At 44.8% G+C, this 105,446-nt stretch overlaps 1 protein-coding gene across 1 annotated transcript; it reads right to left on the bottom strand.

The window, feature by feature from the left end:
* Positions 1-15,650: 15,650 nt before the first annotated feature.
* CABLES1 (Cdk5 and Abl enzyme substrate 1) lies at positions 15,651-87,826 on the bottom strand. Its single transcript, XM_086609230.1, has 10 exons — positions 87,300-87,826; positions 50,116-50,187; positions 47,991-48,083; positions 40,771-40,848; positions 29,934-30,033; positions 28,288-28,444; positions 27,396-27,499; positions 18,767-18,873; positions 17,633-17,840; positions 15,651-16,049 (listed from the first exon to the last, which is right to left on the bottom strand). The coding sequence occupies exons 1-10, from the start codon at positions 87,824-87,826 to the stop codon at positions 15,909-15,911; spliced, it is 1,587 nt and encodes a 528-aa protein (XP_086465356.1). The 3' UTR covers positions 15,651-15,908.
* Positions 87,827-105,446: the final 17,620 nt, after the last annotated feature.

Below are 105,446 nucleotides of genomic sequence, written 5' to 3'. Positions count from 1 at the left end.
TGATAACAAATCTTCATTGAGGAGAGGGACTTGCCTCACATGACATTAGATATTTAAAGTGTAGTCCCTTAATCTAGGTTGACAGTTACCTTCACAGTCAATGGAAGGAGAGGGGTGCCCTCACAGAGATGATTTTTCTTGAATAGATTGCTGTGTTACTATGACTGAAAGACCCTTTGGAAGTGCTTATCTCTCTGTAAATGGAAACTAGGTGACTAGTCTAGACAAGACAAATGGCTTTTAGAAGGCTACAGTTAGCAGAGGGATATCTACTTCAATCTAACAAATGCCACCACTGGATTTTAAAGTATGGCTACATTTTAACTTCAAATAAAACATCATAATTTAACAAAGAAGGTAAATTTTAGAAAGGATTGCAGTAAACTTCTGTTTAAAAAAGAGAGTTCAGAGAAGTACTGAGGCCTGTATTGTACCTAAGGTTATCCAAATTAATCACAAGGAGTCTGTTTATACTGGCATGTTGTCCATGCATGTGGGTCATGCTCTGGCTTGAGTTTGGAGTGAGCCACTTTCTTGCCAGGTGGTAAAATTCAGATTTGGGAAGAAAGGGGGAGAAACCAACATGAGCCACATGACACGGGGAGTTGAGCCCATGCTTACACCCAGTGAGCCAAGACAGAGCCAGCCATGGACCCTCATGGCCTTCCAGTCAGTAAATTCAGACAGTGCTGGCAGTGATGGCTGCAGCATGCTGGCTCTCCCCAGACAACTCGCTCTGCCAGCCAGTCCTGGCAATATGATAAGATCCTTGCCATGCCACCTTTCTGCTGATTTTGAAGTGACTAATGACCTTGGGAGACCTCATGAAAGAGTCCCTGTGAGATAGCCGAGGTTTTGCAATCGCAGCTGGAACCTTTGCGGTGGGGAAGGCTCATCGTGTACCTCTCTTCTTGCATAACTTTCAAGGCTGCAGTCTGGATTTTTTTCTTCCTCTCTCTTGTCTGTGCTGTTCATAGCAATGTACCAAAACCCAGACTGGTGGTCTCAGCGGAAAGCCAGCGGCCAAATCAGCATGCAGGGTTGCTGTAGCATTTTAATGGCAGAGGGCAGGCTTGGGGCGGCTGCGGGAAGCTTAAGATGGCTGTCGCAAGACTAGTGAACGGCTATGTTCAGTAATTTAGAGAAGAAGTATGCAAGGGTGGATTATTTATATCTAATTAACCTTTTTTGCAGTCAGTCAAAGATACAAAGTAACAAACACACAGCTCTGAGGAAAGAGGAGTTCCTTTATGTTGTGAAGATGCAATGACACTGATTAATGCCTGAATGCAAAGCAATGGGTGTGTAGCTCAGCTGGTAGAAAAACCTCTGGTTTTATCAGTATTTGTCATTTAAGGAACTTACCATCTGAAGATTCCCCAATTCTCGGGCTGTTGGCACATGGGACTAGAGACAGAAATTGGAGCGTGCTGGTCTTTCTGAGAGGCAGCAGATCACTGGAGGCTGTCCCATCACACTGTTTTCACATCTACTGGTTTTGATCAAACCCCTCTGACAGAGACGGTCCTGAATCATGTAATACCTTTTTGATCTTGTCTTGCTTACACTTTTATTTTCCAAATGTCTTTTTTTTTTTTCTCCCAAAGTAATTGGTTTTGGGCAAGGCTTGTATTATCTGCTGCAGAGCCTCTTTATCATGCGTGTGGCTGGCCTTTGTGATAAAGAGCCTCTGCTTAAAGCCAAGTGCCATTGAAAGAAGACTGAAACAGTAAAGCTGTTAGATATTGACTACAGGTGGGTTACTAAAATGCAGGCAACAGAGAAGCTGTTTCGAAACAATCTTATGGATCTGGCAGCTGTGACAGCTTCCAGCAGAAAATGTTATTAAATTAATTAAATGAACCTGATGCTTATCACTGAAGCGATTCTGTTGTTGCTTATTGCTGCATGGCTGTTGTGCTTCGTGTTGGAAGATCTATGCCAATCTTTCAGTATTAGTTTAATACTGAAGCTGAAAATCTGCAGAGCAAGTGATCGTAGCAAAAAGGAATAGGAAAAGCTGTTCTAGTGATTTTTTTTTTTTTTAAAAAGCAATGGACCTATTAAAATGTTTGGTAAGTGTTAGAGTTCTGATTTACTATTACTCTTTTTAACACCTATGTCCAAGTAGGTGGATGAGTGTATATATATATATTTTTATGTTCTTGCTTCCCATTCTCAAACAAGATGATCTGAAGAATTCAAGAAATGTGATGTCAACATAGGACATGTTTTGAAAAGGATGCTTTTATCAAGTATTGTAGAAAAGTTAGTTGCTGGGAGCTGTACTGAGTGCTAAGGAAAGGTTTCCTCCAGCTTTGTTTTACCCGTAAGCTAAAGGAGATGGTGGGATGAAGAAAACTCCATAGCAAATTTGTCCTGCCCTGAGCAGAAGCTGAATGAACAGCATTCAAACAGATCATCTGCTACTGTGAACCAGGCAGCAGGCTCAGTGTGAAACTTTAATCCTGTTCCAGACGATAGACATAGGGAGACAGGCTCATTTTGTTGGAAAAGAAGGTGTGGGTGAGGGGAAGGAGATTAGGGGCAGAACTGAAAAAAACTGAGGCCAAAATACTTTTGTACCAGGAGATAAAATGGGAAGAGATTTGCTTCTGAAAAATGTGTGGCTTATTCAAAGTTGTTGTTGTTTTTTTGTGGGTTTTTTTTTTTTATTAGGGTATATTACAAATACATGTCTGTTTAGTCCCAAAAAGGAATTAAAGGAGCCCATGAAGGTTGTGTAACCATTTCCATATTAATTGCCTGATTTGAGAAGCTTAACCCTTTTTAAACTATGCTTTGAAAGTGACATGGTGTAAGCCTTGGTTTCTGCTAGAAAATTCACTATTTTTTGGAATAATGCTTGTGAAAAAGTTGTGCTCTCTCTTCTTGATGACTGAAGTGGAGAGCGTACCTTCTCCTTACTATCTGCAAGGGAAAGCAGTCACATAGTGCTCTTCTACCTTTTAATAAATATCTCGTCTTCCAGAATAGGTGTGGGTGGCCAGTTGGCATGGTAAGTCCTTGATTTAACAGTATACAAAATCTCTTTGAAAACCACACTGAGAGCATGCTTAGTATATTTTGTCTTATGCTCTGTCATTAAGATTTAAAAATATATAGCTCAGAACTTGTTCAGTTGCCAGCTTGTTGCCTGTATAGAGAAGCCTGTATATAGAAGGATATAGTAAAATGGGTGCAAGCCTCTCTGAACACTCCTGTCTGGCAATGGATGAAATCCCGTAACTGCATTCGCAGGTCTGCATTTAGGAAATAGAATCATAGAATGGTTAGGGTTGGAAGGGACCTCAAAGATCATCTAGTTCCAACCCCCCTGCCATGGGCAGGGAAACCCTCCACTACACCAGGTTGCCCAAAGCCTCATCCAACCTGGCCTTAAACACTTCCAGGGATGGGGCATCTACAACTTCTCTGGGCAATCTGTTCCACTGCCTCACCACCCTCTGAGTGAAAAATTTCTTCCTTATATCTAATCTAAATCTGCCCTCTTTCAATTTAAATCCATTGCCCCTTGTCCTATCACTACATGCCCTTGTAAAAAGTCCCTCTCCAGCTTTCCTGTAGGCCCCCTTTAAGTACTGGAAGGCTGCAATAAGATCACTCTGGAGCCTTCTCTTCTCCAGGCTGAACAGCCCCAACTCTCTCAGCCTGTCTTCATAAGAGAGGTGTTCCAGCCCTCGGATCATCTTCGTGGCCCTCCTCTGGACCCGCTCCAGCAGCTCCATGTCCTTCTTGTGTTGGGGACTCCAAAGCTGATGCTGTGTAATCTTGGGAGCTGAGAGTGCTCCATCTTTTTTTGCTGCCGTTTGCCCTCAGCAGTCCTGTATCTTTCATGACTCTCCACAAACGTCATTTTGAGAGGGAGGCAAACTTGCACTTTTTCAGATGAGGCTGAAGTGATGGTTGCTCTACTCTAAGATTTATGTTGGTTCAAGTACTTAAGGGTCAGCACGCCTTCCCAGGCAGACATAAAGCTTGTTTTCCTGTAGGAATTTGAACCGTGTTTACACTCAAACTTCTGATTTCTGTACTCCTTGACAATGAGTAAAGCTGGTGCACCAAGGTTGTTTATGCTGGAGTTGTGGGCATCCAGCACCTTGTAATATTGTGTAAGAATAATGCCTGTCTGAGGCAAGCTGGCTGAATAAAACAAGCCTCCAGCACAACTCCTTTGAAACTGATAAGGAGAAGAGTTGATGTTGTTTAGAGAAAATGGATATTTGGATTGAGAAACTGGTAGTTTGGAGCTAGACTCCTTAAGTCATTAGGCAACAAAGATGGAAAGGAAAGGTGGAGAGCTGGGAATGCTGTTTGCCATGCCTAAGCATAGAGGAGTATCACTAACACCAGATAGATTAACAAAAGGGTTAAAGCTTCTGCTAAGAGGACTACGGTTTGAGCATGAAGTTGTTAAGCAGAAATCCAGGTTGGATGAGGCTTTGAGCAACCTGATCTGGTGGAAGGTGTCCCTGCCCATGGCAGGGGGGTGGGAACTAGGTGGTCTTTAAGGTCCCTTTCAACCCAAACCATTCTGTGATTCTATGATATAAATGTTTTGGAGATTTGCAAATGCCCACTGTAAGCACTATGCTGCTCTAATTGGCAGTCACATTGCAAAAGCAGAAAGCATTCGTTGACTGGGGTGGGAAATACTGCAAGGCAAATATTTCTCAGACCTTCCTTTGAAAGCTGTGGAGACCAAGCCAATCCGGCTAATCATCCCCTCGAGGCCTGGCTGGAGATGAGAACCAGAAGGGATTTTTTCTGTTTCTCTGTCATGCACCTTCTGGGACATCAAGGGATGAGCTTTGGTTTCAAACAAGGCATGGAGAACTTCTCTCAAGGAGTCACCTCTCCCTTACTGATGTCTGGAAACCAGTCTGTTGTTTGCCTTCTCAGGGGAGGGCTCCATGCCAGTTACTTCCAGATGTTTACAACTTAGCAAAAGAAGTTCATTCAGGTTAGAGCAGTCAGAAGAAATTTGAATTTAAGCCGTCCATCTCTAATCATTCTATGATTCTATAAGTCTGCAACCCTGCAGACAGTCCAATGCCAGCAAAAAGATTATCAGCATGTTGCCAGGGATGCTCAGCATTATTAGCCCTTACAGTGAGTTTCTTTGTTTAAGCTGAATGACAGAAGTGCCAACCCCATTTTGGTGTCGTTGGAGATAAAACTAGAAGTAAAGTTGTGTGCTGACTCTCCAGGCATTGCCCTGGGTCTCGCTTGCCAGCAGTTGGATGACTTGGTTTGCTTGTGTAGCAAATTTCAGCAGTTAGTGGAGAACACCCCAACAGCTGTAGTGTAAGAGACACAATAAATTTTGGCAGGCAGAAGAAAACAGCATCCAAGTTTTTCTCTTTGCCATCCTGCTTCTGGCTGTCCCACTGCCAAAGACAGATCTGAAAATCACTCCAGCGATGGCCGCTCAGAAAACAGAGTTGAACTTTCTACCAAACGTTATGCTCCTTCAGGACAAAGTTAATTGTTTTCTCTCATTTAATGTCTCCAGTTATATTCAAAGAATTAGGATGTAGGATAGGCACAGAAGCTAAAAATTTCAGCAAGGCAGCTTTTATTTCTTCATTAGACTTGTCTGTTCGTACTGTCTTCAGCATGGGTGCTCCTTGGGCTTGTTATTGATGATGAATAAGAACAGACTGTGTGGAGATTAACACAGATGGTTGTAGCCTCAAGACCTGATGAGCTGTAACCAAAGAAAATAAATCTCTACTTTCACGGAGAGCCTTACACAACAGAATTTCCCGTGGCTCAGCTGTATTCAAAGTGGAATATTAAAATTGCTGAGCAAAGAATTGAACGGCTTGTGTTGTGAATAGCCGTGTTGTATGGGTAAGTTGCTTACCGCAGCCTCTCGGATAGAAAAAACGCAACTATATTGTTTTCTTTTGGGTTAAAACAAACAAACAAACCCATAAAAAAAACCCTCTGTGATTCAGAAATCTTTGGAGAAAAGCAGTGTGGTTCAGCAGAGCAAATGCTGAATTGCAAAGGCAGCGCCACTGAAGGTTTTGACGGAGGAACCCTTAACCTCCTGCTACAGAAATTGGTGTGAAAGCTAGAAAATGACTTCCCCTTTCCCTTCAAAATCTCTCTCGTTTTTTACTCTTGTTTCTGAAAACATGACACAAGGGCACTATTCTGGTTCACACTCCTCTTTGAAACCGTGGAAAGTCAATTTTAAAGGAGTAAATGCTGTGGAAAACAGCCGAGAGGATTGTGTAACCTCTTGCTGCCGGAACCTGGGGCTTCAGCAGCTCATGGGAAAATGGGGGGAGTTTTCTAGACTAGAGGAAACTTCGGTCTATTACCATGTTCTGCACTGTGAGTTAATAAACCGTATCTTCTTTTAAACTTGCAATTTAAATCTGCTTATCAATGAATCATGATAACTGTTCACTTCGTATGGGCTTCAGGCTAGATACAGCTCCCTTAAACAGATGATTGTGCTGATGGGAATGTCTTAGGCTGTGACTTCAGCTAGGAGGATGAAAATAATGGAATGCTACATTGCACTAGCTCCCAGTCCACTCAATCGTTTCATCCAAAGGTAAAGACTGGAAGGATTTTGCAAGTGTTTATGTTTTTTAGGGAAAGGAGAGAAGGGAACATACTGCTAAAGACCCAATGTCTTTCATGTTGGTCTCTCCTGAGAGACTTCATGATCTCCTTTCATGACAAATTCTTTCATGGACTGGAGATTCGGCTATCTTGCCTTAATAGGAAGGTACAAAGTACACTGAAATATTTTTGACTGCTCCAAAAATATATTCCTGCTATAGAATTCTATCATCATTTTCCATGTGATGGTTTAAAAACAAACAATAAAGCAAGATCATGGCATGAGATTTCAGCTGGAGCGTTCTTTAAGGCTCTAGAGTTTTGGGATTTTTTTTGTGTAAAAGACATTAAGCTTCCATGTCATCATATTGGTTTCATCTCCTCCTAAATTCTATAGTAGTCTTATATGAACAACCATAGTTAGAGTTATGCTAAAAATAAATATTTCTTTTACTTTATTGCTACACTGGTAACTGCAAAAGAAAATAAAATCATATAAGGACAGTATTGTTATTAATGCAGTCAGTAGGTTTAAGAGCAGCAATTCTGCTTGTTTTTCCAGCTTCTTATTTATCTGTTTTTTCCCCTTAAGAATCCCATTGCTAGCATCTAAGCTCAGTTGCACTTTCAAAAGTCTGTTCGCTGATTTACTGGCTTCTGCTCTGTGGAGAGCAGCAGCCTGGGTGCAGATGGGTTTTCACGTGCCTTGATGGGCTTCTCCAATGTCTGATCAGGTGTTCAGTAAAGGCTACTACCAGGACTTCTTCCCTCTACTCAGCTGCTTATTTTAATAAACTACAGAATGGTGTCCCAGAGACTCCTACCACTTTCTCAAACCTAATGATGAGTACAGAAGCGAGCAGGGGAGACCCAAGCGTCAGCAGGTATGTCTCAGATCTTTACGAAATTAAGGAGAGAATAACTTGGATGGTTTGTGGATTTAACGTCACAGTGATAGATGTCCTATCGTATACATTCAAAAGATCAATTTTGCAGAGCATCTGAACTTCCCGCTGGTGAGGAATAGTTCAATTTCTCAAGCCTGTGGCCCTGCAGACTTGCATGCTACCCTTCTTTATCCTTCTAACTAAGGATCTGCTTTGGGTCACAGACTGCCATTTCTTTAATATTTGTCCTTAATATTTGTGCTGCCACCATCAATTAAATTCACCAGATATTTTTCTTCCTGGCCTCCTGCAGCCTTAATCTGAATCTTTCCATTTTCCTGTCCATAGACACCATCACAGCCTGAACAGAGTCCAATTTTCCATTAATGGACGCAGCAGGCTTTTAAAATAAATCAGATGAAGGGTGGAGTCTGCAGCTCCGGATGCACCGTGTGAAAGAGTCAGCCAGAGCCAGCCCCAACTCCCAGCACTGCACCAGCTTCTTTCTGCTGATCTTGGCTTTTTTTGAAATAATAAAAGGTGAACTAAAAGGGAAAAAGGAAAGACAAACAGCAGCAGTCAAGTGAAAAGCACCTAACAAGGAATGAAAGAGGAAACAGGATCTCATAGTTCTTAATCAATGTACATGATCCATAATTTAAACTGTGATATCTAAAATGTTCCTTAGAGAGTACATCTGAATGCAATGCCTTGTATGCTCCACTGGCTGGTAGATGTCTAACTCGGCATGGTATTTCTCAGATTAGAGGAAATGAAAGATTAGGTACTGGACAAAAAAAAAAAAAGTCATTTTTTCCTTCTATGTAGGTTGTTGTCTTAATTCAACTCCAATCTGTACAGAAATAAGATGATATACAGGTCACCCTGGAAGGCAGATGACAGCTTGCAGAGTCTTGGATTCAGAAAACATTAATGAACATCTTGGGCTGTCATGGGAGATGAGCACTTTGCAGTTCTGGTGTTGGCTTTGTGTGCATTGTAATCTTTGCCCATGGAAATATCCCAGATGCTCATTGACATCCAGTGCCTGCTGCTCACTGGAGGACATTTCAAGATAACTGGGAGGATGTTGCTCCAGAAGAAGGCATTAAATATCGAGCTTTCAAAAGCGCTGTGCGCTTTTGAAAGATGAGCATGTTAATGCCCTGGGATTCCTTATAAGCTTGAGTTGGTCTGGTTTTGACGAGAAAAAAGAGAACTGGAAGAGACTGAAATTGTAACAACCTACTGATGTTTGGAAATGTGTTGGACTTTGTCCATCTGAAATGTCTAAATCATGCTTAGATGTTTCATTAAGATGCTTGTGCTCCATGAGGAGCTACAGTGCCGTTAGTTTGCAGGTTGCATCATGGAAGGTCAGAGCGCAGAGCTAGCCCTCTTTGCGTAGCTCACCTTTGGCCTTGAAGGCAGAAGGAAGGTTGCTAATGATTGCATTTCAGCCACACTGTTCAGCGCCCTTTTAGTCCTCTCACAGCTGGTGGGAGAAGAGAGGTCCTTTTCTTAAACGGCGATGATGAAGATGAAGATAATGATGATGTTGATGATAGTGAGTAGTCATTGCTTGAATTCTCCTTTCTTTAGCTGGACATGTTTTTAACATGCCTCAGTTCTCCCATTTCTTCTAGGGATGCTCACGTGGACAATTGAGGTGATGGCCCCTTGCCTCCCTTCTTGCCGGCACTGTGGATTTCTTTTTAACGGAGAGCCAAATGGGTGGTGGGGGAATGCACAGCCAGGTCTTACCCCAACACGCAAGCAAGAGGTGGCCAATGTATAGAGATGGGAACCAGGCTCACCGCGTGCTCCTGCCCTGCGCTGAAGCCAGAGCTATTATCTTTCCCAATGGAAAGGGACTGCACATGGCAGTTTAATTGGCAGAAGTCGATTGCCTGGCAGGCTGTGCTTTCACCCACAGATGTGGGACGAGGTGAGGAAAGTGTCTGGGGTCCAAGTCTCTGGTTAGGGGTGGTCACACAGGCGTTATGCTTCAGGGACATCCAGTTGCCGACAAGTGGGGAGGGACTGGGGAAACAGCACGGTCCAGACAGTTAATCCAGCTCGGATGGTAACAGTTCGGTTATTTTTGCTCTGAGTGGCATAAGAGCAGTTTAGCAATAAAAGTCTTTTATCTATCTTCTTAAAACTTTACAGCTACTATGTTTCTATGTTATGGTTTTTTTTCTTTTTAACAACAACAAAAATACATCGGGCTTCTTTGGTTGCCAGCAGAAAATAGTGCCAGAAACCACGGGCTCCCATTGTTTGCTGCTTATTTATAATTTCGTGAACCATTCCTCCCTCCCTCACAGAGCATGTCAAGACTGTTCAGCTCTGCAATTCTTCTGAATCTATTCCTGGTGCGTTATCTTCCCTCCCCATCCAGAGTGGCTGGGAGTCAAGACCCATGTTGAGGCACGGAGGGGTGGGGGAGGCCATCACAAGTGTGCTCTGGGGACTGCCACGTGTGCTCCTTGCAAGGGGAGGGCAGACGCGTCTCTTGCGCCTACCATTTGGTAAGCTTGCTTTTTTCTTTTTCATTAGCATTCTATAAACATGTTGAGATTCGCCATCTTACCTCCTTTTTGTTTTAATTTGTGTGTATGTGATGATTGGCTCAGTGTGAGAGGCAGAGAAGGAGCCGAGACCTGTGCACTCTCAGGGGTTCCTGATACGCAAACAGACGGACAGAGATTTAGGGACCAGAACGGGGACCCTTTTGTCTTCTCGTGTGAGAGACTAAAAGCCGATGCTGTGACATGATGCCGTTGTCCTTTGTGAAAACCCGGCACAGTGCAGCTGTGTGGGCAGCATGAATGGCGTGGCAACAGTGGAAAAACAGGTGGCTTGAGGTGGCCTAGATGGCTCCAAACCTTTCCTTGCTGTAAGGCTCCAGCCACTACAGGTGCTGAAGAAAATCTTTTCTAAAGCTCAGTCTAAATACTGAAAGAAAATCCCAATATTCCCTTTTCTAAATGAATGAAGAGAATCCATTCCTGGTAAACAGGCTCTCTGTGTGAACACCGGGGATGTAATACTGGTTTGTAAATTAACTCTTCTGCCTCTTCATCCTCTTGCTCTCCCAGTTAGCTTCCAAAGTAAAAACCCTCCAGCTGTTGGTAGAGGGAAGCAGTGGGGAAGAGGGAAACTTGCCCTTCGTGTCTGCATGTGCTTGAAGGGAAAGGAGAGATGAGGCTAAAGGCTAGCTCATGGATGCTGGTGAATTGAAAACTAAGGAAGTTCAGGTCTCATGCCAGTGCTTCAGAAAAGCTGGCTTGTACCGCTTCTTCCTCGACGGACGTATCCACTGCTGTTAGCCAAGGCAACACTTCAGTGCACTTGGAAGCTCATGGAAGAGGATTATTTTCTTGCCTCTCCTTTCTCTTTTACTATCTTGTCTAGCTAAAATCAGGATTATGTTAAGAATAGCAGCTACTGGTGAGGACTCCCCATCCCAGAGTTCCCCTAGGGGAAAGATTACAGTTTCAAGTTAGATGAAATACTGACAGGAGTTCAAAAAGTTATAAATTAGTCACCAATTAAATTTGACTGCAAACTGGAAGGCTTCTTCTGATTTGAGGAATTAAGTCCTGGAGCATCTGTCTAAACAGCGTAGCAGAGGCAAGGGTCCTAGCTGGTTTAGGATGATGCTCAGCAAGATTCTGGAAAGGAGTGTATGACAGGCTAGAGGAATGCCTGTAAAGGGCAAATTAACTTATGATAGTAGCCAATCTTTAGTGCTCACTAAAGGAAGGAAATGTTTGCTGCTCAAGTCAGGAGCAACTTCAGCAACTTCTTGGTCCCCCCTGCCCTGCTGTGAAGGTATACAGGCCAGTTTCCAGGAGCACAGATCCTGCTCTTCCCCTGTAGCACACTATAAGCATTGCTTCTCCTCTCGCTGTTGGTCCTGGTATTTGCTGTTGGGGTCTGGGCAAAGTTTGTGGATTTTTTTTTGTAGTGACTGAAAAGCTCTCCTCTGAGCTCAGCGGGACCAGTGAGCTCCAGGCTGAGGCAGGGAGTCTCTGGCTGTATGGGCTCACAGAGAAGTTAGTGGGAAGGAAGAGGGTTAGGATTTCAGAAGGGCCTTTTTGCTTGTGTGTAACTTTCTTCAAAGGGATGCACCTTAGTTTCTTTTTTTTTCTCTTTTTTTCCCCTCTACACTACAAAGTTTACAACAGAAGATGAGCAAATTAAGTTCAAGTCTGCCTCCCACACTCCTTCCCTCCCTCCCCAAAGGTGCAACTTGGGACAGATTTCAGTCTCAGCTAGTGATGCTGGCATCACTGCTGTGATTGCTCTGTCTCTCGCCCCACTAAACTACTTTTACCTTTTTTTTAAAAAAAAAATATTTAATGTGGGGCCTGGTGCCAAAATCCTTTAGCATTGTGGGAGGGCGTTATCATCTCCTAACAAACTACTCCTCAGTGCTTTCAGGGAAGACTTATGCTGTGGGCTCCGTACTTGAAGAGGCTGGAGCAATTAGCTGAAGTTGTATCATTTAAAGACATTACAGACTATCCCAAAGAAGCCATTCCTTGTTAGTGAGTAGTTTTGGAAAATGATTAGTACAGCATTTTTCTGTATGTTTGTATGTTCTGGGGTTTGAGTAAATCCAGCTAATGTTCATACTGCCACAAATACAATTTACAGCTGATGGTCTCTAGAGAACGCAGACAGTGATGGGTGGAGGTAAGGAGCCAAACCGTTCACCTAACTATTCACATGGAAAGAAAATGCACAATAAAGGCATGTGGTTTGGTGAGACTGCCTAGCTATGTGTTGGATTCAGGAGATGTCATAGGTGGAAAAAAATAGCTTGAATGTCAATAAGTGGTGGATAAACGAGTGTGTGTGTGTATGAATGTCCAAAACTGAACTTTCAATGTCCCGAGTGGAAGCAGCTGCTCGTGAACTACAACTGGTACGAGGCCAGTTGTAAATTTTACTAGCACCTGGACTAAACCCAAGTGGCATATCCCAAATTCTCCAGTGAACAGGGGTTGTGAGACATGAGCAATTGTGAGGAGTCTGCTTGTGCCTCATCCTCCTACACGCTGACGTTTGGACTGGGAGAACCAGGGCCTGGCAACTCCAGGAAGAGGAGCTGGTGCCAAAAAGAAGGGCTTAAAAAACCCCAACAAACCCAAAACAATGGTCTGGGAAGAAGTTTAAGACCTTGGCTGGAGGAAAGATCCTGGAAGTGAGGGCTCTGCAGGTAGACAAATGCCAGGAGATGACAAGGGCTCTCAGGCAATCTCACCATTGGCTTATTAATAAGCACCTTTATGTCCCAGGGGAAGACAAAACCAAAACCATTTGGCACATAAAGATGAGAGAATGGAATAATTTATACGTACTGTCACTGGTGCAAAAGAGTCTGGGTTTTTCTTTTTTTTTTTTTTTTAACCTTTTATTTATTTTTTTAGAAAAGAAATAAACTCTGCATGGTAGAGTATACGGTATATAATTTCAAAACAGAACAAGTGATATGGAATGGATTATTTTCCCAAACTATTTAAAGTTGAACCTAAAATCATTTGTAAATCAACACTCATTACCATATAAGACAAAGGAAAACAATCAACATGTTTTTTGTTTGGTACAGATTTCCTCTACCACTTCAGCCTGAATTTTCCCAGGGTTGGGGAGAAAAGGGGGGCAAATCCTGCCCGTTGTCCTAACCATAATTGTACTGACCAAGCTTTGTGCTCTGAGATCTAGCATCATATGGCTTTATATACGTTCCTAAGTGAACAGTGCAACATCATCACCATCTTAAGTGTTTATTCCACATTCAAACTGTAACTGAACATCACTCTGAAACTCCTTTCCTGCCCCAAAATCAACAACAACGAAAAGCAGAAAGTCTCCAGCAATCAGATTTCATTCCAGAAATCCGTGTAAACTGTAGATCAGGATTGGGTAGCAGCACAGAAGACAAAAGATGTGACAGCGTGATTCAGTAGCGTCTCTAAAGACTACCGTAAGACTGTCATTCTTTAGTCTGCATCTTGCAATCACAATTTGCTTTTTCCCTGCAATACTATAAAGCAACATAAAAAAAAAAAAATCAGACTCAAAAGCAAAAGGTAGAAGCCTTTACAGAAAGGTAAAGCTTCCACTTAGCCTTGAGTGGTCGCTATTAGAAACAGATCTCTGCGATCAGAAGCAAATCTTGAACGTATATACATGATTTCAGTGGAAAGGGATGCAGCCAAGGATGGAAGCCCTTCTAGCAGACCCGCAGACCCTGTTGGCCTGTAGGTCAACACTGCACTGGCTTTTTGGGCTGAATAAACTGGCAGGGCAGCCATAGGTGTTAGGTGCGCTCCAGGCTCTCTGTTCCTTGGCTGCATGGGGGCCGGGAGGAGGAGGAGGAGAGAGCAGGAGCGCTGAGGGCCCCCCCTCCCCTCGCTCCGCAGTCGACCGAGTGATGCGTGGGTTGCAGCGGCGTGGGGCGTTGCACCGGGGAGGTTAAATGCATGCTTTTCTCTTTACCCCCTCCTCCCCAATCCTGTTGGAATGTATCTATATCAGTAATTAGATAAGTACGAATAATAACTGTAAGCTAGCACAGTCACCCTCCCCCTGAAAATGGAGGGTGAGCAACAGCATCAAAGTCCCATTTGTCCTGACGTGTGTAACCTTTCCAGATCCTCCAGAGCAATCATACGCAGGCGATTTTCGTACTAGAATTTAAAGGAGTCAAAGCTGGTAAAGAAACTGGATGTTTCCTGGCCTAACTGAAGGAAATAATAAAACTGATTAAAGTAAGAGTGAAAGAAAGTAAGCATTACTGTGTTCACATCCTCTGGTACATCCCACTTCTTTACGTTCTGCTCACAAGCCCTTTCCATACTCTGAGCAAGCACTCCCAAACTTAGAGAGGTAAGGCTTCAGCTAAAATCTCACAGTTGAGATTTTTTTTTTTTCAATACAAATACCATAAATGTAAGTATTTGACTTTCCAGGATCCGTGTGGGGCATGTCGAGGGCAAGGCTTGTTAAGTGAACCAGCACAGGAGAAGACTGGACAGGGGTGTAATCCCACAGGATAACAGCAATTGAACGATGTCCGTAAGCATGGCGCTAGCTTAGTGTGGATGTAGCATTGGGGAGCTTGGATGAATCCCTCCAGCTTTCTGGGTGTCCAGTCAGAACCAGGGAAGCTGCAAGAAGTTTTACCATAAAACTCCAGTACTGAAATGTCTAAAGGAACTGGACTTCTAACTTCAATGGGCACTGATTTTAGGTTTTGCACAGTCAATTCTAGTTAAAAAACCGAAACCGTAATAGCTGATGCCCCTGCTGTTGGAGCCTTAAGACACCTGTTATACTGCTGAGCCCTACTCTTTTTTTTTTTTTTATAAAACACTGTTTTAAGATAGAGCACAATAAATGTGCTTATTACGCACTCTAACATAGAGCACAGAAATACAACACTACAGAGTGCAAGTCTAACCATCTCCACAGTGGGAAAAGTGCGAAGGTTAAAAATATGCATGTGGCTTAACACAAGATATTTTTAAAAAACATGACATGGAAATCTCATACTAATGCTTTCATCTTTATCACAAACATGACTGAAAACTTAAGGTCAGTTGCTGATCCTTCTCTCGTAGTAGCAGTAGTAGTGTAATCCTTTCAAAGGTACGACATTGGAAAGATCAGAGAATAAAAAACCCAAGTGTCCAAAAATGATCCCATTTACCACTTTTTCAGTAGTTATGTTTTTCAAGAAGTAAACACGTAAGGTCACCTTGATCTTCGCCATTGGAAACTGATACACTTGGAAACAGCTAAGCCAACCACCTGGACCGAGATCAGTTCAGTGTCGCACACGCACACGCACACGGATACGCACACAAACACCCCACAGGAAAAAGTGCACTTTCAATTGCTGATACAAAAATAGATTGGCACATTCTTTTTGACACAGTGAAGATATCCTCTTTAAAAGCTTTTTCACAACGTTAAGAAGTCCTTTTGGAAGTTGCAGCAGGTCTGTAGAAAAAGCGCTATGAGAATGCACTCGCGTGGGCTTCCAGGGTTTGTGTGATGGAGAGAGGGGTGGTCATGGAGGCTGCCCTTCTAATTTTTGCCTACTTTCACAGCTGTAGTCCCCTCAGGTAGGGTCAGTCGCCACCCAGTTTCAGCACATTAACCATTTACCAACAGCTCAGTCTTCACCTGCTTTGAGAAAGTAACAATAACGTAAATTTGTCAAAGCTGAGAGTCTTACGTCGACACGGTGTTTCCTATATGTTGCCGCAAAAACTGTTTCGGGGAGAGAGAGTGAAGCGTTACGAGTCCGATTTTGCATTTCCAGTAGTAACTGTGGCTCAGGGGAGCCAAGCGGGAACAGTCAGGAGCCCCTTCCCCGCAGGGCAGCCAGCGCTAGGAGTTCTGCACCAAGCGTCTGTAGTGCGGCATCACTTCGTGCTCGGGAAGGTGGAGAGCAAACTCCAAGGCCACCAGCACCGGGAACTCGAAGGCGATCAGCTCTCGCCGGTTCAGCCGGAACTTCTCTTCCAGTTTCTGCAATGACAGCCGAGGAAAAGAAGAAAAAAAAAAGTCTTCGTGAATGGGGATTTGACATTCTAGCGCATTCCTACAGACAACGTTATTCAAAATAGGTGTGCTGCTGTCATTAAACTTCCGTCTCGCTGGACTTGCCGGGCTCTAGGTTTAGAAAACGAGAGCAGGATGAACTGGATGCACTGATTCCTTACTGTGAAGGCAAACTTACAAAGCTCAGCCAGCCACACTATTTCTGACATGTTTGTCATTTCACTCATTCAATCTCCAAGCAGATACATCTTCTAACGATCACTGATTACCACTGCAGGAAGAGGAAACTCCCAGCTTCGCGCAAACATTGAAATCACTTGTGTAATGGAAGACATGCGTCTCATAACTGCCCAGGAACCTCCTGCACTGCTTGAAATCCATAATTTTCCTTTCAGCATTAGACTGCGCTACAACACCCTATTGGGGAAACTATTTCTGCTACAATTAGAAACATTTGATCCTAATACCTCAGAGGCAGAGTCAGCTGCAACAACCGTAAGAACAGTGAGTAATAGAAACTACTGTCCTCAGGGGGGATAAGATCGGTTCCATAGTTGGCTTTCTGCTCTAACATGCTAAACTTTCCATCTGCTTTGCTGTTTTCACTGGATTTGGATGCTGCAAGCAGGCAACTAGCTGTTCAGGGATATTTCCACCCTGGTCCTCTCCTTACAATCTCCCTGGCTTGCTACTTCGCTGCTCACTGGGTCTACTGAAAAGCTCAATGTGTCTTAAGGATGGACCAGTGTTTGAGGGGGATAGCAAGAGAGGCCAGATCTTCCAACTCCCACTAGGTTGATTATTTTTCTGCTTATTCGGAGAGCTTTCTAACAAACGAACTGCCAACTCAGCTCTGTGGCTGTGGTGGAAGGGGATGAATCCAGTTCTGCCCCGCAATCAAGTTTCCATGTCTCCTGAACTAAGTGAGTTGGTTGTAGCCAAGTAACCAGCAACCTGCCCTAACTTTTGGTAGCGTTAAATCAGATTGGTATCTCGGTGCTTGCAAAGGGATTATGGAGTAACACTCCCCTCTGTTAACTCTTTCCTATGGAGCGAGTGGAAGACCAAACACTTTACAAAAAAACAGCTGGGGTGAGGTGTTCTAATGGGAATGCTTCTTTAGGTTTTCTTGCCCAAAAGCTTAACTTGACGAAAGAATTACAAACTTGGTAGTCTAATAGACTCCCTCTGAAATTAGTATGTGCATTTACCTCTCAAAGGAGAGTCCTTACTGATAGTCTTGAAAACATAATTAGAAGCAACACGAATTTCCTGAGAGTTAACTTTTGACATGTATTGACAGAATGGTGGTCAGATACCTCTCAGCATCTGACACACTAGTGTCTTCAATTGCATCAAACGAGCTTTCCATGCCTCTGCAGTGACATTGATCACTACTACATCCACATAAATGTATAACAAAAAAAGATATTTAGCTGGCTGTACAGGTAGAAACCTAGAGGAGAGCATGACCACTGACAACTAGGCTTGCGCAGACCACACACTGGGACTTCATGTAGAAGGAACATTGGAAACCTATGGATACGTACATCTATAAGATGCTTGACTTCATGTTTTCTGAGGTCACTGCCAATTTTGGCTGCTAAAAGAACACAGGCTCCAGCACAAAGCTTTCTATTCTGCTTGTTCAGCTTCCCCTTGAGAGCGAGCTTCTCAAAGTAGACAAAGGCCATGGCCACTGTGGGCTCTTCGAAACCACATTCTTCTTGAGCAAGCTTGCGCATTTCTCTCTTCAAGCTGAGTAAAGAGATCAAACAAGTATGCTGTGATCTGTGTTTTAAAGCATTTCTCATTTCACCCTAAGAGTCATGCTTTCAGAGATTCCTGCTTAGTCAAATGGAGGGGAAAACAAAACCATAATTTACTGGCAGACATCTTTATGCTCTGTTTTGGGGACACATTTCATGGCACATTTTGACCTCACCCTTTCCCCCTCACTGCCCCCAATAGAGTTGTGTCAAACTGTAACAGCAACTGAAAAGCTTTGACATTTTTAGTAACGATATTTCATCAGAGGTCTTAAGCTACAATTTATTTACTAACAGCTTGATTGCTGGTGCTCTATATGCAGCTTTGCTGCTGGTTATGGTTAGTCAAATCCAAACTGACAGTCTTTCCATGTGCTGCCGTATTGTCTGGTTACGCAGCAACACGGCTCAGGATCCTTCTGGCCACTTCAGTCAAATGAAATTATCATTACTTCACTGAAGCAATATATCTAGCCTGCTACACTGGAAACAGTGATGTAATACTACAACTTTGCTGTGAAGCTGACCACTTGTTTTGCTGCTGGCCATGCTCTCTGGACAAGGTGCAAAAGTCGACATTTCTCTTTCCACAGCCTCTTTTTAAGCTAAGTGCTAGGAGCTCCAAGACTTTTTTGTGTTATTTTTCCGTATTTTATAGTATAGCGCGTGTCCAGCTTGCATGCTCGACCCACTAGATGCCGTGTTTGACATCTGACTGGTGCGTGTTTGTACGCTCCCGACCTTGTTTACTCAGCCCACTAATGAAAGCAATTATCTGACTTACTCTGCACCTCTGCCGGTCACTGCTCCTGGAAGATCAGTCAGTGCTGTGCTTGCCCTCATGTGCAACAGCAATTGCGCTGAAATGCAAGACAGCTGCATCACGTTGCAGCCTTACCAAGCTTTGCAACGTACCTTCTTATTTTACTGAGGGTTAACTTGATGTGAGGGAACTTCTCCTTAAAGGTCTCATTCATGTCCTTCTTGAGATCTGATGGTTTCACGTAGTCTATGACTGTGGTCTGTAACACATAGTCAAAAGAGAATGACTCTTTTAGTTTGTAACAAACAAGATCACTCAGTTCCCAAAAGCAAGGAATACCAAACGAGTGCTAGTCAGTCCCAACGCTTTCAGTAGAGGGGAAAATTAAGACTGAATTAAAGCAACAATTTGTTTGTGACTGCTCCATCAGAGCAGTGTGACCTGAAATCTGAGATGACTGATCAGCACAAGCCCTGAACAACACATACCTTACTCGGATCCTCCAAGTATCACTAAGAGTGAGTTTAAGCTAAACGTGGGTGGATAAAACCTAGCTGAGAAGTCTTGTTAAACCAAAATAAATCACCACAGTAACTGATTTGATGACCAGATTTTGTGAAAAAGGAGAAAGCCACATCAACCCCCTTCAGCCACCCCTGCTGCCCTGCATGCGAATGGATGAGCCAGAGCGTGGTCTGGCCAATGCTGCTGTGCCATTGAGGTTAAAAATTCATACGCTGTCTTGACACTGAGGCAGGAAACATGCTACCATGCCTGAATAAAAGGAAGAGAGGAAAAGACAGGGAGGAGAAATCTTGTCCTGCTTGGGGTTGGAGAGAAAGGCTTCTAGTGAATGTGTGGGGTCTGCCTGGTTTTAATCTTGCTGAGGTTGGAAGGAGGCATGCACGCACCCGTACGGCCGTGGCTCTTTGTCGCCGACAGCTTCTCATGTGCTTCATCTCACCTGGCAGGGCTCAGTCCTCCGAAGTAGAAGAATGAAAATCTCATCAATTACTCCTCTCCTTTCTTTCCCTGGGACATTGCTGCCTGCCTGTCTGCTCCTTGGTTTTGTTGCCAGATGATCATCAGCAAATTGGGTGCTTCTGATGCTTATACAGATACTCTGGGTGTTTATGTGTTATTAAGAGAGTTCCTCTTAGTACTGCTCTAAGAGAACTATTAAAACAAGCCACATAACATAATTTAGACCAGTGCCATCTGCTACTCAAAGTACAGAAACATCCGTCCACGCTGCTCTTACTTCCAGAGTCATGAGACACTGAGCACATAAAGGCTACCCGCTATTAAATCTAAAGATGATTTTAATTACTACCAGCGTTTTTTTGGTTGTCTTGGGCAATTCTAGGTGCTACTGTGCAAAGGGACACAACACCTTATTTCATGCTTCACTGCAAACCTAACTGCCCACTGTTTGCTCTCCATTACCACGGAGCTCCTTAGTTTTGTCTTAATTAACTCCCTCCAAGTGATAACGGGTTTTTCCGGCAGACTTGCCTTTGGTTCTCTCCAGGTAATCATCTTCCCTTGCACAGAGGAGGATGCAATGACGCATGGACCTCGCGTGCACAACGGAAACCACTTTGCAGCAGAAAAGGTGCAGCACTGGACTCAGCTGAAGGACTGCACAGAAATGACGCTGGACAGCAAGTTTCAGTTGCTTTCACCTCTTAACAAGTAGGTGCCAGCGTGACCCCAGCTGTGGGGGTGACTGTGCAGAGGGGCAGCGAGCCCCTGGCCTCTGCCACACAGCCGCAGCAGCAGCCCCCCAGGGTGCACCTTTCCAACCCCAGCCCCTCTGCAGGCACCGTCTGTTTTACCTGGGACGCCTCCAGCCTGTGGGAGATTTGCCAGGATTCCGCTAAATTCTCTTTAGAAGGAGAAAAGCTCTTTTTATAAATTTTATTTAAAGCAAAGCACTTAGAGGCTTGAGAATAAGCAGACGGCTTAAAACTGAAAATGGTAAAGAGGTAGGGCTATTTTTAAACACAGAGATTTGTCAATTTTGTCCTGTTGATAAGAATCTCCCCCCTCCAACTCCAAATACTGCTGCTTCCTGTGAGACAACAGTCTCCACGATATAAATCACAATAATGAAATCCAGATGAAAGCTGGTGTGTGCTGGTTTTGATTCACGTAACAGGATAACAGCAGCATGTTTTAACACACTGGCTCTAAGGCAGCTGTCTCAGCTTGTCAGTGCCATACTGGAGAGCTCAACTAGCTGCCCTTAGTCTCAAGAAATGGAATTGGGCAACTTCTCTTTTTTTCCACCCCTTGATATTTCCCCCCCCCCACCTTGATTCTTTTTCGTAGCTGCTGCAGAAGCCTGACTTTGTCTGAGCAGTGGGATGCTGTTTGCCCAGCTGATGCCTATAGAAATGCACGAAAGTGGGACTCTGCCCACCAGAGAGGCAGACAGAATAAAAAAATAAATAAATGAAACCTATCTGTTGACAGATAAATTGAAAGCAATGCTGAATTAATGTCTGTTGAGTGATCAAATCAGTTACCCCTTCTAAATATTTCCGACCAGGCACCCGAGCACTCCTCTCGTTGTACAGCACCCAAGAGGCTACATAGAAATCCCCGTCCCCGACTCCACTCCTGTCCGGGACACCTCCTGCACCCCGCGAGCGGCTTAACACCTTAGCACCACCTCCCAGCTGCTGTCCCTGCCCATGAGGGATGGAGCAGAGAAAACCTCTGGGGTGGCCCAGCAACCCAGAAGGACCAGCTGGGACCCTCCTGCTGACACAGGCAGGCTCTGACCTAATGTCATCCTTCGCTGCCTGTTCTCTGCTCAGCGTTTACGCTTCTCTACTCTGTTTTAGGGCACTTCATTGCATTTTAGGGCACTTCATTGCATTTGAGCTGCCTGCGAGTCCCAGACGAAGCTTCTATGATTCTATGATTCTCCCATCATGCTGAGGAGAAGATATGACTGTAAATGGCGTGGATTTTTGTCTGTCCAGAACAAATCTGGCATTGCCCATGCAGGAGCACCGTTTGACATCCATGTCCCAAATTTTATGAATGATTTGCAAATATTTCCTTAAAAGGAGCACAGCATTTTTCTACCCAAACATGCTTTCTTACACGTAATGTTATTCCCTACCAGGCAGGCACTCTGCGCTCCCAGAGCTGCCAGACACACGAGCAAAGCGCTGGGAACTACCAAACTGTCTCTCTCATTCTCTCATCTCAAATGTTTGTAACTTCTGTCATCCCAAAATGTCTGGCTTGTTTCTCACAGCTTATTTGCACGAAACACGTTTCACTTCAGTATTCAACAATACTCCTTCGCGAGCTCTGTTCGTGTTCTCTGTATACAAATCTGTGTATGTGTATCTTTAGCTTGGCGATGGAAGTTGCACAAGACAAATGAGGGCCTTGATACATGGTAGCTGACAGATGCCTGGACAACATGATGAATGGTCCAGCCGAAGTCTGTACTCTGCTCACTTTTTGCATGGCTGGCAGTTTTGAACTTGGAGGTTAGCTTGCGTGTTATTCACAAGCGTTTTCAAGCAGCTGCTTCCTCATAGGAAAGCTGTATATATAGTTTCATAAATATAGGAGGAGGGAGGATGCCTGAAATGGTTGGGAAGACTGGCAAGATGAAATATTGTTGAAAATAAATCCTACTCTGGCATGCTACCAGTAAATGATCTAGCCTTGAATGCCTCTATCTACTGCTTAAGAAGGGTAAAATCAGAACAAAATAGGTGAATAAAATGAAAGGTGCATATGACAGGCTCTTTTCAGCTGTCATTACTGTGTACCCCTGATAAATCTACTTCACAGAAAGCAGACGGAGGATGGATAGGTTGAACAGATTTTCAGTAGGTCAATGGTAAGTTCTCAATCACATATCAAATGAAAAGAAGTCAACAACTCTGCACTGCCTGGTTACCTTAATGCATACCATAGGTGACTGGCTGTGTAGCTATAAACTGACAGTAACCTCATGTATATACACATGCTGAAGGTGCATATATATGGGAAACCCTGCTAGAGCAGAGGCTTAAAACAGTAATGGAAAATGGGAGCGACTTCTTCTTTATGATTAAAAAAACAGAAAAAACAGGAAAAGGAAGACGAAAAGATATTTCCATTGTTAGAAAGTTATTAAAATTTGAGGAACTTAAACGGAAAGATTTAGAATTTCACTAAGCAAATAATCTCAAAACTGCCTCTTTCAATTAAGGTGCATGGAAGGGCGCCAGTTTATTTTATACGGTTAACACACTGGAATCATTTGCAATTAATACAGTGTGGCACTGTTACAAAACAGACATTTATTGGAGTCTCAGCCAAATACAGCATCAAATGCATAGAGCACAGGGTTTAAATACGAATATATACCACCGTGGTGATACTCTGCTCCCTGAGACTTTTGGGTACAAGGTCAGCAGCTGATAAAAAAGCAGTTTGGGGATGCTTAATTTACAACTCCGGAAGCGGCTGGAAGAATAGGGTGACGGCAGCAAAGGATGTTTGCTGTAGCCGAGTACTCCTGACCTTGATGCTCCTTGTGAGAGACAGAACAGGGGAGCGAGAGACCGAACGGGCTGTATCGTTGTGCAGGGCTTTTGTTAAGACTAAACGGCCAGGGCAGCAGGCAGTTCTAACTTTAAAATCACATTGGAGGACTAATATTTAATAACGCAGCCTGGCTGTGCTTGACACTAGTCCTGGCAAACACAGGCTGACAGTCAGCCCACCGTAAGAGCACTGTGGGCTTTTGTGACATGCTTTTTTATTAGTGGCGTAGAGATGTCAATTTATTTTGACGTAATTAAACCAATGCACTGAAATCGTAGTTAAGTGCCCAAACCGATTTCCACGTGCATCCCTCGGGTGTGGACAGATGGATATCGCAGGGATGTTATTACAGAGGCGTCGCTCAAAGTCTAGACGCTACTGATCTGGGCTTTTCTTCTTTTGCTACAAGTTTTGGCACAGCACGCAGCAGCCAGCGAACACGCTCCCGTGTTTCTGTGTTACCAACAAAAGCAGGACCGCGGAGTCAGCCTCACGCCTGTTGCAGAGAGAGTTTTCTCCTCTTGCACGGAAGGAGTTTGTTTCTGCTGGCAAGAATGGCGGGAGGCCAGGGAGGCACTGGGCTCTAGCAAAGAAATTACTGCTCTGTCTGGTAGATAAAATTCCTGTTCTAGAGAGATTTAAGAATCTGCAAGAATTCCTGTTTTAGCAGTATCAGCCAGGAAGACATCTGTTAACTGTGACATGATGTTTCCCTCCTGCCTCCGCCCCCTAGCATGAAATTTTTCTACTTCTTACTGTTTATATTGTGGCAGAGATTGTAGAGTCTCCTACAAAGACAACACAAAGCGAAATGATTTCTTCAGGGCAGACCAGAATTTAAATATGACTAATACAACTAATAGAAGCTGTAGAGTTTGCACTGGGAAAGTATTGAAGCTGTTTCTTCAGAGTCATCCCCTGACAGGCTGTTTGTGGGTATTACTTTTAGAAATGCGACAAGGAAGCATATACTCTTTCAAGCCAGGAACTTCATCACAAAAACAAAAAAAAAAAAAGACCAAGCCGAAAGCACTTCTCCTTCCCCACAGCTATCTTCAAGGAGGAAGCTCAGCTACTCCTTGAAAACAGCTGAGGCTCACAGTTAAAAATCCTCTGCAAGTTAGGACGAATTCAGCTCAGTAAAATTACAAGACTATGAAGTCAACGTCAGCGATGATAAACTCAGGCTCCACAAGAACCGAGGGAACTGCATGTCGTGTGCTAACTGCACGTATTTCAGAGTAAAATCTGAGCCGGACCGCACATTTTGTCCGTCTTACGCCTCGGGATAAAGCCCGCAGTATTTACCGATGCGGCGTTCACACAGACCTCGACAGCGTCTTACCAGCGGAGCAATCCTGGCCGGCAAAGCACGTGCCGGGCTCGCGCTGGGAGGAACATCGATGCGTGCAGCCCTGTCCCGCAGCCAGCGCCGCAGCCCAGCATCCAGCCTCGCTCATCTGCACCGCCACGCGTTCGCCTTCCTCTCGCGCACCTTCCCCCTGGTTAATCGCTCTGACATCCATAAAGAGGAGGGGCGGGGGGAGGAACATCTACAAGCTTGCAGCTGCCAAGCATTAACACTAATTGCCAGCCAAGTAATGAAACTTGAATGACAAGCGGCAGCTCTCCACACACAACAAAACGCTCGGCACTGGCATCAGCCGCTCTCCGCTGCTCCAGCCTTTGCGAGAGGCGGGAATTGCAGCTCCATTCTGCTCAGGACCAGAGACCGGTTTCAATCCGCGTACAGCAGCTCTACAGCTCCACGGTCACTTGGCAGAGGTCTGTCCCTACCGCGACGGCTGTGCGCGGCCCGGAAAAAAAACAGATTTCTCGCCGGCCTCAGACTGCAATTTGCTTTAATTGAAGCATATGCTGATTTTTATATTTGGGGATGAAAATGACTTGAAATTACAGCCTATTATGTTCCTGTTCACACTGATGTGAACTGCAGAGAGGGGGAACGCCAGCTGAGTCAGGCAAGTCTAATCTGGATACAAGCCAAGTCTCCTACATAGCCAATATGGCCCTATCTTCACCAGCTCGATGCACAAGCCCTCCTTACCAGCAGCCCAAGTTGCAAAATCCTATATACCTGCAAGCTCCCAGGACACTCCTGCACTACCTTTTCTCCCTTCTCTCAGCTGAAGGAAGCACCAGCCCCTTGGGAAGTCTCTCAGCCAAGCACTGAAGAAAAACCATCCACTTTTCTGCTGCTTGCAAAGCTGTGCAGCTCCTGCGTGGTGGCATCACAACCACGCTGCTTTGATTAGGGGCAGGCAAAATCCTTGGACCTTGGACAGGAGAGCTCTTGGCACGTGCCAGGTATTCCCACCAACAAAAGAAACACGGCACTTAATGTCCTTCAGCCCTTTCATAGATTAGTGTCTGCCTTCAGAAAGGGAGATGCAATGCTGCAGACCCTCAGGCAGTGCTGAAGAAGTGATGGCTGGAGGGCAAATTCAGCCAAAAAAACCCCAAAACGTGAAATAAGGCATTTTTCCAGACACAGCAGTAATTAACCCCTGAAAATGAAAAAGCAAGAACACCTGTCAATGCAGATACATTCTAGACAATGACATTGATTTTAACAATTGCCCTTGAAGTCCATTTTTCACCTGTAAAGCATCTAATCATACCTCTGTCACAGAAGAAATCCCCACTCAGCTCCTTATTGCAATAAAAGTACTTCACATTGCTGTGGCTAACCAGCATGTGGAAAAGAAGGACACTGAACAACCGCTATTGGGTGGAGACCTCACCTGACCTATTTTGGCTCACCCAACCCCATCTATCTCAACATCAAGTTGAAAAGGGAACAAAGACCTCAGGTGATCTGAGAGGACTCTGATTGCCTGGTGTACATTCGCAGCCTGAGGAAGGTCAGAAACACAGTCATGACTGCTAAAGGTATGTCCACTTTGGATGTCCACTAATGATGTCTTTCTCTTTGAGGGAAGACAGTTCCCTGGCCATGACAATAACCGTATCAAAACCTAACAAATATTTTCCCATCCAGATGTAGCTGCCATAAAAGGTTGACACTTTGTGGGTTGGCAGCCGAAAAATAACTTGCCAACCCTAAAAGTTAAACTGGCTGAAAGTAAGCAGAGAACATACTGGACTTCCCATTTGAAAAGGTAGCACAAACACAGCCTCGAAGATGAATTAGGCCTTTCTGTGCAAGAGGCAGAACACTCCTGCCAGCAAGGAGATAAGCTTCAATCTGCATGAAACACTTAAAATCCGTTTATGTTGAAGAAGGAGCACCCAGGAGCCCTATAATCAAATAAAGACCAGGGTGAGGGACAGAAGAGAACCTACAAAGACTGTATCTTTAAATACATTAGCAGTTTCTTAAACAATATCTTCTGTTTCAAGTTAAGTGAGGACATGGATGACGCTTTAGAGCTCAGTGTTTCAAATCCTATCCTATCTGTATATAGGATATATAGTATTAGGTCACTACTTTGGGGGAAAAAAAAAAAGCAGCTTTTTCCTGCTGCCAACTACTATTCTGGATGTGTAATTCAGATACATGCTCATACGTATACGATGGCACTGCATCTTGCAACAGTCCTGCCAAAATAGCACACCAAAGTCTACAGGCTTGGTGCAACCGAATAAAGGCTACACAAGTCTCTCACCACAGAAAACATTGAGTGAGAGCACAGATCAAGGAATATGTGCCCATTTACGAGTTTGGATAGAGTGAAAAATATACAGGCTCTGCTGGTAATCGCTGCAATTAAAGGAAGGACTATCCCCTAACCTGGGAAACAAAAGCTCTACCAGATACCGAAGTGCAGTTCCAATGAGTGAATGATAAGCATCAAAACACAATGCAGCTTCATGACTTCAGAAAAACCCTAATGGGCATCCTCCTATTTTGTGATAGATGCCAATTAGAGGAAGTATAAATTTTCCTTTGAATGCGAGAGAATGAATGCATTGTTCAAACAAGCCTTTCATCTAAAGCATTTATGAAATACAGCGGTAATAAAAGCGTTTACTTTTGTAATACCTCCACGAGTTTGTTTTCACATGTCCCAGTAAGTAATTGTCATTTAGAACAAAGCATTCCAAACAGCTGTTATTAGTAAAGTAGTAATAATAATAATCTTCTTAAAATACAGTCAAATGTAACCTCAACCTTCAAAATACTGTTACCAAAATTTATCTGTACTACACCTAATTTTGCAAATCACTTACCATATATGAAGGAAATATTAAAACGCGCTTATGTTTGCCACATGGCCATTGGGGATCATCTAAAAGATTTGGGTCGTATTCGACGAAGTCTCCCAGGTCACTACCTATAAAACAATGGTAAATACAAGAAAGGAATTAATTACCTCACGAAATCTCTGGACTTAACAGAAGTGGCAAATGAGTTCACAGATAATGCACAAGATGATTTTCATGCAAGATTTGAAAGAGTCAAAAGATTTCTCTAAATCTTGAAAACTCTAAGTATTTCAGTACTAATACAATTTGCGAAGACACAGAGGACCTACAGCTTATGAATTACCTGGAAATGTGAATTCAGGGCTTAGAGAACTGCAAAATTGTATAAAGCTCAACAATGACTTTTATTCCCAGCAGCAAGTTTTCATCTGTTTATGCAGATGTTTCTATTTGTTTCATTTAACGTGCCAAACTATCTTAAGCATATAGTGCTTTGGCTTATGCTTTGTGCCTGGTTTTGTAAACACAGCCCTTTCCAGCCTAATAAAGGTCACAAGTATGATTTACACCTTCAGCTTATGACTACCGTGTTGCCACTGTAAATTTTCCATAGCAAAGGAAGGTAACGATAAGCCTGATGCAGGAGGAACAAACAATGCCGGTGACAGGAGGCGGCACGCCGAGTGCCATCAGGGGCTGTCAATACAACCAGCAGTCTTGTTTACTCAACTTTCCAGCATCTGTAAGCCAGCTTTGCTAAACAAAAAGGGAAGGAGCTGTGTTTCGTCCATGATATGAGACTATGTTTTGCTTAATTTAAGCAAAAAAGGGGGCTAAAACATATGTCCCTCTTTCACTATAACTGCCTATCCCCAGGGTATGCCAGGACATTAAACCAAGGTTCTTGAGAAGTTACCTGCATCAATGCTCCCCTGGGTGCTGTTAGCTCTTGCCAAAGAAAGGCTACGATGGCTTGCATTGCGAAATTGGGAGAAGGATGAGGTGGAGTCTATTGTGTTCCTTCGAGTTCCCAGAGCGTTGGTGGGAAATAGGAACTGCGTATAAGAAACCGTCTAAAAAGAAAGCCAGAACAGACAGAAAGTTACTATCAGCCCAGCTCGGCCGCAGCGCGATGCCTTTAGTGCATCCCAATTGGAAGCCAAATTAGTGGAGGATTTTCTGGATTTAATAGTTAGGCACAGATGAATAAACACCAGTCACCTACATTTGCTTCAGTGCAGTCAGTTTATCCATGCATAAAAAAAACTTTTGCAAAGGCATTAATTCTTCAACAAAATAACACCACAAACACACACAGACAAGCTCTAATACACTGGATTTACAAAATCCTACTCAAGGATCAGATTTAAAAATGTCTATTTGGTCAGGGTTTTTTTTCCAGTGGGCCTTCTCTGTAGCAGGTTTCAGCTGCTTCTTTACTGAAACATCATCATCTATATGAGTCCCTCAGCACAGAGCAGCCAGAGGCAAATCACTTCAACGCTGCTCAACTTAAGCACTTTCTCCAGTATTTTTCTCCTTCAGGATTTTGTCTGGCAGAGTTGTTGGTGTCGTAAGCGAGTTACCAGTTTACAGCAGTGGTTGTGGGAGATCATTTAATACCTCCCAACATGGACTAAGTGTGAATGAATAACTTGTGACAAAATTATTTTTAGAGCATACCAATTCTCTGCTTGCACCCTTGGCCAGGAATAGACTACGCCTTGCTTCTCCTAGGTTTATTTTCCAAAAATAACATTATATTGAAGAAAAAAAAAAAAGAGTCTCAGGCTCTAGACTGCTTTACAAGGAGGTTAGAACAGGTACCAAATAAATCATGTGAGCTTTCATTTATTTATAAGCAGACAGATTGTCCTCAGGAATTTACAGCCTGTGGTCTGGCCTGACACCTGGTTAGGTGTAGCAGCATTGACCTAGGGCCTTTAAATCCATAAACGACAGCAGACTGGGTAAACTGAACCTCAGAAAGTAAATCAGGCTTTCAGCAAAAAATGTTTTAATTTATGATTAAAATTGCCTCTCCTCTATGTATTTGTTTAGAATGGATCACTTTCCCTACAGATTCATAATTGCTTATTTTATTCAAGAGAACGCACTCTTGGATTTTGAAACTCTCATCAGATTTGTAGCACTGTCTTCCTGCTCTTTGGAAAAATATACTGTTAAGCAAAATTTATTTTATTAAGTAGAACTGAGAGCGCACAGAATTACAGCTTATGACTCTCACCAGAAATTATTTTCAAGCCCTGGACAATATACTCTGCAGTGATACCTCCTGTTAGAGCCAGGGGAAGGCTGCACGACTCAGTAATGCTTTACAGACTCAGATTTTGCCACGGGCAAATTTCTTCAAGGAAACAGAGTTGTTTGCATTGACAGCTTGGGCAGTCCTCCTGAATTTCAGTTTGCACATACTGTGCTTTAACTGTTGTGTTACACTGCATGTTATAATTTATTTTTATATCTTTGCTTGTTATTAGTTACACAACTTTTTCCCTTGTTACACAAAATGTAACAGAGTAGGAACTGAAGCATCCCCACCTTCCCGTCCGCTCCGAGCTCCACACCTTCAAGACCAATTATCTCTTTGAGACACACTCCAGTAGAATGGCACTGGCGTCCACCATCCAGCTTCATATCCCTGGGGAACAGAAACCAGAGCAGAGACATCTCTTAATACACACGTCTTGTTTACCTTCTATGGCCCAATGCTGAAATAAGGTATAGCAACATTAATCCAAACATGCCAATGCAAAGCACAGACCAGACAACTCTTCCTACGGGCAGCATCGATGTGGTCTAAAATACATTATAGTGATTAGTTACCGAAACACTCCACTGTGTTCCAGGTTGCAGCTCATACCCCACCTGCGGTGCAAAGCAAGATTCCACATCACTGGGTGCTTCTGACAGAAGTCGGCACTGGAAAGGATCTGGGAGTCCTATACACCTCAGGTGAGATCCAAAAATCTAGCCTGAACACTTGACAGCCACATATCCAGCAGATAGATGCTCCCAGAGGACATACCCTCATCCCCTGTGACACCAGACATTGAGGTACTTGTCCGTGAAAGCCTCTGGGAGGGATTCCTGCTCCTCCAAGCGCAGGAGAGCATTCAAAGCCCAGTGACCCTCTTGCTGGAGGCCAACAGGAGAAACCCAGCTCTCCATCACCTTGGGATGGAAATGGGAATCTACTTTAGGAGGACTGAATTGTTTGGCATCTGACACTTGGAGGTAAATGAGATACCTGAGACAAGCACGCTGTGTCCCATGCTTTAGCCTCACGATCAAAATGTGAGTGAAGGTAAAAAAGACTATAAGCAAATTTGTGCTCTGCAAATGATGACTGTATGCAACTCCAGAGTATTTATCTTGCAGTATTTTTATAGCTGATTTCCCCTAAGGCCCAAGTATGTGCTTAAAATTCTGTGTGGGTGAGATGCTGACACCGAGGCAGGGAGAAGCCCTGCAGGCTCTCCACCTGACTGCGGGGTTGGGCTATCTCCTACTTTGTCTCTGCACACCCTGCTTCCTCGTCTTCCCTTTCCAACTTGTCACTCATTTTATTTCTCTGAAACCTGGCAATCAGTGAGTTCCCTGTAAATCATGCAGCTTACTGCTGGAAAAATCCAACACGTCTATCAACTGGAAAACACACTTCTGTGACAAAGGAAAAAGACCGCATCAAGTTTCTAATCCCGACAAAGCCCTCAGTTTCTTGATTGGGGTTCATTTAGCACAGCGTCACATTATCATTCTTGTTTCCTGACACCGTGTTACTGAGGGGCTGGACAAATAATTATGTAAAAATAACCCTCCGTCGGAGGCATGAGATTAGCCTCTCTGCTTTTGTGCAGAACATGCTTAAATGAATTATTTCTCATGGAGATAAATGCCAAATCATAACCATTTCAGCAGGTCTTACTTATCCAAGAAACAAACACACAAGTTGAGGAAGCCCTGAAATTCAAAAATTAAAACAAAAATCTGAATTATGTGAAATAGTATCAGGTCAGTTTATGTTCCTTCCACTCAAAATCTTGCAGACAGAGTAAGAAATAAGGCCATTATGACTTTGAAAACAAGCCATGGAGAAACTTCTCACACGCAAGTAACAGACAAGGACAGATAACTCTGTAAGTCATCAAATGAAAATCTAGCACCCTTTAAAGAACCAGCACAGCAGCTTTTAAAGAACAGGGCAGCTCTGAGGACTGTAAAGAAATCAGTGCTCTGGGAGCAGGGATCAGAGTCAGCTGGCAAGTGTGAGCACACTGAGGAATGATCCCTGGACATTAGCTGAAGATTGATGGACATTAATGCCTCCGCTTTCCCTGTCTTTTCTATGTTTCTAAAGAAGACTCTACCTTCAGGACCCTGTGAACGACACTGCAGTCACTATCCCTCATCCTGAGGGCTACTTAGGTTCTTCTGCGCCTCTACATATGCTCTATATTTCTCGGTAGTATATGATTGCTTGTGTTGTAAAAGAGAGTAATAAAATATTCTTGTTTGGAGAGAAGCCTGCCCATAAAACAGAGAATTAAACTCCCTCTCTTGAGGAAAATTAGAACTAATATTGCACAGTTTCTTATTAATGTATAAATGGAATGGCTCATCCTAGCTTATGCACATCCTCCTCACAGCGGTAAAACATCTCAGTGAACACTTAATATGAAATTCCTAGGTGACTTTACTTTATTTTGAGTTCCTTAATATTACAACCAACATCAAGCTAGTAAAGTTTTTGCAGGACAAACCTTCGTTTTTTCCCTCCCTCCTATTACAGACGTAAGTTCGCAAATGCCTCAGCCAGCCTGGGGGCTGCTGCCCTGCTGCCAGGGGAGCCCCGGCACAACTGCTATCTCCTCAAACCCCCAAAATCCCAAGAGCAACTAGGAAAGACCTGGGGGACGCCTCTGCTTTGCCCTCTGCAACTGAGTGAGTCGTGCCTGGAGAACAGTCAGGATGGTGGTTTGGGTACAGCGACCACACCAGTGCTGCCAGCCACCACCACCAAGTTCTTCAGGACACTTGCCCTTGGCATGGCACCACAGTCAATGGACCCTGCGGGGCAGGAGCAGATGGAGGACAGGTACTTTATATACATTAAAAAAAAAAATTAAAAATCAAGCGTTCACTGTGTTTAAGTTATTTAGATTACGGATGGCACCGAGGAACTGCACAAACCCCTATCTAGTAGTAAAAGGTGCTTACAAAATGCAGAGCAGGAAAGATGGTCCTTGCCAAAGAGACTTTTAAGTGAAGAAAACTTCCTCCTCTTTCTCATATTTGATTTTTCTCTGTCTTATTTTCTAAAAGTGCTTTTTAACCAAGCTCTCAAGGAATTCAAGCAGACACCAAAAAGAAAAATAAATCATGGGAACTTAATTTTACTACCTTCACTTTGAGCAGGGAAAGCTTGAGGAAATGACAAGATCAGGGATGACGTTTCCTTAGGAGGTAAAAACTAGATCCCAGTTTCTGACAAAGTTTAGGGAGTTACCCTGATTTACATCGGTGTCAAGCTCTAAATATTCTGTTCATGCATACCATTTCCAGAAAGCCAAGCAGTGTTATAAACTACACTCAAAACTAAGCACATTGTTTTAGTTATCCAGGACTGCAGAAAAAAACCCAAACGTTTCTCCATCTAATAGAGTTCACAGATTCTCCTGGAAAAGTATTGGGTGACTTGGGATCCCAAATTTGTTGTGGGATGGTGAAAAGTTTTACAGAGCAGGTAGGTAAGAATCAAAACCGTGTCTTTTATTACTCAGGCCACGATTAACAGAATATAAATTGGATGCTATTGCCTTTGGAAGCGTAACACTTCTTTAATGAATCAAGCGTTATGCTTTGACGTGATCCATAAAGCCCCATGCAAGACTCCTGCTGGGCACTTGCTCTTTAAACGACAGCAACAGTTGAACACTTTAACCTGTGAATAATTCAGGAGTCCATTAAATATTAAATAGATTTCTAGACACATGAAAAAGCCTTCTGCTTATTGCAAAAAGGAGTCTGATAATTGTTATTCAGAGACGTAAGCCTTCTGTGCCTATATTTTATGCTTAGTGATTCCTGACTATTAAGATCTATTCTAAAAGCAAAGGCAGTTCATGAGACATCAGTGAAAGATACTGTTCTTATCCTTCACTTCAAATAATTTCTACTTATCGTTTCTGTTTATAGAGACAAGGACAATGACAGCTTTGGAACAAGACACGCTGCCAGCCAGCCCAGAAGCACATCTCCCGCTGCCTGACACCACCTGCTTTAATTGATCGAGAGCTTTCAGATCCTAATTGCCATTAGCGTTGCTAGAACAACTACTCCAGCGGCAATTCACAGGGAAAGGAGGTGGAGAAACTCCTGGAAAGATGGCTCTAATGGGCCAGCATCCTTTTTCTCTCTCCAAACATATTCAAGTGTCAGCACAACAGCTTTTGTCTGGATGTTTTGCCCAACAGCGAGTAAAAGTTTGGAATTTAAACCAATTAGCTGTTGAGGATTCATTGCTTAATTTCAATCTAAGGGAACAGGGCAACTCACAAAAATGAGCAGCGGTGGCTCTATAAAATTCATATATGAGATGATTAGTTTTGAAATGTTCTGGTGTGGTAAAAAAAACCCAACAGATTTATGCGTCTTTCTGTAAAGCTAATATGCACTTGGTTTTGAACTTTGTTTGATTTGTGAGAAGCAAGGAGAGTGGGCAATGGTTAAAAAAGGCAGGGATATTTCAGTTTCCCCATTACAGGCTAAACCCAGATAGTTGTTCTTCCCCAAGCCTAAGGAATGATAAACGTTCAGGAAAAGCACTTGAGATTGATGACTTAATCAAAACTGCCTGGCATACAAAATCTGTTGGGGAAGAACAGCAAGGAACTGGGTAACAAATCTGAAGGACATAACAGAGTATCCTGCTTTGCTGCGTGCTTATTTCTACTATCCTTATGGGAATTTGAATGCTCTCATTTCTCCTATAAATATTCCCGGTTTCCACACTCACTGCAACGCTTGTTACCTGACCTGCCAAGTAACCAACGGCAGGGGTGCAGCATGTCAGACAGCCTCACCCAAATGCTTCTTTTTGCCTCATTCTGCATACCCAGTTTAAACACTGGACACAAACAAAGGTTCCAGAGTTTAGATAACGAAGGCCGTTGCGAATGCCTGGCTATGGACCCATTGATCGCTGTGGCTACATGGTATTTGCAGTGATGGTATTGAAAACCTCTGTCTCACAGCATCATTGAACTCATTAGTGTTCTGGCCAGCACTTAGTTAAATTCAAAGTTAAATTCAGCAGTGATTTATCTTTAGAAACTGGATGAAGCTGGTTTGCAGCATTTCTGAGAAGAACACAAATTCTTTTTGTCTAACAACTTGCTGCTTTACTTCAGAAGAACGGTCCATTTCCTGGGCTTCAATCCACCGGATTACTCATATTGTATTACTTCCCTTAACTGCAGGCAAGTTCAGTCAGATAAATACCTACATTCCTGTCAAGACAGCAATATTCAGCAGCAGTGCCTACTCCAGGTAAGTTTCTAACCGCTTAATGAATTCACTGCCATGAAGAACAAAAGATGAGGTGAAATGGCTGGTTTTATAAGGACACACACTGCCTGATGCTTTGGATCTTTCTGTCCTGGAGCTCATCACCTCCAGCCTCAATGGCAGCAGCTGACAGTCGAATGCCAGACTAGCCGTGTTGCGGCACCGCATCCATGCGACACCAACAGCTCTCCTCTTTCCTCCCTAGGGTCCTCTGGATTCATCTTCTGGGCAGGACTTCACAGGAACTCAGAAACTCTTAAGAGGTTCTTGTAACCATCACCAAATAAAATATCAGTAGAATAGGCATGATTTCAATCTGTGAGCGTTTTTGCCAGTAACAAAAACAAGCCTAAAAAGTCCCTTTTCAAAAACATGTTTTTAAATTATGAACCACAATGATGTGTGCCAAGGAAAAAAACCACACAACACAACAGAACTGTAAACTTAACTAACCTCATTATCTTCTTTTCCTGGGGGGAAAGACAACACAGTACCTTCTTCCTCCTTTATAACACCTCTAACAGTGACAGAATTACATTGCCATCTCCTTTTTGAAAATGCTTAAGAACCTTAAAATACTAATGAGAACTGGATTGCTCTCAGTTGGCTGCAAGCACATGCAGAGCCTTTCTGCAGGCCACCAGGTCCTGCAGGTCACATAGAGCAACTTGGACAACATTCATAAAGATTGCCAGAGCTGTATCATCTCCTTGAAAGTTGAAGGAGAAATAGTGCCTAGAGAAGCTCCAAGAGCATGTAAGCAACGGAGAATGGGCTCCCTTCTTCCCCTGCCCAGGAAATCTGCCTTTTCCAGGGTAGCTACCTGGAAGCAGAGCTGAACCTGGTCCTTCTCCATCCCAGCTGGAGCCACGTGGAGGGTCTGCAGAGCACCATTATACTGACTGTGCTGGTGAGCAGGGTGGGCAGAACCCTGCAGGCATGATCCATGTGCTGTTTGCAAGGAAGAGCCTGGTCGTAACAACTCCTCTTTGGGGAGACATGCAATGACCCCAGCACCCAGAGCACAACCTGCCTAAGGGCTAAATCGCTAGTATCTGCAGTGTCTGATCCCTAGCTCAAAGGGCTGAAATCCAATTCATCTCAAACCACTTGGAGCCCATCTCCAAATGAATAATTCCTTCAAGTCTTGTTTGATCCATCTGCAAGAGGCTCCACTCTTTGGTCTGCCATGACACGAATCCTCTCTGAGGGCCCAGAGCAGGTTGGCGTGTGTGTGTGTGTATGCGCCTGTGCTGAGCAGGTGTGTGGTGGGGTGGCTATTTGCTAGTGACCTGAGGCATCTCCTCCTGTCCTGGAAGAGGAACAGCACCAGGCTCAACTCCACTTGCAGTGCGCTTCCACCGTGACAACCTCTGACAAAGGTGGTGTGTGACGCAGCAGCCCAGGGCTTGCACAAGGCGCAACTCTGAGACCTGGCATCACCTCCCAGTTTCTGCCCATCTGCAGAACTAGATGGGGATCAATTCTCATCTCCTGCAAGGAAGATATAAAGTGTACGCTGAGCCAGAAATTCGGTTTCAATACCCTTCACAATGTAGCTCTTCCATCTATTATATCTAAATAACACAGAGGAACTTGAAGAATAGCATTAGCATAACATTACATACGATGGTTCAAATTTCTAAGTATTATTAAAGAACACTGTAGTGTCAACAGAATCCATAGTATACCACCAGTGAATGGTGAGAAAGGACAAGAGAAACAATTTTTTATAAAGCACAAGTATCTCTCCACGATGGTAAAAAAGGTTCAGTGGTCACTGCTGCATCTCCTCATGCATGTGTTTTGTTTCTAAATGTTACTACAAAATCTCTGTGTGGTAATTGCATGCACACTTCACAGGCGAGCAAGATTCTGTTCAGCAGAAATATTCAGATCACGAATATCCTTTCGCCATGAAGATTTCCAATATATAGATAAAGAGTAGCAACTGCACAACCGATGTGCAGTACCACCAGCAGAACTGCCTCATCTCTAACTTGTGCATCACACAACTACTTTGTATTTCACAAAAACATAATCAAAGCCACGCATTCAGGCAACATTACCAGTGTCATTCCACTCTGCAGGTGCCACCTGCCTCTGCAGGTCGGCCTCTAACGATAACGAGAGTTTATGTGTGTGTGTCTGTTAATTTAATAAGGGAAGCAATACCACTGTTACAGTGCTCTCAGTACAGGGCAACCCTCTCATCACTGCCCTTGGCCATCACTAAAGCCTACGTAGGGTCTGATGACTTGGGGCTGTAACACTGCAGGATGCTGGGGGCCAAGGGAAGCCGGCTGGCAAGATGCTCAGCACCTACTTTCAGCTCCTGACTTGCAGTACAGCCTTCCTTACATTGCTTTCACCTGGCTATGTCTGCTCTCACAGCTGCTCTGCTGCTCGAGGTGGGGGAAGGAAAGCAAGCTCTGGTCCTGCTTCTTACCCTACTCCTGGCCATGGAAACAGGTAAAGCTGGAGAAGAACTTAGCTCAGAGAAGAGAAAGTTCAGAGGAGATCTTATAGCAGCCTCCCAGTACCTAAAAGGGGGCCTACAAGAAAGCTGGGGAGGGACTTTTTACAAGGGTATGGAGTGATAGGACAAGGGGCAATGGCTTTAGACTGAAAGAGGGTAGATTTAGATTAGATATAAGGAAGAAATTCTTCAGGGTGGTAAGGCACTGGAACAGGTTGCCCAGAGAAGTTGTGGATGCCCCATCCCTGGAAGCATTCAAGGCCAGGTTGGATGAGGCTTTGAGCAACCCAATCTAGTGGAAGGTGTCCCTGCCCATGGCAGGCGGTTGGAACTAGATGACCTTTGAGGTCCCTTCCAATCTAACCATGCTATGATTCTAAGCTATGCATGTCATCACGCCACCAGCAAAGATGCCAGCAATCTCAATGTAACCAGACCTGGAGAGGGGAAATTACAGACCAGATCCACAAGTACCTGCCTCTCAGTGACTCCAGCCAGAGATAATGCATCTCAAAACTCTTGTGAATTTAGGTTTTAATCCCCCTCTCCTCCCTTGCACAAAAGCACTATAAGCAAAAGCATTAGGTTTCCTTTGATACAAGCTACGGACACAATTTTGAAGACAGAAAATTCTAGTGATTACTTCTGTTCATTACTTTTTTCTCCCCATGATGTCACTCTTTGCTTTGTACTTTTCACTTCTCTTCAGTCTAACAGAGAAAATGAGAGAAAGTAATTCCCCCAGCACACGGTGTCCTTCCTTCTCAGCCCCAGCAGGTAACGCCAGAGGGGCCTTCTGAAACCACAGGTAGCAAAAACCACCATTCATCACCAGCAGCCTCTGTGCCACTCTGGAGTACATTTCCCTTCCAAAGCCTGCTGCCAGCTGCGCTTCGATGAGCTGGCAGCCATCCGGCTGCCAGGAAGGGGGATTTGGGAAAGATATTCCAGGGGACAGCTCAAATTTCATCCTCTCATGGAAGAGAGCCTCTTCCATGGCTCTTGCTCTCTCCAGAATTCCATTGGTATTTATACAACCACTTAAAAACACAGTTTGAGGGCTTGAAGAGGGTTCTTGCTGTTGTAGCTTGACCTCAGTATGGAAGGTGAGCAAGGGAGGGCCACAGCCTACAGTATGTTGCTGGCACCTTGTTGGTACGGGGCGATGCTGCCCCATCCACCCTGGCCAAGCTGTGTCTGCAGGAATTGCCTTTGAGATCGGTTTTTGAAGTGGTTCTGTCAGCCCAGTTTTCGCTGCCAGCATCGATACAGTGGAGCTCTTCTGTGCTGCCTACAACATGACAGGGGCTGGCAGCCTCCCCAAAACACAGCTGTGCCTGGAGATTTCCTCGCTGGCCGCAGTGCCGACGAGTCGGAGCAGAGGTGGAGAAGCAGCAGCAGCTCCACCATGTGCTCCTCTCACACAGAATAGTCCCCCCTGCACGCACGTCCACCCCACTCCTCCCCTCCTGCCAGGGCTTCCTCCAGTCTCATTGCAGATGTGCCCAAGGTTCCCTGCAACAACTTGTTTCTTTTCCTTAGCTATTCAGTAGTGTTTGCAGAACATAAACCAGTTAGGTCATCTTGCCTGGGGACAGACATCAGCAATCCAGAGATTCAGAGAACGCAAAGCTAAAAGATGCTGTCACTACAGTACTTCAACAGGGTATACCAGTGTCTCTCCCCTCTTCCTACCACACATCCAAAATATGCAATGAAGCAAGTAAGCACTGTGCAGTCTGAACAGAGTGGCTACAGTTTATGCTATACTGCCTCATCTGTTCTTTGCACCAGCTGTTCCTGGAAGGAGGTGCCATTGAATTGTTTCGCTCTTCCTCTGACGCTCTGGAAGAAAGACAGAGGGAATTTTTTTGTATCTTGGCTTTTTAGCAAAAGGAACAGGGCTGGATTGTTTTGTACTGGCACTTGCTACCTTCTCCATGCCCTTCTTGCACGACACAAGACATCACATTCTGAAATAATATTTAGGTTTGCAGCTGGGCTCATTATTGCTGTAATTTAGAAGGTATAACCAGTCATCAGCATTTCAAAATATATTCTATTTTTAATAAAGAGGCAATTACCACAGGGCAATGACCATAAATGAATGACAGCGTACCCAAGAACGCACAAACCTGCCAGTCTGCCAAGAATTTGCCTGATACGTCATCCCAGATAAATTACGGAAAAAAATTTACTGTAAGAGACAGCAGAGCGAGTCAACTCTCCTACAAAGGTGCCTCCTTTTCTTTGTGTATTAAAAATAATCCTCCTTTGTTTTGAATTAATGATGCACAAGCAGCTTGTGGCAAATCATTCTCCAGAATTAAACGGATAGCTGAAAAATATGAGCCAAATTCATCCTTTGTGCACTGGATAAATTTGACTCTAGATGACTTATTATAGGTCTTTCAAACCCACCTCAGCGTATCAACTGACTATTTCCCCCAAATTTTGTGCCCTGAAGGCAATGAGCCGACCCCAACTACAGGCAACTCTCAGCTCTCCAGCGAGCTGCTATAGTGGCCAGGCTCTACTCCTCTGGGCCAGGGGCACGGAGCTGTGCCGACCAGCACTGCCCTTCCCAGCCTTGAGCTGTGCCTCCGAAGGCACCCAGTAAGCCGTGCCTCAGAGCCTGCCAGGCAGCGTCTCCCAGTCAAATCCAGTTTCTTCCACTTCTGCAGTTTCAGTGGAAGAGCAAAAAGCTTTCCCAGTCTTTGGAGAACTGCTTCAATCCGAATAAGCTTTTCTATGAGAGGTCTTGTGGCGCAGCATGCCGAGGGATGCAAGGCAGCTTCATGCACATTGCTTAACACCAGCTAAGAACCTGTATGGTGTTACGGTCAAAATAATATGTTTTCACTGACTGAATGATCTGACCAATGGCTAAATGTACAATAAAGAGGCATTATGTTTAAATCCAGTTATTTCCCTACAGTTCTGGAAACCTAGATAGAGTAGCACCTCCTTTGCGTGGGAGAACGAGAAAGCTAAGACTGATTATAAAAGTTGTGCTGTCTAGAGTACTCGCTATGTCAAAGATGAGTTACAGTCAGAAGAAACAGTAAAAACAGTGCATTTTTCAATAACATTGATTTCAGGGGGGTAGTTTTCTCTGGTTTAATAATCAAAGATACCACAACACATATAAATAAGCTGAGAGCTGTAGTTTTAACCTGGTAATGTTCCATAAGGCAAAAATTGCTAAGCGCATTTCTCTCTTCTCAGAGCAGATGTGTAAAAGCATTAGCATCTGTCATGCTGTTGTCCGTTATCAGGTCTACATGCAGGCCTAAAAAGACTATGTAGTACATGTATAAATATACATACCCGACTTGGGTACAGTCTCGATATGGCAGCACTGAAAATATGCTACAGAAGGATCTTCTGCTGCTGATAAGGACTATTCTAAAATATAAAAGAAAATAAAAGAAATCAAAGACTAAAATTTTAAAATCTCACCACAATAAGCAAAGCAACAGATGTTGAGGAATTCGTAATCATAAACCTTCCATCATGGATGATTTCTCCCTTCTCTTTTTTATCTCACGGGTAGGGTATTGTGCTACCGAGTCTTTACAGAAGTGCTGAAACCTGCACCGTACATTACACAGCAAACAAGTACTGGAGCCCCAACTCCTCTACAGGCTTTCTAGGAGGACTGTATTGAATACATTTTACTTGGAATCCAGGACAGAGGTTTTTCCTAAAAGTCCTGGTGAGAGAGAGTCCACCCGGAGAGCCAAGGAGTGCTTCTGACAACTCACTACTATACCTGAAACTAAACAGACAAATCCAATAGCAACACAGGGGTACACGCCAACAACCCCCTGTGATGCACACCACACCTCTGTGGCTGACTTGGAGTCTGCATTTATCAGACAAATATAATTTGCATTTATCAGACAAAAACCTCCAGCTGCTGGTCATGACCTTTCTCTGCTAAACCAAAGGACTCCCTTGATTTTCATCTTCCTGTTCCTAAAATAGCTTGATTCATGGATGAAGTCTAAGTTTGCTATTATCATAAGCTTTCAGATCCTTTCACTGCTTTCCAGGTTCCTCCTTCAGTTTTCTCCAGTTTTTCCCCATCATCCTTCTTGGTCTCTGGGCAGCATCGCCGGCCTCAGCAGCTGCACAGGTGGAAATATAAACATCGCATCTTTCAGCCTTACCTTAAAGATCAGCGTCTAGCCCTGACGACCCACCAGCCTCTGCGGTCAGTAATCACATCAGCCCTCTTGGTTATGATCTTGCATTGACACTCAGGCATTGACGGATCCCACGGCTCATCGCTCCTTCTCCTCCAGCACCACATCTATCTCAGTCACTAACTGTCAGGGCTGAATCCCTCCTCCTGTAAGCACGGCTTGCATTCATTCCTTATAGGCAGGCAGCTCAAGATTTGACTACATGAAAGCATACATTATCTGCCTGCACAGAGCTTATCTCAGAATCCAGGCCACTCTTACAGCAAACGCCTTGTATTTTTAACCAGTCTCCAAATCTGCAAAGTCACTGTGTGGCATTAAATCAAATACCTTCGAGCTACCTATCTGTTTTACAGCCACATTATTACCTTTAGCCATCAAGCTCTGACATACCATTAATCAACATCGAAACCACCTTGAAGTCAAGACCCACTTTCCATAAAACTGCGTGGACCGCCAACAGCTACATAATTAAAGTTTTGGGAGATGCAGATTGGCAAGAAGCCAAGAGAAGCTTGATTAAGTTGTAAGATATAAAATGCCAATAAATAACCGACTGTTTATAAATATACCCTCCTTCCCTATTACCTCTAGGACAACGACAATTGTACAATGGAAACTAGAAAGACCCTTTTCTTCCCTCTAAGTTGGACAACAGGCTGCGTCCCCTCAAATTCCTCTAAGACACAGTGACGGCAATTTGTGCCATCTTCTAACCTGATTACTGTTAGAATCTACTGACATTTTACCTGTCTAAAAATCTCCACTTGCGGCCCAAATGCTAGGACCTACTGCCAGGCTGGTTGTCAGGGCTATTGCACTTCCTTGCTCTGCTCTTCAACGTTGATTTTTCTGACATTATGTGCTACAGATCTGTATGTGAGGATTTCACCGCAATTTTTCATTCTTTGTCCTACACTGGACAAAATTGGAAAGAAACCACAGAAAGCTATTTTGTCCTTTTCTGTCCGAAAACCGCTTATAAATCTCATACCAGTTACACTGTTATTAAAACACTATTTCCTTAAGGGACCAGCTTAGTCATTATTCTTGGAAAGGGTTTAGATCCCCCAAGAGAGCTGCTGCAGGTCATGTTTGGTAAAATGCAGAATGATCAATTTTTTTTCTCCTGGATCATTCTGTTAGAGCAATCCTATTTTCTTCCTTAAAAGTATGTTTAAAAGCAAAGTGGTATTTACTCTTTAATAAAGGAGGGTTTCTAATAATAATAAACATGCATATAGCATTAAGAAGTTCTCCTGCAGCAGTTGAAGTATGATCTCATTGTTTGTCTGAATGCTACAATACCCCTTACCGATGGTAAACACCTCGGATCCTGTAAGATGGTCTCATGGTGCATCACTAAGTTATAAAGCAGAGGGGAAGTAATTTTTCACATTTGAGAAAGGCAGTTCACAAGCAAAAAAAACCTGGCATAAGATTAATTTTGTGCTTGCCACTGCTTATTGCCGAATGGTTGCTACTCACAACAGCTTGCTTGTTCACTGGAAGCCTTGTTTGCTGATGTAAGAAACTTGGCACAGATTTCAAGGCTGACATCAGAAAGTATCTTTGAATTCGGAAAACCACGGTATCCACTAAGCATATTCCCCCCACTCCCTCTGGCTTCTTCTGGAAATACAGTTCTTCCACCAACGCCCTACACCTCCCTAAATAAAAAAAACAACAACTCTTCATACTTAAAAGTAAAAAACCCTAGTGCTTCCATGTCCACAAGCAGATACAACAGTGGGAAGTTACCACAAAAAACTTGCTGCGTGCATTAGAAGGAATCTGACCAGAAAGAAAATGAAAAGCACCAGCCCGGCCTCTAGTTTTTTTCCGATTTCTCTCCCTTGGGACTCAAGTATTGCCTCTCTTTCCATAAACCAGGGGATACTCTTTACATAAAGATCTCCCAGACAGAGGAGGAGAGGAGACCATGGCCTCCACTGCCAGGATGCCACAAAACCTCATCTGCAGAGCTGCTGGAGGGAGCTGGTGCAAAACAGCCTTAGGAGCTGGACTACTTCCCTGGGGAAGCAGGGAAGGCAGCAGTCAGAAGCTCGTCATGGAAGGATAAAACGGCATTTTACTTAGAGGTCTGATGATATGCATGGAAAATAAAAATATTCTGAGGGTCAGCAATGGTTTGCTGGAGCCCAAAGTCCAGGAATTGTCACAAAACATGCTTTGGAGAAGAAGGTGTGTTGGAAGCCTGTTGCTGCTCAAGAAAATGGAATTACTGTTTAGGAGATAAAAGCATTTTCCTGGATTTCAACTCTTCAACAAAGGCGTCTACAATCCTGTGCAGCTCTGAATGAGCTACCTCCGACATCAGAAGCAGCTTTAGTCAGAGTGTGTTTACGTGCCTCAATTGCCATTGTGCCACCTAGATATGTTTAAAATTACCTCACGAAAAGGTATTCACTCTCTAATTCTCACATTTCTCCACGAAGTTGTACTAATTACTACGGTTCAGAACAACCATTATTTTGCAAGAGAGCTCTGACAACGTTCAACTGTCTGAGACTGTAAAAGCTAATGTACCATCTTCCTTAATGAGGTGTATGCTACGAAACGACAAAAACTTACTGAGCACAAGGCTCTCAACAGAATCAATAATTTGCTTGACTGGAAGAAGAAGAAGGTTTTCTTCAGTGTCTGTCTAGACTTTAGTGTCTGTCGTTTCTTTAGACTGTCTAGACTTTAGTGTCTGTCTGTCTGACTGCGTTGCACCAAAAGGCTGCAATCAGGCAATAGGATATACATCATACGTTCCGTATACACGCAGAATACCATATCTCTTTCCTCACACCTGATCAATGATGTTTGACTATAAGGGCTTTGCTGCCCTGCACACAAAGGTGAACACACACGCCATGGATGCTACGTGCATGGCAGTCATCCTTTTGGAGTCTCCCAAGCTCAAGCTGGGGCTGTTGGAAGGTGACCGTGAGTAATAATGAACAGTGAGGACACTGCAAATAGTTGGCCTCTTAAAGAGCACGCACTTGTGTTTCCACAATTAAAAAGGCAGCAAACCAGACTTTTCAGATGCTACGGATGCTGTTTGGCCTTGGCATGGAACTGTATGTATACTAACAAAAAAATTGAGAAAGCGATAGCATAGGCATTGGGAGAGGAGCAATGTTTTACTGCTTTTATATCTGCCATATAGGATGACTCTAGAAATGTTCTTGTCCCATTCTCACCATAAACTATTTGTTCAGTTGGCTCAGGTTGCTGTTTCGGTGGTCTGTTTCTGCAGCTTTTTTCTGCTAGATAGGAAATCTTCTGCTTCACAGTTTATGGAAGATACTACCAATATGCTCAGTAAAGTGGGTGAAACCACACACTGGTGGCTACCTGTGCTAATTTGTATGTTTAGGGTTGACTAGTCTTTGTCTTTTAACGGGAAAATTTATTTTGTGTTATTTTACAAGACTGCTTTGATAACACAGTTTAGTAAACCTAATTTTCCAGCTCCTTTAATAGGCCACGTCCTACAAATCTGAAGAAACCGGTTTGACCAGTGCACAGAACCATCAACAGGAAGCTTTTACAAGGACTGGCTGATAAGCTGCCATCTGCGTATAGGTGGTTTTTCTCTGTGCCGAAACAGCTGAACTCTTATTTTACCCACAGCTGGCCCTGCCTTGCCACTGGACTGCCGGAGGCTGGACCCAGAGCATCATCGCTCAGCACGTGCTATCCCCAGAGCTGAGAAGGGAAGAGCTCCCAGTGCTCCAGGACAAGGACATGTCACTTCACAGGTTGAGAGCCACAAATACGGGCAGTTAGCAGAGAAACAAGCCCCGAGCCATCACCCACACTGCAGTTTTCTTTGCTGTCACACTCACAGTCACAAGCCAGTGAAACAGTTCCTGAAAGAGTTGGCTATTTTAAAGCCCAGCTATCAAATTCACTGCTCAAAAATATGTTCTGTGTAGCTGTTTTCAAAGCTGGCTTCCTTAAGTGAAACAAAAGGCTGACATGCTGCGGCAGAAAGATCAGGGGTTTTGGAGAGAGCTCAGAGAGCCTGACTCCAGCCTGGCTCAGCGCCTGCGTCCTGCACAACCACGCACCTCGTCCCAGGCACAGGAAGGAGCCTCAGGAGGGTCTTCTATCCATTACAATACCTGTGCTCCTCCATGTCACAGGGAACCGGGGAGGACATGAGCTTTAAAGGTCTTAAGGTACTCATAAACTCTGTTGATTTTATGATGAACACATAAAGCAGATCCACCTGAATTTCCAGAGGTCTTTTTCATCCAGAATGCCTATTAACTTCAGTTACTGTAACAGCATCCCGACCCCCTCGGAAAAACAGGGTACATGCTCAGATTACTTACTGCTAGACTTAGCTGGCCTTTGGGGTGACACAAAGTGTTGACTTTGCATTTTATTTTTAGCTAATATCGCTGTGGCTTTTTATCCATAGGACAAAAAGCATTCACAAAACTATGTATGCTATTCTTATTTTATCTGTGTTCTAGATAAAGGATCTTCATTATGATTATGGAAATATTCTAGAAAACTATGTCTGCTGATAAAGATAAGAAGCCAGTTGAATAACAGAAGCTTACTGTTTTGTTAGCAAGAAAAATATTCATTTATATTATCAGACATAATATGACTGATATATAAACTAAGACAAAATGCTAACATACATCCTAAAAATACTTTTTTGCAACAGTTGGAGAGAAGAGTTCATGAATCAAATATTTATTCATTTTTTCACAGGTAGTTCTATCAAGTTCATGCATGTATTTTATACATGCATTACAGAAATTACTCAATTCTCTGTGGAATTTGCATAATACTTTATGAATAAGTATTTTTCACTACAAGAAATTCCCAGAATGTACATATTTTATGTACAATACAGACTAAAATTAGAGGGCTGCTCTTCAGCATTTGATTCCACATGTATTTGTTGTAAAGAGAATAATCAGCTGCTAGTCAGACAATAGATAAGTCAACAGTTCTGCATGCATCAGTTTGCTACAAAAGCTGCTTCTAAAAAGCCGTCGTCTCTCAGAACCACCTTCTGCAATATTTATGTGGATTACTACCTTTCACTTCATTTAATTGTACACGTGAGAATAAACGCGAGTAAAATTTTGCTCGAGCCAAGTAACACCTATCAGAATTCAATTCATAAAACCTGTGGTTCAATGTAATGTCAGAATTTCTATCAACCTGGTTCCACGTTTGATGGAAACCAATGGCTACGTGCACAAATCGGTCCACAAGAATATATTTGGTTCTTGCTCATAGCAGTTGTATGAGAACAAGTATGTGCGAGGGTCAACTCTCAGTGGGATGGTTTAGTCTACATGCAGCCTGTTCAGGTAGTCTATTTAAAACCTATTCAAGTTTGGAAAGACAAGAATAACATCACGAGGCACATGAGGAAATTGTCTCGGGTAAAAAACAGAGAGGGCAGGTGTCTTCTTTGTAAGCAGGGAGGAACCAGTTTCACTTCTGAGCTGGATGATATTGCAATAAAGGACCTATTTTGCTGATGGGAACATGACGACAGGCACCGTGCCTTTGCAGTAATGGAAGTCCTTGCTGTATAGGTCCCACTGGTGCCTATGGCTGCAATTCGGGCAGTGTGTGTGGTTGCAGCTGCACTCCTCACACAACCCCCGGGAACCCCTCTACCTGCATCTCCCTTGAAAACAAGGATCCCACTCCCTGCCTTGCCACAACCATCTCCAGCTGCATGTTCACCAACCTGCACTTTGCATCTGGGAGGACACAACAATGTGACTGGGATCCGTCACTTTTATCATTTATCCTGTAAGACTCAGGATAATCTTAATACCTTTCCCTGAAGCTGTTTTCTTGAGTCCCTTGTCCGGTAAGCCTCCCATCACTGGAGCCCTGACAACCCAGCTAGCTTGACGCCTACCCTTACACCCACTAATAGATGTCGGAAAGTCATTCAGCCGTTGCTAGACTCGTTCCAGGCAGGTTCATCCATGTGCCCCTGTCACGCTTCGCACCTGGCACTGCCCTCAAAGAAATGCCACCAGATTGTGCCTAGTTTACTGACTGATTTTCATTTTATTCGAGTTATTACTATGATGGAGACACAGGTCTCAAAAACCCATGGGCTAGCACTTCCACTGACTCATACTTCACCCGAGGAAGGAGCGGGCATTGCAGCCTGCACCTCCACAGACTATTTTAGAGGCCATTACCACGTATGTGGTACATGGTAAGTGGCAATGGCACGCTTTGCTCTTGCAGGGGGATGCTGACCCTGCCCTTTCCCCCGCACCCCATGGAACACCTCTGCAGAAGCAGCCTTTGGATGCACAGTACCTGCCGTTTCTGGTATCATGCTGCCGCATGTTCTTGATAAAATGAACCTTCTTAAAGTTCTTTGGTCTGGGTGATCCTGAGAGTGTCCGACATCTGAAAAATAAATCAGTTGGGGGTGGGGGAGGAGAGAAAAATAAAAGTACTCAGTGCCCTGCTGTACAGCCAAGAAGTCTACACAAAGGCAGGAAGGAAAGACGAGACAAATGATTCAAGTCACCCTGCGTTTGGAATCAGCAAGAACAATAAAGACAATAAATCTGGAAATGCGACAGCTCAAATAAAAAAAAAATATTAAACTAATAATAAGAAAAGGCACCACCACCCCTCCCTTCACGCGAAAAACACATCATAAAAAAAATCTCAGCGAAATAAAACTTCCTGTAATCTGCCGTGACAGCTTAGCCCAAGCTTCAAAGGGGAAAAAAAACACCCAAAAACTAAAACTAAACCTGGTAAATATGCAATTTTCTCCCTCACATCAACACCCACATTTTTGTATCCTCCTCAGCTGTGGATAAAGGAGCTACTAAGGAAAGTTTTTTCTTGTTTTAATTTTAGAAAGATTTAAAATCTCTCATTCGCAAGGATAATTCCTATTTGCTTTTGATTCTAAATACTACTTTTCACATTCCTGACAGCGTACAAAACAACCAAAAATAAAATAAACTACCTCAGGAAAAAAAAAAAGTCTTTCTTCAAAACATTAATCCTTAAATCTATTCTACATTTGAACGCTCTTTTTAAATTGCGGTTACAGAAAGAAATTGCCAGAGGGAGGAGAGATGAGACAAACAGCAATATCCACCCCCTTCCAGCCTTGCTCTTTTTAATCAGCTGAAACCACAACGCATGTGAAAGCTTTCTCTGTTTCATCTCAGCGCTGTTTTGTTGCAAGGCACGGCACTCAGGCACCGGAGATAACTCCTGTGCTCGCTGCACGGCCAGGGCTGCTGGAGCGCAGTCGCTGCATCCTCCATGGGAGCTAAGGGACAAGCATCCATGCCATCTCTGCCTTCCTGCTGTTAAAAAAATCCTTGAGATTCCCTCATCCTCTGGTTGCAATTAGCCTTGTTGGCTTCTTCATGAGAAAATACCACCGAGAGGTTCTACCACCAGTTCTGCAAATTAGCAAGTAAAAACACTGCCTCGCAAACCATACTTTGTTTATATCTTTCACCAATTACACGTGTTTGAATCATTTATGAGAATGCTTCATAACATGCCTGTAAGCATTCAACTGTAAGCTTGGTAAAAATAATCAAGCATTGGTAACGGGCCAGTTGGTACAGCCTCTGCTATGAAGTCTTTGCTTCGAGGTGGGGAGAGACAGCCAATCTGCATGGGATAAATGAGGCTATAGGCTAAACATCAACATAAACCAGCTGAATTACAGGTCCCAAGATAAAGAGACATTCAAAATTAAGCTGCTGCCTTGCCCAGCAGCTGATCTGGAAGCATATCACACACTGGTCAGATTACTGATCAGCCTGTTTCTGAACTGTTAAGCAGTAGCTCCATTGACCATCATCCCAGAGGACTGCCTAGTGACTAACTACAGCAGTCCCCAGAGAAGCTGTGGCCTCCTGGATGCAGAAATAAAACTGCACTGAAGCTGCTGATAGAACAAGGATAGGGGTAGATTTATTAGTGAGGCAGCAGTCACAAACCTACCAGCCAAAACAGAAAGACAGTATCGCTGGTTACTGAAATAAGATTCCGTGTGCTGAGAGAATAAATGATAAAAACCCATAAAAAATAAGAATACTAAAAACAGTAGCCTTCAAAAGCTTACTTTACTAAACCAGTTGTACTTAATTTTTAAAGGTACTTCGTTAGAGGCTAGTCATTCCTTTTAGTGACAACTAAACTTCTCTATTAATCAAATCTGACCTTTTATTTCCTGACATCTTATTTAAATACAGACTTTTTATTTAATAACCTAAAGCCAGGGAACATGTAATTCGTGCCACCTACCACCTTGCAGGGTGCGTGAGGTTTCACTTTACCCACTGTGAAGAACATCTTAACGTGAACACCCAGCTACTTCCCAACATGCTCAGGGACAGGGAGTCTGTCCATGCATGTGCCTTACAGACAAACAACCAGAGAGAGTAAATAAAATTACCTCCGCAGTGGGGCATTTTCCTCGATGTCCTCCAGAGTCTCCAGAGAAGATCGCTGGGAGATCAGCCGACGTCTGCAGAGAAAACGGAACACAAAAGATCACCGTGGGTTAGAGGCCATAAGAAAGTCCTCAGAGCTGTTATTTAGTAAAGCTCGCAAACCGCCATTCACTAGCCCAGCCGAACCTTTGGATAGTAACCAATTCTGTCCCGTTCTACTTACCTTACTAAATCAATTTGATCCCAACCAGAAGCAAACTTACTCCATACAAGCTTCTACAGCAAAACAGACGTAGAAAGTTCCCAACAGCTCCTCCTCCTCAGTTTGTGCTTTCAGGTTTTCCCTCCTTCAAGCATTTAACACCCACCTAACACCAGTCCCACGTTTGCTGTGGTACAGCTTGCAATGCTACAAGCACAGTTCTCTGACAAAATAATGCAGACACGGATCTACAGAGACCACCTGTCCTTCACACTGCCACAGACAACACTTCTCTTTGCCCCTTGCCCTTTTTGCCAAATCCATGCCACTCATTCTCAGTGATGTCCATCTCATCACTCCTCTGAGGAGGGACTGAAGAGACATGAAAGATGACGGAGCCAGCCGTGCTGGACACAAACCCTCAGTTTAAAAGGGAGCCCTGACCACCCCTCTGAGAAGCACAGATGAGTTCCGTCCTATTATCGAGTGCACCCTCAGCAAGTTTGCAGATGACACCAAGTTGTGTGGTGTTGTGGACACGCTGGAGGGAAACGATGCCATCCAGAGGGACCTCAACAGGCTTGAGAGGTGGGCCTGTGAGAACCTCATGAAGTTCAACAAGGCCAAGTGCAAGGTCCTGCACGTGGGTCGGGGCAATCCCAAGCACAAGTACAGGCTGGGCGGAGAATGGATTGAGAGCAGCCCTGAGGAAAAGGACTTGGGAGTGCTGGTGGATGAGAAGCTCAACATGAGACAGCAATGTGCACTGGCAGCCCAGAAAGCCAACCATATCCTGGGCTGTATCAAAAGGAGCGTGGCCAGCAGGTTGAGGGAGGTGATTCTGCCCCTCTGCTCTGCTCTCGTGAGACCCCACCTAGAATACTGTGTTCAGCTCTGGAGTCCCCAACACAAGAAGGACATGGAGCTGCTGGAGTGGGTCCAGAGGAGGGCCACGAAGATGATCCAAGGGCTGGAACACCTCTGCTATGAAGACAGGCTGAGAGAGTTGGGGCTGTTCAGCCTGGAGAAGAGAAGCCTCCGGGATGATCTTATTGCAGCCTTCCAGTACTTAAAGGGGGCCTACAGGAAAGCCGGAGAGGGACTTTTTACAGGGGTGTGTAGTGATAGGACAAGGGCCAATGGCTTTAAATTGAAAGAGGGCAGATTTAGACTAGATATAAGAAAGAAATTTTTCACTCAGAGGGTGGTGAGGTACTGGAACAGGTTGCCCAGAGAAGTTGGAGATGTCCCATCCCTGGAAGTGTTCAAGGCCAGGTTGGATGAGGCTTTGGGCAACCTGGTGTAGTGGAGGATTTCCCTGCCCATGGCAGGGGGGTTGGAACTAGATGATCTTTGAGGTCCCTTCCAACCCTAACCATTCTATGATTCTATTTTAAACCAGTTTTCTACGGCACAGTCAGACCTCTCCTCCACCTTCAGTGAAACGACGTAAGAAAATCCCAGCGTTTCAAGTTTTCCAACTGTTCTAGTGGGCGGGGAAGAAGCCTCGGTACAGGCTCGGTTTTAGCAGCCACTGCTGCTGCACAAAACGAGGAGCTGCACTCGTTCCTCCAAAAACCACCGTAAATACAAAAAATAAACACAGAAGATACAGCCCACTCATAAGCACATAATGAAAAATGAAGCTGGCGATCATCAAAACGACCCTGTTGGTGGGTGTCAGGCAGCTGTGACGGGCAGTGGAGCCAAGGCGCTGTGCCGCAGCAGCCGGCTAGCACCATGAGTGTCAGTACCCATTGCTCCTGAGGGCAATTGCTGGGGTGTGCCAGTGATTTTATGAGTATGAACTTAAATGACAAAAGTCCTCAGAGACTACCACTATTTTTTCCCCCAATTACCCTAATATCTTTCCTACCGAGCTGCCTTACTCCCTTGATCTGCAAGTAAAGAGTTTCCAGAATCTCAACATATTATGAGCACCCCTATGCTTGGAAGGGTGCTCATTAATTTATTCCTGGGCTGTGTTTTCATGATAAATTGTTTTCTCTGATGCCAGTGTAGGTGGTTTCTAATCCTTCTTGCAATTTGCTAGCCCCTCCAGTTGTGCTGCCACAACTGTTCCTGCAGCCGTGCTACAAATCTGATTACCAAAATGTTTTTCAGTTCGAAATAACCCTGAGGTTCAGGGATTCAGTTTACTACTAGTTCAAACACCAGATTTCTATCACTGACCCCAGACAACACATTTCAGGACAGTTTGAACGGGTATGCGGCTTTTCATGTACTTAGAAGATCATAAAAAACCCCTCGAACGATTTATAGAGCAACTAAGTGTGAAGCGTAATCCTCTTAGGAAAAATATGCAAAAACCTAAATCCCCTCAGGCATTGTCTAAACTAGAATTTTAGAAGATCTGGTGCAAGATAGGACACACCTTCAAAACATGAAGGAAAAATAAAGTCTGCATTTCAGAGTGTGCTGAACTTGGTGGCATAGATAAGGAAGAAGAGACCAAATATCTGTCTCCTGCACCCACAGGTGCTCCCTTGGCTCCATCCACAGGGGACACAGAGATGCTCTTATAGAGAGAAATTCAGATCAGGAGGAGCTCCCCCTCCATTTTCATTTATGTTGGTCCATAAACAAAAGTTGGAAGCTTCAACTACCAGCACCAATGATGTAGCAGATGACAGCTGTTGCTTTTTAATACCTCTTTATACGTCATTACCTTAATAACATGCCTAAATGATGGTGTCCTCTCATCTTGTGGTGTTACAACACCAAAAGCATAATTGGAGTGTTGTTAGTCAAAGAGAGATAAACAACAGTACAATTGTGCCACCTTCTTTGTATTAAATTTATTAAACTAGTCACACGGTATTTCCCCATGGTGCCTGTTAGATGCCATAAGGCATTTGTGCAACACCAGACACGTATTCCAGCTGCCATCGCAACCCTCCTCCAAGCCTCTCCTCGCCCAAAGTTACGCACCATCCTCAACTTCATTGCCAATGGCTTGGTGGAGATGAGTTTGAAGATCTTACGCTCGCATCTGATATTAAGGCAGATGCACCGGTTGGCAGAAACACATGCAACTGCACTTCATCAGCTCCAGGGCACCTTTAAACGCTGGTCATCCAGTTGCCTGCTGACTGTTCAGATTCCTCTGGCTTCCCTTGCCAGTCACAACTTCTTAAACCTAGGACCAGGGATGCTGCCTCTTGGTTTTTGCTTGCTAACCTGGATGGGAACTGCTGCCACCCCTCTTGGCACAAAAGAGCTCACATTGATTTTCACCAGTAGTGACTGCAGTATTTTGGAGACCTAACATGGCAAGTGAGCCTGCACAAAGAAGCAGCGGAAGCTCTTTGCTCACCCAAAGCTGGGAGAGGAGCACCGATACGTGAGCTCCCTCTCAACTAGTGCGAACATAAGCACGACTCTGGATAAATTAATCTAGGAAGGAAGGAAGGAAGAAGGCAGATAACCTCCCCCAAATCACCAGCAATGAAGAAGTGCACAAGTCCCACAGAAGTCTGCAGTGATATGAACGGGGGCTGCCCCAGCCCAATCCCCTCCCTATGCTGGCATCAGTATCAGTGAGAGCGAGGACATCCAGTCCTGCATCCAACCCAGCTGAAAACCATCACATCTTTCACCTCTCCCCAGAATCATTAGTTTTAATCGGTTCAGCTCCCGGCACAATGACAGGAGCACTGGTGAGGTGGATTTGCAGCAACTTTGCTGAAATCAGTTCATACTGCCCGGGAATAGCACACTCTTTTCACTGGAGAAGCTCAGCCGCAATGAAGTATGTGCAATTATTCCACTTTATCTTAAACCTTTATTTCAAGGCCTAATTAAGATGACCTAAATACCAATATTTATAAGCTTTCCACAGCTGGATATTATACTAGAAATGCCAACTAATGAACCTACCTGCTGTGAACCAAGTCACATCCTGTGCCACACACAGAGGTTAAAAACAACTCCGGAAAAGCAAAGCTTTTGAAAGGGTGTTCCAGGGAACACAAGCAAAACCAGTTCTTCATTGCCTTCATTAAAAATTAATCACCTCAACTGGTGTTTAATATTTAAATTAATTTATCATCTTTCTTTCTGCAGGCAAGCAGTCAAGGCTTGTCTACACAACTTCTAAAAGGGTTATTTTTCAAAAATTGAAAAATAGCAGTTGGTATACGTAGACACTTGCACTGAAATAACCCAAACTGTTTTATATCACACATGACCATCACTCTGATGTAAAGCCTTGTTGATATCTATTTTATAATAAAAAATGTTCCATTTCAATGATAATTACAGGAAAATCCTTCTGTTGTTAAGGAAGAGTATCCATAGGCAGAGCAAAACAAAATAGCACTATGTGATTCATACAGAATCTGGGCTTTGGGATAAGTCTTTAGGCCGATGCATTTTCAATATAAAATGCTTTAAAACTTGTGCAGAGTAAATGTCAGCCAGGTAACACACACTAAAATACAACTGCCCTTAATAAAAATTAAAGATGTTTCAGTAAAAATGTTAATTTTCCCTAGTTCAGGCAAAACCTTAAAAAAATTCCTCCTAGTTTAACTACCACATCCTAGGTACACTAAGCTCACCCCCCTCTCCCCGCACCTCCATGCACACAGAAGAAAACAGTTTAGCTCTGGAAAGATGATGACCTCCTAGTTCTAACAATCAGCCCCTGTTGGACATTATCCATCACGGTCTCATGCAACTTAATGGGTTTTTTTGTTTGTTTTAAAATCATGTAATACCATTTTCTCTTAAACATCTATCTAAATTTTTTCTTTCCTGTTTCCTCCCTGTTCCCTGTACAACTGTTACATGAGCCCAGAAATAACCAATAGCCTATAATCAAATTCCAAGCCCAGTCCAATGAAAGAGACTAAAGAGATATTTGATGCCCTGGTATTTTAAACAGCTGTTTTCCAAGATATTCATGACCCTGTTTGCATGCTGCATTTATCTTTGACCAGCTGTCTGAATCTGTGGAAGTTTTTTAAAATCTAAAATGTTGTCTCCGTTTCCCCTCTCCAAAGTTAGATTAACACGTGGCTCAGTTGCAAAAATGAAATAAAATACAAGGACAAATAAAATAAAGCAGGTCTGTAACCAAAACAGCAAATAGCCAAAGTGAGTAGACTGCAAAAAGATTCATCGTAACCCACCATCAATCCGTGGAAAATTATCTTCACTGTCAATTGCTGCAAAATACTCAGCTCAATTATGTTAAATATACAAAAGCTTAAGCCCCATAGACAGGAGGTGATAAAAAAATGGAGCTGCAATCAGAACACTGGATAAATTCATCCAGGAAGGAAGGAAGGAAGCCGATGATAATCCAAGAGATAAGGAAAAATAAATCCATGTGTAATGACTTTCTAGCACAGCTACAAAATCGGGAAGAAAAAGCTGCATTTTAAATACACCTAATTTTTGTGAAAGTTGTGGGTGTAGATCCCTCCTGCTTCTGTTAAGATCACAAACCTGCAAGTGCTGAAGCCAGTAGCACGGGTGCTGCTGGCTCCCAGAACAAAAGCATCCCTCAGGACAAGATTCTCCACTTCGTCTGAGACAACTGAATCCCTTCAGAGATGCAGCGATAACGGGACATATAAGTGCCCCATCTGAACATCATCTGAACATCTGCCAACTGCATTAACGCTGATGGGAGAACGTAGGAGGGCAAAGACGTTTCAGCAGGTGAAGACTGTTGGTAGTCCACATGCCCACTGGGTCACCTCCTCCCTTCAGGTGGCCAGGGAAAATGAATGTGCATGAACAAGAGACACGGGGCAGAAACATTATCTTAATGTTTCTATTAACATTAACACGGGGCTATTATCTTCTCATCACAACTGCATTTCTAATATTGTGGCTTAGGAGCATTGGAAAAGCAGAAGACTGCTCGGCACTTGGAAAATGTTGAATTCCTTATTTTCACTGTGCCTTCATCACAAAAGATGTACCCATTGCGCAGGAAGACTGCCCTAGATATTTACACAAGAGGAGTGGAAAGAAAGTCATTATAAAGTGATGGGGAATGAGACCAGGATATCTGCAAGGATACCTCAGAGCCTGACTAGAGCTGTAAGTGGAGGGCTTCCCTCTGCCATCCATCCACCCTCCCGAAAGATGCCAGCTCCAGACTCAAAGAGAAGCTCTTGCCCAAAAGTCAACCTTCTGTTGCTCAAAAGCCAACCTAGGCCTCTGCAAACATTCCCTGGGGAGTTACCAAAACACGCTCTGGACATGCAGCTCCCATAGGTCAAACCAGGCAGAGCATCACCTCGATCCCACCTCTACGGGAACAGCAACCCTAGGGCTCTTTTTTTAATTGTGCTTCATGTTGTTCCCTCCAGCACCAAAATGGCTTGACCAGTAAAAGGAAAACAAGGAGAGTACTCAATGAGATCTAAGATCAGGCTTCTAGGTGCTAGAATGGGGAAAAAAACATATTAAAAGTAAATATATATATATATTTCATAATAAAAGTAAAAACATATAGAATCATAGAATGGTTAGGGTTGGAAGGGAACAGAAGCACAGCTGCCGGCTCTCTCCAGGGCCAGGGCAGCAGGCGGTCGGCAGAGAGCTGCCAGACGCTGGCAATGCCCTGTCCCCAGCAGCCTCAGCCCCTATGTCACCCTGGGGAAACCTACAAGTTCCTTCTCTCCGATTCCTCCTCAGTCTGCCGGCTGAATGCCTCTGCCCGAACTCTCAGGCTAAGCTGCTGTCAATTAATACGCTCTTCTGAAACATTATACAAGACATCAGCTGTGTACGAATCCCCAGTCACTTCCTGACCCCTGACTCCATGACCCAGCACGAACTCAGATTAAAGACCCGCTAATGAGTCACCTCTCGCCCTCCCTCTGAAGTCCTTACTGGGATTCCTATGACCCAGCTCACTTTCTTCCTATCTTTTGCCAATATCACAGGAAGAGAGAGGAAAAACAAACCATGAGACTATTAAAAATTATTAGGAGAAAGAGAGTTTCCAGGAGCTACCCAAACTGATATAAAGCAGTATTTAATTGCGTTATCATAGTCACACAGCAGAGCCATTCTCTGCAAACAACATCAAACTCCATTCAGGACTTCCAAGCTGCGCAGTGTACTTGCAAGGCTGCCCACAACGGAGCTAAAAGCATCTGACGCACGCTGAAAACGGGTTATTTTGTTAATTCAGCAGCCCAACCTGAACACACACAGAATATACCAAGAGACCTCCACTTTGCTGTCACCTACGTGCAAGGCAGGATGCAAACACAGTTGAAGATCGCAGCGTTCTGCAGCGGATTGTGAAGAAAAGTCTCCGACACAGAAATCCTGAGCTAGCAGGATCCCCAACCACCTGGTCCTCTTGGGATACATACTGCAAGGAGAGAGACTTTCAAACCTTCAGCTAGCAATAGGAGAATAATGCCATGTCAAATGCCCCCTCAGTCTCCATCAACCTTTTGGGGGTAAGCAGGAAGATGGGCAGAAAACAAGGGATGAGAGGAGAGCTATGGCATGAACATGTCTCCACGCCAGACTCCCCTCAAACCAGATATCCCTGCACTGAGTATCCTACCTATACTGCCATCCAACTCCTTCTCCAAGCCTCGTCCTCCCACAGTACCCAATGCAGAAGCTTCGAACAAACTGCTGCCTGATGACCTGTCTGCACGTAACATCTCAGTGCAAAAAATACCTACATTGTCATCCCGAAGGTAGGACTTTTTTGTGTGTACAAATCACACTCACATCAAATACAGAGTATGAAAAGAAAGACGTAAGAAAGAATGATGGAAGTCAACACGACAATACTGAAGCATCCTGCTGACCGTTCACAGTGTGGCAATGCAACGTGAGGCTCTGTTCACAAATTATGACATAGCTTTACACACAAGATCCTTCACATGGCCCACTAAATTGTAGCACGGCTCTGTCCCAGTGTCTTGGAGGGATCACCTGGATTTGGCTGTATCAAATATAAAATCAGGAGCACCAGCACTGCAATGAGACAGGGGACTTAGATTACAACTGCTGAGAAGCAAGCCGCTCACGGACAAAGCATTTGCATAGCATGCATGTGCGCACGCACGCATGCATGCATGCATAAAAACAGAAGGTATGGTGGAACTGGTTTTGGGTTTTTTTTTAGCATCTTGCACAATTCAACTTGATATATTAATTATCAGTCTTGCTAGAAGACATGATTCTGAGAGGAAATGCATTCAAAGTTAGGCATTAATATGAAATCTCTAGTGAAGGCAAAAAAACAGGGTTTGAGTCTAGGGAGAATGGAAAAGCAATCACCACATGTTTTTGATTCTGGGGACCCTTTCATTTTCACCTTCCCCAGCTGGATTCCCAATTGACCGAAGATGGATCTTGTTTGAAACCTACCATCTTCCCTCTGCCAGCAGCTGCCTCTGCACCCAACCCTCCTACTGTTGGCTCTCCCCAAGCCATAATGAGGAGCTACAGCTGCAGTTCAGTAAGATTCATTTAAAGACAGCAGAGCTTTCACAGATCCTGAACCACCTAAAATCTACATCCTCTATTATCTGTAACCCATGATTTACAGATTCACTGTCTCCACTTTACTGACTCTGCAGCAATGTGATAACTTTCAGAAGGCTGGTGCACAGTGATTTATTTTGAATATGCCCAAACGCTGCCACAGCTATATTTTTCAGAACAGCCATTACCTCATAACCTAACACATATTACCATAAGACATCAATGGGCACCAGCTTAATTAAAGACACCCAAAACTAGCAAAGGAGCAAACAACAAGATTAATCATCCGTCCTTATAAAAACAAGGATGCTCACCAAAGCAGATAAAATAGCACTGTAAGGAACATACAAACTCTCTGTCTTTATGTCCTTTTTCTACAGTAAAACCCACACCATAATAGCTTTTGTCTGATCAATATTAATCTAACAGATTCTTAATGTGTCATTTCTGCCTGACAAACTCTGTGCATTGTAAAACAACGAATATTTAGATCTGCCCATAAGCAATGTTGCTCCTTAAAAGTCACATTCTAAGGATCCCTATTCCTAAGAAAAGAAATAAAGAATCAACATTTAAACCAAGAATACTACTTAAGTAAGGCAAGCTGCAAGACCAGCTTTTAAAATATCAAATCCCATAATGTTCTATTTCAGAGCAGCCAAAGTTCTGGAATTAACTAAGAAACTCACTTGCAAGTCAAGGCTATATGCAGTAGATACTATAACACATGGAAACACATATATGCATTACTAAGACATCGGAGAAAAAGACTTTAATTGTAGCCTGTGTATATAGCTATGCAATTAAAAGTGCTGCCTCTTCCTGTTTGTTTTCCTCTATTTCACTCACAGTATTTTTTAGGTTACCTACAGCCCTACCTCATATCCCTGTCTTGCGTCCAGATGCACATGTGCTATCTAGGTACACATATTCTGCAATCCTACATCTTAACATTAGGCTTAGAAGAGATCTGAACCAGTACTAATAAATCTCATTGCTAAAAAAAAAAAGTACCCTAGTTCCCGTGAATTGCCTGGATAAAGTTCTTCTGATGGAAAAAAGAAAAGCCCAATACATGAGCAGGGCTTAAAGACCAAACTGAACAAGCGAAAGCTCACATAAGGCATTTCATGCACGAGATACGAACACTGACACGGGTGGCAGCAATCAGAGTGTCTACCGGTGCATACTTTGGGTTTAGTTCTGGGCATGTTTGCTACAAAATCCCCCAGGATTGGGCGCTTTTCCCACCATTCTATTACATACCCAGGAATCAAAGCCCTCCAGAGAGGTGGTGGGAGTCCCCATCCCTGGAGGTGTTTAAAAACCGTGTGGATTTGGTGTTGAGCAACTTGGTTTAGGCACCCTGACAGTGCAGGGTGAATGGTTGGACTCAATGATCTTGAAGGTCTCTTCCAACCAGACGATTCTATGATTCTCTCCCTGGCCATGCATTGCTAAAGCCCAAGCCATTTCATACAGTTCAGAGAAGTCAAACATAGGATAGCTTAGACATCCAATACTTGGATATCAGTGATATCTGTGATAACCCAAGACAGTCCAGTGCCATAATTTTAAATATTACTACATCCACAGGGATTAATGCCCTTTTGTCTGTTGGTTTTAAAGACATTTGAGTAGGAAGAGATGTATTTACTTAAAACCATATTTGCCATAATGGAAGACGCATTTTGAAAACAGTAAAACAAGTTCCATTACTAAAGTAAAGGAAGATCCTTATTGTCCAGCAGAAGTGTTTCAACGTGCCTGCAAGCTTGCGGGCCTGGGGCTCGCAAGAGCGAGCTTGGATCTTCCCTGCTTTACTTGCTAGGGACAGATCCTGGAGCCAGTCAGTATAATTGCTCCAGGAAAAGCAAACTACCTCCTCTTTCCCTCCATCCCTGCCACTGTGACCAGGCACAGCATCTTCCTCTTATCAGGCACTGGGTTGATAGGTGGTAGCAGAGGATTAGATCATTTTCTTCTCTCTCTGTTGAAGTCCCTGGCTCAGCATGGTATACCATAATTGGCACAGTCCCAGCCTGAGGTTGTTCTATCCTGGTACAGATCTCTATTAAAAATTTAAATGTTTTCAGAAACCAGTTTACTCTATTCAGAACACTTAGTTCATATGATCTGCAGGGCGAAAGACCAGCTACGAGCTGAACACGATGGTACAACTTATCACAGGTACACAAAGACTAACCGTGGTTTAGAGGGTGACATTTAAGAGATCAGATCTCTGAGAGGAACCCTCACTGCTCCCTGCTCTCATTATTAGGGGGATTCTCATAATAACGGTAATATTTGGTTGTGTAGCTGTATCGTTTGCTCACGGTTAACCCTAACCATTCTATGATTCTATGTTAAGGTATGGTGGTACAGTAGTGTTCAATATTTAGAGAAGCTTGCTAAGAAGCCTCCCTGTCTGTTTTCACAACAGAGAGTACCCAGCAGTCACCCTAATGAACCTTTAATTGACTTAGCAAATGCAGCCCACATCTGCAGGCTGGGGAACCGCCCTTCCTGGGATCAATACTTCCCCAAGAGCATACAGTGCAATCGGCAAAGGCCAGAGGCTCAGAAAGCATCTCCCCTACTCTCTACTGAAACAGCCTCTTCCAAGGGCACCATTCCCACTCCCTCACTCAGGGAACACACGCTGCTCTGCCATCCCAGAAACAGCCAGATGTGAAGACCTGAAATGGTCCCAAATATATGGCCTTTTGTATTCTTGTATTCCCCACATACCCCCACAAAAGTGCTGGGTTATCAGATATACACAAATAATGCCTATTCTGGTAATCTGAGCAGTGTCCTACTTAGTGAATTATTCAATTATTAGAGGACTGAATTTTTCTGGGTGCCAACTACCTGGTTGGCCAGCAAATATCCAGTACTGAGACAACAGTTTTCAGTCAGTTTGGGGAGGTAAAAAACCTCCAAGAAATTTGGACAATGCCCTTAATAACATGTTTTAACTTCTGATCAGCCCCGAAGCAGTCAGGCAGTTGGACTAGATGATCGTTGCAAATCCCTTCCAATTGAAATGCTTTATTCTATTCTATTCTAAAAGCAGATTCATCAATGCACCAAAAGCGAGGAAAGCTGCCAAAGCACTCTGCTAGACTGAGTCTACTGATATTTCATATTATCAGAGCAATAAAAAGCATCTCATAGTAACAAATCTGGCCAACAAAATGCCATTTAGAGGACTGCTTTAAGACCAGCATTTTTAGAAGGCAACATAAGACCCAAATTTCACATTTACGTTCTTGGCGAGCTCCCCCTCCTTGGTTCACCATGTCAGTGCTGTGTTCACTATCTCCATATACAGCCATGCTGTGCCAGAAGAACCAGAGGCAGCAGCTCAGGCCAATGCAAGAGCAGGCAGCCCTCTTAAAGCACAATGACTGCTGTACCAAATAACTCCAGTGATGATTCCTGACCTGTTCAGTCTCTGCCCAGCACACTCAAAAGACATGTTGCATTCATATTATGCAATGAACAAGGAAGAGGTTGGCTGACCTATGCCTAATGTCACGGTGACCTTCTTCAAACGACTCTTCAGGGCTCGACCTGATCTAATCTATAGTGCATGTAAGAAAACAAATCAAAAAAGCCATCATTAATAATATAATTGCAACCCATCTTCTGGCAGAGATGATTAAATAAGAACAGGTCCACACCCTAACCTTACAGGAAGTCTGGAGGATCTGAGTTACTCAGCTCTTCCCATCACAAATTGTTAACACAAATGTCAAGCTGCTATGGTGAGTTTATATACCCTATACATTACTTCAGATGGGGGCCTATACATACAGGAGGTGGGGGCAAAAAGTCTAAAAATGACAGTAAAGTCCCAGGAGGGGCGGGCAGTTTGTCAGCAATCTCCCCCCTCCACTTCCAAGGCTCAGCAGAAGCAGGGATGGCTTCCTCAATCCCGCATTTGATGATGAACCTCTCCTTTGTCAAAGCAATTGGCATAAACCTTACTAACAAAGTATTTAGAAGGGTGTAAGACACCACTCAACATTTCCAAATCTTCCCATCAGTCAAAGCCGGCTGCCTGAGCTGCCTGTCTCCAAATGTCTCGGATGCACAGGAGCAAATCATATCACCAGACCTGAAACAACGTGGCACGGGAGCCTGAGCTGACGCAACAGTTGGTCCTCTCAAAGCTGAGGTGCTGTACTCTGATTTAGTCCGAATGATTTCCAGCGTCGGGAAGGAGTAATGTGGTTACAACGGTAGCTATGCTAAGCACATCTTTAGGCAGAGTAACAGATTTGGATGGCAAATGCCATGACTATAGATGCAAAAAATTATTTAGCTCTTCTTTAGCGGAGATCCTTCCTTTTTTTTTTGGTATTTTTTCTTGGTGGTGTTTCATTTGTTTTACACATGTACTTTTTAGATGGTTTTAGGAAGAAAAAACCCTAAGCCAAAGCAGAAATGGATATATTTGATATTTAAGGCTTTGCCTATCTGCCTGGAACAAATCAATCACATTACCATTTCCCCAGGGCTAGTAGGCATAAGGATAAAACCTATGCAGATGCAAGCTAACAAAAATTTTCTGGTTTTCTGATCTCTCCCTTACTTTCTCTTTTCAAAAATCACTGTACTTCCACCGACATCCTTCAGAGACAAGGGGCCAAGACTTCTTTCAGAGCCATGCTACTGCCTAGCCCTGCATCAATCGGAGGATTCTTCTTGATAACATAAAACAAGGCACTTTGTCATCTGACTCAGTGGCAATTTTACAGCTCTGCAATGAATTGCAATGAACTTGCGGCTCGTTAGCAATGAATTAAGTTGATGAAAGGTTACAAGGAACCAAGGACAATTTTTATCGAGCATCTCCAGGCAGTTTTTCCAGGCCATCAGCTCTCTTTTGCTAACCGATGAACACATCTCGCACCCTTAAGAAAGTCAACCGCCTGTTTCCCCATAAAAAACCCCAAAGTATTGCCTAATGAAACACACAAAGAGTCCTTCTCATGCTAAGGGAGCACATTTCAGGATTCTGCTCAAATATTTTACTCGGGGATGCTTTGATGTAATAGCATGGGAGAGAAATTTTGAAGCATTTACAGATTAATCAGCCAGAGCAAGGATGTGGGTTAGGACTGCTAGAAGCCCACTCTTCTGGGATACTATCTGCAGCTCAACTTACAGCAGATGAAATGAAACACGCTTTGGGAATGCAAATGAATTAGGATGTCACAAAAAGTAATTCAATTTGGACCAGCAATTTGGTTAGTTACCTGCAAGATCTTTATTTAACTGTAACTTGGCACAATACCTAGTACGATCACTGATTTGGAGTTAATTTTAATCCTATTTTAAATATTAGGCTTGATAACTTATTCTAACAGGTTTTCAGCTCATGTCTATATTATACATACATATATCTCTTGCACATGCACACTTATGCATGCTCTGTAACAGATTTGCAAAACAGTGGGATCTTTCAAACACATAAAAACAAGGGTAAGATTTTCATTTATATCACCAGTGTGGAAGAGATAAATGGAACAAGACAGATAATTAGTCATTCTCCATTTCAATCTTCAATAACCACAAAGAGAGTCTGTTTTTTTTACTGCAGGCATTGTCTTACATCAAATAATCTGTAGATAAGAAAAATAACTTCTCTTCCTGAAGGCACCTAAGCAAGTATTTTGATTTAAGATGAAACAGAATTAGAAATTAACTGTAACACTTCTTCCCTTCCCTATCTGCTGGAGTATGTCCATTAGGATGCATTGATAATATACAACTATATTATCCTGACTGACAAGTTTTGCAGAGTCTGCTGTTTCAGTACTACAGCGCACAAGCCATTAATAGCTGACTGCCTCGTTCAAATGAAACAAGACAATTATCAGCTGTAACTTACACAATTAATACTACTGCTGCCAGCATTTTCAGCAGAGATTTGCTTCTTTTATAGCTCATTTGAACTCTTTAGGGGATGTGTTATTAGTACATCTGTCCTGCTGTAAACATAATTATCATGCAAAATTCCATTTGTCATTTTGATCAGGAAGCACTTTCTATCAGTCTTTCAGCCCCGGAACACTGATAAACAGGCAAGGGAATCTGACTGCCCCAGTTAGCCGGGATGTGTTCATCACCAGGAGCATTTCTGTTGCTTTCCAGCCGAGACCCTGGCAATTTTCTGAACAGGCACAAGGCTCCTGCTAACTTCCAAGTTTGGGGTACGTCATATTTGAGCTTGCGGTACGTTGTATTTGACACTGCTTGTTTGTCTCCTTAGTTGATTTTACATTTGTCTGTAATTCTCTACTGCTCGCTCCTCTCCAAGACCGAGCAAATACCTTGTAAGTGTCCAAAGGAGCTGCTGCAAAGGGAGCAGGTGGCAACTGGATTCACCATGATCATGACCCTTTATCAGTACCATAAATCACGTCCATGTCGTAGAGAACAGGCAACACCTACATCAATGCAGCATCACTTTTAGTACACAAAAATGGGCTTGGGCCAGGTGTAAACAGACATCAGTTAAACAGATGCCAACCCACACTATACTGAATTTAATCTAAGATGGGAATGAGGCTTTAAAAAGTGAACACTCTTGATACTTATCAAACTCTGGTACCTTACATGCAGAATAGCCCACAGCTGGAGGCTTGATGTGCAGAGAAACTGTCCTCGTGGACAACTTAACCTTCAGAGATGTACAGAACATCCTGACAACAAAATAAGATTAAAAATGATGATTAAATGAAGTAAAGACCAGCCCCTGTGTAGACCTCCTGCAAACTACGGCTTCATAATTGGTTTAAACCAGCCTCATTTATGCCAATAAGCTTATGCTGTGAGCAAACGGCACTATGCCACTTCAGCCATCTACCCTACCCACTCCTTGCACCATGCCAGCAGAAGGTCTCTTGCAGCTGGCCAAGTAAGGGAATCGATCCCACTAACAAGCACACAAGCAAAAAAACACAATTAGTGATCTGCTTTTATTGGGTTTTGTGAGGGAGGAAAAGACTTGCTGTCCTCAGCGGGATCAGCCCAAAACGATCCTCAAATCACAGCAACAGACTTGCTGCTCCTGCATTCCCGGAGGCTGCTCCCGCGGCTCCAATCTGTCCCCAAGCCTCACTCTGCTGCAGCTACAGGTCTCACCTTCAACTCAGCCAGTTAGTTATTGGGTGTTTAAAACAGTCACAGGGAACAGGTTTAGGCTGGACACCTTCAAACTCGAAAGATACAGACACCAACTAGGCCTGTGGCCAGCAGTGACCACTCAGTCTTTAGGAACCCGACAGCACAACTCCAGCACAGCTGATGCTTTTCTGCTTGATTCAAACTAAAGAAAGCAACAAAACAGCAGCAAAATGAGAATTTTCTTTATCAGTTCAAACATTCTTCTTTTTCCCTGGTGTTTAAAAACTGCCTGGCAGGACGTAAGGGACACACCAGATGCCCCAAGGTTGATGGAATCACGCTGCTGCAGCAAAGTGCAGAGGAGGAGGAGGCCAATTCCCAATGATATCAGAAAGCAAATGTTGTTTCAAAGAGAAATTATTTTACTGCTGATAAATTTGTGATAAAGTGTATGAAATATTTTTTTAAAATGTGGGAGAAATTCATAAATCTAAACCAAGACAACTGCTACTGCAGGCTGACATTGGTACACACAGAACAACTGCATGTCCACAGAAACTACTAAATTTGGTATGTTAATACATTGACCAATCATGCATTGTATTTTAGGCAATTTATTCCCAGATCATTCTGATGTTTCATTTAATTTTGTTAAGACAGGGTGACTGTGAGAAATTAGCTAGCACAGTGGTTCAATCAATTATTCTCTTTAAATTCAAGAACCGTGCATATCTAGACTGCATAATTTCTCCCATACATCTGCATTTGCACATCCTTCTTCTCTGAAGAGCTTTCAAAAGCTCAAGTTTTAATCAGAGGACTATTTTTGATCCTGATTTTCCAAGCTGCAGTAAAGCTGCTTCATGACCTAATCTGATGGCAAATGTACCATCATTATACAGTGGTTTCAAGCCAGTTGTACAATAACTAGTCATAATGTTTCTTATTTTTAATCACTGATACACCAGGTGCCTTGTGTCCAATTAGAGCTATCAGGCTGCAGACATCGCTTTAACTGAGGTCAGCAAACGGCTTGTTGAAGCAGAAATACATCACAGAACAGGTTGGCACATCAGCCCCCTCGGCCATACCCCAGTGTGCCACCACTGCGAGCAAAGGCAGACCTGCTTTCCCTTACACCGAGCTCAGACTTAGCTCGCTAACAGAAACGAGCAGGCCAAAGGGACATGCTGAGGTTGATAACAGTAAAAAAAATGCACGACACAGCTCCAAGGGCAAAATTTTCAGGCTGAAAATGCCGAGCAGCTCTAGCAATCAGCAACATGGACTATAACACTGGATGGCAGAGGCTCCTGATAGTTGTTGGGCGCAGAGTTTTGACTCAATCACAAAAAAAAATAAAATCTGTTTTAGCCACTATTCTCAGCAAAATCGAAAAATCTCAGATTTTGTGGGGAACAGAGCATTTTGATTTGCCTGAAGCCAATGTTTCACTTTTAAATTATTTTTTTCTTCTTATATATACACATATATATATTCATCTGCATATATGATCTAAAAGACTCATAAAAAACCCCAAACCTTTTCCCACTGTTTGAACACATCACCTTTCTGAAGAATTTTGCTTCCTGAAAAAAAGCGCACAGTTTCCTCTGGTTTGGCTTAACAGCATTCAGGCTTGTGTTTCCAGGCAGACGGAAGATCTGGCTTACCCACAGCTTTCCCTCTCTTCTCCACATTTAACAGTTCACTGTTACGACCACAAGAAAGACGGCAACCACCGCCAAAACTTTAACCCTCCTCCCAAAAAGTCATAATCTTTATACAGCAAATATAACGAGCTTTTTCAGTGGCATACTGCAACAATGTTTAACAGGCTTGCATAAGCAAAGTTATGTTTAAATTCACTGAAAATGCAACCCAATTCTCCCAGAGCACGCTCTGGTTGTAATTAATGACACGTTTCATTAGTACTCACTTATCCAATTTTTTTCGCTTGTAGGCTTGTGCCTCACTAACACAAGGACAGTGGAGAAGAAATCTCTTCTATTACAGAAGCTCTGTTAGGCATTACAGATAACATACAAAGCGTGGCCATGCTGTTCTCTATCCTCTATTACCCCTCATTTTCATTCTCTAGAAGCTCTTTCAGCAGCTACTTCCAGGCTGTAAACACTGGAGAAGCAGGAGGTATTCTGCCACTGCTGTCAGGCAAGCTGACGGAGGACAGAAAAGGAAAAAAATTAATTTCAAAGTATTTTGCAAAGTGGTCCAACCCTTAAGAGGTGGTGAGGTTTCTCTTCTCCTGCCCATCTGGCCACAGGGTGATGCTGTACCAAGGCATCACGAAACCAACGTACTTATCCTGTATTTCCTAAGCTGTCTTAACTCTCTCACAGGAGTCACTTTGAATTTAGTTGTCCCGGTTATTTGCTGCAAGCAGTGGAAAAAGGAGTGAGGAGACCAACCTAATGGTCATTTGAACAACCTTAGTTCCATTTGCAGGCAAACAGTGTGAGCGCTGCTTCCCATGCCCCAAAACCACAAGTTTTCATGCTAAAGCATGGCAATTTTCTGAGCAACTCAGAGCACCAGCTCACAGGGAACGCCAAGTTAGCTAGCCTGTTCTTAAATGAGAACAGCCATGAGACGCTTTTTTATGTCAATGAAACTGCATTTTCCCGAGGCAACGCAAAGGCTGACACCCCAAAAGACTGCCTCTTTGGGGCAGTCCCAGCAGCCCAGCTTCTAGCTCTGTACTCATGCGAACATCGGAAAAAATTACATGACGTTGTATCCCCCAACCAGCCTCTCGACCCACACCTCATTACAAAACGAGTCTTGAGCCCAAATCTCCGCAGCATTTGAGATCCTCCCAGCAATGGGGGAGGGATGGGGAAGTGAAGAGGAAAGCAGGAGGAACAAGGAAATGGCTGCTTCCCCTTCTCAACCTTGTATTTCCTCAGAAAGCTCTCTTCTTTACACATACAGCAAAACAGGCTACTTTCTCTTCCTCAGTCCTGGAAAACAGACAAAAAAGCCCTGCCCTTCTTTACTCTTGCAAATATCCCAGCCTGTCCCTCCCAGGTTTTCTGGGGAGCTGGAGCCCTGGAGCAGCAGCTTGCCCTGGGCTGCAGAGTCCAGGGAAGAGACAGCTTTCACTTCAAGCATTTTGTATGTTTAATTCCCATTTGAAGCCCAGTGAACTACTCCAGAGCCTCACTAAATGCCCATTAAGCTTTACACAAAATCAAGCCTTTAATTTTAAAAATATTTATCTTGATCTCTTGAAGACACTCATCTTGAGTTCTGACTGCACAGTCAAATTATTTGACAGATCATACATATAATAAAAAATCACAAACTGAAAGGAAACTCAGTAATACCAACCTCCTGAGCTACTACAGCCAATAACCTCACCCAGTTGTACAGGGACTGGGGGAGCTGACCATGGCATTGCCCAATTTCATGAATATTCGGGAGGAGATATGACCTTATTACAATTCACAGACTACAGCAACAACTGGACAGAAATTCTTAAAAATAAAGGTCACAAATACAAGGGGCAGCACTGTGTCTCATCCCAACATTACATGTTGTGACAATTTTGCAGTGCCACTTTTTGTTTTCCAAGGAACTTTCACTATTACCAGTAACCCTGTCATTGCCAAAAAACATTAAGTCATTCAGACCCAGGTATTTTAATTAGATGCTTCACGGCTGGTTTCATACCCCAAAGACAGGATTACGGGTAGTGGCCAGCCCCGCAGCCACCGTAACCCAAGCGAGCGGCTGCTGTTGGGACTAGTTTCAGCAAGAGAAGGCGATGAGCTACTCGCAGGCACCGCTCCCGGTGTGACCATAAAACACCATTACGAAACCCGTATGCGTGAAAAATGGGTTACTTTGAAAAAGCTTCAAGCTGGATTTGAACATCTCAGTCCAGATGACACCCCGTCTCGTGGCAGGTTAACAACCTGTCGGGGATTTAGCACGCCCCAGAGCAACCGGATGGTTTTGCTGAGACAGGCAACAGTGCCACATGCACAGGCAAAAGGTGTTTTCAGAACAGGAGGTGATTGCCTTGCAGGAAAAAAAAAAAAAGTAGCAACAAAAAATAAAATCACAAGTCCCTCCTGACTGAGTTCAGCATCACAAACTTCTAGCAGAAGAGGAGAAAGGGGGTCCCTGTATCCAGACCCTTCCCACAAATACCACTAGAGGGGTGAAGGAGGTGAGAACAAGGTTCAATGATCAGAAGGATGCACGGTTCCCCTTACGTTTCTCTACACCTCCTCCTGTAATCTCAGGAACCGCATTGCTGATCATCAGGGTGTGTTGGCTTGTTTTCCAGTGTCACATCAACCTTACCCAGGCTCCTGTTATGGGAGATGTCAGCACAGAGGCAATTCATAGAATCATAGAACGGTCTGGGTTGGAAGGGACCTTAAAGATCATCTAATTCCAACCCCCTGCCATGGGCAGGGACACCTTCCCCTAGACCAGGTTGTTCAAAGCCTCATCTAACCTGGCCTTGAACATTTCCAGGGATGGGGCATCCACAGCTTCTCTGGGCAACCTATTCCACTGCCTCACCACCCTCATCATAAAATATTTCTTCCTTCTATCTAATCTAAGTCTACCACGAGGTAGTCCTACTTCTGGGGTACACTTTGGTACAGAGGTGCCCGAGCTGCCCAAGCCCATCTGTGCTGTACCCGCATCTGCCTCAGAAGCTGTATCTTCCCATGACCAGCGGTCCCAATGCAGACGCTAAAAGCAATATCATGATCAGGACAGTCGTTACCACTTCCATGGTGGTATTCGGCATTTTTCGGAGAGCTTTATCTCCATGAAAAAATATAAGCAAGGTACCTCCAGTATTCATTGCTGATTCTCCAAAAGCAGAAGGCACAAGAGACCTATGACTGTATTATCTGTTTAAACAACAAATACAAAGCTAAAACATACTAAAAATTTATAAATTTCTGTGAATCCTTAAAGAGTCTTATTTTTGCCTTCTGGTATGGAGGTCTTTAAAGCTGGATCTTTTTAAATCTTTTTTTGATCTTGAAAGTTAGAACTTTGTCAAAAAGAGAGAATACAGGGAGATTAGAGAGAGCATCTCCACCTCATCCCAGCAGTCCAAGAACTTAAAAAAGTCTCTATCATAAATTGCAAGACTTTGAAGTTGGTCATACTGGAGCAATTTCCTCTGCAACAAAGATGGAGAGGAGACATGGGACCCTTTATCGGATCATGTGATTTCAAAATGTTGCTAGTGCTTCCAATCATCACGAAAAAACACACTAAATATCTCTTAAACAGCTACTAAAAATCTTAAAAACTGCTAAGCCACGGCTCATAGTATATGTTGTTTGCTCCTCCATTTCCCCAAGCCAGGAGTGTGATGTGCATGCATATGCTACCTTTCAAACATGATTACTGAGTTCTGCTGAAGGCACTTAGATATGCAGGAAGAAAAAAAAAAAGTTCTGAGTCCCTGAAAACAGATGCAGCGGATCTGGCTCTCCTACTCCAGTCACTATAAAATACTACGTAGTTCTGAAAGCTGAAAAACCTACACATGGGGCTATATGTAAGCCGAGTCAGACCTGTGTGCTTGCTTACACCAGCAGCTATTTCAGTTTAAAGTGGTAATTTGAGTTGTGAAATAAAATGTTGGAATTGTAAGCATATTTGCTTCAGCCAGCTTCTACTTTGGGGCTAGTAATCCATTTAATTGCCCCAAATCACCTCCAGGCAGAAAAGTCTTTGCTCTATAAGCAGCAGACTGACAACAAATAAACTTGGACAGAAAACCAGCTGGAGAAAATTTTGACAGCAGCTCACTGTGTCTCCTTAGAAGACTAAGCATATAAAGGTGAATATAAAACATGAAATGCCTTGGAAAACTCCCATTTTGCCACCACTTTGGATAAAAATCAGTTTTTGTCACAGACTTCACTGATTTAGCGTCCAATATTCTCCCAGGTTGCAATAAGCTTTTAATATTACAAGAACTAATTGCATGCATTAATTTACAGAAAGATCTCAAAGGCGATTACTCAAAGCCCATTCTCTTCAAGATTTTAAAATACACCAGGCTAGCAACTGGAAAAAAAAGTCACTTATACCAATAATTTGATCTGATCCTGCAAAAACCGATGCTCTTCAATATTCTTAACAAAGGTACTAACGGCATGACTAACGGCGCACTTCTGCAGAAACCTCGGCTGATGGGGCTCGTGCTCAAATGAAACTGCTCATTTTGACTGTGTTAGGCAATGACTTTATAAGCCAAAGGCAGCGAGTTACCTGGTAGAGTAAGACTGAATGTATCTGCAAGTGTTGGCACGATCAGGCTCTATTTTTACACAGCCCTTTTTCAATGACAAAAGCTAATTTAGAAATACTTGTTTCAAATTAATCACATCTTTCAAAAGATGTGACTAAATATAACACAAGAAGGTTTTACTTTAGAACAGCCTTAGGGCAGGGAGATGAAAACATACAAAAATCTATCTTTTAAAAAAGATTGAGTCATATTTAGATTGCATTTATAAATGCAGACCCAACAACTCCGACACAGATTTAAAATGATTTTCGTGTGAAACGGCTAACTTTACAATATCATACATCTTAGATCATCTGACTTGTGTGTCTGCACATTCAGCATCATAGCCCCAAGCTGAATAAACATGGACAGAGAAGAAAGAGATTCTTGTTTCCTGGTAAAGCTTCTTGCATTAAAGGACTGAAAGCAGGGCAAAAGGCCCATTCAAAAACGTGTCACAAAACACTTCAAGGCAGACCTAGGAGCTTTGTTGTGAGAGGGGAAAGTTAAAAAAAATATTTTGAACGACAATATCACCTAATGGGATTATGTACACACAACAGTTTCCAATTTACAATACCGCAAGTTTTACCTGCGCCAATACCAGTTACATCATTTTATGACAGATATTAAGCAAATGGGGTATAGACCACAAAGCTGCTATCAAAAATATTTATTCTTCCAGGGAACATATCACACAGAGAATTAAAGAAATAATATTCTTCACCGAAACAATAGTTTTTATTATCTGTAAAAAAATATCTCCTTTTGGCTTTAAGTAGAAGCCCAGGAAGCATATGCTTTTGTAGTGTATTTTTGGTAACTTAAACGGTTTCAAATCATATACAAAGTAGTATGTGGGTAAGTAACACACAGAAAACAGTATCCTGATGACAATACTACAACGTATGAAGACAAACTGTTTAGCATCCTTTTGAACTTGCCTGCATACAAAAATTTCTCTGTATTTATATTAGCCAGAAGGGGTACAGGGAAAGAGGCCCTAGGACTGAGTATTTCCCGTTTCCAATTCCTCCCCTTGTTTTTTTATACCTGAACTAATTTTGCACCTAACCACAACAAGCATACCATGCTTTGAAGGTTTTTAAGAAAAAGAAAAACAAAATTGAAAAACAAACTTGGGAATAGAACCGCTGCAGTTCTAGACAGGAAAAAACTGCGTTTTAGCAACCAGAAAAACTTAACCCTGCACCTCATAAATACAGCTGTCAATACAGGATAAACATCCTTGCTTGTACTAACAGGGACAAATATACTGTGGACACACTGCCACTGTCTGAAGTAAAGCACATCCAAAGCCCTCACAGTGACAGCTCCCACCACCCCACCATGCTCCAACAGGCGCTACACAGCCTCACAGGCTGCAACAACCACGTCAGCAAGAAAAGAGATGGTTCAAGTAATCCATGTGCCCACGGTGAAGCTTTCCAGAGCAAGAAGGTGTAAGGAGCTGGTGGCATTGGCGAGGAGGGGAGGGGACCAGGGGTTCGCAGCCAACACTCGGGTTCTCCCACAGGTGCCGTCACGGGGCAGCCAGCAGCATTCCCAGCAGCCGCAACTGGGATACTCGATCCTGACAGTGGAAAATCATCTGTACAAGTTTAACGCGTAAAATGGGAGACGCGAGTGGTAACAGAGCAGCGTTCAGTTACCAGTGAGAGAGCTACAAGGAGAACTGGGAAGATTTTCTTTTGTGCACAGGATCCATTAACTGCCATTTGGAAAACAGGAGATTTATATGCCTTTATTTGTCCTTTAGAACAGCAGCACCGTACAAAGAATCCATCCAGCGAAGGAACCAAAAACGCGCTTCTGGCGCCGTCTCTCCGACTGCCCAAGCACCCGCGGCGCTTTCCCTCCTCCTGGCAAGTCTCTGTGGAGGAGGAAGTTTGAACTAAGTGCCGCCGTACGAGGGCCGCGGCCCCCGCAGCAGCAGACATAATCCCCCAAATTATACAAAACTCGTGTTGTTTTGCTTCTGTCATCCTTTGCCTCCTCAGACCTGAACAATAACGAGCTTGTCTAACATGGAAAGGAGAGGGGAACAGCTTTGTGTTGGATGGGTCGGAGCAGAGAGATGCATGGATGGGTTCACCAAACACTGCCAGCATCCGGCTGGGGAAGGGGGAGAAGCAGGGACGTGCGCGTGAGGAGCGGCAGGCAGCGGGGACGGAGCACCAAACCCTGCGGCGGTTCCCCTTCACCAGTCTCGGTGGGACCCATCACGAAGGCTCATTCGATAGCTACTTATGCAGAAGTCACAGACGAAATTTTGCCTTACTGCTTCCACTGAAAGTGAAATTAGCTATACTTTGTATAAAAGTGGGGTTTTTTTTCTTTCTTTAATTAAACAAATGAACCCTCCTCCCCAGACCTCACGAACAGAAACCACTACTTCCTCAGCCGCTGCATGTTCGCCTCTAAAAACAGCACGGGGCAAGGACGAAACTGTGCTGGGTACGACATGAGACCTCCATGTTGATCCAGCTCACAAACTGCCATCAAAATGTGATGCAGAAATTTTGGCATTTTGGTTTTCCTGTTTCACCTTTGCCAATAAACAGGCAGGAAAGATGCCTGTTAATGTGAATAACTATAATTAAAAAAAAAAAAAAAACAAAAACCAACCCATTTTCACAGAACTTACCACATTGCGAAATGAAGATTTAGAAAGCCCACAACTGATCAGTAAAAAGCAAACAGATGCCCAGTGCTGTGATTCAACAAGCAAAAGAAATACGCTTTCTGTGCAAAATCTTTTTCAAATCCCCAATGGAAAGAGGGAAGTCAGTAATTCCCAATGGGAATGACTGGAGAAAAAGCATCTGAATTCATAGTGTCAAACAGAAAGTGTATTAACCTAAGTGGAAGGAAGGTGTGAGAAATTTAAATTACCTCAATATGAATCCCTTTGTCCTACAACAAGAAACTGAGACCCTACCAGCATATTTCTACCATGTTTGACTGTGGCTCAGAAGCGCGCTTTTGAAGCGAGTCTCCCAGCCATGCCCACTGATGACATGCTCTTTTCTGCAGCACAGAGCAGCCCTGGCGCATGAAGGCTTCCCCAGCCAGGTGACACACTGCAGAAGCATGGCAACCATCCTCCAACGCCTGCCTGGTGTCCAGTCAACAGGTCCAGGCTAGAGCTGGTCTGGACGTCCATAGCATGGACATCTGCTCCTCAGGACCAAGCTCCTGGCTCTACCACACCTGCTCCTGTTGGGCCATGCTGCTTGTTGACACAGACATGGCCCTGCTGGGTGGAGAAGGTCCAATCCTCTTGCAAAGACTCCAGGTTTAAATAATGTATAGCTCCAGTGGTTCTCATTTAGTTTTGTTTCAGTGCACTGGCTATTTGAACAGTTCGTGCAAAACAAGAAAGAGTGGAGCCCGGTGGGACTAACCATCACTCCACAGCCTGACACGGGAACGTGGTGTCAGGAGCTGACCAACCATCTGAGAGGTCTTTTTATTCCGATTTTGCTCCCGTTCTGAGCTTTGAAGAGCAATCAGGGAATTACAGTCACATTGTGTTAGAAAAGCACAACTTGCACCTCAATTTTCTGCTTCTTATGGCCCACGTCCCTCCACAGTCTAAGAGGCAAAGGACCAGTAGTGCTGCAGTCTCCAAAGTCACATTCCAAATTTTATATAGACCATTTTCGTCCACTTCTATTAACGTGTCAGCACAAAGCAAACTCTCCGACCCACTGATTAAATGAGAAGTGTGCTATCACTTCAATAAAAGCAGAACCACAATTACAGCCCGCAACAATGCCAACCACTCCCCCCAAAAAATGCCAGGGAAGGCAAGTACACAAATGGTAGCAGGTCTGGACAGTGCGGTAAGCTAAATTTGTGAAAACCCATAAAGGAAAAGCACATGCTGTCTTTTCAAAGTGAGATTTTCAAAGGTGCTCAGAGAGTTCCTCAAAGTTCATGGTTCTGAGGCTCCTTCAAAAATCCCAGCTTGCATTACTCTACTGCTCTGCTCTTTAGCTAGAATAACACAAGACAGACATCTAATTCAGACCGAACACTGCAGAAGTGAAGTCAAGTCTTCATTACCATAAACTCGCATCTTGTGACACCTTGTGAAACGATGTGAGGATCGAGAGGCTCTTAAAAGCTGCGCTTCTTCTAACATATGTAAATCACACACACATACACACAAAAAGCCCGAACAAGACCATGTTGAAATATTTCTGGCATTGTACCAAACAGAACTGCAACAAAAGTAAGACAACTGCCAGTTACAGGGAAGACCATGTCACCCTCAACTGTTGATACCACCTTAATTTATCCACTAAGATATCTGAGATATGCAATCACTTGACAGGTCGGAAATGTCACGTCCAGCCCTAAAACAGAAAAGACGGGCCTAATTCTGTTCTCATTTGTACCTGAGCGACCCTGCAATTAATTCAGAGCCCGTTCATTTTCAGATGCCTCCACCTTTGCAAACACAGAGTGGCTCGTGACAGCTTTTTTTTCTCCAGCCCCTTTTCTTCTACCTGTCATATGAATTCCAGTTATAGGTGCCCTCCTGCACAAAACAGTGTGAGAGCTGGGGGCTTACTTCATTAAGTGATATGCAGGAGTAACGGCCTCTTGTACAGCACTGAGCACAGCATCGGTACCAGACCATTAAAAAAAAAAAAAAAAAAAATCCTCGTTCCTGCTGTAAGGCTACATCCTTCCAGGACATGGAAGCTTGTGAGCTCACAAACTCACTGCAAGAAAATAACACGTTTCCGTTCACATCATGCATTCAGCCTTAACACAGAGCATGAGGCTGGCAAGAGAAACTACTTCCTTGAAAGTGCCTTTTTAAAGGTGCTGACAAATTCCTGCAATTTGTATTTTTCACTTTTCAATGCATTTGCTCAAACTCTGCTCCCTGTTACACCCTACCACTATCTTTGACTCGAACAGCCTTACATCAATACGGAAACTAATGAACAAACAAGAAACCAATATTTATAATAATATCTTTAAAACAAACAGAAGCACAAAAGCTTGGACAATGAAGCCTGTTCCTTAAAACAAATGTGCGCAGACACTTGCTATTTGTGAGGCTGCTCGTGAGTTCTGTAGTATCTGAGAGGCTTCTAAAATAGAAAAGCATTTTATTTCGAAGCAAGTCATGCACACAGAAAAATACGGATTTTACAAACAAACCTCAAAGGTCACGATGAAGGTACTTGAAAGTGGCGCCTTAAATAATTCCACCTTTTTAAGCAACCACCTCTTAGCTGCCACTTCTTCTGCATTAGGTTATGCTAAAAGATGGCATTCTACAAAACAGTCAACACCACCAATTAAAAATCACACACGGTTTTGCTTTAATTAAGAAAACAGCCTCATAAAATGAAGGAGGTTCCTAAGATATAAACAGGGCTGAAGACAGGAGGTTATGTGAACTCCATTTTAGAAATTACACCTCTGCGTGTTAAAGACCATGCTTCCAAGGCTATTAATAGCAGATGGCGAGCTTTCCACGCCTTTTTACATAACCTGCTGCAGCACCTGCACGACTCACCTACCCAAGAGATAGAGAGTACTTTGCACTGTAGCACCTGAAAGCTGTTTTTCCTCTCTTCCTATTACCCAAAAAACACCCCCATGTTCTACAGTCGGAAACGATTATCATTCACTTAAGTAAATTCAGAGAACTACAAAGTTTACTTGTAACTCCCAAGCCTGCTCAACTCTGCCCACGTCCCAGGTATCAAGAAGTCTTCGCTTTCACGTAGCTCTGTCTGTCATCTCACAAGGACTACACTCCCTGCTGTGCAAGTCCACCGCACCCCATGGACACGTGGGCAATCTTTCTGTCACCCCGTATTTGCCGGGTGTAGCTGATTGTAGCCTCAACTAAAAAAGGAGGAAATTCATCTTTTCTGTTGGATCTGTAGGTACTTAGGCAAGTGCAGAAGCAACAGGAAAACAGAAGTTTTGTCTCTAGAGGGGTATGACAGACAAAGAACAAGGAAAAAGTTGGTGAATTTAAAAAAACAAGAGTTAAGATGTGTCCAAGACACATTTCAGATCACAGCTGACATCTAGCTTCTGCTTTACGTGACATCCTTCAGAGAGGCTGAGTAGAGTTGGGTGCGGAGTGTAGGTTCCTAGCACACACCAGTGTGAACAAGGAGTAATGAGAGCTTCTTCAACTATCAGTAGGGACTGTATTTGCATACACACAAATGTATGTATATGGTCTAAGCAGGCCTGAAGGCAAAGGGCCTTATGTGACATTCATCTCCTGGTTCCCTGTTCCCCATCTCTGCGTGTGCTGAGGGTACTGGATGAAATCAGACATCCCTCCAGGTGACTGAACAGTCCTTCCCGAATGCCAAAGGCATCCTAAGTCCTTGGGGCAGCAAGGCTTTGCTCTCTCTCCCCCTCCAGCACCATGCACCCAGTAAACTAAAATTCAGCAGATCTCCTTCTGAAGCAGGCTGGCGAAGTTTTGCTGCACTTTTCAAAGGGCACACCACCACGCTGGGGGTACAATCCGCTTCTCTGCTAGCAGTCACAGTGGGGACAGGCTGCTTGAGTGCTGTGAGTTAGCTCAGTAAAAGGCAACAGTGACAACATCTGACCCTTTCATTGTGAGGAAATTAAAATTCATGCCACAGTGCCAGCACCTTCACCTCCTGTCAGACAGGGAGACAGCTCAGCTTAGGGTCTCTCACCTCCTCCTCTTCCCTTCTGGTATATTAACCTTTGTGTGATCCAAAGTTGTTGGAGGGCTGGGACCTCTCCCTGCACTTCCATCCATGACAGACCTACAAAAAACTACAATGCTGGGAATACTGGAGCCTCCCGCATGTTTCCCCATCCACCTTCCCTACTGTAAATTGCTGCCTCTGTACTGCAGTGGCTCTTTCTACATCATAAAATGGGAAAAGAAACAATGCCCCATGGAGGGGAGAGGACAGAGAAGAGACCCAGCACCAGCCTTCCCACAGTGCAGAAGGCACAAGCTCAACTCCGAGGACAGCAACAATGCCTGGTGGTTGGTAACCGGTGAGGCTGCACTGGCACCACCACTGCATCCCACTATCACTTCTCTGTCCCTTGTTTCTACACAAAAAATCTGCACAGGAATGTCCTGTACGGTCACAGGCGAGGCTACACACAGCAAATGGCATGCAGATGGTTGAAAAAAAAGTCACCTGCAAGCAGGCTGCAAACCATGTGGCACTGTTGACTTCTTGGTACTCAACATCCTACCCAAAGCCCAGGGAAAGAGAAAAGCAAGCTGAAGAGCTTCATCTCTGTTCATTCCATGCAGCTCAGTTCCAGCTGCTTGATGCAGTGCAGAAAGAAGTTAGCATAATGTCACCTTACATATTTTTCCTGTAACACAAAACCAGGGGATTTTTTTTTCCTTTGCAGGGAAATTTATGCTTCTTCTGAATGTCTTTACCCATAAACTGATATGCCTATGTCTGATTTGCCTTGACAGCATGTAGATTTGAAAACCTAATCATATTTACCTTGGTAATATGATTATCTATAGAAGCACCAAAATGCAATCTGTTGTTGTCTGAAAAATTATTATAAAGAAAGTTACCTAGCTTTCTGGTTTTTAATTCCACCAATATTATAGAGTAAAAGCCCCGATATTGCAAAGATTTACTTACTAGCATAACTTTATACATTGGTGTTTGATTTAACTGAGTAATTTTATACAAATATAAACGTACAGTTCAGGCTTTGCAGGATCCTGGGTCAGATAGGACATACCTTCCTCTGCCATCCAAAGACAAGCAGGGGAAAACACATTTCGGTTGTGGTGAGTGGATCCCTTTTTCCCCAAACCTCAATTTCACAAAATTGCTAGCCTAATCTATAACAACATGGAGGAAAACACAACTGCTTGCTAAGAGCATGTGCTTTTCCTTTATATTCATATATAGGGTGAAAGGCTTTCTTTAAAAAAAAATTACCTCTTCCAGAAAGGAAAGTAGCCTCTGCTTCACTTTTCATTCACTTCTAAATTTTCCACAATAGAAAACCTTCCTTAGGCAAAAACTCAAACATAGCTGCTAAGAGCAGCACTGGCTCTGAAACACATCATGAGAACAGAAAATACATTTAGCATTCATGGGGAAAGCAGTTGCTACGAATATAACACAGTAGCCCCTGTAAAGGAATCTCGCAGTTCCTTATATATGTACTTCTCTAAATATGCATATTGCAGCCTGAAAAGCAAACCCTGAGACTCCTAAAAGTTTCCCACTGGCACATTGTGTTTTCTCCAACCACCGGTGAAATTTTCTTCTCCTAACTGATTTCCCGAGCTCTTTACCCTACCCTTGTACTAAATGAAACTTCTGCTAAGCCCTTCTTATGAAATCGAATACCATACCTTAAATTTCTCGGTGTGTTATTTGCAAACTGCAGGCCAGCAGACAGATACTCTCCATATGTCAAATTATGTCATTTCCATTTTCTAGGAATAATACTTCTTACAGCAAACTGGCAAGGGGTTTTTTAGTTGGGTTATGAAAAGAGCCAGCTCTGTGTCTCACTGCACCTGCTGCATTTCTAAGCCTGGTATCTTGTGGCAACTCCACAGCCATCAATAGCAATTCTGGGTGTAGAAGAGAGTGTTTGTCAGAAAGGACGATTACATCCTTGGAGGTATTAGTGTACATCTAGAGGTGAATTTTGTGGATATTTGCATGGCTCAAATAGAATCTGATTTCCCATATTTATCATAGGATAAGTTGGTGTAGTTGGTGTCTACTGAAGTTTCAATGGACAGAAGTCCCAACATGTAAAACCAAACTTCTGCATTATCAGGTTAAATTATGAAGACAAGCCTTTATATTCATGTAGTGGAGATCTTGCCTATTCTGACTATCAACAGCTGAAATCAAGGGGAAAGGAGGGAATTTAAAAAAAAAAAAAAATAAAATCCGGATTTGGTTCTGCTTCTTATCTTTACTTCCTATCACGCTTGCCACTCCACAGAGCCTTTGGACAGCCCACCTGACACTTACTTCTTTGAAACAAGGAAGCCACAGAATTACTAGAGGGTTGGGGTTTTTCCCTTTCAGAGAGTACACTTTGGAATTTAATATTTGTATTTCAGCTGTTTTGAACTGTTCCAAGCTAAGCTATATCCTCCGCCAGAAGAGTTCTCCAAGTCATAATAATCACAGATTAAAGCATACTTCCTATCCAAAAGCCATCAGCATACTATAATCCGTCATTATCCTATCCTACCATTGAACTATGTTTTTGTGATGGTCTGGAGGGCTGGTGACTCACATGGTTGCTACCGATCCTCACCGTTCCAAGATGCGTGCTGCAGTACTGTGCAGCAGAGAGCCGTGCAGAAGGCTCCTAAGGAAAAGGGCCAGTCTGGTTGCCTGCACAGGAGCTTTACTGGTAAAGAAAAGGGTGAAAAGAAAAACCAAGTAATGGAAATGCACTGAGCACAGAAGCAAACCTGCTAAGATGTCTCCCTCCTCTGCTCTCCTGACGGCTCAGGCGGGGTCACCGCACACCAGCTAAGCACCTGAGCAGTTTAACCACAGGACTTCCCGAGGCAGGGCTGGACCTAGAAAGCTTTGAATTGGCGGCCAACACAAACACAACTTTTCACGTGCTACCAGCTGAGGTTTTCTCATGGGGGTTAATGAGCACCCATCCAGGCAGAGCCCTCTCACCCACTCGTCTCTAAGGCTGTCTCACTCCAAAACCTGCCGAGTCCTGAGACTTCGGCAGAGGCAGTTCCGTCTCAGCATCTGTCCCTCTGTGAAGGTGTCTTAATTCATTCCCTAGTAGTCGTGAACACTACGTTCTGTCCTGGCTCCTCTTCAGAATTGACAGCAAAGGGTTTTTTCCCCTTGTCTGATGAAAATTACCTTTTTTATCTGCCAGAGATGCTTGGTAAGTAGTACAATAAAAGCTTAAAATACACCAGAACAAACTTCCATGGGATTTTTCAGGTTTTTTTAAATTTTGTGTATTAAGGGAACAAGACATGCATCTATGCTATCCATCTGTCTGTGCATCATCATATTGCAGTGACTTCTGAACCACTGGTCAACTTCAACTACCATCTGGAAGACGCCAACATTTCCAGTTTCCAAGGAAGCGACAGAGAAAGGCTCAAACCTGTGCCCTGAACAAGGGAAAAGGCCGGCAGAGACCAACGGTGATGGGTGCTGGTCAGCGTGGGAGTGGGGCTGGTCATGTTTGGCGCATGCACAGCTCAGAAAGCCTACTGCAGACAGTGACCACTCCTGCACAGCTTGAAGCGACCATGAGGACCCAGCCTGCCAGCATGCTCATGCTAAAGGACATGAGTGCACTCAGTGTCCCTACAGGACTCCTGGAGGAGCTTACAGGCTGCGTGCATGGAGACTGCAAGCCCTTTTCTTGGGTGGAAATGGACTTACACAGGGCCTACTGTGGCACTCAAAGTGGGCTGTGAGGGACCTGTCCCAAGAGGTGCAGCAGGATGCTGGCACAACCACTGAAATAGCCTTATTACCTGAGTCTTAACCCCATTGTTGAATGTCCTCTCTTCAAGGGGGCTCAGGAAGGCCACTTAGCCTCCTGAAGTGACAGCTGAAGTCAATAAGCATCCCCTTCTTTAGAGGCAGCCACCATCAGTGGTATATGAGGTCACACACCTATGAAAAGACTTAGTTCAGCGTGTGCACTTCCCATTCACTTCTCAGATCATTAAATTGTTGTTTTCACACTATTGTTGTATACACCATTCTGAAACTCGGGCTGCCTGAAGGGCTTTAGGTTCAGTGAATAGCCGAGTCTCCATCACACACAAAAGGTCCGATGTGCTCCCAGCAGCTCACAAGCCCACTCCTGATGCTGGGATGACCCCGCAGGGTGGACGGTGCCCCCAGGTCTTTGTTTTCCTCCTCTTTCAGGACTCTGCCTGTAAGGTACTTGTTTCTGAGAGACTCTTCTTTTGTCTTCAGGGCATTCAGTTTAGAGGCATCTTTTGAGGTGGGCTGAGCCTGCACTGCCTGCCTGCCCAAGGCTGTGGAGGACCGGGCTCTGACCTCAGTCCTCCACCACCAAACTAAATGGTGGGATTCAGCTCCTCAACAACATCCTGGAGGCTTCCTCCAGTACTAACAGCCCACGCACTTTGCGAGCCCTACAAAAGTCAGGCAAGTTGACCATTCCAGTATCTCCCTTCACTGCATCTCTCCAGAAGATGAACACTGGGGCCATACACAGCTCTGTATTTTCTAACAGGTAGAAACAAATTGGATCTTCACAAGCTTTACTAATCATAAATTCATTTTAGAATTACTCAGGAAATGAGATTTGCCTTACAGGTCAATAAATCTGAAGATAAATCTGTTCAGACCATGGTAACTTCAATGCCTGTTTGAGTAGATCTCCCTCCCCACCAGCGATTACTCAGCAGATATTCCTCTGCTTCCTTCCCAGCACCAGCTGCTCCAAGAAGGAATTCTCCTGCCCATCTGCCTTCAAGCCTGACACAGCAACAGACAAATGGAACTGTAAACGACGTTTAAACTCCAAATGCAATTGCTGATTTGCTTCCTTAGCAAAAAAAAACCCACAACTAAAACCCAACACAAAAAAGCAAGCGCTCATTTCTAACCACCTGGCCCACTGGAAAAGACCTTACGTAGAAAAGGAAACCTGAGGTAGGGAAACAGCAGTATTTTTCCCAAAGAAAACTATGGCAACAAGAATTCTAGGCATACATAAAAACAAGTACCTGGGACCATTGCCTATCCTCCAGGATCTGAAATGATTTTAAACCAGTGTTGCTGAAATCCTGTTCCACAAAGCTCATTTAAGATGAAGCTATTAAAATGAATTATAATTGACACGAAGGAAAACCTGGCAGAACCTGGCCCTAGTTTCCAGCAGTCTTGTGTCCTCAGCCACCCATTTACCACAAAACAGAAACAAACTCCTTCTGCACTAGACAGGAGCCTTTGGCATCAACAAGTCGGCTTCTGAACAAGCTTTTTTTTTTCCTATTTACTTGTAATTACATACTAGCCTCCAAACAGCTAGAAGCTCCATGTTCTTTTTTCATATCGTTTGTTTCTTGTGAATATACATAGAGCACAAACCCAAACCACATTAATCATAACCTTGTTAAATATAAACTAGTACACAATTATACAAACTGCTAACACAAACAAAAAAGCCAGGAAACTGATTATATGTTCACAATGGTTTCTGAAAACTAAATAAAAGCAACAACATAAGGCAGACTGTCCTGCCTGATACTGTAATAGAAAATGGTTTCACGTTACAACATAACTTACATGTCTCAGCACAGAGGACTAGTCTGTCAAACGGTGCATCAAACTCAATTTCAAGCCCACTGCAAGGAGAGTGGAAGGGTGGAAGGAGAGACAGCAGACGCACACATGAATTACAAAAAAAAAAAACCTCTGATTTTCCTGTCTGCTTCTCCACATCCTCCTTCAGGTGAGCTAATGCCTGTCTCTGGGCACTTGCTGTGACTCCCACCCTGTGGTGCCACGAAGGGCAGGCCATGTGCTGGCCACTTGGCTCCTTCCTCTCCATTAAGAGTGCAGCAGCAGCAGGTCTGCTCGAACCCTCCGTCCTTGGGCTTGCGCCAGCCCTGTGCATGCCTGCGATTTATCCTCTGTGCAGCCAAGAGTGAACTCAGCAAACGGAGCCCCTACCATGTCTTTTCATCGAGACGATGAGCAGCAAACGCTCAACACAACCTCCATGGCCTGCAGCTGTCCGTTCCTGATGTTTAAAAATATATACTTTTTCCAGAACAGAAACAAATCTATTGAAGGCAGGCCAAAATCTGCCTTAGGCTGCACACGTGCAGTGTCACGACAGTCAGCAAAGCCGGGGCCATAACCCAGAGCTCTCCTGCCCCAGTGCCGGCCGTAACCAAGTGCTACAATAGAGAGCCTCGCGCTTGTCGATGGAGTAATGCAAGGTCTCCGCCACAGCTGAATACAGCTCTCAAGAAAAACAAAAGAGCATGAGAAAACCAGCACCTTCCTTACATCCTACACCAGGAGAAAACATACAGCACAAAGGAGGGCCCTTACAGGACACTGGAGGAGCCCCCTGACAAGGCTTCCTCAGGTGACTGCCCCTGCCATGGACTTGGGCTATCCATTCAGCCTGCTTGCACACCAGCACCACAGCCAAATTTGCACGACACTGGATGTCTAGGTTATAAACAAGAACAGTAATTACCTTTCCCTCTTAAACTCCACACTGTTCTCATCTAACGACAAAAAAAGCATCAGTTGTGGAAGGAAAAATTCAGAGTGGCAAACAGGGGCAAGGGAGAACAATGATCGGAAGAGGAAGGGCTGAGGGAAGAAGTGATATAGGTGAGATCAGGGCATCCTTCTCAGAACTGAGCGCAGGATGAAAGTGTGCAAGCAAGGAAAACCAAGGAGAATCCTTGGGAATCCAGAAAGGTAACATAGGAATTCTGCATCAAAAATAAACTCACTAACTGGAAGGCCAAGGAGAATCCAGTCTCTTTAACACTAAGAGGGTACTGCCAAGCGCATTGTCACCAAGAGTAGAAAAGCAATTCCCCTAATCACAGTCTGTGGGTCACTCCTCACTCACAAGGCCACAGGCAGCAGTGTGCAGAACCACGTCACAAACTACAACACACAAGCGTGTGTGTGTGTCACATTGCTGCGCTGGTGATCCACGGCGCAGTTAGAGGGTTGTCACTGCAGGAAACGTTTTGACTGGGAGAAGATGGGTGGTAACCCATCAGCAGGCATTTTACTTGGGAAGATGGGACTCCATAGCACAGCACCTGAAAAGGGGCTCAGAAAAGCAATCCAGATGGAAGAAAAAAAAACCAAACCCCAACAGCGGAGCATACAGCTAAAGCAACCTTCTCCTGGAAGACCTCCAATTTCTCCAAGCTAGTTGGTTTTGAAAGAGATTTTTCTACAGCGATCTATGCTCAATTACCCTTATAAACCCTTGCACTAACATGTGACTCAAAGTCTACCTATTTGTCCAAGGGAGAAACAAGAAGGGAGTGTGGCAAATGGGGAATGTGAATGTGGGAGTGGCGACCGATGTGGGCTTGGGGAGAGCAGTCATTTCCTCCGGCTTCTTCTCCCCCCCCCCCCCGCGCCCAAGTCTTTGATAGCTGAGTATGTTGTAGAAGAAGTGAAGGAAGATGATTTTGTACCCGTGGAGCAATTAATCCATATGCATTTGCACATTACGTGGTTGCACCTTTTCAGCCAAAAGTCTCAGCTTTTCAAGCAGGTGAGGTTATTCTTTTGAGACGAGCTTATGAAAAGGCGAAAGAGTACCCGGCGGCAAGGAACAACCCAGAAGAACACGAAGTGCTTGTAGATAAAGAGCTTATTTAGGGAGGTAGCGAGACGCTGCTTATACCATGCGCACACACGGTAATCCGTGGGCACCGAGGGAAAGCCCTCCTTTCCCTTTGCGGGCTCCAGACCTGCCTGCAGTGCACTTGGCATAGGGCTGGTCCCCAGCCCGCTGCCTAGAAGACAGGCGGGCACGGCGGGCTGAATCCACCACCAGCCGTGAGAAAGGGGTGACAACGGCTCCGGAGCCGGGCTGGGCTGCAGCGTGGGACGGCGGCGGTGCAGCCGCACGCCGGCGTTTCTCAGCAAGAGCGAAACTTTGAGCCACTCGCGCCCAGGCGCGACTGGCTGCTGCCGCCCAGGAGCCTCGGGCGCCGCCGGGGAACCTCTCCGAGCCTGCCCCTGCACGCCCGCACATCCCCGCCGCCGCCGCCGCCGCTCCCCGCGGCCAGGCGGCAGCGGAGCGCCCGGGCGCCCGCCCGGCCCCGCGGACGGAGGGCTCCGCGCCACCGGCGCTCCCACCCCGCGGCTAACGGGCCTCTCCACGGCTGCCCCCCGCCGCCCGGCTGCCGTGCCCGCCCTCCCCGAGGGGCGAGCCCATCACCCGCGCATCATCCCCGCACGCCGCGCATGCATCGTCCCCGCGGCGCGGCTTACCGGGACCGCTGCAGCTCGAAGGCGGCGGCGGGGCCGGGCTGCCCCAGCTCTCCGCCGGCGCCGGCGGGGCCCTGGGGGCTGGCGCGGCCGAAGGGCGCTGGCAGCACCCCCGCCGTGAAGGAGTTGAGGCGGCCGCGGCTGCCCGCCGCCGCGGCGCCCAGGAAGGCGGCGGCCGGCACCTGCACCGCGGCGAAGGCGTCCTCCTCCTCCTCCTCTTCTTCCTCCTCCTCCTGGGCCCGAGGGGGCTCGGCGGGCGCCGCCGGGGGGCTGCCCAGCCGCGGCGGCGGCGGGGCCTGGCGGGGCCTGGCGGCGGGGCCGTCGTTGCCCGGCGGCGGGGGCCGCCCGTCGAGGGAGATGCTGGTGAGGAAGGAGAGGGCAGCCTGCCTGCGACGGGGGTCGCTGCGCGCCGGCGGCGGCTGCGGCGGCCCCGCCGGCGGCGGCGGCCCCTTCCTGGGGCAGGGCTCCGGTGGCGGCAGGGGCCCGGCGGCGGGACTGCCGGGGCTGGCGGCGGTGGCGGCCGCCGCCATTGTCGGTCGGCTCCCCCTCCCCTCCCCGGTGGCCGGGCGCTGCCTCTCGCTGCCTGCCCCTTAAGCAGGCGGGCGGCGGGGCATGGGTGCCGTCGGCCCGCCGGGGTGCATAGGGGTGTCGCGGGGGTGCCCTCCGCCCGGCCGCGCCGCGCTGCCCCGAGCCCCCGCCGCCCGCCCGCTCCGTATTTATAGGTGCAGCCGCGCCGCCGAGCGCCCTGTGCAATAACACGGCAATCACGTGTGGGAAACGGGGAGCTGGAGGAAAACAAAAGCCCGGCCAGCAGCCCGGAGGAGGAGGAGGAGGGAGAAGGGTGGGTCTCGGCGAGCTCCCTCCTTTCAACCTCTTTTTTTTTTTTTTCCCTTTCACCCCCTTCCCCCCTCCTCCTCCTCCCCCTCCTCCTCCTTCTCCTCCTCCTCCTCCTCCTCTTTTTCCCTTCCTGGATGCGTGGGGGCGGGCGGGAGCCGGGGAAGGTGGAGTCTGTGCCGATAGTGCGCGGCACATGGCCCTGGGAGGCTGGCACCGGCGGCACCGGACCCAGGCGCTGCAGCTCGGCCCGGCCCGCCTGCGGCTGCAGCAGCGGCCCCGGGCTGCAGCCGTGCCGTGCCAAGCGGCCCGGGTGCTGCCCCGCTGTTTGCCGCGGGTCGGGGCCAGGGCCCGGGGCAGGCGCTGGCGCCCCGGCGGGCGGGAGGGGAGAGGCGGAGGCGGCGAAGGGTCCAGCCCCCGGGGATGCGCTCGGCTGCCGGCGGCGCGTCCCGCGGTGCGGCAGGCCTGGCCTGCCCCGCCTCGCACCGGCGGTCTGCTGCGGTGTAAGGCGTGTAAATCACATCTCACACGAGTTCCCAAAACCGTTAAAGCATCCCCCTCCCCAGCCTTTCCCTCAATCCGCTCCCCAACCTTTCCCTCTCCTCTGCACCAGAGAAAGTGCTGGTATTTAGTTCGCCGTCTCAGCTGAATTTGTGCGTTCCCTGCCTTTTCCGAACCGATGGCTGTTGTGCAGCTGACTGCAGGTCTGCTCGCTCCCTCCTCCTGCAGCTGGGGAGGGCGAGCGGCCAGCCCCACCTCGGCATAATTCTCCTTCATTTCTTCCTTACTTTATTTTGATCAGCTCATCCGTGCTACAAGTGTTCTTGTCCTGTGATGATAATTTCATCAACAGCTTATGTAAGGGTTGGGTAACAGATACATACAAACAGCAGAACATATGGTTGTGGCAAGATAGCGACGTGCGCCTTCTTCGTAAAGCGTTACAATGGCTTATATTATGTTCCAGTTACAGTTGGTGGATGATTTAATGCCATCCCAAACTGTCAGAAATGTTGCAGTGCCCCCTATGATTTTATCAAAAGTTTGCTGATTTGATAGAAAACCAAGATTGTTTGGTCAGAGAGGGGGACCTAATGCTATTGTTGGAGGAAGCTGTGGACCCAGGCTTGTGTTCCTTTCAAAACTAACCTTTTGAGCATTCAGTGACTTAAGAGTCAAGCTCTGTGGCTTGGATTGATTTCTGAAATTTGACCTTTGCTGACACTTGAGTGCCACAAAATCTGAACTTTAAGGGGCCAAGTCCCTGGGGTGGGCTCCTTACGCAGTAAGAATGCTGCATCCTGAGCAGGAAATGCCGAACAAGGGAGGGGGAAGTGTTGGAGGAAAGGGATGTTTCCCAGATCCCATCTTCTTAGAGGTAAGTGCTATTTCGAGATGGACATTCTCATTTCAGACTGCTCCCTTGAAGTTGACGCTGATGGTGCCTTTCCTAACAGAGGGCACTGGTGTGCCTGTCCCTGTGGCACATCAGGAGTGGATCATTTGGGTGGGAAGTGGGTTGGCCTGAGCACTGGACTCCCCTCACCATAGATGAGCCCAGCTGGCATCTCTCACCTGCTGGGAGGAGGCTCTGTATCCCTGTGGTTGCAAAGTGTCCTTCAAACTTCTGTTTTGGAGAGGAGGACCGAGGAATTGCAGGGCTGCCACCTTCCTTTGATGGGGCAGGCAATGCCCACTTCTGACTGGAGGCCCCATCCCTGCAGTGGGAACCAGCAGGATGTCTGGTGTTGGGGCAATGATGCACTTGGTTCCTGTGGAGGAGCTCCGTGCTCCTTCTGAGACTACTGCTTTTAAAAGATTTCAGGACTTTCTGGAGGAGGGCTCTTGAGCTCCAGGGAAATGTCACAACTCCGTAGCCTGATAGTCAGCATGTCTGCTGGATGCTGACCTCTAGTCCAAGAACTACTATGAGATAGTAGATGGGTCATGAAACTCAGGCCTCCCACATTACAGCCGAGTAAGGTATACACTGGGAATTTTTTCCTCTTGCGTTTCTGAGGGGAAGCAGCCACAGTGTGTATTTATCTCTGGAGCTCAAAAGCTTGCTATGGCAACTGAGTCCTGAAGCGTATTTTCCAAATCCAGTCTCTCACGAGAGACAGGCCTGGGAAAGGCAACCATTAACAAAATGCCAGGTGGGCTTCCAGAGCTTGATCTAACTTGGGATAATTTTTATGGTAAATTGTAGGTCTTTGCTTTCCTGGCTCGTTCAGCTGAGCTCACCTTGTCACCTAGTGCGACCGCTGTGAAGTGCATGTCTATGCTCACCAGCCTAACTGCCTCGGGGGACATGTTAGACCCGATGCCCACAGTCTAACATGCCCACAGTCTAACATGCTCAGCCACCTCTGGGGGTACTGTGTGTGCGCAGACTGCCTTTCCCAAAAATGATGTTGAAGGTGGGTTAAAACATCCCTCCCGCTGCACGTGAGAATACACTCATTTGAGAAAGCCGCATACAAGAAGAAAAGCCTGACTTTTTCAGCCTGAAGCGAAGCTATTTTTGATAACGAGTGGGGCACCACAGTACAGAGATAATTGGCGCATCAGAAATACCAGGTTCTCTAGACCTATTTATACATGTAGGAGCAAATTTAAATGAATGTGCACAAGCTAAGGTGAATATTTTTTTCCGTTAAGTCCTTTTGATCTGTGCTTAGCAAAACTATAGATGATTGCATGTGCTCTAGCAGTCCTGTCTGCTAGAGGATATGTGTAAATGTTAAACAAATCGACTTTGCCGGTTGAAACTTTTTTCTTTGATGGAGAACCAGTGGTTGACTAGAGGAAATAGCAAAGTTGAAAGGAAAACGAAAAAGACATATTCTGGAAGCTTGCTTCTGTGACTGTTTTTTCAATCATTTCCCTCTCCGAGTTCTCTTCCAACCAACCAACTCTACCCAAGTGCAAGCAAATCTTTTTATTTCAGAGGTCACAGGCTTATGTAAGCGGTTGGATGACAAGAGGTTATAGGAGTGGTAGAGCAGGAGGGGTTTTCCACCCAGTGCGCCAAGAGCTGGAAGAGAGACTCATCAGTTGTGGGTGTTCGGAGACAACATGGAATTTGGGGGACCCCTTAACACAGGTGAGCAGAGAGGTTGGCTGAAGAGGGTTGAGGGAGTTTGAACAAAACTGAGAGCCCAGCAATTTACCAGTCTGAGAAATGAGATTAGAGAAATGGTGCCTCTGCGTACCTGCCTTTAGAGAAGCGTTAATCCAAGTGTGGAAGCCTCGTGTTGTCTTGGGTTTACTTTAACTAGCGCGAGGGCAGTCCTGCTGCAGTGCAAGCGTGTGGCCAGGTAGGACGTGAAGAGCCAGTGTGAAAGGCCACAGACCTTGAGCTACAGCTGGGCTCCTAAGCGGCTTGTCAAGTCAAGCTTAAAAATATCTTTGTAGGTGAATTGAAAACTTCACCTGGAATTTGAGTTAGAGGCAAGATGTGTATTATACTGAGAGTTAACTCTGCAGGAATAACCGGTCCTGAGTCACCAGCGTGAGTCACCAGGCCAGTTCTTGAGTGGCCTCAGCATACTGTTTGCCTGTTTTAGTGACAAAAACAAGTTTCTTGTTGTCACTGATACTTGTTAGAGCTGCAGGACGGAGGCAGCTAGGGGAAGAAAAAGTAAGTGCAATTGTCTTGTAATTTTGACAGGCTCGTTTTCTGGCTGTCAGGATCAGTCAGGTAATGCTGTTATGCAGAGCTCAGCAGCGATGTAGCCTGGAGATAACGCTTCTGTGCTCCCATAGTTGAGAATAGGGATCGTTATTACCGGTGGTCATGGATATCACTATCAGATCCCACCAGCCGGGCAGATTTCCCATAGCCTGTGAGCACTCTTGCTGTGCAAGCCTTTGGAGAAACGAGAAATGTGCGATCTTTATAATAAACACTTTTTTTCTTTCCTTCCCAGAAGACAACTGCACTTCAAAAGAGGAAAGCAGTTGTAACATCGGAGAAAGAATTGGAATATGAGTTTAATAATCCTTCTGCATAGAAGGACTATCTGGCAGAAAAAAAAAGTAGAGGGAGTTTGAACACATTTCACTGAGAGCCATAGTTAAGAATGGAAATTGGATAAAGACAGTACAAATTCTTTACAAAAGACTAATACTGCATCTGGATAGCAAGGCTTGTTTTGGTGCCAGGCCCTAACCTTCAGTCTGTTGTAAATTTAGCCTGATTCTCAGAAATGCTAAGTACTTGTGCTTCTCATTGGTGATTTTTCAGGATCTTGAGTGTTTTACTTGTTGAGGGCCACCTTTGCTAGTTGAAACATAAAAGCTTGACGCTAATGTGAGTGTGACCTTGTTCGAAGAGCAGCATTCCTTGGATATGTGTGGGTCCATGCTTGCCTCTTTATGAAGAACCTAATTTTGTTTGCTTGCATCATTCGAGGGGAGGTGCCAACATCAGCCAGCTAATGTAAAACCAAATTCATATATGGCAGTGGGAAAGTGGGAGAGATTTCTGACTGCCTAACATCATAGTTTGAGCAGCGTGGGTGACGGTGGGGCAGGACGTGGAGAAGCAGATGCCCTCAGCGAAGATGAAATGTTGTCTCTGCAGATCAACTGAGGTGTGGATGGTCAGGGCACCTAACCTGCCCATTATTTTGGGTGTCAGAGGTGCAGCATGTGTGGTGTTTGTGCGTGCGTTGAAAGGTTCCTGAGCTCTTCAGTAGGCTAGTAGTGCACATATGGGCGGTAGGGCCAATTTGATAGTTGTTTGTCTCTTGGAGAAATTAGGGCAGTCTAGTTAAGTGATCAAAACTGCAATCTGTATCATTACTCCAGCTCACAGTACCTTTAGGTAGGGCTGGTGGCAATAGCCATTTATTAAGAACACTTAACATTTTCCATTGCTTGATCCATGCTAGATCCCATTCAGGCCAAACATTTCTTGGAAAACTTTGGTCAAAATGGTTACGCCAACTCCAAGAGCAAGACCAAGAAAAACACATTGCTTTGCTCACGTTAGAAATCCTTGTGACCTTTCTTTTGAAATACCCCTGCATGCCCGTACTGAGACAAGAATTCAGGAAGTGGGCTTCTGTCTCCAAGGTGGGGCTGGGGAAGAAGGAGAGGGTGCCCTTTCTGTCAAAATCCACCCACCTCTGTCCAGTTTTAAGTCTTTGAATCATTGCTCACATATGCTAGCAGGGGACTTGTTTCTGCTAGCAGCTAAAAGTGCCGGCGAGGATATACACGGAGCAAACCTCGGCCTTACGCGTTTGCTAAGGGACTGAGCATGTGCGGTCCCCAGCCCTACAGGAGCGCTGGGAGGGATGTTCCCAGCTGGTCTGGGACACGGCAGAGGCAGCTGCCAGACCAGGATTGCGGAACGGGCAAGTGGAGCAGAGGAGGGAGATGCCTGTTTGGATGTGGAGAGGGAAGGAGCTGCAGGAGAAAAAGATACCATCCTCGGATCTGGTGCATCCACACAGCGAGGCTGAGGGCTTGCACATCTGATCCAAATTCCTCCTCGTTTTTTCTGACATGCTTGAATTTTTTAAGTTCCTCATTCAGCTTAAACTGGCTTTGAGGTTTGTTGTTGTTATTGCTGTCATCATTTGTTCACTCTGCATACTGTAGGATCCCTTAAAGACCCAGACTGAAATGGGAGCTCTGTTTTACTGGGTGCTGCTAAAATGCTGCCCCGTGCCTCAGTGAGCTTGTGGGATAACTAGACAAAACAAGGAAGGTGGCCATGTCGGAACTGCAACTGGAACGTGGCCGTTGCTGGCTCCTACTGGAGTGATTAAATGGGAACAGGGCCACATAGCTCCTCCCTCCCTTGAAAAACAAAAACTGCGGGCACTTGTACAAAAAACAACCCCTGTCTGTGTTTGTCCTTGTCTTGCTGCAATTTTCTTCTGTGAAATCAGAATTATTGTGTTTTTTTTTACGGTGTCATAAGTTAACGTAGGCGTGAGGTTCCAAATGGAATAGTCTTTATTGAGACGAGGAACAGGCAAATGTCCTGTCTGCTTGGAAATCTCCTTAAGCAGTGGCATAAATAAAAAGCAACTTGTAGCTGCAGTAGAACAGAAGGCCTGGTCACTAAAAAGAGCTTTATTAAGGTTTTCATTAAGTGACAGCTGTGATTTATCCTGTTCTTTACCATTTTGAGATGATTTGGAATCAAGTACAGAATCACTGGACATTAAGATTTCGGAAATAAGCCTGGAAGAACATTCGTCTTTGTCACAGCGTCAGTTAATTTTTAATCATCTCGGGATAATTTTAAAACAGGCTGCAGATTTCTGAAACATTCATGTGAGCAACTCCTTCAGTCTGCTGGCTGCCGAGAGTAGGAAAATCCTCCAGTTCACAGGACAGTCAGACCAAGGAGCTGGGTGAGAGTGAAAATGCTGTTGACACCTTCTCAGACACAGTCTTCAATGAGTAAAAACATTAAATAAATAGCATCTGAAGTTCCCGGAGGGATGTGCTGGTGGAGTGTTTCACTTCAGAGGCTTTCCTACGAGTTCAGCTTGGCTGGAAATGTTTAATATCCAAGGGGAAAAAAAAATAAATTCAAAGGGCTTTTTTTTTCCTCTTGAAAATATTAAATTCAGGCAGCGTGACTCCAAGGGGAATGAAGGAGGCAAACAGGGAAAACTTTTTGGTGGAGAGAGCTAGGGTTTTGCTTTCAGCTCAACGGCATTTTTTGGTCTGTGTGCAATGTGATACGCCGTGAGCACCGCGCTTGGTTCACTCCGAAATTTCAGGGAAGGTTTTAGAGCCCTTTTAAATTTGGGAGATCCTCCACGTTTAGTGCTCATTGCAGGCCAGAGGGCAAAGCAGGCAGCCAGAGGGAAGACATAAAACATGCACCCGTACTTTTCTGTCCCATCACCTTGGGCCAGCTGTGCAGGGGTCTGGGGGATTTGTAGCTGCTTCTCCTTGCCCCTGGCATGGGGCACGGGTCCTGCCTGGATCCTCTGAGCAATACTCTTGAGTAAATATTTGCCACCAGCAAATTTTGAGCGTCATAATACCCAGTGAGGTCAGCTCTGCCTCTGTCCCAGGGTGGCGAGAAAAAGTGCCACAAGTGACTGAGAAGGAAAATTAAATGGTGGTGACCTTAGTGGGGGTAGGAGCATATGGGGCCAGCCTCAGCGGCGGGCTGGGTGGGAGGAGGATGGCGGGCAGCTCCTCTCCCCAAAAACCTCTCAGCTGCCAAAGGCTGTGCACCTCCGACATTGGTGTGTGCCCAGCTGGGAGGTCTCATCGCAGGCTGGGTCAGGTCACAGGCTTCCTGCCGCAGCCTTCGGAGGTCTTTCGTGGCTCCCTGCAGTCCTGGGCCACCAACATGGTGCTCATGTGAGGCTGCTGCCTGCACTTCCCAAATCCTCCTGCTTGCCTTCATGCCCACCCCGCTTGAGGAGCATCAAATTCACCTGCAGAGGAATGGCCAGGGGTGCTCTGCCCATGGTGGGGGGCAGCTCAGCCCTACCCCAAATAACCGTAACTTGCCACATGCACATCTCACATAATCCAATAGAAATTAAAGCTGCTAAAAATTGGTCTATGCAGGATCCGTTTCTCCTCTGAAGGTTTTGGCAGGAAATTTTTGTAAGCGGCAAATGGAAATGACATAAACAGAAAGGCGATCCCCTGGCAAGGCAGATCCAAAGTCTTCTGCTGTCTTTGCTCAAATTGAATAGCACCTCGGTGCAATAATCTTCATGTTGAGATCAATGAGGCTGTTTAAATATTGCATGAAGCATTCAAGTGTAGAAGAAAGTAAGGGAAGAGAGACAGCATTCAAATCTAAAGAATAAAATTCAAGCCTCCTTCAGCCCCAAGGAAAGGATAAATCCATTAAGCTATGGAGAGCTAAATGATGGAAAGAGTCTGTCAGATCTGTTCTAAAATTTATTACAAAATAAAACTTAGGGGTCAGAAAGCCAACTGAAAGAAATGACAATGTAGTGGGAGGGTACAACTCTCCTAGCACAGAATTTGGTACGTTTGGTGCATCTGCAGGTCTTTCTGTTGGGAAGCGTGACACAACGGTGTTTCCTTCTTCCAAAGGGAATGTTTTAAGTTTAGTCCCAATTTATTGCAACTAAACCTTGGAAGGCTTAGTTCTAATTTACTACAGCATCTTTGGAGGTGGCTAGTTTTTGTGCCAGTCCCTCAGGAAAAAAAGGAAATGTTCAGATACACACCAAAAAGAATTAACAAGATTTTGGAGATAGATATACATATATATATATATGAGAATGTATATGTCTGTGCATATGTGTATATATTTTTTTTCTCACTTTGCCCTGTGAGGATGTAGTTCTGTCTAGATATAATAGGACATAATACATATGCTCAAACTAGAGAGGTAGAAGGAATATGTAGCAGAATTATTCTGCTGGCTGTTTTTGGAAATGTTTTAGCCATCTCTATGATGCCAGTGTGACTCTGTTCCCATGGGAACAAGCTGCCTCAAAGCAAGAGACTTCTATAGCAAGAGTAGGTGAATCCTGGCTGAAAACTTGGGCTTTAGCACAAAATTAGTAGTCTGTAAATACCAAACATTCTGCAATATTTTGATTAAATTCACTCATTTTTGTAAACTAATTGAAAGAGTTCTTTTCTACTCTGCCAATGAAGCAAGATGCAATCAGCCACATTCAAACCATTTAGGACTAACTAGTAGATTCTCAGTAGTAAAAGCTTGTTCGCACCCTCCTTGCAACCATGGCATTACTTCCCAGAGCTACATCCTAATGATGATCCCCCTTTTGAAAAGCACTGTACTGCAGGAGTAATCCCATGGGTTTTAATGGGACTGCTGCTGGATTAAAGTACTGTGCTTTGTGAGGGAGCAAATTAGAATCTGGCTTTATGTTAACGTTTTCCTTAAATGCTTAGCTGTCTCGTCTGAAAAACAAGGTCTTGTGTTGCATATTGTAAGAGTTTCGTGTTGCCTTAATGTTGACTTGCAGCAGGAGCAATGCTGACAGAAGAAACCCCTGGAACTTCAAAGCTCTGTCAAATATACCTTGAAAATAAGGAATTCTAGGGAAGAAAAGCATCGATCTGATCAGTCAGTCAGAAACCAGAATGATCACTGCCGCTAGCTCCATACTTCTTTGAATCAATATTCTGAGTGTTCATTCCCTGAACTGAAGCTGATCAAATGTATCTGTGCTTTAAACTCCAAGCTGTTAAAATTGCCAGCAAAGTAGTCATTATGCTTGTAAGTGATATGAAGGAGACAGAACTTAACCTGCATTTCTTTGCCAGCAGGTAATGGATGAGTATACTGGAAGTTATGGGGAGGCTGGGACTCAAATTTTAAGGAAAGCTTTTAAGTTGGGGGAAATAAGCAGCTAAATGAAGTTAGATGTGCTGTACATCAAGCGTAGAGATGTAAATGAAACCTCAAGTGTTGTCCCATCATGTCCCGTCTGGTACTATCAGTCCAGAAATACCGATTTTCTAGTGGAAATAAATGAAACAAGGATGTCAGAGTTGTATCTTCTGGTCCTGGTCTTATCCCTCTTGTAGCTACTGCTGAAATGTCTTCTGTAGCACTGGTCTCAGTGCTGGTTCATCTATGTCTTGCCTCTGCTGGCATAGTCCTGGCTTCCCTCGCTGGGGCTCTAACATTGGTACAACTCCCGTTGCACCTCACTTGAGGTGCGGAGGGTGACCAGGGTGAGACGTTCACATGCCAAAGGCACAGGGACCATTTGTGTGTGCCATTCCCCCTGTTATCCTCAGGGCAGATGATGGTGAGGTGGCCCTAAGAAGAAATCCTAAAGGTGCCTAAGACACCTTTAGAGTTAAGGCACTGGTAAAAACCTCCAAGAAAAGGGCTTTGGTGGTAATATGGTAGAATCGACACTTGATGTTGAGAAACTTGAAGCACGTTTCAGGAGAGATCTGCTTCCTGTGCTGGTATATGTTGTACTGGTGTTACGGGCCACCCAGCAGCTCACAAGGGCCCACGAGGTCCCACCTCCCTGTACAGTTTTGCCTGAGTGATTGTTTATTTTTAAGGGTAGAAAGCATGTTTGTGAGAAAAAGAAGTGAAGAGAAACAGGCTGTAGAGAAGGGTTTAAAAATTGCAGAACTTCAATTAATGTTGAAATTCCTCTTTCTAATCTCAAGAAATTTCCTGGTTTAAGTTTTCTACTGCTCTACACAGCAATGAGATGTTGCTACCTCTCCCTGTTTTTGTTCTTGAGAAGGTACAGGAACTTTAGACTGACTAACTGCGATACCTAATCGGCATTTCAGTGGACTGAATATAATATCTGATAATATGTCATGAAGCATACTGTGCCCGTGGAAAAAAACGTTGGCAATTTCTGTCTTTAGAACAACCCGTATAGCTCACCGGAGAACCACACAGTGAAAACATGGGTGTGTTAATCCTTTGTAGGCTCGATAAGATGTCAATTTGTTTGAATAACCATCTGCTGGTATTGAGCCTTTAGTATTTGCTTGTCAGCCAGAACAAGATAGGTGAGGAATATGTTGCTTTTATTGCTCTGTACGAAGCATACCTGGACTGCAGAGAGAAGCAGGAGGATGATGGCCCATGAAGGTACGAGGATGACAAATGCAGGTAGGGTCATTTGTTCCAGAACTTCAAATGTTCAAATTCAGTATGAAATTGTTTGCGAAGTGGATATTTTTAAAGGGCATCAAGCTGAGTAATTTTAGGCCAAATGTGTGACTATTTCAAGAAATACATTACAGAGCAGTATGAGCAACTCCCATGAAACATCATTTTAATTGTGCCTGAATCTGTGCAGTTTTACCCCAGTTCAGAGCCAGAGGAGAGCACACGGTGAGGCCAGACACCGTAATGCTCAGTGCCAAACAGACTGAGGGCCAAAGCTCTGAAAGGGGCAGACCACGTTCAGGGAGGGTCTTTCTTTTCCCTCTCCCATTTGAATATTCCCTTGCAAGCGTTAGGAAATGTGAATGCAATAGTATAGCCTTGTGGGGGTGAAGCCTAGAAAGAGCGACTCCTCACCCGACACGTGCCAGCCCTGCTCACTGTTTGCAGGATAAACCCTGGTTTGTACCAGAGTGCCCTGCTTTGAATGGGGGAGTTTCTTCTTCCCAAACCACAGCAGATATGGGTCAGCATTGCCCTGAGGGCGAGTGGTTTTGGTGGGGAGGAGGCACGCAGGTGGAAAAGAAATGGTTTGTGAGAGAAGCAAGACCGCTTTTTCCCTGTGAATGCCCAGAGTGGTGCTACACCCAGTCCCCTTGGCGTGGGGCTCACTGGTTTTCCACCCACCACGTGGACAAAGAGCCTTTCCCCTGGATGTGGACATGTCCCTGACCTGGGCAGTGCTCCATGCTCATCCCTCTGCCCTCCCGCAGCATCTCCTGCACCGCGGAGGATTTCGGCAGGCTGCTTCAAGTCCGTCAGAGCCATCTCTAGCACAGCGTGCCGGAGTTGGAGGCTTTTCTCTTTCACGTTAGCCGTGAAAGGAATAAAGCACGCTTGATGCAGGACATGGCTATGCTTTGCCTTCCGCTGGGGCACGGGGGCTTCGGCAGGACAGACTGCCAGACGAACATGATCTCTGCCCTCACTCCTCCTGACCAGGGCTGATGGAGCTGTTGTTCCAGTGAATTTTCAGCTGGGCTATTAAAATAAACTTTTCCCTGAAAGCTTTTGCCTTGAAGCAGCCAACCTGCCTCTGTATTTGCCTTTGTTCTATAGCTCTCTGTGCTGTAGGCTCTCTTCTCCCAGGCTATTCCCTGTGCAGCTGTAATTACCCTCCATGATCCTAGAGAGCACTAATACCTCGCTTCAGCCACAGAAAACCACTATTTTAAGGACTTGGAGGCGTCCTGCCCCTGTGATAGTTCCCTGAATGCTATATCACCTCAGCTATATCACAACCCGAACTGAACTTGATGTTGTGCTCTGCCTTGCACGTATTTTGTCATTAACTAGGCAAGAGGGTTGGGTTTTGTCTGTTTTTATTTTGGTTTGTTTGTGTTTTAATCATCATTATTTGCAGATAAATTCTAAAGTCCATGGTTAGGGCCCCTAAGGTCAAATTTCCTTTAACTCTTGCTAGGAGGGAGGGAAATTGAATCATGACCTTATGATCTGAACATAAGCAAACAATCTGTTGTGGCAAACTCACGGGTTGGGGCGGGGGGGATAAAAAATATGATGATTCAAGGCAACAATATCCTCAACCTGAGATCATTGTTTTCACAAAGGCAGGGGGTAACAGCTGTCTGTTCATCAGAGGATTATATCTTCCTGCTGTTACTGCCATGACCCTAAATAAAACCTCTAATGCCAGCGCAGCAGCGTGGCTGGGGCACGCAGCGCTGGCAGGAAAAAATCCCTCCCTTCTGCTTTGGGAAGGTTTCTGTGGACAGGCTTGTCTTTCTGGAGCCTTAACTAAATTATTTTTCTTGTTAGATCCAGAACTTGGAGATTCAAACAATCTCCCTCCTACCACAGATCCTTTTCTAAAATCATAGGTGAGGGCTCCTCGTCCTGATGAAGATGTAATTGAAAAGCATACACAAATACAGTGTTTAATGCCAAGATTTTCCTGTATTTTGGTTAAAAACCAGCTGGATTCTGAAGCTTAGGTTGTGCTAGATTTAAAAACACATGTCCATCCAAGAGCACAACATGAATGAATAGGAGCATTAAATTCTGCTGACCATTCACTTGCAAATTGTTCCACCACATGTGATTCCAGGACAAATATTGATTGAATAACCTCCGTGTGTGTGAAGTGTGGCCTGACACCCAGAGCGACCTTTCTCTTCCGTGTCTAATCGCCAGAGATAGCTATAAGCTTCCTTTTGTATCAAAAATCTTGTTTCATAACCCGGCTCCCCTGCTCTTTGGAACCTGAGTTTCTCCGTTTGTTTGTTCAGCCAGTTGAGGTCTGCTGGGATATTTCTCTGTTTGATTTGCTTGTTAGCTTTGTCGCTGGCTGAAATGGCCCGGGGCTGGTTTGTTCAAGGCTTTTTTAGGGGGGGGGCATGTTTCTGGAAGGGTTGGTGGAGGGTTTTGTTCTCCACAAGTCAGTTGGTTGGCATCGCTGCACGTGAGGTTTGCCTGGTTGCCCACTGCTTGTCCCCTCGGGCGGGCACTGAGCATCCGCCAGGTCTCCAGTGGGCTTTATTCGATGGGCCTTCCATTTCATTTATAGAAGCACCGGCTGGTATTTCTAGATGTTGATTTTTTTGGGACGTAGGGTGATGACGGCTTTTCTTACAGAGGTGCTGAGCCCTTGGGGCAGGTGGAGAGGGCAGGGGGTCAGGGTTGTGTTTGTTCAGGGACGGCACAGCCAAAGCTGGGGACATGGAGGATGCAGCAGAGCGAAGGAGTTTGGATGAGATGCTCCCTCTTAGGGATGCTCTTCATTACAGGGAAAGAAGAAAAATATTGTAATTGACCTTATAACTGCTTTTCACAAACACAGAATGCAGCCTAGAAGGCTCCTATAGAGCCCAGAGCCTCCCTGGAGGCTTTCCACAGGTGAACTGGGGGAGTACCCAGGCCACCATGCACATCTCTCCTTACCCAGACACCCTCTACGTCCTGGGGATGTGTGCGGGGAGCTACGGTGATGGGAGCCAGGTCCTGGATTTATTTGTCTTGTCATTCGTTCCCTCACCGAAGCTACTGATGTCCAGGCCTCCAACTTCCAGCAAGGACATGTGTGTTCACGGAGCATGCATTGCTCCCTTATAGCCTGAGAAACAGTATTATTTCTTCTCATGTTAACTGAAAATACTCACATAGGTTCCTCCTGAGATTATGATTCTTACTTCTATATATAAATATATATATGAAAATAAACACACATTCACTATAAATACGTACATCAATAAATATATGTATAACATATATATATAGCCCTGCCCTTCTCTTTCCTTCTGTTCTCACAGACTGAGCAGTGCCAGTGAGCAGACAGTAACTTTCCATCACAAATGCTTTTCCCGTGACTGTTTTTTGTTTTCTAAGCCTGCCACATGAAAATAGATGTAATGTTTTCATTTGATTGTCTATAAATTAATAGAAATTTGACTTCCAGAATGTGTTACTAGAGCAAATCAAGTTGTTCTAAGATTGCTACCTTTTTAAAAAATACTTTTATGATTTACATGCAAGTAATCCTGCTCCTTTAAAAAGTACTGTGATGATGAACCGAAATCTCTGGTGCACAGTGGTTAATTATAGCAGTTTCGGGTTTTGTTGGTGTTTGCTCCACTAGGAATTCACACTTCAAGCCAATGTGCTAACTAACATCTTTTTGTTACGTTCTCTTAAATATATGATTAAAACCAAATCCTAGTCTTCATAGCTCCAAGCCTGTGTCTGGAGCCGTGCACGAGCTGAACGGAGGGGATGAAGAGCCATGGGAAGCCCTCTTCTTCCCCTTCCTGGCCTAACCCAGCCAGTAAAGGCTGGTGTGCAGACTTCAGCTGCCAGAAGAGCTTCTCCGAGGATTGCATCCTCCTCCTCCTCAGTGTAATGGCAGAAGATCACTTTCCCTGAGGATTTTTCACGGAGACAGACTATGCTTTTAGTGTTAGCTCAGCAGTGCCCCAAGCGTAGCGCTGGCAGCGTAGTCTGCAGGGATCAGAGCACCTCTCTTCTCTGCTGCTGAAGCCCATCACGCCTCCTGAGACCATACTGGGACCTCTGGGTGGGTCACAAGTCAATGTGGACACTATCAACTTCTGCTGGCCTGCTCCTTCAAGGTCCTTCAAGGTGCTGCTGGGTGTACAGCTCTTTCTCTCTGCTTGATGAAGATGAGACCTAAAGCAAGACCTAGGAGGGACTTGACATCATTCGAGGTTTGGATCTCGCCCACCATGAGCAAGCATGGCTAGGGCAGCCCAACAGCACAGAGGTGATCTCAACACAGTCTGAAAGGAAAAGACGGAAATATTTCCTTTAATGCCCAGCACAGGGATACCATTCAGACTCGGAGCTCTAGCCGGCTCTGAGCTGGGACCCTTTGGCAGGGTGGTAGGACCTTCCCAACCCTCAGTGTCATGGCATGTGAGACAGTGCTGTCATTAGTACTTCCACTGTCATATCGGCTGATTTCACATGGGAACAAGCCTCCCACCTCCCCAGAGGGTATGAGAAAGCTGTATGTCCAGACGATGGTCCAGACATAACCTCTGGTGCAGGAAATCTCCAAACTGTGGGAAGCTGGGATGCTGTGTTGTGGCAAGAACGGCTTGCTGTACTTTACCTGTGTCTTTTCCTATGCTCTTTTGTTAAGTCACAGCTGTGGTTTAGTAGATCTCTGCTCCTTCTAGATGGGCTGCTCTTCCCCTGGCTATCTTTTAGATGTACGGACCAAGCCTTTCAGTTTTAAAATTTCGGTATGGGGAAAAGAGGAGCTTGGTCAGGATCTGGCCCTCAGTGAGGAGGACTGTTCATACAGCACGCATGAATGCTCAGTCTGCTTACATGGAACAGATTGTGCCATATCACTGTGCATTTGGGACACTGTATTGATTGCTCCCTTTGAGCAGCATGTTTCATTGTTCGTTTCCCTGCTACATGCTTTGGAAATCCTTGCTCCAGAAATGTCTACGGGCTGAGTGAGCAGGCTGAATATGAGGTGGAGTCTAGAGAAACCTTTACTCCTTTTCTTAAGACATGTAAGGTCGGAGGGTGTGGTGGGTTGACCCTGGCTGGACGCCAGGTGCCCACCAAAGCAGCTCTGTCACTCCCCTCCTCAACTGGACGGCAGAGAGAAAAGATAATGAAAGGCTCATGAGTTGGGATAAGGACAGGGAGATCACTCACCAATTGCCACCATGGGCAAAACAGACTCGACTTGGGTAAATTAACTTAATTTATTACCAATTAAGTCAAAGTAGGATAATGAGAAATCAAAACTAAATCTTAAAACACTTTTCCCTACCCCTCTTTTCTTCACGAGGTTAACTTTACTTCTGATTTCTCCACCTCCTCCCTCTCAGCAGGGGGACAGGGAATGGGAGTTGCGGTCAGTTCATCACACGTCTCTGCTGCTCCTTCCTCCTCAGAAGGAGGACTCCTCACACTCTTCCCCTGCTCCAGTGTGGGGTCCCTCCCATGTGAGACAGTCCTCCATGAACTTCTCCAACATGAGTCTGTCCCACGGGCTGCAGTTCTTCACAAACTGCTCCAGCATGGGTCCTTCTATGGGTTGCAGTCCTTCAGGAACAGACTGCTCCAGTGTGAGTGCACCACGAGGTCACAAGTACTGCCAGCAAACCTGCTCCAGCGTGGGCTCCTCTCTCCACAGGTCCACAGATCCTGCCAGGATCTGCTTCTAGCAGCTTCTCACAGAAACCACTCCTGTAGCGCCCCCGTTACCAAAACTTTGCCACGCAAACCCAGTGCAGAGGATTTGCAGCTCAGGCATGGAGGACACTGTGCACGTCTGTCTTCACCCAACTGTTTCAGTCCCTTCAGAGTTTCTTTGCCACGTAGCATGAGACTGGAGAGACATGGGATCAGTCTTCCTTCTAGAGAGCTGAACTTGAAATCACATCTCAGCCTCCTTTACACTGAGGGTTAAGCTACTCTTCTCATGTCCCTCCCTGAGCGCGCTCACCACTACCAAAGTGTGTATTTTTTGCACCACTACCAAAAATGGCTGCTCCTCCGCGTCTTCTTTCTTCTTTAAGGGCCCTTATTGCAACAACGAGGGATGCTCACTGCCACATACTGTCGGGTTTTCAGTGCTGTTCAACTTTGGGACAAGGAATCAGTGGTTTAGGGCAGGGATGCCTGCTTGGTTAACTCTAATTTCCCCACTGATCTAATCCTTTGGGCACTGCAACTTTACCCGATGGAAGGGACTGCAGCATAGAAGGGGTAGCAGGAGTCCCGTGCACTTCCTCCTACATTGGTCTCCTTGGAAGCTACATGTGCCTGTCTGCCTCTGTACAGCACCTTCTTCCCTCTGTCTCCTGTGACTCACCAATCCCATGTTCATGGTGGCTCTGCTGTCTCGAGGAACTTACCCAAGGAGAGGGAACTGCATGTCTGAGCACGGGGAGAGACAAGGGACTATGGGTGTTTTCCCTTTCCCCAGTCCCAGAGAAGAGAGATCATGTAAGGTAGAAATTCTCTGACTTTAGAGAAGAGATTGAGGATACAGGCACAACCCAGGGAGATGCGTGTCTTGGAAAAATGGGGGAACCAGGCCAAGCTGTACAAAGTGCTGCAGGATGGGACACATGACTTGCAAGGAAAGTCACATGTTGACATAGGCATCTGGCAGTCTTGTTTTGGAATGGGATGCTTTTGTACCATACTCCATG

Source organism: Tauraco erythrolophus, chromosome 3 (assembly GCF_009769465.1).
Source record: "Tauraco erythrolophus isolate bTauEry1 chromosome 3, bTauEry1.pri, whole genome shotgun sequence".
Lineage (NCBI taxonomy): Eukaryota > Metazoa > Chordata > Aves > Musophagiformes > Musophagidae > Tauraco > Tauraco erythrolophus.
Note: the sequence above shows the minus strand (reverse complement) of the source record. Positions and strands in the feature narration are given on the sequence as shown.

Coding starts and splice junctions, on each gene's coding strand:
- CABLES1 (XM_086609230.1), bottom strand. CDS start 87,826: ATGGCGGCGGCCGCCACCGCCGCCAGCCCCGGCAGTCCCGCCGCCGGG. Junction 40,849..47,990: donor CATGATACCAGAAACGGCAG/GTACTGTGCATC, acceptor TTTATATTTTAG/AATAGTCCTTATCAGCAGCA. Junction 17,841..18,766: donor ACCCTCAGTAAAATAAGAAG/GTACGTTGCAAA, acceptor CTCTTTACTCAG/CTTGAAGAGAGAAATGCGCA.